Source organism: Astyanax mexicanus, chromosome 1 (genome assembly GCF_023375975.1).
Source record: "Astyanax mexicanus isolate ESR-SI-001 chromosome 1, AstMex3_surface, whole genome shotgun sequence".
In the NCBI taxonomy this organism is placed as follows: domain Eukaryota; kingdom Metazoa; phylum Chordata; class Actinopteri; order Characiformes; family Acestrorhamphidae; genus Astyanax; species Astyanax mexicanus.
The window spans coordinates 66,175,841-66,320,019 of NC_064408.1; the positions used below are offsets into that span (position 1 = coordinate 66,175,841).

The window sequence follows — 144,179 nt, forward strand, 5'->3', positions numbered from 1 at the left end:
ATTTCAACAGCTCCAGCTGTGGTGAAATCTTCAGAGATAGATAGAATTATACAAAATATAAATTAAAAGTTTCATTATGAATCACTGAATAAGATTTTCACAGGTTTTTAAATCATGCAGCGCCATTAAACAGTAAACTAGCACACATGTGACCATGATGCACATACATGGTGCAAATTAGGCATGGGATACAAACCGTGGCTCCTGAGAACGCCCGTCAAACTGTTCTTCAACATGCAAAAAATATTACCTTGAACAATTGAAATAGCTATAATTATATTTTAATCAAAGGTAGTGAACCATCCATCTCCCTCTCAGCAGAACTATCACAGTTATCATACATGAATCATCACAGAGCTGCCACTGACTTCTTTATGAACTTTATTAACATTAGCTTTCATCTAAATACATGACAATGAAATCAAATGAAACCTAACATCTCATCACATGCTCTTCATTAATATAAATACCCTAGTTAATGAATATCTGAAATAATGAATAAACAGTGGAGGATCAGGGAGAGAGTAATGATTGATCTATTTAGATCTAGCTTGATGTCTATTAAGATTTAGACATAATAACACTAAAGTATTTTCTATAATAAACAGTGAGCTGATTTTCTACTGACCTCAAATGATGCTCAGTTGTTTCCTAATATTGGGCTAGTAAAACTCAACCCTACATATAAACCCAACAGTTTTGTAGACTGCTCAAAACTGGTGTACAATGGTGGATGCTTTAGAAATCCATTGGTTTGATACACAACTAGTCATAAAACACCTAGATATAAATCTGTATATCAGTTATTAAACAAGCCAGTGACTTGATCATATGATATGATGACTGATATCATTAGGAAACTTAAGTTAATGAAATCTCAAATGTGAAAAATCTGATTCATTTTAATGTGGTGCATTTCATTGGTTATTTAAAAAAGAGACATAATTCATTTCTATGTAAGTGGAGGAGCTGTAGTCTATAAAGGTTTCATTCCATAGTTTTTTTTTTTTTTCATTTCTTTTAGTTTTGGTCTTTAGTATGATTGAACGCCATGTGAACCGTTTTTCATGAAAAAAAGTGCTTTGACCGAGGGTCCCCGACACCCAACAACCCCCCTCCCCCTCACCACAGCCTAGCAGATTCCGCCGCTACTAAACTATTACCTCAGACTTGGTGATTCGGTGCTTGGGCAGTTTCACCAAGTCGAAACCCCAGAGTCCGTTTATATCATAAAATCTGATGTGAACGGCGCCCCTTGCCAAACTGTGTATCCTTAGTCTATATATAAGGTCTCAGTAAAATGCAGAATTAACCGGAGATCCGATTTAAACCTATAGTTACTTACACAAGATAGCTAACCCGGGTTCAGCTCTTTCTGTGGGCGGTCCCGAGTCAAGGTGGGTGAGGCCATAAACTCACAAGTTAACGTAGACACAGAGCTTATCCTGATCAACTCGTTTTTCTAAACATTTACTTTTACCATCTACTGCAGACAATGGGAGTTGAAGAAGAGTTGTGCAGCATACATATACAACTCTGAGACCTATAGTTTTTCACAAAGAACAAAAAAAATGGATTTTAACGGAAGGAGACCTTTAAACAGTAGAAGACAAACTACAATAACCAAGCTTGTAACTTTTTGTCAAAAAATACTCCAAAAAAAATATTTTGTTTTTTTTTCCAAAAAACGCACTAATTGAATTTGATTAAAGGTGTAATTTCTCCAGAAACCATTTAGTACTTGATCCTTTTGAATTACAGTAGGTCACTACTGGCCTGCATTAGTGAATAAAAGAAAATAGACAGACAAATAAGCAAACCAGGAAAAGCCCCTGTAAATTAGGAATCATGGATTCATGGCTCCGCCCTGGAGGGAGTGTCACATTGCTGTTAGCTAATCAGAGGTGAGATGTTGTCATGAAAATAAATGAGTAAGAGCCGAAATCTTGTCGTTCCTTCCCACCCACTCCTCCACCCAACTACAGTATCACCTTAAACAGTAGCCTTAAACAAACAAAAAAAAACACCGTCACAGGGCATTCATTCATACTAGAGATCTCCGCAAAATTAATGAAAATTATCAAATGAGGCCTTTAAAAATCAAATGTAAATGTATAAGAGTTTAAATTTTACCTAAACCTAAAACATTTAAGGTTTTTTATCAGTTAAAATGTCTTTCTTTTGATTACTTCTTTTTTTTTAATTATGTAGGACTTTGTTTAAACTTTTTAAAATGTTCTTCACTCTTGCACATCTTTCCAAAAAAGCTTCAAAGAACCATTTTGGCACCAATTTTTATTTTGAGAGCACAGAGGCTGCAAGTAATGCAGAGGAATGGCGTAATAGTCGAATCCCAGATGGGACGTACAAACAAGCCGGTGGATTCTGGATATTTGTGGATTATGGGTAATCTTCTCTCATCTGAGGTTTAAAACGTGCCATCTCGTGACGATATGTTTAATCCGCTCAAGAAACCCAAGAAAGAGATGCGCATTAATACCGAGAATGCGCTAAATGATTCAAACACAGGAATTTTTGTTTTATTTTCCTACTGAAATCTGTGTGAAGGCACGGTAAAGATGTGAGATGTGGCTGAAATAGTCCGAGTTTCTTTCTGAAATGGCTTTTTCTGAGCTGAGGTTTAGTATAAGATGCTGGAGATAGCTAGAGTGATGGCACTCTTCTCTCTCGCTACTGCTTTGGTCTAGACTGGATTGAAATGATGTCCTGGTGCCTTACTCCCATATACCTCTCTCTCTCTCTCTCTCTCTCTCTCTATCCCTCTCTCTCCCTCGCTCCCCAAAGGTTCTCTGTTGGTTAGCAACCCACGCGTCTGATATCTGTTTAAAAAACATCAAAGTACATTATTTAACAAGCATGTTCACCAAGCAGTGAGAGAGAGAGAGAGAGCGAGCGATGGAGAGAGATGTGTGCGCTCTGAAAATTCCACAGAACCTCGTTTGAAGGGTGAGGAGCGAATAAATCTTGCAAAGTGGAGAAACTTTTTTTTTTTTCTTAAAACTTAATCTGGAGTTCTTGTGTAAGATCCAGTGAGAAATAGGTTTCTGCGGGTGCACTTCCACTCACTCAGGCTGCTAATAACAGCCTCTCCGCTCGCTGAACCTCCGGATGCGCTAAGTATATATGACAAGTCAGTGTGCTGTGAACATGGCAAGCCGCCATGACGGTTTAATGAAAACGTGTGTGTGACAGCGGGCAGCTCAGGACAGCCGCTCGGATCTAAACGCCCTTCTGATTGGCGTGCACTCTTACAAGAACGAGGTGCCAGAAGGGTCCTTTGATGCAATGCCAGAGAACACAGGTTACCTGTCAACCCCTTGCCTGTTTAAATGTTAATCCTGATGCAGCGCATCCTCTTCTAATCAGCACAGGCTGGTAATTAGCTGATTAGTTGGCTTAAGTGAGTTACAGCAAGTGTAATTTTTATGTTCGCAGAGAAGCATTTGGGTGTTTGAAAAAGAAACACCTGTTAAAAATTTAATCAAAACCACTCTGACAGTAGTGTCAATCAATTTTAAAAATAAGATCAGATTAATCACAACAATAATCTGCAACTAATCATAATTAATCAGACTTCAATAAGTGAAACTGCTCGTATTTTATTGTATTTTGGGGAAGGAGAAAATATAACAGATGAACATGTGGATTATGCTAGTTTGGACAGCAAACTGAACAAATGTACCTTTTTGAAAAGGAAGTATACTTAAGAGCATTGAAAGAATGTTCAAATTAGGTAAAGAATACTAAAAGTGCATTGTCAATGTATTATATATAATATATATCATTTAATAAAAATAATACACATTAAATATACTTTCTCTGTATTTCCATAGCGTGCATTATATTTAAATTATATGTTGTGTTGATAGAAAAAAATATAAAGTGGCATTAATTCCAGCATAACTCCAACTGCTTATGTTATAAGATGGAATGGAAAATTAGAATAACATTAGAAAAAAGGCTGTAAGCATTACTTTTTATGTGACCAACTGTGTGTTTTTTTGCAATCTATAAATGGTTACTTCAGAATTATGCATCTAGCATGATTTAATGTCTATGGTTAGACTGGTATATAGTCTCACTTTTCTTGTGCTAATATAGGCAGAAGACATGGCTGGTTTCAGGCAGATGCTGTGGATGACTTCAGAGGAGTTTGGTATCCTCTTTGCTAGGGTTGATCCTCTGATCACTAGGAAACACACCAAAATGAGACGGGCTGTCACTGCTAGCAAGAAGTTATTTTTGATCCTTCTCATTGGCAGCTGATAGAGTCAGTTCAAAATTGAGATGGTGAAGAATTTGCACCGCCAGATTCCATGTTTAATTTTCTGCGACTGAAGTTGAATGTGATTTTGAAGCTAAAAATTGAGTCTCAGCCAATCATACACCACATGACGTTCACTCTGACTGTCAACTTCAGTTTAACCAAAATCTACAGACTTGAGTCAATTAGTCTAGATTCACCACAACTGAAAATTGTGGTTAAAATCGGGCTAAAAGTTGCGTAGTGTAACTCCAGCTTAAACGTAATTTGCTTTGAAAAATGTGGTTATTTAGAGTGTCTTTTAGTGCATAAGATTATGTACGGTTGCACGTACGTTAAGAGTACACACAAGAATAAAAACAATATCCTTTATAATTTATTAATTTGTTTCAAAAGTACCTCAAGAATCTATTTTAACTGTCAGTCCTGATGCTGTCAGTCTGCCTGCTCCAAATTCTGAACTACCCTCATGGACTCCATTACACAGCATTCACTCACACTGGAACTCTCCCACGCCACTGATCACGTGGCGCTACGGTGTTCCCACTCACCGAGGTACTGATTTCCCACACCCTGCTGAGTATTGCAATTAGTTTACTAGCTCTCATTCAGCATGTTTTCATGTTCTGCTTTTTGTTATTGATCCGTTTTGTTTTTGACTTCCCTTTTGCCATGCCACTGCTATTGCTTGCCTTCCTCTTTGGTATGTTGTTTGTGTACTCTGCCCTATTGTTATTGACCCTGCCTGTCCTTCACTACACATTTGAGCTTAATCTCTTTATAATACCTGTAACACTGTTGTTTGTGTCTGCGATTGTGTGGTCTGTGTCTGGCCACAATGACACTAACACTCCAAAGTCAGTATCTTTGAACCATAACATTCAGATTGCTGAATTGCTATGCAGAAAAGCATGTTATCCCCTTAATGCCAAATGTTCAAATATGTCCCCAAAAGCCACGTAACAACATTACATTTAACAAACTGTCATTCTGTCAATTTCTTCAGTTTCTTAATGTGCAGAATGTCCCAGAACTGTCTCTTTGCGCCACCAACCATCCAGCACTACAGCTTTAGGCAACCCATGGTCATCGTAGAACTCCACCGCCTCGCTTAGGTGTTGTGGAAGCTGGAGATTTGTAGACTGATGAATGTTAAAGCTCACCCAACAGGAACACATAGTATCAAAATTCTCAAGAAAAAGACAGCAATTACACTGTATTTTCATATTTCATTTATGCCAGTTATTATACAACAGAAAAGTGAGATATTTATAAGAGTGTTAGAGGGCACGTGGTTAATACACTACTAGTTTTGAATATTTAATGTTTTAATTTTTTGATACTGTATAAAAGTCATCACACTCTTACAGTGCATGCAGTGCGTCTGCGAGCATCTGCGTGTTCACATTATTAATTCCACTGTACATGATCTAATCTCCAGATGGAGTGATAGCTCTTCATCTCCACAGTAGCCATCTGCTCCCATGCTATGATACAGGGTATAATACATCTTTATACCAGTGCGGTTGACTTTATGGCGTACCTAAGCCTCCTCGAGGGCTTATCAAAATTCCTTTTGGCTGACTCTTCTTTTGCCCTTTTAATATCCTAAATTCTGCAGAATACCGGATGCACGACATAGAGATGAGATGAATACAGTAACTTACAAACATTACAAAGTGCAGTACAGCAAACGCTGCTGTTAGAAACAATCAGTTTATGTGGAGCAGCATTTAGCAATTGCTGCATTGGGTATAAATAGTAAGCTATCTATTATCTTTTAATGGTACACAGATTCGTAATAGTGAAAATAATATTCTTGCCACTATTACTGCTTTAGGTAACTTTGATGAAATGTCCCCATACCTTTCATGAAAACTAAATAACACTGTTTGTCATATTTATGTAAAATCCCGTAATATTACTGTACGATTCACATGCTTTCTCATCTCAGCTTGGCCATAAATGCATGTAAATAGTTCTCCGTTAGGGTTGCCAAGTGTGTGACAGAGATGTAATTCACTGTATAAAGCTTTATTTGGACGGGAAGTTGAAGTAAAGTAACTCACTACAGGATATCAGTAAAATGTATGACCAATTACTACATAATTTGAACAGACGCACTGTCCCTTACACTGTGCCAAAATTTATTGATGAACGGACCAATAGAAACGCTTCAAAATGACCTGAAATAAACTATTTTTATATTGACTTCCATTGAAAGTTTACAAGGTTTTTCTCTCTCCTGTAAAGTTGCTGTTTTGGAGATAAGTGTTTTTCATTGGACAGCGACGATATATGGGCCATTCCATCGAATGGGTGCCATTTGCTTGTTGTAACTCTTCCAAATTAAAAACTTATTTTTTCAACTCTACAATTAAAAACACATATATTTAACTATTTAAAACATATACCGATCAAACTCAGGCAGCTTTACTTGAATTTATTTTACAAAGTTTCTAATCCAAAGATGGTTACAAAACTCATGGGACATTTAAAAAGCATGTTTAAAAGCAAGTCCACTAATTCCTTTGATTTTCTCTCAAGAGAGTCTTCATTTTAAGAATTTGTTGACTGTATATTCAAATAAATGCTTAATAGGATTTAGGTCAGGACTTTGACTGGGCCATTCTAACACATGTATATTCTTTGATATAAACTAGTGCACTGTAGCTCTGGCTATATGTTTAGGGTCATTGTCTTGCTAGAAGGTAAATCTGGAAGGTGAAAGCCTGCATCAGGTTTTTCTCCAAGATTGTCCTGTATTTAACTCCAACTATCTTCCCATCAACTCTGATCAGCTTCTCTGTCCCTGCTGAACAATAAAGCAATAAAGTTTCACAGTGGGAAAAAAAATGCATTATTATGTAAATATTTATTGAACTCTGCACACTGGGTGTGTGACGGCTTAAAGTGTCTGTTTTCGCTCCCCCACACATTGAAATTCCTTCATTAATTAAACCCTTCCAACAAATAACCATATATCAATATCAATAAAAGAAAGCAAAACTGAAGGGGCCAAATGGTGGATATACAGGGGTTGGACAATGAAACTGAAACACCTGGTTTTAAACCACAATAATTTATTGTCCTGACGGACAGTTCTGGTGGAAACTTGAGTTGAGGTGCACATTGAATTCTGACGTGATTTGGGCAGCCGTGGTTTTATGTTTTTTGGATACAATCCGGGTTAGCACCCGAACATCCCTTTCAGACAGCTTCCTCTTACAGCGTCCACAGTTAATCCTGTTGGATGTGGTTCGTCCTTCTTGGTGGTATGCTGATATTACCCTGGATACCGTGGCTCTTCATACATCACAAAGACTTGCTGTCTTGTTCACAGATGCAGCAGCAAGATGTGCACCAACAATTTGTCCTCTTTTGAACTCTGGAATGTCACCCGTAATGTTGTGTGCATTGCGATATATTGAGCAAAACTGTGCTCTTACCCTGCTAACTGAACCTTCACACTCTGCTCTTACTGGTGCAATAATGTGCAATTAATGAAGATTGACCACCAGGCTGCTCCAATTTAGCCATGAAACCTCCCACAATAAAATGACTTGTGTTTCAGTTTCACTGTCAATCTCATTGGAAGGGCTCATTTGTTATTAAAATGATAGTATTTATAATATTGGTATCATGGACTACAATAAGCAAATGAGCTCTGAGCAATATATTTTAATATGATCTACTTTCTCTATTATGTGTTAATTAATTACCCCTGCTGTTGATCTAATTATAAAGAACTTCGGAAATGGAACGTATGGAACATACTGTCCAGTGTTCAACCTCACTTACACAAGATAACACCTCACAACAATATGTCCCCTAAGGTAGCACTTCGCGATCAGTCTACATGCTGCTATCCCATGATATTTGGCATGCCAGTGTAGTTTTATAGAGTTACTGAATAAAGCTATTAAGGAGTGAATAAAAAGCTACAGTTCAAAGGGTAAAAAAGGCAAAGAGAGAACCTAGACTAGCTGTGAGGCTTGTAACAGAGAGAGCAGTGAACACAGTGGTATATGTTTTTGTGTTGTTGTTGCCTGAAGCCTTTTGCTATTGAAGTTTGAGAATTTGCATTCTAGCTGCTGCAGTCACTCGCAGTGCTGTTACTTTCTCTCTGTTCTCTTCCTGATTATAAGGAATCGGTCGATGATGCGTATGACAGACCTGAAGACTGTGAGGAATGGAGTTCTGTTCTCACAGCAATGCTGATAATTAGGAGAATGAATAATGAAGCATGCACAGAGAAAAGCTGATCCTGTTCCTTTCTTTCTTTTTCTTTTTTTCAACCTTTTCTTTACCGCTCTGAGCTTAATCACTCTCTCAATGTCCCATGACCCTGTCCCATGTCACTTGCCTATGTATTGAGTGTGTGAGAGTGAGAGAGAGAGAAAAAGAGGGAAAAATAAGGAGAGAGTGAGAGAGAGAAAGAGAGAGAGAGAGAGCTAGTTGAGTTTTTACAATCGGCCCCTTTAAAGACAAGTCACCTCTATATAATGAGTTGAGCCCCCTTGCACACCAATAATTAGTTTAAATGAGCTTTTCAAGATAGGGGACGAAAGATGAAAGAGAGTACAAGAGAGAGCGAGCGAGCGAGCGAGTGAGAGAGAGAGATAGAGAGAGAGAGAGAGGAAGATAAGAGAGTTTGATGTGTAGTAGCAGTAGTAGTGAATGAAAATGGATTTAATGGCAGGATGTTGTTGGCATGTTCTTACTAAAATAAAGATTTGAACCATAGTTTTCAGTGCTGGTTGTTTGAGTTTAGTGGTCTTTACAGGCATTAAATGATTGTAGTGCCCTTATATGAACTGTACCTACAAGTTTGAGATCTGGGCACTGGGCAGACTTTTCAAACTTTTGCCACATTTCAGGCTTCAAACATAAAGATATGGAATTGTAATGTTTTGTGAAGAATCAACAACAAGTGGGACACCATTGTGAAGTGGATATTTTAAACTTTTTTTAGAAATAAAAAACTGAAAAGTGGGGTGCTCAATATTATTCGGCCCCTTTACTTTCAGTGCAGCAAACTCACTCCAGAAGTTCAGGGAGGATCTCTGAATGATCCAATGTTGACCTAAATGACTGATGATGATAAATAGAAACTTACATTCTAAACACTGAATTTCTGTTTCCTGCATGGTACCATCATCAATGCAGCAAGATCTTGGTGAAAAATTAATGCAACACTAGATTGAACTAAATCTAAATAAATCAATCTTCTAAGAATGCAGAAGTTTATTGAAATAATGCCACAGTGAATGTGTGCTGCAGTCAAAGCTTAATGCGGTGTGACCATATTTTTGGCCAGGCATTGTACATACATCAACATAGGATTAATTATAAGAAACTCAAGTCAAGAAGTGTCAAAAGAAATATATATGGGGTCCATTGTTTGTTATTGATGATCAAAAACATGTCTGAACAAATTGGAATACACAATCAAATAAAGTGTTATACAAAATAGTAGCTGATTCTAAGTATGGAGGGAGAATGACATTTAAAGACTGTGATGATGTGGAGAATGAAAACCTTGTTGATCTGTTGAATTGTGAAATACTTCCAGGAAGATTAAGGGACAAAATGTGGCTTGCAGCTCTAGGGAGACTACCCGTCAGAGGAGTGGTGAAATGGAGCTGCAACGTGAAAACTACGGTATGTCCGATGCCTGATTGTGAGGAAACAGAGACTGTGGGACATCTATTGGTTGACTGTAACAGGTCAAAAGAAATATGGAATGCTTTCAGAGACTATGGACTAAAAATGGACTTCACGAGAAAACAGGTAATTTATGGCTCTTTGAACATGGAGAAGTCACACGAGGAAAGAATCCCTTATTGGTTGTGTATATGTTTAATTGTAAATCAAATTTGGACAACAAGATGCAAAATGACTATGGATAATGTTTTTATATCTAGTGAAAAAGTAGTAAAACAAATTTTAGTTAAAATAAAACAAAAACAAAAATATGAAATTAAAAGGAAGAATAAATTATCATGGGGATTCTTAAAATATACATCTTAAAAAATATACATAAATATATACCACTCATAATATAAACTTGTATCCATTTAAGGTAAGTAAGTAGGATGTGAAATTATGTTTGATATTATGATATTGTAAATCATGATTGTTGTGAGTGTGATGTAAAGAAAATGTGTGTAAAAATCTTGTTGATTGCTAAATAAAGTTCTTTAAAAACCCAGAACCTCAAATTCTGATGGGCCCCTATTGCCTGAGTTGGGAGATTGAAGTAGTGTTATCCTTTCCCCCATCCTGTAGTTTTAACTTTAATCCAGTTCTAACTCATTCAACATGGGAGTTCCCCAAAATCAGACATGTTCTTCTCTTCGAGATGCATCAGTTTTAAAACTACATTTCTTTTCCCAACGGTCTGATTGGTTGAGGCAAAGCATTTCAGTCTTTTGATTGGTTAAAAAGTAACCGACCCAACAGAGTGTGCTTTCAAGGATTCAATGATTCAAGGATACTTTTTTGTCATTCGCATCACATGTGGTACATGAGGTGGAATGAAATTGTGATCTCACAATCCAGTTTACGCCCAAGAGCTGTTGTTAAAATAGATAATATAGATAAAATAAGATAACTAAATAAAAGGTCACAATAAAAATAGAATTGAACAAAACATATTAAGATAAATACACACAAAAAAATAGGGAGAGTAGGCAGGTAGCAGCAACATAAAGTCCAGAGTGCAAGCTTTGCTTGTATAAAGTGCCTTTATTGTTCTTTACAGTAGTTTATAGCTAGTCTCAGTATTAACTGTTAGTTATGGCTACAAGTGATGCAGCATCCTAAATATGGTGTTCATAACATCACTGAAGAAATATAAAACAACTGATCATTTTGTGAAGGTGGATTACCTGCAGATTCTCTTGAACTGGAAATCATATTTTATGTTTTTTTTCATAGCCTTGGAATATAGTAGGGAATGATTTACAGTCTTCACAGGTGTATTTGTTTCTGTGGAACAGATTGTTTGATAAGAAGCTGTTCTGAGGCTACGGCTGATTTCAGTTCTAGCATTTGTTTTATTTAGATTGTGTGTTCAGTTAAGAGCAGTGATAAAGCATTACAAATCACAATGTGTGTAATAAATATTAATTGAATAAAGTTCAGTTTATAAGAGGATTTAACAAATTAGATAAGCATTTCCTATAAAACAACAATGATATACAGTGTAAATCTGAGCAGTTAGAAATTCACTGCAGTAGTATGAATTAGAATTGAATCCACCCTACAGGATTTTGAATTGAATTTAAATTGGAATCACAGAAACTTGAATTGAATTCATTGCAATTCAGAGAAATAAATTCTTATCACAGATATGTGAGAAATGAATACTTTTAAAATACATTTATCATCTAAATGGAGGTAAAGACTCTAACGTTAAGCATGCAATCCCTTAATTTTGAATAATTGGCATTATCTTCATTTCAAAGTAATCAAATGAAAAAATGTTTTGATAAATGCAATTATCATTTATTAAAGTACTTTACTTTTTAGTAACATTGTTGCATCTACTGTTCTACATGTTTGCACAACAATTTTGGATAGTGTTGGATAAAGCAAGGAATTCTGGGAAATTATGTGTTGTCATTTTTTTTACAGTTTTAAAGTTATTTAAATTTAAATATTCTCTTTTTTAGAAACATGTTGTATTTAATTTTTGTTTGTTTTTTTGTGGTCCATGAAATAATATCTATATTAAATTCACGTTGTAATCATTTGAAATATATACACTGTATAGCTTCATTGTTAAATACATCCTAATTATGTATCATCACATTCTTTACATTTAATGGAATTTTAACTCTGCTTCCTGCCATTTGAATTTGAATTGTAAATCCACTTCCAGTTTGCTATCTCAATCTCAAAATTCAAGAATTGTATTGGGACATATAGGCAATTCTCAGTTCGATTCAGAGTTTTGTACAACTCTGATATAAATGCTTAGAAGAGACCATATGTGAAATAAAGTGAATTTCCATTTAAGCAATGGAAACTGTAATGCCTTAGATAAAAAAATAATAATAATTATAAAAATTCCTCTACTTTGCCATTATGTTTGTCGCCGTTTTTGTTTCTGTGGCACTTTGTACTGAATACAGTTAAATATGTAAATCTGTTGCAGGTACAGCACCAGAGGAGGCATCCAAAAGCAACAAGGGTAATCTATTACCTAAACTGCCAGAGCTGAACTGGTGGAGCTGAACTGAGGCCAGGCAGAAATTGAACAATGGGAAAAACCTATTTAAAATACAATTATTATACATACCGTTCAGGGGCACTTAAACTATTTCAGGTCAGAAGGTTGGAGTTCAAGCCCCCCTAGAGAATATATGTGCTTGGCTAGGAGAGCAGGTGAGCCGTAATAGAACCTAGTAGAAAAGATATGTTTTAATAATGCATTCATAAAGACATTCACACTGAAATTTAAAATTTTTATATGGTAAAGATGCAGTTTCACAATATATATGTATATATTTTTTGTAATACATTATTTGTTTTACAATATTTATACATATTATTCTTTCAAACAGTTCAGCAGAACAACCTTGTTATTTTGTCATTCTGTAAATCTAAATCTTAGTGTCAGATTCACTATTGCATGAGAAATGAATCATTTGAAATGTGTCTAATTGAGAAAGAATAGTAGTACATACTAGTAATAGTAGTACCCAGAAGGAAACAATCAGCCAAAATTAATGTTTGTGGGTGCAAATTGTGGTCTCTACATAACGTAATGATCAAATATAGTACATTTAACCTGAAAACAGATATATGTTATTTTTATTATAAGAAAGTACTGCATTTTAAAATGTTTACACTATCTAATAAAACAATATACACAAGAAATACAACTACCTATCTACAGATTCTACAAACTCGTTTCTTTTCTGTTCAGTCTTTGTATGAGAAGCGTGAGCAGCTTCTCCCCCAGCTCCACTGTGCACGCAAGTGCCATAGTGCACGTTTTAGATGCACACACCCTCTTTTGCACAGGAGATTATTGAGTGAATATGTTACTTCTGTATTGCTTATATGTTAACATGTTGTACATATGTTGTTAATTTGATTACTATTATTAAGATGATTTTCAACAAGCCTGATTTTTTGGTGGCTCCCGGTAACTAAATATATTAATTTTAAAATAACAGTAAATAAAAGATAAAAATAGATAAAAATAAAAATAGAATTTGAATAATAATAATAATAATAATAATAATAATAATAATAATAATAAATAATAATAATAATAATAATAATAATAATAATAATAATAATAATAATAATAATAATAATAATAATAAAAAGTGGTTTAATTAAAAAAAAAATAAAGATCAAAAGAAGATAAGATTAATAAAACAAAAAAACTTGTATTGGATAAAAGAAGGCATGCACAGTGACATGAAGGAAGTAGAAGACCTACACACAAAAAAAGCTGAATGTCTGACGTACACAGAGTGACTCAGCAGACACGATCGCAGGCTTTAAGTGAGCGGTGAAAATACTGTGTGAAAACAGTCAAGTAGCATCGAATAGATAATTGCAGGACACTATTAGGAAACTCTACAACTCCATGCTGAGCCTGGCATGTTGCAGTGTCACACATGTGCTACACACTACTACTTCTGACTACTATTGCACTTCTTTCTAAATGCTAATAACTCTTTTTTTGAGGATGAAAAAGTTGATTAAATTAATACAAGTAAGACATTGCCTAACAGGATTGATCTTGGCTAAGCATTTAATGCTTGTTTAGATTTGCTATAATACATGTACTAAAGCTGTTCTGGGGTGGGTTTCCCGAAAACGATCAATCTTAGGGAATAACGAACGAACTAACGAATGACGTGAGTAAAGAACGAGCCAGTTCTGCGAGTGTTTCCCAAAGAGCTTCGCAAAGTGAAAATTAACGAACGAGGTTAAAGAACGTCTTTGTTGACTCCTCCTCCGACACAGCGCGCTCAATCGATCCACAAATATCGATTCAACACTGCATATATGCAGTATTTATTCACTATTAGACCATAAAAACGTAGAACTGTGTTGTAATCATCAACATTATACATATTCTGAAATTTAAATTACAAAAGGATGTACTTTGGCATTAATAAAATACTCCTAAAGATACATATGACTAAATAAATAATAAAAAATCTAATCTATTTTAAAACATTAAACTTTTCTTACTTTTTTAAAATTATTATAGTTAATATATATTATATTAATAGATATTATACTAATATTATTAATAGTAATATTGATAGTAATATTAATGTATTATTATTATTATTATTATTATTATTATTATTAGGAATAATTATATAAAAATAATATAAAATATATAAAAAATAAATTATATAAAAATAATATAATAATACTTATACGTATGTATATAAAAATATGTTTTATATACACTCTATGAGGCTCCTGCTCATCCTAAATCACTCAGTTGAGTTTAGGTCAGGGGATTGTGAAGGCCATGCACCTTTTTGTTTACTAGACAATTCCATATGCGTCAATTAATCGTTTTCATGGTTTTAATATTAATCGCCAATGTAAAAAAATAAAAAATAAAATAATTAAATGAGACGTGTCCAACTTTTGACTGGTACTTATATATTTGCGAGTTGACACACCCCAGAGTTTGCCCAGATGAACGGCCACAATGTTGGTTAGAAGCACCTGAATAAGGAATATTATTAAATATTACCTGCACATTCACCGATACCCTTTACAATATGTATAGGTGGGATTAAAGACACCGCAGGCATCCCCTGCACCGGACCTACTTTGCAGCTTTGCTTAAACCGTGAGCATCATCTGCAGGAATTCACTGATTGCATTTCTTGCAGCATTAATGTCAAGAACTCCAGCATCGCTAATCTGGATTTTAATGATTTATTCGTGGGTTTGATTGGTCAATTCCAATATGCCCAGTTATACTACAAGCCACAGACAAAGTTGGCATTATAATATAATATAATATAATATAACATAATATAATATAATATAATATAATAATATTGATAATTATATAATAATATAATTGATTATAATTAATAGTAATATAATATAATTGTTCAACCACGGAAATAATATTTTTTCTTCTTCAAAATTGGCGGTCCCTGGTGTTTAAGGTGCTGAACTGCAAGTCGAGATCCCCTAAAGAAGCTCTTTAAGAATAACGACTGGGTCAGAGCACTCGTTAATCTGCGAGTGAGTTTACGTAGTACTTTAGTTACGCACGGGTTTGGGAAACACTCTTTAATTAACGATCAATCTTAAGTACGAGTTAACGAAGTTCTTAGCGTTACGAAGCTTTCGGGAAACCCACCCCTGATGTATTGATGATACCCAGTATACAGCTCTGAGACAAAAATAAAAGACCACTTAAAAATGATGAGTTTCTTTGATTTTACCAAATTAAAAAGCTCTGGAATATAATCAAGAGGAAGATGAGGAAGCACAAGCCATCAAACCAAACTGGAGTGGCATAAAGTTATTCAAAAGCGGTGTGTATGACTGGTGGATGAGAACATGCCAAGATTATGCGTTATTTGAGGTCTGATACCACAATTGTGTTTAAGGGTGCTTTCACATTTTTACACTGTTTGGTTTGTTTTCACACAGGCACAAACCTACAAGCACCAAAATGCACACAACAAACCACGCAAGCATGTTGTCTATTTCTGATTGGTCAGATTTTTCTAGCACAGGTGCAGGAAGATAAACATAGCAGTGTTTTTAATATTTAGTCACTGTAGTTATTATCTCACTAAATCAGGTTAAACTGCACCTGAACAGCAGATTAGGAGTATGTTTGAAAGTTGGGTCGGATCGAGACCAGATCACATTCTCACCACAAACGAACCTCTCTGGACTTTGATTGAAACTGCACCAAGACCACCTCCTCTTGTGGGGCTTCATACGGTTGTTTTGGACTGCACCTGAGTGCGATTACTGTTTTCACACCTGACAAAATAAACCATATCAAGGATATAAACAAAGCAGAGTGTGTTTTTAATAAAACACTTTGGAGATGTGGATGGTATAAGATATCTCCCTGTCATCCAGTAGTTTTCGTGTAATGATATAAAACACAATTGGTGCAATTGGTCCTCATTCAGCAGACCTGCAGCTATGTATAGAAGCTGCTCAGCTCCGTGTCTGCAGTGAGGCAACGAGGCTGGCCGACGGGACAAAGGGAAAAATTGCAGAGATTTAGATTACAATGCAGATAGATGGGAAGGACACAGGAGATTCGTAAGAGAATTGTGTGACCCCACTTAGCTTAGCTCAGCATACACACACACAAACACACACACACACACACACATACACACACGCGGCATGTGGTGCATCTCAAAGACTCCGTGGAAAACACACAGTGGCATGCTAATGAGATAAGTATAAAAGATAAGAGCCAGGCTTACTCATAACTTCCTCCTCCCTCAGGGAGCAATAGCAGTAGTAGAGATGGGGGGGTGGGAGCCAAGTTGACCCCACTTAGCTCCACCAGCTGAAAGCATTCCTCTGTGAGACAGGGACCTCCTAACTGTGTGCTTCACATCCTAAATTGCGCTAAAGTGTACACACACACACACACATTTTATAGGAATTCATTGACATGGAAATTCAGGCCTGATAATGATTCCCGAAAATAAATACCTTCATGTGGATAATGTGGACCAAAAGGAAAAAGAGGGAACATTTGCAGTAAATATACAGTACTTGTTTATAGTGTAAGTGATACAGATTGTCTTCGGGTTAATTTTAAACAATTATAGCACACCTAAATCAGGCACAACAATTGAGTTTCTCCAAAAGAAAATGATGTTTTTTTTTTTATATTTTAAGTGTTATATTTCTTTCCTCGTGAAGGCTCCTAAAATAAAACAACTTCTAATAGCAAACTAAAAAAATATAATATCTCCCAAAAGAGAGAAATGGTCATTCAGAAATATCAGACTTTGATGCTAAATCGATGCTCTTTACATTGTCTATTCTTTATGCTTTCATGATTGAAGCTAAAAAATGTTAAATATCCTCAACATGATTTCAGGAGCTGCATACATTTTGTCACTCAAATCAAAGACACACAATCACTCTCTAAACTCTCTTTACACCACAACCAGCCAGTGGAGAGGAGAAGATTATAGTGGATAGAGCCAGTTTGGCCTACAGAAATGATCCAAAATGACGGGGAAATTCATTACTTTGTCTTTTATTAAAGGTTATTTTTTTCCTCCTAAACATCTGCTAAAGTTGCTAAATTTCCTCCTAAAGTTTGCTAATAAAGGTTTTAATATTTGTGTTGTGTGTATTTAAACTGTGTGGGTGAATTTCTCACATGAAACATTTTTTGTAATATATTAGTTTTAACTCATAGGTTATGACAAAATACATTTATTTGACACAAACAATTATTATTAATGTGATTAAGTATAAACTAAAAATTGAGTTTTTACTTTTTTCTCATTTTTCTTTGCATTCCTAGCTAAATGTTATTGTGCTGTAACCCAACCATAAGTTTAACCTCAGAAGCCCTAGGGATTTGTTTCTCTCTTTTACAGTGTTATCAGCATTTTTATTTATATAGGACCTGGGGATCCGTGTATTGTCCCAGCAATGACCCACTGCAAAAAACGAAATCTTAGCAAGTGAAATGATCTAGTTTCAAAGCAATAAATCTTATTTCTTGCTCTGATAAGAATGTTTAGTCTTACTAAGCATTGTAAATGTGAGATTGTTTTACATATTTTAGAAATAATTATCTTATTCAGTCTTAGAATTGTCACCTTATTTAAAGTAATTTAAACTCTAAATAAACACAAGAAAAAAAAATATTTTTGCTTGATTTGAGTCTTACTTCACTCATTTTGAGGCTTTGTCATTGCTTATTTTAAGAATGCTTTATTAGAAAATTTTGCTTACCCTATTGGCAGATTTTTTTGCTTAATTTAAGCATTTATGTCTGAATTTTAAAACATTTTATCTAGTTTTCTAGTTTTTTGCAGTGTAACATTAATGTTTTTTTTTTTACATTGGGTCCCCATAAAGACCTAAATACATGGCCCATAACCACTTTCCCTCTCTCTCGCTCATACACACACGCACTCATAATAGAGGTAGATGCAGCAACTCTCACAACTACTATTAAGGAAGTCTAATGTAGCAGCTGACAACTCATCCATCACCGCAGTATTCAGACACGTCCCTCGTCTCCCTATATATATATATATATAGAGGGAGAGAGTGAGAGAGAGAGAGAGAGAGAGAGAGAGAGAGAGATTTTAACATTTTTGCTAAGTAAAACTTTTGCAAAGTAATACTGCAGAAGACTTTATGAATATGAACTTGCTCTAAATTTCTAAATTACAATATTTTAATTGGAATTTGGGAGAAATGTTCGTAGTTTATAGTATAAAACAACAATGTTCATTTTACTCAAACATAAACTTATAAATAGCAAAATCAGAGAAACTGATTCCGAAACTGAAGTGGTCTCTTCATTTAGACAATGACTGCTACAGTCCTAAAATAAGATCATTTGAGCAAAAGTCAAAAGTTTAGATGTTGCAGTTTCTTTAAAATGGTTTGGTTTCAGCCTTACATATATATATATATAATGGAAACAAACATAAAAAAATACTGTAAAATATGGTATAGATAAATAATATATCAACGGTTCAATATAATAAAAAATACATGCACAGCCCAGACAGAGAGAGAGAGAGAGAGAGAGAGAGAGAGAGAGAGAATTGATATGACTGTGTCAGCTATGCCCAGTTAACATTCTATTGCGCAGGACAGATGACATCATCCGCTCCAGTCTGTCTGTGATTTGACTGGCAGATATGTTACCACAAGTTCACCACAAGTGTGTTTGGCCATAGAAAAGCGAAGAAGATTCTCTGGCACTCAGGGTCATGTTCTCCTCACAGCACTCGCTGTTGACCTTCCTGATTACTGAAAAAGTACAAACAACCCCCAAGGCCTCGTGTCACTGTGACACAGTTAAAAAGAGAGTGCATATTAAATATCATATTAAATATCACGAAACTCTATTCAGTCATATATTATATAAATAATCTGAATTTGTAAAAGGATTAATAGTAAGAGTTTAAGGGCATGGTTATATACAGTTACACCTTTCACCATTGTGGGAGGTAATGCTCTCTGATGACATATTCCAGGAACACACATGAGCCTGGGGATTGAGGAATTTTAAACAGCTGCACAAAGAAATCAAATGTCCAATCTATCAGGACTTTCTAGAATTCATGTCGCCTAGCCATGAGCATAATGGCCAGTGTTTAATTTTCTAAATTTGAAATAAAGAAGTAATGTGTTTTCACCCAATTTTTCAATTAAGTTTTTCAGCCTTTTGCAAACAGAATAAAAAAAATGCAAAGTTAAATCTTTTCTCTTGCAAAATGCAAAAATTTAAAAATCAGAAAATAAAGAAAATATTTTTTTTCCCCCTGAAATTACCATTGTGAGGAGCAAAGATGAAAAAAGTAAATAAATTAGGAAAAATTGATAAAAACGTATTTATTGTACACTACATTAAAAAGGTTTTACATCAAATTTTTCTTTTATTTTTGCATTTAGCCTCAAACGGTTTATTAAATTAAATATCGTTACACTGACTGTTTAGCCTCACTCACACGATAAAACCTCACTACTTATTCAGGTGTGGACATTCCCAGGCCATCCCCTGTGGTAACAGTTCATGATCAATTTACATGCAGCTGTTCCAAAACGTTATTTAAATGGTTCTTTAAATAGGTCCTATAACAAGACTATAGCCTACAGAGCCTTTAAAACCCAAAGAATGATTTTAATTTTTTAATATATATATTTTTTTGCCTGGATCAATTATTTTGAAAACCAGTTTTGTCGTTAACTATATTTATTATATATGCAATATATTTTTTTGTGTAGTATAGTGTAATCTTCCCTAGGTTGTAGAATGGGTATAATTCCATGCCTAGGTAATTACACCACACTATACTAATATATGTCCATGTGCAACACTCCCTAACACTCCCTTCACTTAAACACCCTGCGCCTGCTAAATGCCATACATCTAAACTAAACACATAATAAGCTATATATTTATAATAGTATATAAACATAGTCATTTCTGAGCATTCAGGAGCCCTATTAAGGTCCAAATTGTCTCATCCACATTGAATTGAATTAACAATTCAAGACAATATAAACAGTCAAATCAGAATATTATGAGCACCCGCCTTGTTTCTACACTGATCATATAGGAGCGTGCTGGATTTCTATAAGTATATATTGTGGTTCATCTGCTTCTCTGCATACTCTATTGTCCTCCTTTCTTCTGTTCTTCAATGGTCAGGACCCCATAGGAGAGACCACCACAGAGCAGTGAATATGTGATACTGTATACTGTAGGTGTTTGGACACCTACATGATTTGTTAGTGTTGTTTGTGTTGTGCTGGTATGAGTGAATCAGACACAGCAGTGCTGCTGGAGTTTTTAAACACCTCAGTGACACTCGCTCACTGTCCACTCTATCAGACACTCCTACCTATAGCTGCTCCACCTTGTAGACGTAACATCAGAGACCGAATCTCTGAATCTGTTGCTGTACTACACAGTGCTCCTATGTATTAAATGAACAGTGAGCATATAGATAAAAATGTGGTCATATTATTATGGTATGACTGTGTAGTTTTAACAATAGTACAAGAAATTATGATAATTGCCATAGGGAATATATATATATATATATAAAGAATAATACATAAATAAAAAATAAATAACTACTACTTAAATATATGACACATGACATGTGTATCCTGTTTGTTTCCTTTTTTGTTAAGAAAACAAAAAAGACATCAGTGCTGTATTAATGGGATTTAAATCAGTCAGTATCATGATTGACATCTCATTGACCTGCTTTGGCCCTTTGTGCCTCATGACTCTACAGGACTGCTTATAAAGCATGAGTTCATTTTTGGTTTAGTCTCAAAAAAAGTGGTTTGCATAGATGAATGAATAAATACAAGGGGAAACAAACAAAGAAAAAAGAAATGGTGAATTACAAATAAATAAAACTATTATTAATATGGAACATAAAATCATTAACACATTTGTAAATATAGCATGGAAACAAATAAATAAAACAATTACAGTATTTGTGTTTTTGGACAGTCTATTTCTGCATTTATATATATATATATATATATATATATATATATATTGTTTATTTATTCATTCTTTTATTATTAATTTATTTCTGTATTATTTACTGTTTTTATTAAAGTCCATATTCAGTTCTTTATTTTTGTCTGTATTTATTCATTCAATATTTTTTTTTCTTTCTTTCTTTCTTTCTTTCTTTCTTTCTTTCTTTCTTTCTATCTAATATCATCCTGCATACAATGATGTGTGTTTTACCTGCAGTTTGACCAGCGAGAGAGGAGCTGTTTGGAGAAGAAGAGTCTGAAAGCAGAAATGTTGAGGAGAAGGTCCCATTTTTATATCCTATATATTGATTCATTTAATTAATATTTATAAGGTTTTTTTTAAATACCCCCTATTACTTTTTTCTTTGTTTATTCATTCATTGTTTTTTTTTTGTTTTTTTTGCTAGGATTGGTCCAGAGTGTTGCTTTAGTCAAGATATGTGATGTCCGTTTCCATATTTGATCGTTTGTGATTTACTGTGACTGCTCCAGACTCTAATGGTGCGGCTGTAGACCTGCATGGCTGAAGCAGCAGAGGATAAAACAATAAAAGGCTCCATTTAAGTGTCTGTTGATGCAGTGTGTTCTGAAGGGATGTTTCAAGATGTGCTCAGGTGAAGTCTCTCTCTCTCTCTGAGTGTCTCTCACTCTATCACTCGATCTGGACCGATGTTCCTGACGTCAGTTGGACAGGCCAATGGCTCCATGCTTCCAGTAAGACTGTGTGTCTGTGGCTTTGTATTTAGCCCTTTGTGAGGACCAATACGGAGAGAATGCTTTGTTTTATGTTGTGAGGATGCTTAGTTAATTAAAGTCATCTAATGTAAATATAATTATAAAAATCTGTTTCTAATAGAAATGAGACCAGACATAACATATAGAAAGATAACCACATGATTAGATCATCCAATGCTTTATATCATGTTTGTTTGGAGCCTTCATAAGGAAAGGTCTATAAGGGATCGGCTATAGTAAGTTTTCAGGGTCATTAACCATTCTATGTCCATTATTTCAGCTTAGAAGATGTGCATCAATATTTGTTCTTGTAGAACTGTCACAATAATTATGTTATTGATCTATTGTACTATATGTGAGCATGACCTCAATCATTTTTGATGACCTCAGTTTTGTCCATTATGTTTTGGCAGCAGTGCCAATACTACACGTTATAGCACAAACCTCAAGTGTATTATTTCGACTACATCACAGTTCAATTATTGTTGTTTATTAAAAGGTTTTGAGTTAAAGAGAATGAGAAAATATGATCTGTTTGGTTATAAAAACTCTACGAGTTAAAATAGTTCCATTACTGCTCTGTTTGTAGCTGCGCTGTTTGGTTTGTAAGTGCTGCATGGTTGATGCAAGGTTACCTGTATGTGGTGGAGTAACACATGGAGAGCTTCGGTTACAGTGCATTACCGACTGATACCGGCACTCATAGAACACCTCTCAGCCAATCACATTCCAGGGTCGGAACTAACTGTGATATAATTACATTTATTGCTATTAAATTGGGTATTTTATCATTATCTTTGTATAGGTGGCATAAAATATTGTATTTATAATCTAATGAGAGGCCTAGTTGTGTTCTTGTATGTTCTGGCGAGTTCCTTCTTTCACGGTAACTAAGAATGTACTTCCCAAGAGTTTAGAACGTGTTTGTCACATTCTCGGTATTGAGGAACACCCAATGTGTCTCTAGCTGAGATGATCTCATCCAAACTGCATAAAAATACACAAGCTACAAAGAAGCTTTATTACATAGAAAATATGTGCAAATCCCTTATTTTCAATATTTTATTCAAATATCTTAACTAATAATTAATTGTATATAATTATAAATGTCTAAATGAGGAAATAAGGTGCACACAAAGTCAGACATGTATAAATGCCCCACTAAGATACAAATACAAAGTTGTGGGTGTGTGTGTGTAAGTGTGTGTGTTGGCCGGTCGGTAATGATGAGCAGATGGCGGCGCGCACTGATGACCGGACACTCTCTCAGTGCGCGTGGGACATCTGCTGTGTAGACACACACACACACACAGACGCACACACACACACACACACACACACACACAGACGCACGCACACAAGTTGGTGGTCACTCCTCAAGCCAGGGTAAAGAAAGAGTACCTGTAGTAACAGTCCTGTCTGCCACCTCCATTCATCTACGCTGCAGGTGTGTAGCCACCCAGGAGGCCTTGGTACGTCAGGGTCTGCCCTAATTGGTCCCAGGTCCAATAAAACAGGAAATAATATTTTATTTGGATTTGTTTTCTGTGATGCTGTTGTGTTATAGCCAAGCAAAATCACCACACTCTTAACATAATTCCTAATTGTGTGAGTTACAGTCCGATGACCAATCCCAAGCTCATCTTGACTTTTTTTTGGTCCACTCTTTAATCTTTAACTCTTTAATCTTTTGATATCCACCATTGCCTCAAGCAGGACATGAATTATACTATGATAATTGGGGGAGTTAAGTATTTCAAGTATCTTGCTTCCTTACGGTAATGTCTACAGCACGTAAAAGATAAATCCATTACATCAGCTAATGTAGCACACATGTACCACACAATAACCTTTATAGTCATAATTAATATATTATACAGCAAAATCCACAGTTAATCCCGCAAAAACACACACAATGCTACTGGCTGCTATCTTTCATCAGCTTTTTCGCCATTAATTTTAATTCATATTCTACAGGATCTCTCCTACAGGAATCATTTGTTATTTAATTCTAAATAAATAGAAAATAATAATGTAACTGAAAATCCATGTAGATAAGGATTTCCCCTATCTCATCTACATATTTTGAAACTGGGACTACAATATTAATTGTTATGGGGAGGAATGCATTATTATAGCTTGGCTAATGCCTTTTAAAAGGCTTGGCTGTTAATTTTTAAAGAAGCCTAAGGAAGATAGAAAATAAGTCTTACCTTAAAAAATAGTAATACACCAGTTTACTATAAAACTATTCATCTGAGTAACTAATTCCTTACTAGATTAACTGCAGCGTATGAAGCTTTTCGGTTCTTGTTCACATTTCCCTTCCACCTTAAAACACATTTCCATTCCACCTTAACAGTTTCCCTGCATTAAAACTAAATTTCTCTACATTAAAACACAGTTCCCTTTTTAGACTGTAGTAGACGATAAACTGTTAGGGTGTGCAGGAATCACAAACAGTCCATATGAAACAGAACATGGATTCCCATTTGAATGTTCTGTTCCACCTTAAAAGCACCACTTTAAACGAGTGTCTACAGCCACAACAGCATTTAAGGCAGAATGGTAAATTAGCAGCATTTAAGGTGGGATAGCAAGTTCATGCTACTTACACGTAATACTGTAGCTTGAGCAGCACATACCTTAACTAAGATGCAAGCCACCTGACCAATAATGAGCCAGGCAGGTAAAGTATATTATAAATGTAAGAAGTATATTTAAATGTTTTGACCACCCCAAACTATTGTTTTTAACCCCCTAATACCCCCGTAACTCACACCCTGGCCTCAAGCCTTCAGTTGTTTTTTTGCACATGAGTATTTGAATTGGAAGCTCCAGTAGGTCAAACATACAGCAGGGGACTTGCAGAAACAAAAAAGTATTTTCGTTCTACCATAAATAGCAAACCAGTTAAAATAGGAAGTAAAATTCAAAGAAGAAGCAGGCAACAAGGAAGATTTTCATTTTAAACCTATTTCCAAAAAGAATGAAAAACACCATCAGTTATCACTTAAAAATGCCTGCTTTTGTCCTGCTGCACTGCACACTTTTAATTGGTATTATTACAGTCATATTAAAACCATGTCCAGATTTTCCATTTTTATTTTTCTGCATTGTTTTAACAGCTACCATTTTCATTGTGCGAACATTTTAATGAGCAGACAGCAGAAACACTTCATTATGTGGAAATGACAAACTGTAAACTTGGAACACTTTGGTGTTCCTCTTTAAAAGAAAATCCAAGCATGACTAAATCTCTGAAATGTTACACATTTCAGTCTTGACTTGTGAATTTGTGATACGTTATCGATTTATAGCATTGGATATCGATATTTGTTTTATTTTGGCATTAATGTGTTTTTGTTTAAATTTTGATTCTGTGAGCTTATGTTCCATAGTTTCACAAGAGGTTAAAGAGGTGACTTATTTATTGAGTGTTTTATTCATATAGAATTGTGTTGTAAGTATTACAGAATCGCAACAGTATTGTGATATTATCGTGAGCAATGTTTTGTGATAACATTGAATTGTCCCGCCTAGTTTCACCACAGGGGTCATGGTTTAGTGTGTGCAGTGCCACAGAGAATACTTGCTAAACCTAGTTTAAAGCTGTTTGTGAAGATTGATATCTGAAATGCAAAACCAAGACAAGGCAATCATATACATCATACTTGTTCGGGGAAAAGATGGAAAAAATATTCACAAGTCTTCCATAATAGGAAAAACTGTGTTTTTTTTCTGTGGTAAAATAACAGGAATATAAATAAGCATGTTAAAATGCATCTGCAATGCTAAAACCACACACTTAGGATGCTTTCACACCTGCCTTATTTGCTCCAGAATTTCAGACTTTCAGTTTCAGGATGAACCAAAGTAGTGGCACTGCTTTAATTGTGTGAAACCCTCACGCAGGGCGAACAAAATTTTAATTCTTTAATTTCAAATTCTTGTGGCCACATGTACTCAATGTAACAAAGACATGAACCTTGGTGCGGACTCTGATTGTTTAATCAACGTTGATGTTATGGTTGAATCAACGCTAAATCAACGCCGAATCAATTTTGATGTTGTGGTTGAATCCACGTTGATGCTGTGGTTGAATCAATGCCGAATCAATGTTGATGTTGTGGCTGAATCAATGTTGATTTGGTTGAATCAACGTTGATGTTACGGTCGAATCAACAATAAATCAACATTGATGTTGTGGCTGAATCAACATTGATGTTGGGGTTGAATCAATGATGATGTTATGGTGGAATCAGCATTGAATCAACATTGAGGTTGGGGTTGAATCAACATTGATGTTATGGTTGAATCAACTTTGAATCATCATTGATGTTGGGGTTAAATCAATGTTGATGTTATGGTTGAATCAACATTAAATTAACATTGATGTTGGGGTTAAATCAATGTTGATGTTATGGTTGAATCAACATTAAATCAACATTGATGTTGGGGTTAAATCAATGTTGATGTTATGGTTGAATCAACATTAAATCAACATTGATGTTGGGGTTGAATCAACGTTGATGTTATGGTTGAATCAACATTGATGTTGGGGTTGAATCAATGTTGATGTTATGGTTGAATCAACATTAAATCAACGATGATGTTATGGTTGAATCAACATTGATGTTATGGTTGAGTCATCATTGGATATGGTGTTGAATCTGAAAAGTAAATCAACGTTAATATGGCAACGTTGTTTCAATGTCGAACCTTTAGTAAACCATAGCTCACATTCGGGAAGCTCAAAACTGTATAGAAGAGAAAAATAACTGTATGCAATTATTACAAGTAGCTAAAACTAGAACATCGTATGGTTAACAGATTGTTATAAAATTTACTTACTTCACTGTAAAACTGTACTAAATGTTACACACCACTACCAATCTGATATAACATCTGATCTAAAAAAACACAACAGTAAAACAAAGAGAATATGAACATTCCCCCAGGTATGGTGAGGAATTGGTGCCAAATTAAAAAGCAGTTACTGCAAATGGAAATAAAACCACTTTTTCATCCCTCCATCCAACCGTTTTTTTATTGTTTGGTGATGAAATGTAAAACGCTGATTCAAAAGGCAAAAGTTTGAGGACATTTACCATTAAATGTTCCTTTAACCACATTTTAACGTTGAAGGTCAGTTGTGTGCCAGCTCTTATTGTCCTATACGACAAATGAGGACTTAAAATACTCAATAGAATGTAGACTACAGCACTTTTAAGATTCACAGCCATGTTGTACAGATGCCAAGCCCTTGTTTGGACAGCTGTATTAGAGTACAGTACAGTACAGTGAGATGGGGTGAGGTGCTGAGAAGAGCACACAGCGCTGTGTTAGCTACATTCTTGCCGCAGTTGGAAGAGCCCCCATACGTGTTGGAGGCGATTTACCACTTCAGAGCCTGCAAATCTCCCAGACGATTAGGAAGCATTAAAATAAGGAGGAGGGGGGGGAGAGAGGAGGAGGAGGACTGGGGTGGGGTTAAAGAAAGAAGATTTTCCTTTTGTTGCGCTGAGGGAGGTGCCGTCTGTCATTCCTCCTCACAACGACTTCCGGCTGAGTCTGAGAGAGAGAGAAAGAGAGAGAGAGGCTCGCGGACGCTGCAGACTAGCTCGCTCGCTCGCTCGGCCGGTCCCCTGCTGAGTGGAGGAGTGCAGAGAGAGAGAGAGACCCAGAGAGAGAGAAAAAGAGAGAGAGAGGTCCGCGCGCGGCCGCCAGGGGGAGACAGAGAGGCGGCGCTGGCTGCAGCTCGCGCTCGTGTGCCGAGGTGAACGATAGGCAGCCGCGGCGCCAGCAGCAGAGCACGAGCAGCGAGCCAGAGAGAGGATAGAGAGAGAGAGAGAGAGAGAGAGAGAGAGAGAGAGAGAGAAAGAGACGCTGTATGCAGCCGCACGGAACGCTATAGCCATCCTTTAACCGAGAGCAGCTCGTTCGCGGAGGGCGGAATTTAAACCATGGACCCGAGAGGAGGTGCGGTGCTGCTGCTGGCGCTCCTCGCCGCTCTGCAGGTAAGATACGCAGAAACGGAGCCTGGTCCGCGCGAGTTCACGTCGTTTGTGTGTTGGTTTCTCTGTGTATTTCTCTGTGTTGCTGTGTTTGGATGGAAAGTGTGTTCTCCTAGCTTAGCCTGTATGTGTGTGTGTGTGTGTGTGTATGTGTCCTCGCACGGGGCGATGTTCTGGCTCCACACCGGCGCTGTAAAGGCGCGTGTTTATCTGTAAACGGACTCCGTGCTGGATAATAAAGCGTGTTTTCGGTGGGAGCGAGATGCCCGCGCGCTCGGCTGGCCGGTCGCGAGCCCCGCTGCACGCGCAGCGCGGTAACGTTACCCGTCCCGGGCTAGAGGGGGGTTGGGGGTGGGGGATGGCAGTTAGCGATGGATGCGCATTTCCAATCCGCGGCTTTCCGTTAAAAGTTAGCCGGCTAGAGCTAACGGCACGAGCGCAGGGGGTCCACACCGCGGGGGGCGCCTCGGTACGGAGCACAGATGAAGATAGATAGATAAATAGATAGATAGATAGATAGATAGATAGATAGATAGATAGATAGATAGATAGATAGAGCTGTAGTGTGGTAGTGGAGGAGCACCGTCGCACGGGACAGATCAGAAAGCGTTAGTTAACGTTAGGTTAGGTAGTGAAGGCTATAGCGCTAGAGAGGAGTCAGGAGCTCCGTCCTGCAGGAATCATCAGAACATAGCGCTGGATATAACCGTGTAATAGCGAGTGAAGAGGCGCTAACAGTGTGTGTGTGTGTTAAATATTGTTCTGGCCGTCGGTGAGGGTCTCTATGAGTGTGTGAAGAGCTGGTTAGTGTGAGAGATGTTCCTCAGAGCTGAGAGAGGATCTGAGGGGGTGTAGAGAGAGGCGAGGCGTGCCTCACTACAGACACAAGACTTAATTACTGTACAGATAGATAGATTGTGGTTGAATCAACGTTGGATTTGGTGTCGATTTTGAAAAGTGAATTAATAGTAATATGGCAACGTTTCAACGACGCACGTTCAACCTTTAATAAACCATAGCTCACATTCTGGATTCTCAAAATTGTATGGGAGAGGATAAAACAAAAAACTGTATTTCATGATAAAAAATGAAAGAAAAAAAACATGTATTTTTATTGTCTTTATTGTTTTTTAAACATCTCTGAGAAGTAGGAACTGTACAACTACAAACAAAAAGCCTTAATTACTACAGTAAACTAAAAAAAACAGAGTGTTAACAGTAAACTCATCACTGTAGTAAAGCTGAGTATATAGAATGTTACCCACCACTTCCAATATGATTACTGAACATCTGATCCTAAAAACACAACAACTAATAGTAAAACTAATAGAATGTGAACATGAATTGGTGCCAAATGTGCTGAAATGTAAAACGCTAATTCAAAAAGCAGATGTTTGAGGACATTGTGTTGATTTAACATTAAAATTTCAACTTTTGCACAACCATTTAACATTAAATGTGTTGTTTTAACGTTGAAACAGTAACAAATATTAATTCCACCATATTTTAACCACATTTCAAGAGAGAGAGAGAGGAATATAAGGAGAGAAAGACAGATACATGGAGAGAAAGTAATACAGACCAAGAGATAAAAAGAGGGAGAGGGAGAGGGGGGGAGAGAGCAGTAGCTACCACAGGCAAGGTTTCAAAATTTCAGATTAATTTTTAACATGGGTCTCAGAGGCTACTTCTCAGTGTCAACTGGCTGCTGCTGGTCAGCTGTGAGGTAACCTACAGAGGTTAAGCTAGCTGGCTACTCAAAATGTTTTTTCAGTGGTTCTGTATAAGAATACATTAAAATCATCAAACCATATCCCCTTCAGTAAATATTTGAACGCCTAAAGGGTTTTTTGTCCAAAAGCTCTTCCCTATGCAGGAAATAGTTTAACGGTTTAGAAAAAACGTTTTAATTGTGGTGATGAAAGTTGTGTATGGCCATACAACATAATTTCGGTGTCAATATGAACAGTATAAAAGGAAAACACAGAAAATAATGCCCACAATAGATATCTCTTCCCTTAAATAGAATTTATGAATTAATGTAATACACTGTCAGTCAATGACAGATGATGTATATTAAGATATTTAATCTTATGTGTATATAATCTTATTGTATATAATCTTAAAAGTTGATCATCGATAAACTCAATCGATAATTGATAGAACCATGATTTCAAGGAACAACTAATTTACTGATTCAGTAATTTAAAGCTTGACTATGGTAATATCTATTCTAATATTTATAAAAATTGTCCTTTATGAAATGAAACATGGTTATTCTATGGAACCACTCAAATCCCGATTTTGTAGTATCTTTTCACTTCTCAGTTATGGTTTATGTTGGTAAACACGGCACCACTAAGACACACTAAGGCGGCTGTCAACGATAATACCCCACAAAGATAGAAATACATGCCTCTTTCAGTGTGTGTAACTACTCTACACTCTGCCTCATGCCTGTTTAAAGCACTCTGCCCCATGCTTTTGACAATGTTGGGGGTTGGTTACCCATGATGCTCTCTTGCTGGGGATCGAGACTCCTTGTGTCTTGCTCCACATAGAGATCGTAAAGGAAACACGATTAAAGGCTTGAGAGGCGAGTTCTGATGCCCCGCTCGTCTCCGAGTTCTTCATCCCGCTTCGCTTCCCTCCTGTTTCCTCCTCCCCAAACCCCGGTGTCAGCAGGAGCCGGAGCGTGTGCCTCCATCTCGGCCCCTTCCCTCCATCTGCACGGATTTTTGATATGCAGTGACAGCGCACTGCTGAGCAACTGCTGACATTACAGTTTAAAAGCAGATTTCTAAACCAACTTACTTACTCTCTGATGCGTTTATTCAGCAGAGGGTCTGATGCCACTGCTCCACGCTGAACGATGTTATGGAGCACGACAAGTTGTCAACGTCATAGAAAAATAAAGGCGGGATACAAGCAGTGTCCAACCACCTGCAGTCACCAGGCTGGTGCTATTAATGATTATGCGGATGGAAATCAAAGCAAGTGGGTCTATCAGGTGGTTGCGTTGTAACAGAGAGAGTTAACAGGTCACTCAAGCACCCTTTGAGGTAACAAGTAATTAACATGTTTGGTGAATCGGCCGTCTCATTAACAAACAAGGCCAGTCTTCTCCTCTCTGCCTCTGATCTCTCTCCAGAAACAAAGAGGCCAGTTCACAGCGGACATCAGGAACCCAATACTGGCCGCCTTTGATCTTTTAATTCACCCCTCGCTAGCCAAACCTACACGTTTACCCACACCGGGGGACATGGGTGGGTGTCCCCCATGTTAAGTTAAGAGTGTGTATGGGGGGGGTGTTGCATAAAAGCTGTTGAGAGGACTTTATATGTGTGTTTTTTTTTATATGTATGGTGTAGGTCAACATTAGGAGCTTAAAGAACTTAATAGGTTCATATTAAGGAAAAACAAGTTTTCTTAGAGTTAGTTTGTTGAAGATAGGACTGGCCATGTTGTAATATTAGGATTTTTGGGTTCTTACATAACAACTTTTTTTTTTTTAATTTGTTAACAGACAGCACCATTTAAAGTGCTGCTCAAGCTACAGTTTCCTTTACATTTAATTACAAAATTAATTAATTAAATACTAAGCAGTCCCCTTTAACCCTACATTCAGCTTTTATAGTAAACAAATACTGCTTGTATTTCAGTTTTGGAAAAGTGTAAAATATGTGGATCACTGCCACATAAAAACGTTCTTCACCTGACAAAAGCAAATGTATATCTACTGAGATTCCCTCTGGCAACTTCTTTATATGTAGTATTTGTAATCTAAATGTTCTCTATATGTAGTATATGCAGTCTATATGTTCTTAATATGTAGTACAAGTAGTCTATATGTATTCTGTATGTAGTATATGTAGTTTATATGTTCTCTATATGTAGATGAAGTCATTCAAGTTTAAAAATGCATCACTGTTAATCCAGCCCATGCAGTCTGTATAGTGAAACTAGACTTTAAAAACAGCTCCATTTTGAATTCATTCCAATCAAACTACTTGTTTAAATCTATTCTCATATGCAGTACAGCCTACACCAGTTTAGTCTTGTCCATTTACACTGGAGTTATAAGGTCTGCTGTTTGAATGAGGCTTAAGGAAGGGCAGCCAATGAGAACAGAGCTCAGGAACCGTGCATGTAGGATTCTTAAAGGTACAGCAGCAAAAGTGGCTAATTCTAGGGGATAGCGTGAGGTTGGAAAAGGGTCATGTAAAATCAAATATTGATTTAATTAGTACTTCTACTGGACATAAACACACACAAACACACACAGGTCTTAAGTAAGCCCTAGGGGCACTTTTTTTTTTACAAAAGCCAAAGCCAAGAGGTTTTATATGTTTCTTTCTACCCTTTCCCAGGGTTTGTAATGTTGTTATATTTAGATAATTATTATTATGTATAATCAGTTACATGTACAGTTGTGGTCAAAAGTTTACATACACTTGTAAAAAAAACAATGTTATGGCTGTCTTGAGTTTTCAATAAGTTCTACAACTCTTATTTTTCTGTGATAGAGTGATCGGAACACATACATGTTTGTCACAAAAAACAGTCATAAAATTTGGTTCTTTCATAAATTTATTATGGGTCTGCTGAAAATGTCACCAAATCTGCTGGGTCAAAAATATACATACAGCAACAAAATTTGTCAATTTTGGTGATGTAGCGAGTTGTGTCAATCAAATTAGCTTCATGTTATGGCCTCTTCACTTCTTGTAAGTGATTCTGATTGACTACAGCTGTTGACTTCTCATGAGCCCATTTAAATAGGGCTCATTTGACCCAGTGATTAGACTCAGCTACAAAAGCTACAATGGGAAAGTCAAAGGAACTCAGTGTGGATCTGAAAAAGCGAATTATTGACTTGAACAAGTCAGGGAAGTCACTTGGAGCCATTTCAAAGCAGCTACAGGTCCCAAGAGCAACTGTGCAGACAATTATACGCAAGTATAAAGTGCATGGAACAGTTGTGTCACTGCCACGATCAGGAAGAAAACGCAAGCTATCACATGCTGCCGAGAGGAGATTGGTCAGGATGGTCAAGAGTCAACCAAGAATCACCAAGAAGCAGGTCTGCAAGGATTTGGAAGCTAATGGAACACAGGTGTCAGTCTCCACAGTCAAGCGTGTTTTACATCGCCATGGACTGAGAGGCTGCCGTGCAAGAAAGAAGCCCTTGCTCCAGAAAAGGCACCTTAAGACTCGGCTGAAGTTTGCTGCTGATCACATGGACAAAGATAAAACCTTCTGGAGGAAAGTTCTCTGGTCAGACGAAACAAAAATTGAGCTGTTTGGCCACAACACCCAGCAATATGTTTGGAGGAGAAAAGGTGAGGCCTTTAATCCCAGGAACACCATGCCTACTGTCAAGCATGGTGGTGGTAGTATTATGCTCTGGGGATGTTTTGCTGCCAGTGGAACTGGTTCTTTGCAGAAAGTAAATGGGATAATGAAGAAGGAGGATTACCTCCAAATTCTGCAGGAAAACTTAAAACCATCAGCCCGAAGGTTGGGTCTTGGGCGCAGTTGGGTGTTCCAACAAGACAATGACCCAAAACACACATCAAAAGTGGTAAAGGAATGGCTAAACCAGGCTAGAATTAAGGTTTTAGAATGGCCTTCCCAAAGTCCTGACTTAAACCCCATTGAGAACATGTGGACAGTGCTAAAGAAACGGATTCATGCAAGAAAACCATCACATTTAGCTGAACTGCACCAATTCTGTCAAGAAGAGTGGTCAAACATTCGACCTGAAGCTTGCCAGGAGCTTGTGGATGGCTACCAAAAGCGCCTAGTTGCCGTGAAAATGGCCAAGGGACATGTAACCAAATACTAATGTTGCTGTATGTATATTTTTGACCCAGCAGATTTGGTGACATTTTCAGCAGACCCATAATAAATTTATGAAAGAACCAAATTTTATGACTGTTTTTTGTGACAAACATGTATGTGTTCCGATCACTCTATCACAGAAAAATAAGAGTTGTAGAACTTATTGAAAACTCAAGACAGCCATAACATTATGTTTTTTTACAAGTGTATGTAAACTTTTGACCACAACTGTATATAATACATATGGGACAAACTAATGATCTCATGTCCTCACTGGGTATAAAAACAGATGTGTGTGTGTGTGTGTGTACATTAAGCACTCCTCCAGACCTGGTCTCTAAAGCCAGACCGTGTGTTCGACGGTCAGCTCGGCTTGCCTAATGTCTCGCCCTTCTGACCTCATCAGTCTAATTACACCCACTCCAAAACAACAGATGCTTCAGTGCCGGGGGGGGGGGAACGGGGGGTTCGGGGGTGGGTTGACGAGAGAGCGGCAGGCCTTCAGGGAGCACAACACTCAGGAGACACTCTGAATAATGTAAAAAGCAGAGTGAAGGTTATTAATAATCATTTTGTCCAAATCAGTGGGCCGCCATCCACTGGTGCTACCCCCTGAAATAGACTCTCGGTGGTCTTCAGAGGTCAGGAACAGAACTGATGCGGGGCTTTGCTGTGATGAGGGCTAATCCTGCTGTGCTTTGTTTTACACAGTGAGAGAATAATCGTACATTGTTTTCGTCCTCTAGAGTGATAAGCTACAGTAGCTGTGTCCATTGATTAATCACCTGACCTTCTGCATACAGAGGGGGATCGTATGATCTTGGACGAGTTATAGGCTATTGTTTATCAATGCTAGTTTCTGGCAGTGATTAAGCCATGTGTTTTGCTGTTTTGGCAGGTGGTGGTGCAGGGAAGTGGAGCCATGCTGTGCCAGCCAGGCTTCACCCAGCAAGAGTACAGCGTGATCGTCAGTGATGTCATCGCAGAGGGACAGGCTCTGCTCAAAGGTAAAAGCAGATGTCATTTCAAATATATAATTTACACAAGGCTGATGTTTTGACATGGTGTGCTTATCATTGTTCCCTACTCAGAAGCACTACAGAACGGCCCTGAATGCACTTGTTGTTGTTACAGTTGCTTCCATACCTAGATCTTTCCAATATATGCATTTAAAAGCCAAACTGAAGCTTGTTTTTGCCTGGAGTGTGTTCTGATCCAATTAGCTTGTTTTTTGGCTGGATTGTGTTTTGATCTGATACCAAAAATGCTGAAAATGCTGGATGAGAAAAAAAAAAAAAGAAAGAAAACGCTGTTGTCCACAAATACGCGGTGGTGCATCAACTTTAATGTTTTCCAGTGTTTCTATTAATAATATTTATAATAGAGCACCATTAACAAACTAGTCTTCTGCTTGACAGAAGTGTCTAACAGGTGAATTTGTATGTTTGTAACCTACCTCTTGTCTACCTCTTATAATTGGTAAATTTGCGTGTCTTTTGTGTATATTTTTTGTAAAACTCACCAACAGACACTCACCAAATCAATAAGCACTTACTTTATAGTAGAATTGTGGAGTACCTTTAAACACAGCCTTCCATTTTAATATTGTTTCTATACTGAAGCAAATAATCAGCCACTGGAAAACGATGGATACATCAATCTCTATATAGCCTCGTAACCCCACATGTGAGTCTCATGCAATCTTGTGATAAGCTGCAGTTGAAAGGGCAGAATCTATAAATACAGAAAATTGAACCATATTTCTGTGCTTTATTACTGCAGAGATATTAATAGAAACACTGAAATGGCCGGCGAGTTCGTTAACCCCAGAGGGTTAGTGAATCAATTAAATCCTGTCTCAAATCTAGCCTGAAATAGCACACAGGATGTATGTGATCTAGTGTAGTTAGCTCTGGGTTTCGTTCAATGGGGTGGCTTCAGTAGTTTGAGCTTGATTCTTGAGTCTTGTTTTAGTTGCTCATCTTAAGGGTGTTAAGAGTGCTTTCTTTTTAAAAGAGCTTGTTTTATTTTATTATAAGCATATTAGTTTGTAAAAAAAAAAAAGAAATTAGATCCTGGATTCCTGGTTCTAACATGTGAATCACATTACAGTGTAATAGAATGTGATGTGATGCACTGTATTGTAACATCCCCTAGCATCATATTCTTAGTGGACTACACCCACTTTGTACTGACATCATGTCTGATTTAAAGATGTGTAAATAGCACAAGGAAATGACATCGATTGTCAGTTTATAATTTTGAGAATAGTAGTTGAGATCTTGTGAATCAGGCAGAAGAACAAGGTTTGGTTCTTGATTTCTCCTGGTCACCCTCAGCCACCGTGTGGCTTTGTATAAAGGTGTGTTGTATAATAACCATAATAACCAGCACCACTGATTTAGCAGTTTTCTAAGCTCTTAATAATACCAGACTCCCATTTGGAGAGATAATTTTCACAGTTCTTGTTAGCTTTGTGGACTGAGTAGCAAATAAAAAACAGCACAGATGGCTGTTGCTGATATTCACATTTAGAACTTACATTGAGACTAGGCACCTTTAGAAACATGTTAGAAATAAATGTAACTTTTATATAGCTTGCATTTTAGCTTTCAGACAACTGTTTGCTAACAACAAAATGAAAGGAATCTCTTGATAAATGATTTTACATGTTTTGGTTCAATGTTTTTTAGCTAACTGTTCCTTACATAGACTGTTCACAGCTTTAAATCTTTTTTTTGAACAAAAAAGGTTAAATAAAACAGTAGATCTATTGAAACTAATAGAAACTAATATTTAAACTAAAAGTGATTAAAAATAAGCTGACAATATAAAGCAACATGGTCAGCTTTGGCCCACTTGGTCCTTTTCTAGCATAAACTAAAAATATATCAGCAAGTATGAGTTTTAAATATCTAGATTATATATCAGCAGATTCCACTGAATTTTATCTGCCAATAGCAATATAATTCCAATACCATCGTGTATCCCTACAAATAAAAACAATATTCCATCATCATCATTTTGATTTGACATTTTTATTATCTTGCATCTTAAATACACGTTACAGCAAGTCTCTAGACCAAGTGATTCCAAAGTTATTAAATAAAATCACTTTTTATTATGCAGCCAGCCAAATGGTTGACTTCAGGGGGTTATTGTAAGGTGTAAACAGGACCTTTCAAAGAGAACATAATTAACAATCATTCAAAACTAGCGCCCTTTAATAAATGGGGCACAGTTTCAGACAAAGCCCAAAGACTGTACCCTTTCTCAACCTCTTAATTGCCTCATTCTGAAGAGTTCTAACACTCCCACAGTCCAACATCACAAACGGTGAGCTCCAGCAAGACAGCCGCGGAGGATTATTGCAGGAGTCTGTCTTTCAAGCTGCTTCTCCACTAGATGCCAGTGGGAAATGTGTGCCTGTGGGGGAGGGGGGTTGTTTTTTTTGAGTGAGAGAGAGTGTGTTTGTGTGAAAAGCAGAGAGGGGGGTAGGGTTAAAGTGAGAGGTTTGTGTTTAAGGAGTGTGAAGGGTGGTGGGGGGTGCTCTGTGGTGTTAAAGGGAGAGTAGCCAAGAGAGCTCCAAATACTGGTGGTCCTTGTTTAGAAGCAGCGTCTGTTTATTGTGAAATATTTGCGGTTTGAAAAGTGCCGGCGGGTTTCACACAGGGATGAAACATCCTGTAATCGATAGCATCGATTAGAGCAGCCCATATCCATGCAGGCGATCAATAACATGCACCCAGCACCCCTCCCCCTCCTGGTCTCATCCATATGGTCTGTTAGGCCTAATCACAGTACAAAGATCCAGAGGAGCTGACGTCAGCAGGATGGAGACACACACAGATGTGTGGATTCAGCAGTTAGATGTGACCTGTGATGCCTTCTATCATATTCACTCACAAAGAATACTGTCTCTCTGAGAACAATGGCTCATGAAACATCCCCCCTTTCAGTTTACAGCAGGAACAGGCTGCTGGAAGTTCCCTCAAACAGCCCTAGATTAGAGCAGCAGAAGAAAAAAAATTGCTATTATTTGTTACAGGATTTAAATGTGCTATCTGGCGCTACTACTTATTTTGTCTGTGGGTATAAACATCAGAATACATGCAATACATGTTCCATTTAAATATTATTTAAGTTTTTTTGCTACAATTGCAACCTTATTTGCTTTTTTAAAAATGAAACTGTAGACTTTTTACCCATATCTATTGTTTATTAGCAATGAGCCAATACCCAGTAGGAAAGCCAAGTTTTAACAGTCAGCGAAACACAGTTCATTTAATAAAATTCAGTAATGTTTGAGGCAAAGGAGCTTTCTGACATAAATATAAACATATAAGCAGATAAATAAATATCATTAACTAAAAAGAACTGAAAAGAAATTTACATCAACCACATCCGGCTAATACCACTGTGTGTAGATTGTACTTTAGCTTTTAGCTAGCTTCAACTGTTGTAGCTCTTTATATGCTTTAAAACTACAAATAAAAACATGCTGTATTACAGCCATTTACAATTATGAATAAAACACCAGTACCAGTTTGTGATTTTTGACTTACATACACTTAATTCAGAAAAATAAAAGATAATCTTTAGTCTTTGTGGTGAATCTGGACTTACATATATTCAATTTCTGTGAAAATACGAAGAGAACATAGTTATACTGCTATGAGAACGTGGCCAAAAGCACGACCTACAATTTAAAAACTGCCACTGTAAAAAGGTCTGTTATTAATATATTTTGTCCTGTGTGTGAGATTGCACACAGCTCACTTTTGTTGGTTTATTTGTTTATTTATTTATTTATTAAACTCCCATTACTTATTCTGAGGCTCCTCACAGACTGTAGTATAAGCAGAAGAATGATTTAGAAGCTGCTACTGGGCGTTCTCCTCTGTGCTGTGGGAATACACAGATAGATAGCTCATACACACACACACACACACACACACACACACAAACATATTCTACACTCCTACACACAGACACACACACTGACCTGAAGCAATTAAAACAAAAGAGACAACCTCAGCTTTAGATTTCACACTGGGAGTCTAGATTTCACAGCCTGAGGGGAATTTCCAGTTCTCATCCTAGTGTGTATGACTGTGTGTGTGTGTGTGTGTGTGTGTGTGTGTGTGTGTGTTGTGCATGTACGGTAAGAATGCTGTTTGTAAGTTGTATCTTCCCCACAAAAAGGAGTTACTAGAAATCAGCGTTGACTCACACATTAGTTTCCTGTGTTCCTCAGAACTGAAAGCTGACCCGCTGTGACCCCCCCCCCTCCTCCTTCACATGCGTACTGACTAAAGCTCTTATTTTATTAGCATTCTCATCCCTTTTTCATTCAGACTGATGTTGAGTCACTGTTAATACTATTATTAACAGTCCCTTTTTTTGGCTAATGGAGGCCAAATCACCTCATTCTTCTTATTCGTCCCTCTCTCTTTCTCTCCGTGCCTGGGGGGGGGGGATTGACCCCTGTATGTGGATTAGCAGGAGGCTCTTGTCTAACATGAGGAGGATGTTTTGTTTCGCTAACACTCATTCATCACCTCCTTTTTTAAGCAAATGACTCGAGGATGAAAACTTTCACCTCTCTCTCCCCCCACTCCCCCAATACCTTTCTTTCTCTTTTCTTTTGAGTGGGAAAGAAAGGAGGAGGTACAGTCAGTGTGACAAACTGTGCGAGAATCTGCTTACAAAGCACGCATACAGTCTCGCACACAGAGGATTCTTCAAGGGCTGCTAAGTGAAGGCATGGTCATTCAGAGAGTGATGAACCATTTGGTGGCTTCTCTGGTACTCTGCTCTTCTGAAAGTAGGGGCTGTTTCCGCATGCCACTGTAATTGTGCCACAGTTGCCCCCTCATGGTTATAATGAGCAGCTATTACACTCCCTTAAATTGAAGGCTAAAGAAATCATTCTTTAAAACAGTGCTGAGAAACAATCACTTTCAGCAGACAGATGTTAAGAAGAAAACAAAACAAAAAAAAGATCAGTAACAGGAATCAACCCCAAATTCTGCATGTTTAAACATAGACATAGAAAACTAGACAACCGAAACAAAACTAAAGGTTTGGAGGTCATGAAATGGTTAATATGTATTCAGGAAAATACTAATTTTAAAATTTAGTTTAGGAAAGTATGATTGTTGTTCGTTATATTTTTAAAGTTGCAGATTTACTTACATTTTTAAAAATAATTTCTATTACAATTACAATTTGAATTTGTAGTAATGCTTCACATGAAACCTTTTTATGCAGTGCTTGTATATAAATCTTCAAGTTTTAGGTGTGTAATATCTGGCAGAAAATTGACAAAAAAATATATCAGTATAATGTAAATGGAAGAAGAAAATGGGACAGAACTGTCCATAATCTTTAAAGGGTTCTTTACACTCACTGTTATTATTTTCCTGTTGATGCTGTGTGCACTCTAGGTAACATATTATTATTGTTGTCATCCAAAAACCTAGCACAGTACGCCTCGCCATACATCATTAAATCACAAAACAACTTAAGTAAACCTTTAAAAACACTTTAAACAGTTATAAAACTAAAACTGTTCTTATATAATATACGTTTATATGCTCATACATATATGTTTTCATTGTGTTTATTGTAAATAGAAATGCATTGTACTTGAATGGTGAAGTCAACGTGCAGGAGGTGGAAGTTTAAAGAAATGGTTGACATTTTTTACAATAGTACAATTGGCGGATGTTAGATGGAGGTATTAATGTATCTACTGTATCTACAGTTTTTCTTTATTTCATTTTTCTATTTTTGACATGACAGTGTGTCAAAACTTCCTTTTTTTGAGAATTAGGCAAATAGAAAGATTTAAAATTTAATATTTTACACCAATTCTATTCTAGTACAAGTTAGAAAAACTGGTAAATTTGCTATTTTTGAGACACATGGGATATTGAGAGAAAACCTTTTATATGTCTTACTGTGTTATGACTTCCATATTCCAGCTTAATCAATAGGACATAGAACCTTTAATTAGTCTTTTAAAGCTGTGCTTCTTTTGAGGCTTTTCCAGATGTTCCACATTTTTTTTGCTTCAGTTCTATGTGTTGATCCACTTGCATTGATCCATTTCTGGCAGCAGTTGGAGAACTTAGAACTAGTGAATCACCACTTTAATTATTTGTAATACTTTACATGTTTTTTTTTAGTAGCAAGCTTTTTTTTCAAGCTATGTTTTTATGTTTTTGTTCTGTGTTGGCACGCAAGGCAGCACCAGAGTTCTAAAACTCTTGTAACATACAGGTTTGTCATGTGCTTTGATATTCTTCTTTTCTTCTCGGGAAAAGTTAAAAAACACCCGATTCTTATATAGTATTTGCTTGTAGCTTTTTTTGTGCGCGCGTGTGTGTGTGTTATCTCTCATGCGTTGACGGAGCTCTCGCGGGCTCGTTTGATCTGTGGGGAGTGAAAGAGAGAATGCGATCAGAAGGAGATGTGGTGGGTGAAAGGTGATTACATCATTGCCGGGAACACACACACACGCTGCACTCGCGACTGTACTTGTGCACACATGAGCGAGAGTGAAATGAACTGTTCCTGAGGTACGTGTTTGATCACTTCCGATCAGAGGACGCGGAAGGGGACTTCAAGCTCCACTGTTTTCATAAACGAGCAAAACAAGCGCTAATGTGCCTTCACAAAACGAGAGAGAGAGAGAGAGAAAGAGAGAGAGGGGGAGAGAAAGAGCGAGAGAGAGCGAAACAGAGGCTCTTTTTCTATTTGCCTGGGACACAGGCACTGTCGGCCAGAGAGACTGCCCAATCAGATCGCGACGCTGAGGTCATCAGCGCTCGGTTCAGTGATCCTCTATGGGCTGACTGAACCGGAATTAAAGGATGGTTTACGGGAACACAGACTACAGTGCGTATGTGTTGCTGTGTACACGGCTGTATGCATGCGAGTATTGGAGAGGATAAAAAAAAAAAAACAGTAGTGGATATTCTGGGAACTTTGTTGTCTTTGTTCTGCTCGTTTTTTAAATGTTAATATGAACTCCTAAGTCCAGCCCCTAATTAACATGTTTTGACTGAATGAACAAATGTGTAATTGTCTTTTTTGAAGTCTGCGCTTTAGTGCACGGCTGATTGTGAGTTATGTTCTTTGTGCATAGTTGCTCTACTTAGTAACTGTAATAATTGACTGACAAAAGCTCTTACTGGAATGAAGGATTAGCTCTAATGTAACACAGTGCTTAAAAAGTTCTCTAGGCGCATTTCCTTTAAAACATGCTGAAATATGGAAGTCTGCAAGCTCATAGAGTCGAGTTTTAGAGTTTCCTATCTAGGTTAGGGCTGGTAAATGCAGTATCAATAGGAAACTACACACATATATATAAATCAACAGTTTCCAAATCAAATTGATCAACACTTACACCTTCACACACTAGCGTTACTATTTAATTACTCACTACTGAAATTTAGAAGCACTAATACAGTCTTACAGACAGTTAAGGGCTGGTTAGTAAAGTCATGACTATTCCAGAGAGTGATGCACCATTTGGTGGCTTCTCTAGTTCTTGTGCTCATGTAATTGTGCCTTGGTTGCCCTCAAATATATAATAAGCAGTTATTACACTCTCCTTAATTGAAGGTCCTAAAAATGCTTCTTTGGAACAGTGCTGTAGTAGAATCACTTTGTCTTCACTAGGAAACACTTTCAGTGTATGCAAAAAAAAGGAGAAATTTGTGAGTGTGGATAACCGTTTAAAAAAATGTAATGTAAATGCTCTAGTAGGAAATCTGAAATTGGGACAGAGTCCCACAAGGTTCTGTTTTGGGCCCTATTAAACTGATTTTAATGATGACTAATGAAGTAGTTATGAGTGTGATGACATATGGGCTTAAATGAACATTTTAATTGGTTAAAAAAGTAGTCCTTCCAAGTGTTATTTAGTAAGGGCGGTGATTCTATACATCAGATATTTAAGTGGATCTTTGGCCAGTTAAATGGTTTATGATATGTTTTAAAATCCTTTATAAAATGGTTCAAAATGTTTTCCACTATTGTTACTAGTCAAAGAAACCTTGTTCAGATGTACATAGAGTCCATTTAACCTAAAATCTTGATAGTTGGTGGGAGGAGGAGGTGAAACGTGATTCTGTTGGTTTGTATTACGTTTCCTAGCTCACTGGTCCATAGTGACACAGCTCACCCTTGAAATGATACGATACGATGCATCAGGCGACATATGAGCAGGATTGTGTAGTGTTGTGTTCTAAGATATTTCTGAATTTAAAGTGACACTTTGACGAGAATAGAAAACCCTGTGAAAAAAAACAGTGAGACGAACAAGAACTCATTTGGGGTAGATTCTTTGGGAGTTATGCTTGTCAGGTCAGGTGTTTGTGCCATTTAACACAGTTTTGTATTTTTTTCAACAGATAAAAGACTGTAGTTGACATATACAGCTCTGGAAAAAAAATAAGAGACCACTTAAAAGTTTCTTTGATTTTACCAAATTGAAAACCTCTGGAATATAATCAAGAGAAAGATGGATGATCAAAAGCCATCAAACCAAACTGAACTGCTTGCATTTTTGCACCAGGAGTGGCATAATATTCTACAAAAGCAGTGTGTAAGCGTGGTGGAGGAGAACATGCCAAGATGCATGAAAACTGTGATTAAAAACAGGATTATTCCACCAAATATTTCTGAAATCTTAAAACTTTATGAATATGAATTTGTTTTCTTTGCATTATTTGAGGTCTGAAAGCTCTGTATCTTTGTTTTTTGTTATTTCAGCCATTTCTCATTTTCTGTAAATAAATGCTCTAAATGACTATTTGTACTTGGAATTTGGGAGAAATGTTGTCTGTAGTTTATAGAAATAAACAATAATGTTCATTTTACTCAAACATATACCTATAAATAGCAAAACCAGAGAAACTGATTCAGAAACTGAAGTGGTCTCTTCATTTTTTCTAGAGCTGTGTATTATGGTGATTCCTTTAGAATTGTTTATATTTCTGCATAAATGTGACATAAAGCATCAGATGTTGTATGCAAATACTTAACATGGACAAGGAGAACCAAATTAAACAAATAAGGCAATAATATTAAACCTAGTCGTTTATTTACTGAAGAAAATGATCCAATGCTACACATTTAATTAGGTTTTAGGTAAAATTCTTGCAGAAATATCTAAAGGATTGATGCATAATCATGCACAACATTATCTTCATTAGTTTCCACTGTGTCAGTCCTGTTGTTATTCTACAGACTTCCAGGCTTCAGTTTACTGATTCTATGAGATAAATCCTATTGTAAAAGACTCCAGACTGTAAAACAGAATAGAGCAGGCCGACAAACCCAGAGCACACCTCCTTAATTATTTAATTGCTAGCAGGAAGAGCCATGCATAATTAAGAGTTGTGTGGAAAGGAGTGCTGTATTAAACTACAGAGGACACAGCAGCTGAAACTACAACAACAAGACTGTATGCAGCGGCTTTTGTTCAGGCCTTTTCATACTGCAAAACCCTATCATACACACTCAAACCCACCCATGAGCGCACACTCACACACACACACACACACACACACACACAGTGATCGATGCTCCCAGGGTCTTTGTTTTGTCAGATCGATGTAGAGTAATGAAGTCTGTGTGGCCGAGCCTGTGTGTTTGAGAGAGAGAGAAAGAGAAAGAGATGGATAAATAAAAAGAATGAGATGTACGTAGGAGGATTTTCAGGATTTAAAAAGCATCTTATCTCACCTTGAGTAGCACTCACTTACTATTGGCAGGTGTGTCAGAGTGCATGATACCATACAGTGCACTGGGGTAGATGTGTGGATTATATAAAAAAAAAAGACTGTAGATGGTCAAGTACTATGGAACTCAATAGAAGAACTGATTCATTTAATGTAGCTGTTCTTTTAGCACTATATATCAGAAATTATATTAAAGCATATGCCAGAACATTCTATGGTTATAAATAAAATAAAACCATTTAAAAAGAGGTCTGCTTCTGAGAATTTGTCAAATTTTGAGTTCCCTATTGCTACCTGCTTAATAGGACCAGGAACATGGAAAAACTTGCATCTAAAAAACATCTTTTGCAATATTTCTTGGATTTTAAAGAGACACATTGTAAAGACATAATGATGTGACATGAAGATGTGAGGAGGTTCTGAAATACATCATGAGAGTGTGGTTTAGTTTGTCATTATTGTAAATATTACCTTGAAAAAATATTACCTTGACTGTTGTTGATAAAATACTAAATTTGACCTAATTGGGATTTTATAAAGGCAGTGGTTTTATATAAAACAAAGAACCATTTGAATTATTCTGTGGTTCTTTACTTGGTGAAATGGTTCTTTATTTATGCCATCCCCATCACCAAAAAAAAAAAAACATTGTCATGCAGCAGGGGTGGGCGATATGGCCCTGAAATGATACCATGATATTTCGTGGTATTACATGATAACGATACTCCTGACAATATGACCAAACATTGAATAAAAATACACTACTGCAACAAAATAAAACTTAAATTTTATTATTGCATATGATATGATATGGAACACCCCTAACTGAGATATTAAAAAAATACAAGAATTGTATCAGATTTCTAACAGATGTAAATGATCCAGAATGTCATGATACTAATAATGCACTCCAAATATCTCCATATATCCAGGATTAAAGTAAAATAAATAATACTGTACCGATATAATTCTTCTTTAGTAGGTATATAATAGGAAACGAAAACAGTGTGCATTTTTCTTTTGCTTAAAACAGCAAGAATGGAGAAAAATATTCGCAATATTATTGTGTATGATACGATATGGCACACGCGTATCATGCAGTATTTTTTTTTTTTTTACGTTGTGTACATTATGATCCAATCACAAATAAATGTGGGTATTCATATAATCGTCACATAAACATAGGATTTAGGTAAAAAAATAATTCTGAGCAGTCCCATTCTGATTCCCCCTCATGTTTGTAGTATGCTGTGAGGCGGATAGCAATATGTAGCTACCATCATAAGCAGAATACTCGTATTTAGTCCATGTTCATTAGGGCACTGCTGTACACTAATTGCGTACACTAATTTATGTCAATTCCCAGATGTTGTCCTACACAATTTCAGTAAAGCAGGCCTACCATAAAATCAATGGAGCTCAAAATCTGGTCCAAGGGTCAATTATGGTCATTCTCAAATGAATCAAATGGTCATAAAGATGACAGTGGGCTTTTTCCAGAGTTTTTTTCTATATCTATCCAGTCTGCTGTGAGATTTGATAGGTTAGGCTTTTCTTAAAATTCTTAATAATATATTGCCTTTTTTGCCCAAAGTTCCTGTCTGTGTTTGCACCAGTTTTAGTGAAACCAGGGATATATCACAGAATGCATCATCAACAGAGAGAGAGTTACACAGTGGCTACTATTCTCTTAGTTTAACCTGGGAACAATCTTTTCAGGTTCCAGAAGCTATTTTTGTTGGTGGAAATGTGCAGAACAGTTCAAAATTAGGTGCGCGAACCAGAAAAGAGCCCATTCCACGTAGGTGGAAAAGGACTGTGTGTGTGTTTGAGTGTATTCGTGTGTGTGTACACACCGAGTTGCCTTCTTTTCAGGTGATATGAGCACTACACTCATGTCGTTTGGCCCTCTCTGACCCAGATCGAGAGATGAGAAGACGCTCTGGAGTTTCTAGCCTCAGGCTGTTTGGGTAGATCTATAGCAGACAGTGGTGCGGATTACCTCTGAACACAAGGATGAGCTTGTGCGCTCATTAAAGGGTGTGTGTGTGTGTGTGTTTAAGAAGGTGCCGCCTGTTCCTAATACCCCTCGTCTCCAGGCTACAGCTGTTTCCCATCCAGCAGCCTGATCTAAGATAGTGTTATATTTGGAAAAAGTATGTAGTTGTCTTGGCTAAAGCCAGCTGTTAAATATTTTCTTCTTTTTTTCAGAGATAAGTGCTTTGCTTAAGATCAAACAGCAGAGCTGTGTTTGCACTTAGTAATGAATTATATTAGACACGAGTGAGGTGGTGAGCGCTGGCGGTTCTGCCTGCTTTTAGATCCAGCCGTGTTGTGGTTCTGGCAGTGCGGCAGCGTCCAGACTGCCAAAGGAGACTGGAATGCTGACCCAGTAATGCATTAAACAAACAAAAGCCCAAGACATGCTACCTTTCTCTCTTTCTCTTGTGTTCTTTCAATCTTTCTTTCTCTCTCTTTCTCTTTCTCAGTTTCTCCAGCTCTTTCCTTTCTTACTTGGTTTCTTTCTATTTCTCTCTTTGTCTTGTGCTGTTGGTCTCTCTTTCTTTTGCTTTCTCCAGCTCTTTTCTGTGCTCACTTGTATTTTTTCTATTTCTCTCTTTGTCTTGTGCTGTTGTTCTCTCTTTCTTTCACTTTCTCTAGCTCTTTCCTGTGTTCACTTGTTTTCTTTCTATTTCTCTCTTTGTCTTGTGCTGTTGGTCTCTCTTTCTTTTGCTTTCTCCAGCTCTTTTCTGTGCTCACTTGTATTTTTTCTATTTCTCTCTTTGTCTTGTGCTGTTGTTCTCTCTTTCTTTCACTTTCTCCAGCTCTTTCCTGTGTTCACTTGTTTTTTTTCTATTTCTCTCTTTGTTTTGTGCTGTTGTTCTCTCTTTCTTTTGCTTTCTCTAGCTCTTTCCTGTCCTCACTTGGTTGCTTTCTCTTGCTCAATTTGTCCTATACTCTCTCTGTCCCTGTCTCTCTTCTCCCTCTTTACCTTTTTTCTTATACATTTTAACCCTTTATCTTTATTTTTTCCTTTCTCTCCTCTCTCTCTCTCTTCCTCTCTCTCTCTCTCTCTCTCTCTCCCTCTCTCTGTGTCTCTCTCTTTGTCATGTGTTCTCTCTGTCCCTGTCTCTCTTCTTCCTCTTCACCTTTTTTCCTATATATTTCAATCCTTTCTCTTTATGTTTCCTTACTCTCTCTCACTCTTTCTTGCTCTCTTGTGCTCTTTCAATCTCTCACCCTTTCTTTTTCTCACTCTCTTTGGGTTTACTCCTTCTCTCTTTGTCTCTCACTCAGTTGGTTTCTCTCAATCTATTTTTGTGTACATGTATTCTCTCTCTCTCCCTCTCTTTCTGTGGTTTTTCTTATGTACACTGCTTTATGCTCAATCTTATATGCTCTCTCTCTGTATGTCTCTCGCTCTTTCTCTCTCTCTCTCTCTCTCTCTCTTACTCTTGCCTCTCACTTTTTTTTTGCTTTTTCTTTGTCTTACTCCCTCTCTCTTTATTTCTCACACTCTCTTGTGTGCATACTTTCTCACTTTAGCTTGCTCTCTCGTGCTTTCTCTCTTGCTTCTGGTCTCTCTCTCTCTCTTTTGCTTGCTCTCGCACACACTCTCTCTCACATTCTCTACGAGTCTCTCTCTCTCCCCCTTTCTGTCTGTCTCTCTCTCTCTCTCCCTGCATAAGCCTCTTTGGAGTGTTAACGGATTATTATGGGATGCCTTGGTGTCATGGTGACTGTCGGATTGTGTTCTTTCAGGCTTTTTTATTGTTAGAGGTCACTCAGATTCCTCTCTCACTTTGAGTTTGTGTGTGAGAGAGAGAAAGAAAGCGAGAGAGAGAGAGAGAGACAACAAGTGTTGGACTGTTGAGCAGTGTTGTGATGGAGTGTTTCTGCAGTGCTTGCACTTTTGAAATGCAACTCTTTTAGTTAATATGTATGTGATTGCCCTGGTTTTCCTTGTATGATGGATCACACGTTGCAGTGCTAAACATACAGACCTATAAATAAGAGAGAATGAGAGAGAGGAAGGGAGAGAAAGAAAGAAAGAAAGAAAGAAAGAGAGAGGGGGAGATGGGTGTGGTATGTGTTTGATAGCCCAAACAACACTAATGGCTGTGTAAAAGCCGTATGCACATATTGTTAAACCATTTCAGCCATCATTAATGTAGTAATAGCATTTAATTACAGGAAACTCATTATCATGCGTTTTGTGTGTCTGGTTGTGTTCTTATCGGGCTGTGGTGGTCATTGCCAGAACTCCAAAGGACTGAGCTATCTCATGGCCATCTCTCTCTCTCTCTCTCTGTTCTCAGTTTCTGTCATTCTAGCTGAATGAAGGCAGTTTTGTGATTTTGCCCTCTGAAACAGAACAGGGTGACCGCTGGAGAAGAGAGCCCGCGGTCAGAAAGGCAAACTCTCATGCTCAGCACACACACACACAAGCCTGACCGCAGAACCTCGGCAAACCGAGGTCACACTCTGCTGACTGCTGTGTGTGTGTGCATACAAATATATAGAAATATATGTGTTTTAGTGTGTGTGTGTGTGTGTTCCTTGTTAGCCTTGTTATAAGAACGCGGGGGTGGGTTGGCTGCAGCAGAGCCTGGTTTCAATCAGAGTGGGCTGTTGAGAGAGAGAGAGAGAGGGAGAGAGAGAGAGCGAGGTATGAAGACAGACAGGAGAGATAGTGCGGGACAGCTTGAGAGGGGTTGGTGAAGGGAGGAGAATTCTGTCCACCAGCAATGTGAGGAATTCAAGGAGAGACAGAGAGAGAGGGAGAGAGGAGAAAGAATACAGGAAAGGTAAAGAGAGGACAGATGGGAGTAGTGGTTGGAGGACTCTGCGTGAAGTGTGTGTAATATGTGTGTGTATGGGTCTTTGTGAGTAGTGTGCAGTGTGTCTGCCATGTTCACGGTTTATTTTAAGCTCCACCAAATCTCTCAGTGCCCTAGTGCGGAGGCAAGATACTATGTAGCTGTGTATCTGTATGTGTGTGTGTATGTGTGTGTGTGATGGTGAGATTTAGGCTGCTCTGCAGGAGCTCTTTGCAGTTGCTACCCTATGTCTTTTGGCGTGTCAGTGTAGTATTTGTGTTAAAATGCTTAGATGTGCACAGGGTTCATGTTGTATCAGTAGGGGTGGAAGTAATAAAACAACCCCATACAGTGTTATTATACACTATTATAAAAAAAAGTTATCAATGTGCAGTATAAGTTAACATTTTGGTGCTTTATTAGTCTACAGTATACACTTAGTTTAACCTAATAAATGTACAGCTCTGGGAAAAAAAATAAGAGATCACCTCAGTTTCTGAATCAGTCTGAATTAGAATTTTGCTATTTATAGGTATGTATTTGAGTAAAATGAACATTGTAGTTTTATACTATAAACTACGGACAACATTTCTCCCAAATTCTCCCGTAAATAAAAATATTGTCATTTAGAGCAGTTATTTGCAGAAAATGAGAAACGGCTGAAATAACTAAAAAGAAAGCAGAGCTTTCAGACCTCAAATATTGCAAAGAAAACAGATTCATATTCATAAAGTTTTAGGAGTTCAGAAATCAATATATGGTGGAATAAACCTGGTTCTCAATCACAGTTTTCATGCATCTTGGCATGTTCTCCTCCACCAGTCTTACACACTGCTTTTGAATAAATTTATGCCACTCCTGGTGCAAAAATTTAAGCAGTTCAGGTTGGTTTGATGGTTTGTGATCATCTATCTTCCTCTTGATTGTATTCCAGAGGTTTTCAACTTGGTAAGGTTAAGGAAAAACATCATCATTAAGTGGTGGTCTCTTATTTTTTGTCCAAAATTGTATATTAAATCATATTAGAGAACTGTACACTTGTGTGGCAAAAGTAATGGGATGGCAGTGTATATATAAACCAGAAGACAGCTTGCGAAAACCCACACCTGTATAAGTTATGAGGTGTCATGTTGTTAGTGAGGTTGAACACTGGCTGAGGTATTGCAGGTATTTAACATTTCTTGATTCACATTGTCACGTGTGTATCATCAATAGAAGCCATTAACACCCACAGTGGACAGTACAGTGCATGCTAATGATGTGAACAGTGGTGTGTATATGGCTAGTACGTTTGGGATGACTTGAGGAGTTGATGATGTGGGATGATTATTATCCAACCTTCTTGCCTCACTAATGCTCTTGTTGGTGAATGCCTTCAGATCCTCACAGTAGTGCTCCAAACTGTAGTAAAAAGCCGTCCCTGGAGAGCAGAGACCGTTACTCCATCAAAGCAGTATAAACTGTATTCAGAATGAGCAGGTGTCCAAATACTTTTGTCCTTATAGTGTAGATACTTTGTTAGTACCTTACATTTGCCTGTCTCTGTCTCAACCCTTCCTATTACTGACTCTCTTTCTGGCATGACTCTACTTTAACTCCCACCCCCGGCCTAAATCTGTATTTACTGCATTTTATCCATAAAGTAATTGAGTTTGTCTGGCTGGGTGAGTGGGAGAGGCTATTGTTTGGAAGCTAAGTATGTGTGTTTAATGATCACATAGAATTCATCCATGGGTTAATCCATGCCTAATGGCGTCTGCAAAACCACTTTTTGTCGCCAGCCTAATGTTTTCACACTCAGGTTTGCTTGCTGACAGCTGTAATACCCCGCCATCCATCAGGATAAGCCAAGATTGGAGTGCGCATGCAGTTGGTACTCGAGAAAAACAGGGCTAACCCACTTTGTCGGGAACAGCGGAGGAACAATGGAATGATTGAAACATTGAATTTTAACCAAAATATGTGTTTCTTCGCACTAAAAGGTCAACTTCATTTCTTGTTGGTTAGTGAGGTCGGAGCTAGGGTTAGAGTTGGGGCGTTTGCAGGAAATGGGCAAGTAGGGTTTATTTGATTTGCTCCCGCTGAGAAAGCATGTGGTTCAGACTTGGCTCATTACTGAACTTCCAGCCATGAACTGTGCAGTGAATCACGATGCTTTGGAATCTGGTTGGTGTGTGTTTTTTGTCCCGTCCTGACTCATGTCTGGGATATAAAAGGCGGTAAGGAATCTCAGAGTTGGGTGGCTGGGGTGCTGCACTGACTCCAGGAGATACGGGTAATGAGGCAGATAAGCAGAAGCGCCGTGGCAGTCGCTCATAGTCGTTAGCGGAGGAGGAGAGCACTGGAGAAACATCCTCCTGTGTTCAGTACAGAGTAGGAGTACATTTGGAGGGAGTTTGAGCGAACATGACCTCAACACAAGGCTATGTAGCCCAGCTGTGCTAGGTGTGGTGCTCTTATTCACTCACCCACATTCTCACACACACATGCACAATTTCACACTCACACACACACTCACACACACACATTCTCGGTTCTTATATTGAGCTGCTCTAATGAAGATGCTTTCTGTGGTGTTTAATGAGAGCAGGCGTTAGCTTGTGCAGGAGTTAGCGGGTGCTGGAGGTGATAATTGGAGTCAGTCATGTGACTCTGCCTCTGATAGGGAGCTAAAAACAGCCAGTGGCACAATCAGTTCACACACATACACACTATCCAGCACACGCTGGGCAGAAACGTACAGAGGGTGACGTCATTCCGCTAGGCTTGTTCTCTCTCTCTCTCTTTTTCTCTCTTTTTCTCATTCACTAGGACTCTCTGAAATGCGCTTTCACACTTTTTCACAAGCGAACCTGCTGCTGTCTTTTTGTATTGTTGTTTTCCGCTCATAACTCTTTCGCTCTTTTTTCTCCCTCCTACCCTCCTCCGCCTCCCTTGTTTCACACAATCGCCACCTTCCACCAGCTCGGAACTAAATCCTCCAGCCAACTCCTACTACCTATAATGTAATGAATTGTGTGTTATTGTTAGTGTTAGTGTTTCCCGCAGCGCTTTATAGTTATTAGTTAGTAAAAAAATGCCCCCCCCTGCCTTGACTATAACCCCAGCACAAATATGAATAAACTTGTCAAGCATGTGTTGAGCCCAAATAGTGTGTAATGTGTTGCTTAAATATGTTACTGCGCCTTGTATCACTTGTTGCTATGCCAACATGACATTTTTTTTTTTATTGGGAAGACGCTAATTATCCATCAACTGGATAGCATACAACAGCTATACATCACCTCCACACCTACCCCCCTGTAAACAAACAAGTTACAGTGAATCAGATGCACCGCCAACATAATAGAAATCTAACAGTTAGCATTGTGCTATTCATCAAATTCTGTCTTCTTTAAGCACCCTCAAAAAAGTAAAATAACCGTGACTAGTTTTTTTAGTAATTTTAAAGATCTCATTCCATCATTTCTCCGCCCGGACTCCCAGAGCCCCAGGGTCCAATCTATATAATAAAATCCGTTGCAAACTTCGCCCGTTTTGACCAGTGTTCTGTCGAATTGTGCTGTCTTGTCAAACTGTGCTTCCCTAGTGTATATTTAAAGTCTCAGTAAAACGCGGAAGCAACCAGAGATACGATTTAAACCTATAGTTACTTACACAAGATAGCTAACGCGAACTAGCTGTGTAAACATAGCTGTAAACAGAGCTCCTTCTGCTGCAGCCCGGGTTCAGTGCTGTCTGTGGGCGGTCCTGAGCCAAGGTGGGAGAGGCCATGAACTCACTGGTTGACGTAGACTTCTGAGCCGTTCCTGATCAACTCATATTTCTGAGGATTTTCTTTTATTAGCTGCTGCAGACAGTGGAGGTTGAAGAACAGTTTCATGTGCAGCATGCATATACAATGCAGAGAGACCTATAGTATTTCACAAAGAACTAGAAAGAGTGGATTTTAGCGGAAGGAAAACTTTTAAGTGAGAGTGTACAAGACTTATTTTTTGCAAGTTTATGTTAGCGTTAGCATCTTTAAACTCCAGGCTCTTAAACTCCACCTAAACAACACACTGCACTGTCACTTTACAAGGACAATTACTGTTTACAAAAGCACTTTCACCTTAAACCCCATTAAGACACTTTATCATGCTGCTATAGCAAAACTTGCACTCTGGACTTCGTAGTATTTATCTTGATGTCTATTTGTTCTATTCTAGTTTTATTGTGTTTTTTTTTATTTTGTTATCTATTTTATCTATATTTATCTATTTTAACAACAGCTCTTTGGTGTAAACTGGACCGTGAGATCACAATTTCATTCCCCCTCATGTACACATGTGATGGGAATGACTCCTTGAATCCTTTAAACTTGTGTCCATTGTTGTGGCTAGCTAGTTACCTCTTAAGCCTCACAGCTTCAATTCTAAACTAAAGATTAAAACTTCTCATACGAAATCTACTATCTGCCTTGACTGGTTGATCACGTTTACGCGTGGGATAAACGTAAGCTCTACAAACAGTGTTTCTGAGAGTTTTTACAGCTTAAAGCTGTGAAAGTAAACCTGCGAGCGGAATTCCTCTAAAGTCAGCGCTGAGGTGAGAGGTCGGGTTTCCCTCCAGCGAGATTTATTGGTCCCATATTGATGTCCTTGGGCGTTGCCGATTGATTTGACATGGCTGACTTTGTTTTGCTAGATCGGGTGGAGGAGGGTGAATGCGAGTGTGTGTGTGTGTGTGTGTTTGTATGGATGAATGAAAAACTTGCCCCTCCTCTCACCACACCCTCCCCCCTCTTCACTCCAGCTAGCTGTAGAGAGTCTGGGGTTGTCAGGGGCGACCGGCGGCGCACTAGGGAACCTGGCCTACTTTGTTGCTGTGGGCTGGTGGGGGGAAAAAACGCAGGGTATTGTTCCACAGCGAGAGAGAGCACAAAGATAGCGCTGTCCCACAGATCTGCCCCTCAGAGGAGCATTCGCCACTCACACACTCACATACTCCCATACTCTCAGACTCTCAGATTGCAGACCACTGACTGCTGCTCTCGGTCTGCGACTCTGGGCCGGTCGCCCGCACTGTTCTGTTGGGCTGAGTCCTCCTCAGTGCTCGCTTTAGGTTCAGTGATGTGTAAATAAAATCTAGTTCATTCTAGATTGGAAACAGTGAACTCTCGCTGTCTCGAGTTTTCTCTCCGTCGCTCTCGTTCCGAGGTGTGTTCACTGTTCACCCATTCCGGTCTAAGCTTGTCTACGGGGCACGCTTTTACTCCACTGGTCCACACGCACACACACATGCTTTCACTGCAACACAAGTTCGTTTAGCACTGGTTGTTTCCTTGTGTAAGTGAAATTATTTGTTGAAAATGTTTCATTTACAATCACTTACAAACCAATTATTTAAAAATGTATCAAATTAATCACAATAGTGTTATTAATTAAGTGAGTAATCATGATTAATCACACTGTTACTTATTTAAAACTGAGCTTTTCATAATAGGGATTTAAGTGTGAAGAAAATAATCAGGGTTAGAAACACTTAGATTTGTAACAAAATATATTCTGTGACTGAATCATGGATTTAAAAATATTTGTTAGGTATTTAACTGTATTTTTGGGACAGGGACAGTAATAATGGTGCAGTGTGTGATGTAATCCTTTTTTTTGTACTGTATTATTATATCTCAGGGTAGTTTTGATACTTTTTAAACTAGAATATTGTAGCTTGTAATATTGAGCTTTCATGGATAAAATAAAAACTAGTGTAGCTCCATATTCTACTTTTAACAGCTTGAAAAGAGGAGACGTGCCATTAGCTGTGTGTGTTTTTGTGTGTATGACAATGCCAGTGTGAGCGAGAGAGTAGCAATCTACCTTCTGAACATAATAAGTAAGCATTATTGTGTTATATCTCTAAATAAAATTGCTAATTCATCACCAAGCACACAGTACAGTTTTCTAGATTAACTGCATGTAAATGTTGACAGCCCTAAATATAATTCAAACATATAAACTGGTATAATAATGTTCTAGCAGGGATGTTAAATGTCTTAACAAATAACATGTGTCTAGAAATATATTCATACATATATAAAGACTCAGTAATAGTGGCTTTAATATGTGATTAAAAAAATTGTGCATCTAAATGAGGTGTTTTGTGAGGTTTGCTTTCAGTACATTATGCAAAGTGACAGAAGTCTGACAAAGCATATTAAAGCATATCAAGCACATTTTTTACTGATTAATGTTAAGTGATTCTGAAAGTTGTTTATTATATTTTTTAAAATACAAGGTTTTACATTGACTTTCATTAAAAGTTCAGAAGTGTTTTTCCTCCTCCTCTAAAAGTTGATATTTTTAGAGTTAAAAGGCTTTTGAGTGACAGTGAAGAGAGACTTTTAGATTTGCCTGTCCCTGCACACACACACACACACACACACACACACACACACACACACACACACACACACAGACGCACATACACGCCATGCTGACTGCTGCAGGCATGGGTAACTGGGTCAGTCTCTGCACAAATCTCATTACCCTTCAACATGCCACCATGGGTACTGTAGTTGTGACCCAGTGCGTTAGAATACACTTCAGCAGGAAGAGCTGAAACTGGAGCATTCAACTCAATTCGGAGTCAGCACAACAATACCCCTCTCATAGTGAAAGATGACCTGTTGGTTTTGCTGAGGTGTGTAGTACAGGTTGCTTCCTGAGCTCTGTGTGAGTTTGTGTTGGAGTGGGTGTGTCCCGATCAGAGGAGCAGGTGTTGTCTTTCACTTGGCTGCCTTACATTACACCTGAGAACACAGACTCTGTCCCCAGGTTCTTTAACTCTCTCTCTCTCTCTCTCTCTCTCTCTCTCTCTCTCTTTCTGTGTATACAATAGCAGTAAAGAGGTATTCATTGGTATCTATGGTAAACAAGTCTTTCTTAGAGTACTTCAACTGAAGAACTGCTAGCTGCAGTCTGACACATCTCAGATATTAACAGTTCAGATTCACCTCTGTAGGTGTGTGAGTGTATATGTGTGTGTATATGGGAGTGTGAGAAACAGAGAGAGTAAGAGAGAGAAAGAGACAGAGACGGAGAGAGAGAGAGAGAGAGAGAAAGAGAGAGAGAGATCCTTTGTCTCCTTTGTCTCTTTGTTCCTATACCTGGGTTTGTTAGTTGCTGTGCAGGTTTTATGATGTGAGTTGAGGATGGTGGGGTGTATAAGGCTGTATTAACAGTCTGTTGCTGTTGTTTTGCACATTTATATCATATTATATTTTACAGTTAATGTGCTTCAAATGTTGTATATAGCCCTATCCAGACAGAATTAGTTTCTCAGGGAGTTCTGGGCTATTTCTTTCTTTTATGGAGGGGTTCTCTGTCATTTTGTTCCCGTCCGGAACGACCGTGTTTGTGTTTTTCTCAGTTGTCCTCTGAAAAAATTACAGGCAGAATTATCTACTGTTTCTCTCTAAACTCCGTGCTCCTCCAGTAATTTTAGTCTCGACCGGACCCACATCTCTGAGTTTAATTACACTTTGGGCGTGCGTTTCCACGGAGATTCACTTAAACACAACAGCGAGTGGAAATGGAGGAGCTACTGAACGCGATATCATGTGACCGAGAAAGCCCAAAAACTTCCTGTTTTCAATTTTTTTTTTCACAGACTTTATTTTTCACAGATTTTAATTGTAATGTAGAAGTATAATACAGTATCTCTCAGTATAATCACAACTAATCAGCTTCTATTTGCACCTCTCTCTGGTGGATCTTAAATTTCTTGTCATAATATTTACACTATCACTATTAGATGACTATATTTAATCTGGCATGTGTTTTATTACTGGTGTGTCACCTCGGTGTGTACACACCTGTGTTGACACCTCTCTATAACAGTCAAGTGCAGCATTAAACAGTTACGATATATCAGCGTGTTATCTTCTTTAGAGGGAGCAAAGCAGCCAGACAATAAGTTTGTGCTTCAGCATCCTGACTTCACAAACACACACACACACACACACACACAGAAAAACACACTGCACTGGTGTATAGAATTTTAATCAGAGTTTGTGCAGTCAGCTTAGAGCACTTAATATTATTCCCAGAAAATCCAAGATTGAAATTATAATCCCCGTCATTGTCGTCTTTTGTTTTGCTGTGTTTAAAGCAGTGGGGTTTGGAACAGATTAAGATGTTAAACACAATGAAGACAAAGAAGGAAGAGTTTTACTTACAAGCACACACGCACACACGCGCACACACACACAGGAATGTTTTTAAAGGGCATGTTGATTTGTGAGACTGTCTTTGATATTTTCTGTTCTAAATTTGGAAAGTAATTTAAAAATCACACCAAAACACTGGCACTGTTTATCTCAGATATTCAGAATAAACAAAACTAAACTTTGTGTGTGTCAGTGTTTGAAAGTTTAATTGGTAAATTGTTACTTTCACACACAATGAGTGCCATTTCTGTTTTTTCGGTATCATTGATCTGAGAAAGTTGCTGACAATGCTGCATGAAAAATCTATAAAAAACATCTACATCTGTAAAAAAAAAACTTTTATAATCTGTTCCATATTTTGTAGCTCTCAGTTCATAATAACAATAATTACTGTCACTTTACCAGTCTGCAGTTTTCTAAAATCTTACCACTGTGAGTCTTTATAGTTGTTATCCACTACAGCTCATCTGCATTTTTTTCATGAGGTAGACATGTCATTGTCAATATCTGCAATCAATTTTATGCAATGGGATACATTAAGAGACAAACCACAGATAATTCTCAGTAAAAAAAGCAGATAAAACAGATAAAAAAAGAATGTAAAAAGCCTGTCCAGTTTGAGAACAAGATACTTCCCATGATGACAGAAAGGGAAGCTAACTGCATTGTCTGTCAAACATGGTGGAGGAAGTGTTATGACATGGACATGAATGGCTAACATTACAACTTGTTCACAGGTGTCAATTACTGCTAGGACTGGTGATATACATATTAGGATGGATTGTGAAATGTATAGAGCTAGATTTTCAGTCACATGCTACAAAACAGAATGTGCTTCACTATACAGTTCTGGGAAAAAAATAAGAGAGCACTTAAAAAAGATGAGTTTCTTTGATTTTACCAAATCTAGAGAAAGATGGATGATCACAAGCCATCAAATCAAGCTGAACTGCTTGAATTTTTGCACTAGGAGTGGAGAAGGTATCCAAAAGCAGTGTGTAAGACTGGTGGAGGAGAAGACGCCAAGATGCATGAAAACTGTGATAAAAAAAACAGGGTTTTTCCACCAAATATTGATTTCAGAACGCTTCTGAAAACTTTAAAAACATAAACCTATAAACAGTAAAATCAAAGAAACTGATTCAGAAACTGGAACAGAAAGTGGTCTCTTAATTTTTTTCAGAGCTGTATATAGTGATGAGTTATTCATAAAGGCATCAGCCACAGCCAGAGGTTTGTTATCATTATCAGTATTGATCTTATGTTAGTGTACTACTGCTATACTGTAATTCTGATAAACTGTGGCAATGTGGAGAGGTGCGGAGGTGCTATTGGGAGAACAGTAGCGAGTGAATGTGTGTATGTGTAAGAATTTGTGTGTGTGTTAGTTTGTGTGTGTTGCTTTGTGTGTACGTGGAGACAGCTGAGCACAGCAGCGGAACGCATTCTGCTCAGTTCATGTGTCCCTCAGGATAGAATTGGCATGACGCCTTCGCCATATGCTGGGTGAGTGTTTTTTTGTGTGTGTGTGAGTGAGTGTGTGTGTGTGTGTGTGTGTGTGTGTGTGTGTGTGTGTGTGTGTGTGTGTGTGTGTGTGTGGTGATAAATCCTAAGTCCTCTCAGAGTTCAAACTAACAAGGTCAGAGGTTAAAATGACTCATGCTCACAGCAGAGAGAGGGAATGAGTAAGAGAGTGTATTCCTTTGGGTCTTTGTGCACTGTGAGTAGGTAGATCGGTAATGGAAGTCAGTCATGAAGGTGCCTGTCATTCAAATGGTGTAGAGATGTACTGAATATTTGTCATTTTAATTTTTTACAGACAATGGAAAGAAAGAACTTTCGGTGTTTTGCTGAATAAATAAAAAAAGAATGAGTATTTATGGCAAACAACGATTAATATAAGTTATATTGTGCTTTGTTGGTTTGTCTGCTGAAAATGCTTAATGTTTAATACAAGTTTTTAAGTTGTAGTTTTGAAATAGCTTTTTTCTTTGAAAAGCAAGACAAAATACATTTGAACTATTTATTTATTGCATTAAAATCTGAGAAAACTGTTCAGTTTTCTGAACATTTTAGAACCTTTTTTTGTTCCATGGGTTTAAACAACTGGTAATACTCAAGATCAGAAAGGTCAGATTAAACAATAGGTAACTGCATAGCCTCCATCCACATGGTTGGGCACGTGCTTGTAAACAAACTTTCTGTCGAAAGCTGTGCACCTCAGTCCTGCACAGTTTTGCGCAGATATTTCCAGTTACAGCTGAATTCACGCTTTTAATCTCAGAAAAACGCTTTTATTTACCTTTTAAAAAGCCATTTAAATGCCTGATAAAAGGGACGATTACTGTTGTTTTGCTGATTTGAGTGCTCGGCGCTGACGCTGCTGCTCTGCTCTTGATTGGTCCGGATATGGGACAGCGCGTGAGTGGGGGTGGGGCTGGTGACGCCATGGGCCCTGCATTGTTTAATATCCCGATATATATATCGCCAAAAAATTACATTACATTTACAATGTAACATTTTTTTACAGTATCGTGCAGCCCTAATCTAGATACTGCTTACATAAAATGGCCAGGTGTGAACTGGGTCAGAATCTGAAAGCTTAACTTATTATGAAGATGGAGCTGAATGGTTTAAGATCTGAAGCATTCTAAATCATCTGTCAAACATGGTGGAGGCAGTATTGTTGCACAGTCATGCATAGCTGTAAATGGTACTGAGTCAGTAATATTTATTTGTAATGTGTCTGCAGTTATAGCATTATTGTTTTGGGCGTAGTCATACTTTGAACTGTTGTTGGATCTACAATGAAGAAGTGTCTCATACTGGCTTTGTTCAGAACACTGTTATGCTGAGCTATAATGTCTACACTGCCAGGTTTCTTTAGCTGTGTGTGGCTTTGCTCGTCAAATAATGACAGCCCTGTGACTGCCACTGAATACATAGCATACATCTTAACTAGCAGTGGAAATTTGGCAGAGCATCAGCGGCCCCCTCATGCCCTTATATATAATCAGACACAAATCAAGCTTTCATCTAAAAAAAATAAAAAAATAACTCTTTTTGTATGTTTACCCGGCTCTGTTCCAATAAGCCTGCGCACACAGTTTGAAGGACGCAATGTTAGTTCAACCAGTGAGCACACGGGCAAAGTTTATATTAACAGACCACCCAGTGCTTTAATAATGCTCCTGTAGAGCATGCACGGTTCCGAGCATGGATATCAAGACTGCTGTGTTTTTCCTGTCAGCTAAAAACTAATTATAGCACAGCCAGAAAAGTTCACCAAAAGAAGATGAGCATAATAATGGTATTCTGTGTGTGTGTGTGTGCGTGTGTGTATGCATGAGCTTATGTGTGTGTGTCTGAGAGTGTGTGTGTTTGTAATGGAGTCGTTTAACAATTTGGGTTTAATCAGGTGTGATGTGCACCATGTTCCTTTGATCTAAATTAAAATCTGAACAAATGAGGGGTGAGGAGAGAGAGAGAGAGAGAGAGAGAGAGAGAGAGAGAGGACGAGAAAAAGAGGTGATATCTGGGGATTTTATATTCTCTCTCTCTCTCTCTGTCTCAGAAAAAGAAAAGCACTATGGGCTGAGTAGATAAATATGTAAGGTTGTTAGCTGCCATTTCGGATCAAAGACTGTGGTAATTCCCATTAACGGAGCAGCGTGTGGAAAAGCAGTTTCACCAGACACCATTACAAAACACTAGAACACTCTGGCAACTAATCAATGGCTAGCAGCTCGTTAGGGGAACTGGGTTCTGCCATTTTTCAAAACAGATAATGAGCCCCTTTATGACCCCCAGCTTTCTGACGGTAGCTTTTACGCCTCAATGTGCATTTCCCCCTTCAGGACAAAACCTGAGACTGCACCGCTGGGAGCTATCAGTACTGTGTATGTGTGAGTTGATGTGGGCTCGTGGTGGAGTTTCAGGTTGCAGCACACTCTAAGGGACAGGTTGAGGAATGGCGGCCATTAGCGGAGGCCGACCCTTACAAAGCCTTGGAAAAAAGAGGCCCATTACGCGCGGACGGACACTGCACTGGTCAGCACTGTACAGGATTGAATAAGGCTCTAACCGGCCATTCTGTTTGAGCTGTGTCTCACACAGACACAAAATTGCACAATACAACACATCGCAGTTGATTATAGAAATGTCTGAATTGATTACATTGACATTTGAAGGATGTGTGTTTTTTTTAGATTATCCTGATACATAGCTTATTTTTCTTTATTTAATTTTGTGTTTTTTTTTTTTTTTTCATTTTTGTTAGCACAATTCTAGTCAAATATGAACCCTCCTATTATGTTCATTTGTCAGGAACATCAATGGTGTTCCGGGGTTAATTGAACTTTATGGCACTCCTGGTGCAAAAATTCAAGCAGTTCAGTTTGGTTTGATGGCTTGTGATTATCCATCTTCCTCTTTATTATATTCCAGAGGTTTTCAATTTGGAAAAAATCAAAGAAACCCATAATTTTAAGTGTTCTCTTATTTTATTCCAGAGCTCTATATATATATTGTGTGTGTTGTTTTTGTTACGAACATATTCTGTTCCCTTTTTGACTTGCATGGCTGCAAAGTTCAAGTTATTAGCTAAGGGCTATTAAATTCAAATCAGCTCAGATCTGTAACCAAACATGACCTGATAACAGCCTCTGTTAAGCCCAGTGTTTTACCTCATGAATACAATAAAAATATAATGTAGTCATCAGCATTAAAGTACAGACATATCTGAGAGTGCACAGCTGTGTTGTATAGAGGGATTGCAGGGAAAGAGAAAGGCAGGGCTGGCTTGCAGTGTGACGTATCGCTAAATGCTAATATGAGCAGCATCAGTGATTTTTACAGTCTGCTCCATCAGCTGCACTCATCACTACTGCACACCTCACACATCGCACAGACCTCATAATCAAATCACTTACCAAATCAGCCCTGCCAGCGAGGGTGTGTGTAAGTGTGTGTGTGTGCATGTCCTGATTTGAAATCTGGTTGAAGTGAAGGCCTGTGTGTTCCTTTCCTGTCGCTCTCATTAGCTGTATCTGTGCTCTTCATTAATTGTAAACAGTTTACTCTGAACACAAGAGCTTCTCCTCATCTCCCTGATTTATACACCACCATTACTACAAGCAGCTCTTTAACCTTACATCACTCTCTCTTTCTCTCTCTCTCTTTCTGTCCCTTTCTCTATCTCTGTATCTGTTCTTCTCATTTCCTCAATCCTTTCTTATTCAACAGTCTCTCCATCTATTTATCTTCTGTCTTTTTATCTATTTGTATATTTTTCTTAATATTTTAATCTATTTATCACTCTCTCTATTTGCTTATGTTTATTTCTCAGAATCTTAGAATATGTTTATCTCTCTCTTAGTTTATCTAACTCTATCTCTTTCTTACTTTTTGTCCCACTTTCTTCATCTCTCCATCTACTTCTCTTGATATTGCTACCTGTTTATCTGTTGCACAATTTCCATTTATTTCTCTCTATGCATGTCTCTCTTTTACAATTTCTTCATACATTTCTCACAATCTCTCCATTTGCCATCCCTCTTTCTCATTCTCTCCATTTGTCTATTCCTCTTACTCAACCTCCTCTTTTGTTTCTCTCTTTCTCTCCACCTGCCTCTCCATTTATTTTTTACTATCACTCCATCTGCATATCTTGTATCACAATCTCAGTTTAGTTTATTTCTATATATCTTTAAATCTGTCTTTCTTTTACCACCTTTCTATCAATTTTCTCTTTTTCTCAGTCTTCTCTCAGTGTATTTCTCAGTGTCTCCATCTACGTATCTCTTTTTCCCTATATTCCATCCATTCCTCTATCCGGTTTTTCAGTTTTTCTGTTTTTCTCTCTCTATGATTTTCAGTTTTTTCAATCTCTCTAGCCTTTCTCTCTCTCTCTCTCTCTCTCTCTCTCTCTTCTATCTCGTCTCTTTCGTCAGCAGCGCTGGTGTTTGGATGCAGGTGGATGTATTATGCAGCCGTTACTGCAGGGCTGTTATAATTAAACCCTGTTCCATTCGGCCTGTTTATTTTCTGTCATTCAGACTGTTTGCTGTTCAGGCTGGGTGATCAGCGCTATGATAAACAGTGCTGTGGTCCAGTGTGTGTGTGTGTGTGTGTTCTGGATATGGATTGGAGGGTGCAGGTAGACAGAGGACAGCGTAGACACTCAGCAATCTGTCCATTTTTGAGCATGCAGTTATGTGTGGAGAGACAGCAGAGATGGCATGCAGTGTCTGACACACATACACACACAGGTACTTGCTCAAACACACATTCCTGTCCTTATGAACAGTGCTGAAGGAGGAGGAGGAAAAACAGAGCTGCAGGCCAAATGGGTGCAGACATCAAATTAATCCCGCACCCACCATGCAGCCAACCGCAATCTACACACACACACACACACACACACACATCTCATACACACCTGCTGAGCAGTGGATCCACCGGGGCTTCAGCTATCACTGAACATCAAAACCATTTGCTTTATGAATCTCCAGCGTGTAAGACTGCGCCCGAGGCGAGGAAAAATGACAGGAGGCTTTTGTGTCCTGCAGAGGCAGCGCAGCCCAAACAAAAGCCTTCATTCCGGCCCAGTAGAGTGAAGGAACACTGGGACCCCCCATATTCACAATCCGATAAACACGACGACCGCTCTTCCCCTGCAGCAACTCTTTATCTAATAATCAGTAATGAGAGCCCGTTGGTCGGACTGCTGCATTATACTGACTGATTATTGGAGCCTAGTTTATTATCCTTAAAGGCCTGTGCATAATAACTGAGGATTAATCTGAGTACAAAGTAGGAGCTGCTGTCTGTGTATGCCTTTAATTCACCCATTAAACCCCATGAGCTTGTATATGGGCCCAAAATACAGCTTTTCATTCATAACTACATACTGACTTGATGCCAAAAGTGATGGGATAGTATTATGTACAGTGATCATAGATGCATTTCCATGTTTTATGGTAGATGCTAAAGAAAATATAGGTCTGGAAAAAATTAGGAAAACAATTCTCTGAAAAAAAAAAATAGGAAACTACTTCAGTTTCTGAATCGGTTTCTCAGATTTTGCTATTTATAGGTGTATAAACATTGTACAGACAACATTTCTCCCAAATTCCAATTAAAAATATTGTCATTTAGAGCATTTATTTACAGAAAATGAGAAATGGCTAAAATAACAAAAAAGATGCAGATCTTTCAGACCTCAAATAATGCAAAAAAATAAACAAGTTCATATTCATAAAGTTTTCAGAAGCGTTCAGAAATCAATATTTGGTGGAATAACCCTGGTTTTAATTCACAGTTTTCATGCATCTTGGCATGTTCTCCTCCACCAGTCTTACACACTGCTTTTGGATAACTTTATGCCACTCCATCTTTCCCTTGATTATGTTCCAGAGGTTTTCAATTTGGTAAAATTAAAGAAACACATTTTAAACAGTCTCTTATTTTTTTTCCAGAGCTATATATATATATGTATATATATGGAATAGTTCAGCGGTACGTACTGAATGCTTCTAGTGCATACTGCATACTGAATAGTCTATAGTGGATCCTAAAAACTCCAAAGCACCAACATTTTCTTACTGAAATATTAGTGTGAATTCCTCACAGCCAATGAGCTGCTAAAGCATAAAATAATTAGCAATTAATAATAAGGAAATTACAAAAAACTGTTTCATACTGTATATTCAGATCTTCATATACCAAAAATGTGTTTTATGTCTGTGTTCTTTATCCCTGGCTGTGTTCTCTGCACTGCAGAGTCCTGCTAATAAGAAACAGCAGCAGGAAAACAGAAAATGACTGCATTTCTAGACAGACTCCGAGCGGGAAGGATTAAGAAAAAGAAGCCACTGGCTATGCTCAGCACTCTACAGAGATCTTTTGAAATCTGTTGACGGCCTCCCGGTGTTGATGTCCACGCTGTGGACAGAATGATGTGGCTGATCAATGCAAATAGCTGCTGGTCAATAATCACCCTCCATATTCTGGAGCAACATGGCACGCTAATACTCCGGGAAAACAAACTCTCCTCTTTCTTCCATCCAGCCCTAATAATGAGGCACGGCATTCAGAGAGCCGAATAATAATAAAAAAAGAAACAGAAGCCAAGTCGATAACGCGGATTTCACAAAAGCGATCCGCACTCCTCCGCCATCTCTCTCGCTGCTAACTGCGTAATTGTTTCTCCTCTAATAGCAGCATAATGAGTGAAAGCGCAGCCATTTGTTCATTCTTTGTGTATTTCTAATGCGATTCCATCTAGAGTTGTAGCCTAGGTCCCACCATCCTCTGGCTCTCTATATTTCTCTCTTTTCTCTGTCTCTCATTCTCTCTCTGTTTCTTTGTCTCCTCTTTCCCCGTTCGGCCTCATTCAGCACACCTGGATGCCTGCAGGGAAAGACTCAGCATGAATAATGCAGGAGAGTGTTAGAACTTCTACCAGATCTCCCTTCCTTTCTTTTGTCCCCCCCTCTCTCCTCTCTCCTCTCTCTTTCTCCTCTCTCGCTCTCACTCTCGCTCTCCTTCACCCTCTCTGGCAATGTATGTGTTTTCCCACCCCCTCGCTCTCTGTCCTCTCTTCTCAAATAAAAACCACAATTCCCTTGTGGTGTAGTGGGGATGTCATTTTGTGTACGCTTGTGTTTTTCCCTCTATTTTTTTTTTTTTTTAAGATGCTTGTTGAAAAAAGTGCGCTGGCTCAGACTCAACCTTGTCCGCCCCTCTCTCTCTTTCTCTCTCTCTAGTGAGTTTCGTGGACTGCGGCCGAGGTTCTGGCCTGCACTTCGAAATCGGAGACCCAGCGGATTTCCGAATAGCACAGGATGGAACAGTGTACGCTGCACGAACTCTACACCTATCGGAGAAGACTGGGCGGAGTCTTGACATCAGGGTGAAAGATGTAGAGTCAAAGGAGGCGTGGCACACGCGTGTCAACTTCTCCTTACCCAACACACCAAAACAGGTATGGCCTCCTAGATATATTCATATTCTACGTTGTCACTTTTACAAAAACAACCTTGTGTGTCTTATGTCTTTTAACATCTATAGTTGTTTTGAGCTGATTTGAATCTCTTAACAAGTTTGGAAACGTGGAGTGTTTTCCCCTTTGGTTTGGTTTGTTTTCACACAAGAAAAAAAATCCAGTCACATTAAAGTGGAAAAAAGGCCTGTTTCTGGACTTGTTCAGATTTCTGTACAATGTAACCTAGCGCAACAGCAGAAAAGAATTATTTTCACAATACTAGCAATTACCAGGATATGCTACACCTGCAGAATACTGAATTTGCTCATGTAGCTCATACATGTGGGGTAGAGCTGAAAGTTATTAAATCATAGTTTACATGAATACAATGTTCTGAATTTGCAGTAAGTAAATATTTCCCTCGGATTGTATGCAGGTGATTGTGTGTATATGGCAATATATTGTCTTCCTTACAGTATATTACAATACATTCAGTCATAATCCCTGTATTGTGATATGTATCATATTGCCTTGCAAACGCACATTCAGTATATAAGTATACACAAGTGCATCTTATAAAAATTATAAATATAAATATTATATGCAGCTTTGGAAAAACATAAGAGACCACTTCAGTTTCTGAATCAGTTTCTCTGATTTATAGGTTTTTATAACCATTTATAGGTTTATGTTTGAGTAAATTGAATATTGTTGCTTTATTCTATAAACTACTGACAACATTTCTTCCATACTCCAAATAAAAATATTGTTATTCAGAGCATTTATTTACAGAAAATAACAAAAAAAAGATGCAGAGCTTTCATACCTCTAATAATTCAAAGAAAACAGGTTCATATTCATACAATTTTAAGAGTTCAGAAATCAATATTTATTGGCATTACCCTGGTTTTAGTCACAGTTTTCATGCATCTTGGCATGATGTTCTTCTCCACCAGTCTTACACACTGCTTTTGGATAACTTTATGTCACTCCTGGTGCAAAAGTTCAAGCAGTTCAGTTTGGTTTGATGGCTTGTGATCATCCATCTTCCTCTTGATTATATTACAGATGTTTTGAATTTGGTAAAATCAAAGCAACTCATAATTTTTAAGTGGTCTCTTATTTTTTTCAAGAGCTGTAGATGTATTACACACAGAGTGAAGCATTTCTTTTATTGTCAATGATTGTGGCTTACAGACAATAAAACCCCAAAAATCAGTGTCTCAAAAAATCTGAATATTATATAAGACCAATTGGTACTTTTTGCAGTGTGGTTAATTTGCCAAATCCTGCTGGAAAATGAAATTCGCATCTCCATAAAAGTTGTCAGCAGAGGGAAGCACTAGTATATGCAAATGTGCTGATTGTCATGACATCACAAACACATTGAATTCAGTCCAGGCTGTTTTGGAAGCTCAGTGTTCTTATATGCACTGTCTGAGTAATAGAGTGAAACTTTTAACAGTGTTTATGAATGATGAATGATGAATGATGATTTTTGTATATGGGACAGTCTTTAGCTGGTGCTATCAGAGCCTCATAAAGCCACACTAAAGCTCCAGTAAAGCATTAGTGCTGCTGTAGCACCCTCAGAATCTCACTCTAATTAAGTCTTAACGATGTTCAAATGCGGTTCAGACAGCGGAGAAGATGATAGCAGCAGCAGCACTGAATCTCTTAACACTGCCTTCTGCTTAGAGTGCAATAAAGAATACACTACGTACTGCTACACACACACACACACATTAACAGAGAGAAGAAAGGAGGAGAGTGAGATGGGAGAGGATGGGGTGGGAGTGACAGAGAAACAGACAGAGAGAGGGAGAGAGAAAGAAAGAGAGAGATAAGGGCAGGTTTTAAGCTGAGATGGTCAGAAAATGAGGTGGGAGGGGATGGGGAGGAGGGAGAAGGTGGGCAGAAGGAGATAACAGTGGGAAAAGAGTGAGTGGGTGCTGTGAGAGATGGATTGAAAAGAGGGAAGGAAGATACAGCAGAGAGATGAGGCAGGAGGTAGAGAAAGAGACTGAAAGAGAGAGAGAGAGTGTAGAGTGGTGTGTATGAGAGAGGAGAAGAGTTGATGTTCATGCTGTTGTTGATGGTAATGCTGTTCCATGCTCCTCCTTCATGATGGTAATGGGCTGCCTCATCACCTGAGTCATATGTACTCTGCCAGCCAGAAAGAGAGAGAGAGACCAAGAGAGAAGAGAGGAACATAATGTAAGAAAGCACAGCAAGAGAAAGAGCAGCAGAGAATGAGAGCGAGAGAATAAGAGACATAGAGAATGGTGCGGACAGAGAATGAGAGAGAGAACGAGACAGACAAAACAAACAATATAATAAAAAAAGACAGCCGAGACACAGCAAAAGAGGAGTGCGAGAGAGAGAAAAAGAGAAACAGAGACAGATAGGATCATACTGTGAGACAGAGTGAGAAAACAGAGGGAAAGAGAGAGTGAGAAACAGAATAAGACAGGCAAAACAAACAACAGGATCAAACAGCCAAGACACAGCAAAAGAGGAGTGTTAGAGAGAGAATAAGAGAAACAGAGACAGAGAGAATGAGAGAGAAAGACTGTGAGACACAGTGAGAAAACACAGAGAGAACATAGAATGAGACAGACAAAACAAACAATATAATAAAACATGACAGCCGAGCGACAGCAAAAGAAAGTGAGGGAATAAGTAAACTAAAGAGGAGTGTAAGAAAGAGAAAAAGAAAAACAAAGACAGATAGAATCAGAATGAGACACGGAGAGAAAGAGAGAGTGTGAGAAACAAAACAGAAGACATAGATGATAAAGCAAGCAAATGAGTGAGAGAAGCCAGGCAGATAATTAGAGATGATAGAGAGAATGATTAGTGTCAATATACAGAGTGTGAAACTGAAGGACAGACAAAGAAAAGATAAACAATGAGAAATAGAAAAAAGGAAAGGAAAGAGAGAACAAGAGTGAGAAAGTGAGAAACAGAATAACAGAAACATACAGAATGAGAATGAGAGAAAGAGTGAGAGCAAAAGAGAGACAGACAGCAAATGACTCAAACAGGGTCAGAATAATAATACTTATTGGAAAGAGAGAGTGATTGAGAGATTAGAGAGATAGAGAGCGAGAAACTTTTAAACAGAGAGCGAGAGAAAGAGAGACAGTTAGAGAGAAGTGGGTGAGAGAAAGAGTAAAAGAGAAAGAGAGTGGTTAATAAGAAAGGGGGAGAAATGGAGAGAAGCCAGAGAGAGAGAGAGAGAGAGAAAAAGAGAGAGAGAGAGGTTCTGCAGTACTCTACTCGAGCCACTGCACTACTGCACTGACTTTATCATGAATATTTAAGCAGAGGTAGTGAGAGAGAGATTGGGTCAAGAGGGAGAGAGGCTTAGAATTGAAATCAGATAGAAATAAAATACGAAGGAACTTTTCCAACCAAGTCACCCCCCAACCCCCCCCCCCCCCCCACACACACACACACACACACACAGTGTTAGCAGCTCTCTATCTGTCTTCATTTTCTAGGGCTGCAACGATTAGTCGATATAATCGGCAATGTCTATTATAAAAATGTGTTCCTTGTCGACTATTCGTCATTAGTAGCACTACACAAATTATTGGGGACAAAAACACAATGTTAGACAGGTAACACCCAACTCGGCCTGCGTCTCCAAAAGTGCCCAATCACAACAGATTTTACATTTCCTCACTAAATATCAGCACCTTCCACATTTGAAGGGCATTTAAATCCCACAGTCTGCTGTTTCTATCATTTTGAACCAATAGTAAAGGCTAGAAACAGTAGCCATATCCACAGCAATCGCTGACTAATCGATTAATCAGAAAAATAATCAGCAAATTAGTCGACTACTAAAATAATCATTAGTTGCAGCCCTAACTTCTTCATGATAATAAACTGGTGAGGCCTAGGGTGCTGTTTAGTCCTGCTCTCAGTTATCTAACTGCAGTCATAAGCAAGCAGTCACACATCCATCCTTAACACACAGTAAACCATTCTCACCTTGGAGAGGCCGGCAGTGTAAGCAGAATTAATGCAGTACATAAGGCTGTCTGTTCACACGGGAGTGTGATCTCTCTCAACAGGAGAATGCTGCAAATCTTTACCTGCACACACACACACTCACACACACACTGTGGGGGTTATTTCTGCAGGAAACTGACTCAGTGATATTTATGACCCTATTAAAAAGGGCAGAATTAATGCTGTCATTATTTAGGTCCACAGGCAGGTGTGATGAATGTGCTGCAGTATCTGTGTGCTGTGTGAGTGTATGTGTGTGTGTGGGTGTGACAAAAAAAGAGAGATGAAAGACAATGGAAGTACGTGTGCATGTACGTACGTATGTGTGTGTGGTACCCAAGAGTGTGACGGGGTTGTTTGTGTTGGCAGGTGCCCGAGATCGTGTTTCCATGGCGCAGCGTGGTTGTCGGGGGCGACGGCAGTGTGAGCCGTGTGAAGAGAGACTGGGTCATCCCTCCTATCAATGTCCCCGAAAACTCAAGAGGACAGTTCCCTGAGGAGCTTGTCAAAGTCAGTGCACACACATGCACACACACTCATACACACACACACACACACACATACACACGCCACAGGTAATCCACAAGAAAAGTCATTCCCTTACAGAGACACTGAAGAAGCTTCATGCATGCTTTATAGTTTTCTATTACTGAACCTGTGGGCTTCTACCTGCTCATTCTGCAGCTTAGAGTCAAGTATCCTTCAGTATAGTTTACAGGGAGCAAGTCATATAAACCCAGCAGAGCTTCCAGCAGATTATTTTCTAATAAAAGCTTCCCACAATAGATGGACACAATGGACCTAGGAATATAATACAGCTTGTAAAATAGCCAGGTATTATGAATAAAACTGTCCACTAGAGCTATGTACAAAGGTTAGATGTTCTAGCATTAGGCATTTTGCTAGATTTTATTTACTCTATAATATGTTTTTGTCTTTGTCAATTTAATGAATTAAATTGAAGAATTTCACAGTTTCTGTTAGATTTTTTACTCTAAATCCCTCTTTTATAGAGGAATTCCAAATATTTCTAAAAATTCTGGACAATTCTGTAAGCATACATATTCAGACTGATATTTCAAAATGGTTTAAAATGCTCTCTTCATTTCTCTTCTCACGAAATGACTAGACTAGATAGAATTGTTAAAACTGCTCAGAGTGGTAGTAATAAGAATCAGATGTTTGATGAGTTTACTGTCTCACAGATGGATGAATACATTGTCTGAGGCAAATAAGACATTGTTCTATTATTGTTTGGGCCTACAATGTATTATTATGTATAAAATATACAACACTAACTGCATTAAATTCAGATTTGCCACAGTTTTTCCTTTATCAACATCTATAAATCACCTATAGATTTACTGCTGGTTTTAGTGTGAAAGTGAATAAAATGACTTCACAAAGACATTTTGGCAATCTGCCATTACGCTACAATGCACAATTTCACATCAAACCACTTCAAAGGACATGGCTTTGTTTTACATCTCACAGACTGCGTTATGCAGACGTTGTGAAAAATCGATGAAATTTCTCTGTAAGAGCATTGCCAGACCCCGGCTCTGAACCTTAACCTTATGATTTAATGGACATGCACTTTTTTATTCACTTTTATGAGTGAATATTTTATAATAATAAACAATATTGCTAGCAGGTTTGTAGCAGATTTATTTTATCAGTATTAAATAAACATGCAACATTGCAAAAAAATAGAAAAACACACACATGCATTTAATATATCTGTTTTTTTTTTATAAGATAATTATACATATTAAGTCTCCATCTGTAAAAGCCTCTTACATGTGTAATTTTTTTTTCCAGATCCGCTCAGACAGGGACAAGAGTAACACACTGCGCTACAGTGTGACGGGACCAGGAGCTGACCAGACCCCGACCGGCCTCTTCATCATCGACCCCATCACCGGACAGCTGTCCGTCACCAAGCCGCTGGACCGAGAACAGATCTCCAACTTCCATGTGAGTGGAAGTGTGTATGTGTTTCTTCGCGAGCGTGTCTGTGCATTCCTCTGAGCATAGCCAGAGACACATTAAAACTCCCATTAAACTGCTTATCTGGGTTACCATGGCAGTCAGTCTGAGAATGCAACCTTTAACCCCTGTCTAATCCACTGTACAGAGGAGAGGGGAGTAGACAGATTTTTACTCAGAGGAGCTTATCTCAACACACACACACACACATGCGCGCGCACATACACACATTCACACACACACACACACACACACACACACACACACACACACACACACACACACACACACACACACACACGTAGTAAGGACAGTCCACACACACACATATCCACCCCCAACATTACTATCTGTACCCTCCCCCTGCCCTCAGCATCAACTCTGGCAAGGCAGAAATCAAAGGCCATGGCTGGAGTGCTGCATGCAAGCCAGATTCACCCAAGGCCACCCTAAATCCATATTTATGACTATATTATATTAAATTATATTATTTAAAATTATATTATATTTTAATATATTATTGGTGTCATAAGGAATATTCAAGGCAGCTTAATCATTGAATGCTTAGTAATAGTAAATAGTGGATCTTCTGGCTGTTAATACATTTAAAGAGCAGCTGGGATCAATCATAATGAGACTTGTTGACCGTAGTATAGTCTTGCAATCTCAACTCTGTCGCCATTAAGTCTGGTGCATTCCATCGCTTGATATGGCAAAGAACTTTCAGAGGAGTAAACCAGTTTGACTGGCACGCAGTTTGACAGAAACCAGACTGCTGTTTTTACAAATAGAGGTTTAATAGAAACACACCCCTGCAACAGAATGTATGATATTTACTAGCTGCTAATTTCTTTGTGTCTGTGTGTGTGTGTGTGTGTGTTTGGATAGCTGCGAGCTCATGCCGTGGACATTAACGGGAATCAGATGGAGAACCCCATCGATATCGTCATCAACGTGATCGACATGAACGACAACAGGCCGGAGTTTTCCCACCAGATCTGGAACGGCACAGTGGACGAGGGCGCCAAGCCAGGTACTCGTGCGCGCACGAGCCCTTGCACACCTGCATACATAACCAGCCTCACACAGACGAAATGCTAATCCCTCTCTTATCTTCTGGATGAGCTGAAAAGTCATTAATAGCACCCGGTGCTTACCGGCACGGCACGTGGGTGTTCATGTGTGAACGGTGAATTAGAGTGCCGCTGTTGTTGTTGTGCACAGGGTCGGTGGTGATGACGGTCACATCACAGGACAAAGATGACCCCAACACGGCCAACGGCATGCTGAGGTACAAGATCCTCTCTCAGAGTCCCGAGAGCCCGTCCACTAACATGTTCACCATCAACAACAAGACGGGCAAAATCATCACCGTAGCAGCGGGCCTCGACAGAGAGGTGGGTGAAGTGTGTGCGCGTGTGTGTGTTTTACGCAAAATAACAGCAACATTATCCTGACTAACAAAATACCGTAATTTATAGTGATAGTTCATTTAGTTAATTGTGTTAAGAGTGTTTATATATATATATATATATATATATATATATATATATATATATATATATATATATTATATCAAGTGATGCTGTAATTGTTCTAGGTTAATATAAATGCATTGTAAAACTTTATAACTTTAGATTTCAGAATTACTTAATAAGGAGGTTTCTAAGTATTCCAGCAGACTAAGACAATGCCACTATGATCAGGAGAACGCATATTCGAATCCAGGTCATGCAGCTCACCATCAGCTGCCGGATCCCGAGATAGCCCAGTTGCCAATGCTAACTTCACATAGCCTTTACTGTCCTGATGTTGCGGCGCATTGCTAGTGATTAGCGGAGTACAGTATTCAGTATAGCTATATTAGGGAGAAAAGCAGAATAAAATATAAAAAAGAACCACTGTAGTACTGTAATGTATCTACAACAAAGGACCTACAGTATATTGTTAAAAACATTTATTTTTGCAGGATTCTGTGCTTGTTGTGTGTGTTGTTTGAAACTGTACAACATTTCAAGTTTACTGTAAACCTTACATTTACACACCAACTTTGTCTTTCTCTATTTGTACACCTACTGACTGTGTATGTTCTATATGTCTTATTAATAGAAAGTGTCCCAGTACACCCTGATCATCCAGGCCACTGACATGGAGGGCAACCCCACATACGGCCTGTCCAACACTGCTACCGCCATCATACGCCTGTTGGACGTCAACGATAACGCGCCAGAGTTCACCAGAGACACAGTAAGTTCAGTAGATATACCGATGCATGTCTGATCTAAATATATGCCAGTGAGAAGTGGCAAAATGGTGAATACAGACAATACAATAAATAATTTTTAAATAACAATGCGATTTCTAGCTGGTTATAATCAAGACTGATTTACATTGTTTTTACTTGTATAGAGATTACTTGTGTAATGCTTAAGACTTATCAGTGTGTCCTAAGAGACATTTACCTTCTCAGAGCAGGAAAACAAATATCAAAAATAGTTTATGATAAATCACAGTAATGGGGTTCAGGCACGAGCTGCTGATGCAGGGCTTGATTTCCCAGAAGTCTAATGGATATCCACCATCCATATCAGGGTAGAGCAGGTTTTACTATCTGTGATTTAATGACGGCAGCAATAGTAAACTTTAGGGAGGCATAGCACTGTTAGACTGTTTACTCCAGCAACAGTTGCACTAAAAGAAACAGTGCGGAGGGGAGAGGAGGTGGAGCAGTGGCCCTCGAGTAAAAGGTTTTGCTGATGGGAGATTCTGAGATTACACCACGCTGTGATAAAGTGGGCTGAAACCAACAAGTGGTCCCAAGTCAACAGTCCCATTTTGCTGGGAGCCCAATGTATAACATTTGTCAGCAGATAAACAAGGTTGTTCTCTCGAAAGGAGAATACAGATTTACTTTATTATACATATACAGCACCCTGAGATTACTTACGACAAGCATGTCTCTCTCTCTCTCTCTCTGTCTCTTTTGCTTGCTTCCTCTGTCTATTCTGTCTCTCTTGCTCGCTCGTTCATGCTCCAGTTCTACGGAGAGGTCCCCGAGAACCGTGTAAATGAGATCGTGGCTAATCTGACAGTAACAGACAAAGACAAGCCCGGCACTCCAGCCTGGAACGCTGTGTACCGCATTACGTCTGGAGACCCGACCGGACGCTTCTCCATCCCTACTGACCCCACCACCAATGAGGGCCTTGTCACTGTGGTTAAGGTGAGGCTCATGCATGTATATGCATGTATATGTACACTATATTTGCTTTTTTTTTTTTTTTTGAAAAGCATGGGTTCAAATGTAGAGCACAGACGGTTTCCATAGCAACAAAGCCAGTCAACAGCCGCTACCCCCTCTTCATCTGGGATAATGGTTTGTAAGTAGTTTAATTGGAGAGTGAGTCATTCATTAATTATTACTCCAGCTACTCCTCTCTTTGTATTCATCAGCACTAATATCCTTTCATCTTAAACAGCGCTACCGCTCTGTTTATTTGGTATGGAACATATTATGCAATTGCGTTAGGGCCGGGCCTGTGTGTGTACTATGTGTATGTGTGTGTGTATATATATGTAATATGGATGTGTGTTTAATGCGTGTGCTTTTCTCTTGCTGTTCCCGCAGCCTGTTGATTATGAGATGAATCGCTCGTACATGTTGACCGTGGTGGCTGAGAACGAGATTCCACTAGCCGGAGGGATCCACCGCACCCGCCAATCCACAGCCACAATTTCCATACGCATCATCGACGTGAACGAGAGTCCCAACTTTGACCCCAACCCCAAACAGGTCAAGCTGGACGAGGGGCTTCCCGCAGGGTCCATGCTAACCACCTTCATAGCTCACGACCCTGACAGACACATGCAGCAGTCTATCAGGTAAAAAATAAATACTATATATTATCTGTCTCTTCTCTCTCTCTCTCTCTCTCACACACACACACACACACACACACACACACACACACACACGCAGGGCCTGATCACACCCGACATGTCAGATGCTCCAAATATAAAGAGACAGCAGCAATACACACAGGTGTTAACTGGTTCATTGTGTCTTGGAGAAGCATTGTGTCACCCCCATCACTCAAACCACCTCTACATTTGCATTGTAAATGATTTAGTGTCCATTGAACACCCTGATGGTAAGACACTACCAACTAATGAACCAGCAGGGTTCGTACGGTCATGATAAACCTGAAAAAGTCATGGAGTAAAAAAAAATAAATAAATAAATTTCAAGGCCTGGATAAGTTTTGGTAAAATAAAAATACCAAGAAAGTTTTGAAAAAAAGTTATGGAAATTTGATCTACACATCTTTGTGTTTTTATTTATCGATGAAGACAAGCTAACGAAAAGCTAACAAATTTGTAAAAAAAATAAAATAATAATAATAATAATAATAATAATAGTAGTAATTTAGCCCTACACTATATGCCAGCACTATGGGTTTGTGCACTGCTTCATGTCCATGTCTGAGTAACATGTAGGGGTGTAACTAATTGTAACAAATTGGGCACGCACCTGTATTGCCAAAATAGCAATGAACATCTGCTTATTTGCGTCTGTGTAGGTTGTATTCAGCCAGTAGCGCACCTGTGTTTTACATTGCCAAAAAAGCAGTTTACCTGAATGAATACACCTCATTCTGAGACCAACTCACCTATCGGGAAGATATATATTTAGAAGCACTGGTGCTATTTAAACAACACAGGCAGAATGCAAAAAAAAATAGACTGTTGGCAGGGTGTAAGGTAGCAATAAGCTAATTTAAGTTAATATGCATCTCCAGCCACTACAAAGACATCTTGAAAAACCATATTATGGCAATAGCATCTGTGAAATACTTTAATATATAATATGTATGTGTTTTCTCTCTGTTCCAGATACTCAAAGCTGTTTGATCCAGCCAACTGGCTGGAGATTGATCCCAACAATGGGCGAATCTCCACTATCGCCCTCCTGGACCGCGAGTCCCCCTACGTCAGAAACAACCTCTACAATGCTACCTTTATGGCTTCTGACAACGGTGAGCTGTGTGTGTGTGTGTGTGTGTGTGTGTGTGTGTGTGTGTGAGATGCAGCTCAGTGGAGAGTTTAAATTCATTCCAGGTTCAGGTGTGGATGAGTGATTCTATTGATCTCAGCTGTGGGGAACAATTATCCCCAAATTAACTCATAGAGGTACACGGGCATACACACTCCTACTCACATGAAAACTGATTTTCACTCATGTACCGTGGAAATAGAAGCAAGACCCTCTTACCACTCTCTCTCTCACAAACAAACACACCTTTCTCTGCCTTTACATGCTGGCACACACCTACACACACTACAGTCTATGTAAAAAGGGGCTGCACACATTTGCTTGGATCTGTTCTTCTGCAGTTGTTAGCATTCCCTCAGCATCGGATCAGTGTGAAAAACACTCTTTCGCTCTCTCTCTCTCTCTCTCTCTCTCTCTCTCTCTCTCTCTTTCACACACACACACACGCATGCTCACACATGCACACACTCGTGGCTCTGTGAAGGAGATCTCTATAAACACTCGGTTAACCTGTGGTCCCGGAGTGTTTTGCGCACAGTAGGGCACTCGTGCTTTTCGATTGCTGCTGGTTTTCACTGTAACACTCTGGCAGTGGCTCTTCCTCTCCTGTGGCTCCTATCATTCAGGCTGATGATCTAAAGAGCGCTTACAGTCTGTGCTCTACTCTTTCTTTTTTTTCCAGCTCTTACCAAATGACTGCTGATGTTATTTATGAAGCCAGTTTGATGATGTGACAGACAGCAGATTTAGGCCAGCCAAAAAAAAAAACTTCTGCAGATGATTGGCAATGTCATACAGCCTGTGATTATGCAAGTCGTAAAAGCCGCATGAGTATTATGTTAAGTGCTGTCTTGTCAGCGGCTAACAGGTTCAAAAGTAGCGTTCTCTGGAGCTGGCAAATTAGTACCTGCTCTCATGAGTCTCTCTCCCCTCCATCACTGACATCTACACCAAACGCTGCATCCGCAAAGCCACCAGCATTGTGGACGACCCCACCCATCCCTCACACGGACTCTTCGCTCTTATGCCGTCCGGCAGAAGATACAGGAGCATCCGAGCCTCCACTACCAGACTATGCAACAGCTTCTTCCACCAGGCAGTCAGACTTCTCAACGCACAGAGACAGAACTGAACCCCCACCCCACCCACCACTCACCCAACACACTTACACAGAACTGAACTAAACCCCCCCACCACCACCCTTTACACACACAAAGTCTGTACTTCACACACACATACACACACACACACTCACTCAGCACACAGAGACTGAACTGTTTCTATCCCTATCAGCAATATTTGCTGCTACTCCCAAATAACTATAAACTCTCTACCTCAGTAACTGCTGTGATTATATATGTCCTATATGTTACAGTATGTTACACATCTCTGCACCTTATCCTCACTATGCACATTTCATTATACCGTATTGGTACTGCACTGTCCTGTCTTTTAAATTGTCTCGTCTTGGTATTTATTGTATTTATGATAGTGTTAGTTTTATGTTGCACTATCCTTACACCTTGCACTTTATGTTGTCTATTGCTTGTTGTTCCATGTTGCACCCTGGTTCCGAGGATCGTAATTTCACTACACTGTGTACCTGTACTCAGATGTAATGACAATAAAAGCCTCTTGACTTGACTTGACTTAATAAACAAGCTGTTTCTTAATCTATCTCTCTCTTCCTCCTTCACTCTGCAGGTGTTCCTCCAGCCAGTGGGACTGGCACTCTTCAGATCTATTTATTGGACATTAACGACAACGCCCCGCGAGTGTTTCCTCAGGAGACAGAGATGTGCGAGCGCCCCGACCCCAACGCTATCAACATCACAGCAGTGGACGGAGACTTGAACCCCAACGCAGGGCCATTCGCCTTCGAGCTGGCACACAGGCCTTCTGACATCCGCCGCAACTGGACCCTCACTCGCATTAATGGTACGAAAAAGAACACGTAACACATTCAGCCAATGTTTTAATTCACTTTAGTTTGACAATGTTGTTCATAGCACAGAGACATGAATTATTTCTGTGCTAAATAGCATAGCCATGCAGGAGTGAGAAAATGCTAGATCTTTGTTTCGAATCCCGTTCATGTAGCTTGCCATCAGCTGCCGGAGCCCTGAGAGAGCACAACTGGCCTTGCTCTCTCTGGGTGGGTGGATGGCACTCTCTCCCTACATCACTTCTAGGGTAATTTCGATCAGCACAGGGCATCTTTGAGTTGATGTATCAGAACCGAGTCCGAGTACACTGTGATGCTACATCAGCAGCAGCTCGAAAAGAGGCGGTGGCTCTGACTTCACATGTATCGGAGGAAACATGTGTTAGTCTTCACCCTCCTTTTAGTTTAGCTGCATTAGATTGTCATTTTTTCTTTATTGCAATATCACAATATCACTTTTAATTTGTAGTAACAGCTCTACATAGAGCACCCAGCCTTATCATCATAAAATAGCTGACTCCTTTTTACATTAAAGTTATTTTTATTTGTTCAGATTGTGCTGCACAGTAGAACAGTGCACCACAACTCCTGAGAATCTACTAAATTGTCTTGAAGTTCCTTTATAGTCAAATACAAAATGTAGTTAATTTCTCTTTGTAGCACCTTAGAGCAGTTCTATTCATAGTCTTCTCTTCTATTTTGTGGGTAGAAGTTATTTTATTATTAGGTGCTCTCGGCAGATACTTATGCTATAATGCAAGAAGAAGAACTATGGTTGTTCTCTTAATTTCGTCTTCAGGGGAGGAGAAAAAAAGCTTAATCTTTTTAATCCTTTAATGTAGCTTAAACAAAAAAGAAACAGGAAAGATTTGCTTCTTTAATTCCTTGTTGGTTTATGCGTTATGGAATTATGAACATATTAGCTTTAAATTGCTAAAGAAATATTAGTTAGCAAGCACATCTTCTTCTGTTAGTAATTTAGTACACTCTCACTGGGTGCTTTATTAGAAACACTGATCTTGTAGGATTACTTTGCTGGTGTACAGTTACATACTCTATAAAGCAGCTTTTGGCTGGGTGTTTCTGATTGGTGCACTCTGTTCTTAATCTGGCAGAAACAATGCTGTGTGAAAAACGACATACACCAGCACTACACACACTACTCTCTCAATCTCACTGTTGTGTTAAGAGTGATCCACCACCCAAATGATATTTCTCTTCGGCCTTGTCAGCAACTTGTTGCCATGTGATCAAAAAATGACCAATGATGGGGTAGAGAAGGGCTGTTGGGTAATATTGGGTCTGACAGTAATTATGCTCTGTAGTGCTGAAAGGTTAATCACGTAAATTAACGTATTTATTAATTCATTTGTATAATCAGATTACTGTTTTAATTTGATTATTAAAATAGGATAATGGAGATATTCACATAAAGAAGCTGCCAGAGGGAATTTCAGTAGATTTATGTTCAGACTTATGTTCTGTCAGAAACCTGTAAAAACTGATTTCTGTGTTTTAAAATTTTTAAGATTATTTTGCACCTTGTTTAATATAAAAGCTGCTTGTAAGGTTGAATGGAGCTGCTGGCTATTCTTAAAAAAATAACAAAATTTAAATATTTATATTGGTTTCAAGTTTTGTTTTGCATGCACCATTCTGACTCCCTTGAAAACATTGTTATGATTGTTACTATTTCAGCATATATATAAAAATATAAATCTGTCTATTTATAATAAGAACTAACAAAATCTAAATCATAGTCAATAATCGCTCCTATACATGAAGAACATAAAAATATATAATATATCTAAATTATTTTACAATATCACCCAGCCCTAACACACTGGCAGGGGGACTGTAAGATTGTAAGCTGTAAGATTGACTCATAAAGTGACCAGCATGCACAGAAACAAGATAATAAAGAAGACACTGGATTGTATATAGTGCATTTCTAGATAACAAAAATAAATAATACAATATTTATCTCTTTTTTTAGGTGATTATGTGCAGCTGAGTTTGAGAACTGGCTCTCTTCAGAGTGGAATCTACGAGGTGCCCATCATCATCACCGACTCAGGCAACCTGCCCATGGCCAACACCTCCTACCTGCGGGTCAAAGTGTGCCAGTGCGATCGTCACGGAGACTGTGTAGATATGGAGCGCATCATGGCCGCTGGCCTGGGCACCGGAGCCATCATCGCCATCCTCATCTGCATCATCATTCTTCTGGGTACGTCTCACACACACACGTCCCACTCTAAACTGTGTAGTATGGCTAAAATGTTCTCTTTTGGCTTGTGGGTGGCAGGGCTTTGTAAAATGCTTGTTTTGTCACCTGTCAGACTCTTGTGAAGCTGAAGGCTATGTTGAATCATTTCGCATTGCTCTGCCTGTCTCTGAATGTCTTTCTGACTCTCTCTCTCTCTCTCTCTCTGTCTGTCTGTAGTACTGGTGCTGATGTTCGTGATGTGGATGAAGAGGAGAGATAAGGAGAGGCAGGCCAAGCAGCTGCTGATCGACCCGGAGGACGACGTCCGGGACAACATTCTCAAATACGATGAGGAGGGCGGTGGAGAGGAGGACCAGGTACATACACTCTGTTGCCTGCAGTCTGTTTGTGTGTGTTTGTGTATGAAACAGCACAGGTTTTATTTATTTGTTGTTAATTTATAAGTTTATTTGTGTAGTAAAGTGGAAATCAGCAAATTTGGTTGTGGTTAAAAATGCTCAAATGCGGTACAACCAAATTTTTTTTTGTATATATTTTGTGCAGTAAAGTGGAAATCAGCAAATTTGGTTGGGGTTAAAAATACTCAAATGTAGTACAATCTAATTTATATTTTTTTTTATATATTTTTTGCAGTAAAGTGGCAAATATTTTACTTTAATGATGGTCTCACTGTAACATAACGGTAGCCACATAGCCTAACACAGAACTATAGCATGAACAGTATATCTATAATTATCTCTGAGGTTATTGAGTTTGTTGTGAGTGAATCATAAAAGCCAGGGGTGGTCTGGCAAAAAGGGTGTTACATAAATTAGGTAATCAAATAATGTCCATACACTACATGGACAAAAGTATTGGGACGTCTGCTCGTTCACTGTTTTTCCAAAATTGATTCTGCTTTTGTTGGGAGTCTGGAACTGCCTCTGTTGTCAAGGGAAGGCTTTCTATTATATTTTGGCACATTGCTGTGAGGCTTCGATTGCATTCAGCCCCAAGAGTTTCAGTGAGTCTAGGATTATGGATGGAAGATCACCACCCCCATGGGTTGGGTTTTCTTATATGGTGCTTTTAAGTTCCCCTTCTCACCTGAGGTTAGCTTTAGTCTGAGGTAGAAATTCTCTCTGGTCTCACTCTAGTGGTGTTACATTTTAGCCAAGCATGTGTATATGCCTGTTTCACTGAGAGTCTGGATGGGGATGTGCATATGGTAGCTCTGCATGTTCTGCATGCTGGGGGCATATATTTATTTCTATTATATTATCTTTACAAATGTTGTGCAAAAATAAATTACCTTTATGTTGCATTTACACTGCTCGGTCACATCAGTGCACTGCAATGAATCCCATTCATTTGCACTGGGAAGTTTTGTTTTCGTTAGACAATGTCATTTGTTCATTGTCACGCATCCATCCAATCAGAAGAGTGCAGGTCTTTGCCTGATATGTGTCCTCAGTGCAATGAAACATTTGTTCCGTATTCTTAAATTCCAGTAAAGCAAGTTAGCAGCAAGTTAGCAGAACGGGAATTAGAAGAACGGGAAGAATTGCCATGTCAGGTTTCCTGTTGTTTATGATCAGTCAATGATCATAAACGCAGCACAGAGAATGTTGTGTAAATGTAAACATTTTAATTTGTCATTTAATTAGAATAGTTTGTAGTTTTTTTATCCTATATTGTGCTCACTAGATTGTTAAGTTATGAAGCTCAATCAGACATTTATAGACTAAACTATAAGTTTGTAGAAAATATAGCTTTATCTATTTTCTATTTAAACACATGTGATTTAATTTCATAACGTAGGTAACACCAGTGTTAATGCCCACATGCGGCCAGTTGGAGGGATGAGTGCATTCATGGGTGTTGATGCAACAAAGCAGATAACAAAATACAACATTAGACCATTATCATTGAATGATGGTGGATGGGCTACGTTTGTAGCGAGGGGATCTAGTAAATAGTGTAAATCAAAAATTTCAGTGAATTATTACTGCAAAACTACAGAGAGCAGCAGCTTCTTTAGCCTGTGCCTTTGCTCAGTCTGCATGTGCTTGTGTGTGCAGGATTATGATCTGAGTCAGCTGCAGCAGCCGGACACTCTGGAGCACGACCTGGTGAAGCCAGTGGGCATCAGGCGGCTGGACGAGCGCCCGCTGCATCCAGAGCCCAGCTACCCGCTCCGCTCCACAGCACCACACCCCGGAGACATCGGAGACTTCATCCATGAGGTGTGTATTTGTGTGCATGTGTGTGTTATGTGTGTGCCTGTGTGGTTTAGAACAGTGTGGTCATATAACTGTTGCATGGCTCCAGTGATAAGAGGTAATGATGATTGATTGTCCGATCGGCCTTCAATCCTATTAGTTTAGATGGACATTAGACAGTCTCAGCTACTCGATATCATCCTGTGCAGTCAGAGAATGGCCGTGTTTTACTACACACCCGCACACACACACACACACACACACACACTCCCTTGCATACACACAAGCCTTGCAGGCACTAAGCTGTGCTGTCTGCACAGCGGAGAATAGTGAGAAATGGTTTAAAAGAGGATATGAATTAAACATTAGATCTAAGCTTAAGTAAGTGCGCTTAAAAGACAGTTAAGCTTTGTAGGAGTGTGTTCTGGGGAGCTGCAGTATTTCTCAGCCGAGTGTAGCTGGAACTCTTTGGAATATTAGATCTCAGGGCAGGCAAGGCTCCTGTCTGTAGATGATGATATTCTGTTTGTACATTAGCAGTTTGTGGGTCTGTGTGAAAACACAGCGAGGTGTCAGTTGCAGGCTATTTCCTGTAGGATATTGGGTTTATATTGGGTGTGTAAATGTCTGACCTCACAACAGTTTGATTTTATTACATCTTTTTTACGATTGAGTGTATCATAAAGCCCAGGGGTGGTCTGACAAATAGGGGGTTACATAAAACGGGGTGATCAAATGAGGTTCATACACCACATGGACAAAAGTATTGGGACATCTGCTTATATATTGTTTCTTCCTAAATTGATTCTTCTTCCTTTGGGAGTTGTCAAGGAAAGGCTTTGTACTATTTTGGCACATTGCTGTGAGCCTTTGATTGCATTCAGCCTCAAGAGTGTCCGTGAGTCCGGGATTTTAAAAGAAGAAAGATCACAACCCCAGCTCACCATCCCTTACACCACAACTCATCTCTAATCTCTAAAGAGCTGAATAGATAACCATTATTCCGGAGAAGAGAACAGATCCACTACTGCTCCACAGCTCAGTGCTGGAGGACTTTACACATGGTATTAACACATTCAGGTGTATCTGCTCCAGAAGATCTATACATCTCCACAGGGACTAGATAGATAAGCTGTGTGTGTGCAGTTGCACATCTTTGGCAGCAATGGTTGGAATTTAATGGAGCTAAATTCTATTTCATGTCAGAATGGAACGTTTATTCTGCTTAAATTGTCTTAAATTTACTGTAAATTTGCTGTAGGTATTACATTTGTGGATGGTGTGTTTAATGCCAGTGAAAAAGCACATACTAACATTAGCACTAAGGCTTGCGGAGAGCTAGCTAACATTAGCGGCGAGCTAGCTAACATACTAATGTTAGCGGCGAGCTAGCTACTTTACCAGGGAGAAAAGTAGGGTTAATGGAGAGCAAGCTAACATTAGCGGTGAGCTACCTAACATGCTAACATGTTCTCCATCACAATGGTACAAAGTTGATAAAGAAAATTGATAGCAAAATGTTAAGTTTTAATTTTCAATACAAAAAAATATTTTTTACTTAAGAAGTTATGACTATATTTTTGGGCCTTAAATTATTTTTATTGAGATCTTAAAAAGGTATTAAAAAAGCATTCAATTTTACTTTTAAAATAGAGCAAGAATCCTCTATTTTATTAAACGCGTGGTGACGAAGCTCAGAGATATGCATCCAGATGGGTCTTAAATTACCAAAGTTCAGTGAAAAACTGAACGTCTGAGGAAAAAAACATATATGGTCATTCTGGATGGAAATAAAATCAAAGAGGACCCCCAATAAAAGAGAAAATTACCCCAGTCATTCAAAAGCTGTTATGCTTGAATCAATTGATTATTTATTCAACATTCCGGAGTTAATACAGTTAAATCACCCCTCTAATCATCATCTCTTATATATGATTATATACAGATTGTACAGGGTTTATTTTTAATCATAATGTATTTGGCTCAACCCCTCTTCTCGCTGTTGTAATTTTGTTATGAAATTCCTGATGTTATGCTCCCGCAGTGTGGTTGTGGGAAGTGTGCGGATGCTGAGGGCTGTAGTGGTGTGACAGTGCAGCATTGGGAGGTGGCGAGTTTGTTTTAGTTTGATATCTTTATCAGTGTGAGTCAGACAGCTGTAGAGTCTCTAGAGCTCTGGCTGCCTCCAAATAACCCCGTAGGCTTTAGTCTGTTCATATTCCAGCGTCTGCCTCCACCCTGACCCCAATCCCTCTCTCCACTCCTCCCTGCTCCTCACACTCCACCTCTTCTGGTGCTCTCAACTCATCTCCTTACTTCATCCCATCACCTCTCTCCTTCCCACTATTATCTTCTCTCCTGCTGAGCAGTTTTCTCCTCTCCCATGATCTCCACGCTTCTTCTCACCTTCTCTTCTTTCTCCTCTTCTTTTCTCCACTCATTCCTTGTCCTCAACTCTGCCCTCTTTTCCTGTCTTAACCTTCCCTCCTATTATCTTCACACTTATCCTATTCTCCTTCTTCAGTTCCTTTCTTCCCTCGCTTCCTTTCCTGCCCCTTTCCCTCGATCTTATCCTCCCTTCCTCCATCTCCCTTCAAGGCTGTGTACGACACTCGAGTGCTCTGCAATATGTTCATGCAGCACTTGAGATATTTCTGGATGACGCTTCGTGAATATTTCAGAAAGCAAGTTGTCGTGTAAGAGGATCATTTTCCAGAACGCAGAGTAAAACGGAGGAATGCGCTCCGACATCTCTATGAGGAATAGCCTGTGCTGCCTACTGGGATATTTAAACTAATACTATTGAAATACCCCAAGAAGAAAATATTTCATTACTTATTTTATCATAAAACTAGGCAGTTTGCTTAGTCACACAACTTACAGTGTACAAATTTCTGTTCCATGTTTTTTTAAGAGATATTTCAGTATATTAAATAAGGGCTACTCAGCATGTGTTCTGACATTGCAGTTCTACGTCACACAGGGTCCAATCTTACACCTTGTGCAAGGCATGTCATGAAGCTTATTGCAATCTTACACTCCACATCTATTTTTTTACGTTTGTGACTATATCTATGCCGATGGGCATGGGGGGCTGGAGGCAAGATATTTTCAAATTTGGTGTATTGCTGTCTTGCGCCACTGTCTGATTTGAACCCTGACAACAGTCAACAGTCAGATGTTCATTCTTGATCTTGATAACACTCCACACGCTCAATCCATGTACACTCCCACTCGTTACACACACACACACACACACACACACACACACACACACGGACACACTGCAGCGCACAACATCAAATTGTATATTAACAATAAACAGAATACAAAATAAAATAACATTCATGTTCCCGTAAATGAGCTGCTTGCACATATTCACAGTGTGAACACGCAGAAAAGCAAAGTTGTATAGGCAAGGGAATGGCAAATGACATGCTGATTGGTTTATTACATTATACATGCCTTTTGTGCATTTTGAGCCGTGCAAGGCGTACTTTTCCCGCAATCCAGAGGCCTTCTGCAAATAAGAGTGAGAAAAAGATCCACCAATAAGAAGTAAAGACCTTTAGCTAAGAAGCTACAGCAGAAAGTGTTTGGAAGCTTTGTCACTAAAGCATGACTCTGTAAGATGTTTTAAATGTTGCTTTATTATTGATAAATGTATGATGTGTTGTGAAAGAGTACATGTGCATTCACATTTACTGACAGTATTGTCATTTAAGTTTATTTGGGCCTTTGACTAAACTTGAGAACTTAACATACAACTTAATTTTATTTAGGCACAAAAACTGACTGACTATTTTAGTCCTTTTTAAATAAAATAAACAGAAATTCTGAGTAATCACATTCATTCCTGGTCTTAAATCTAAAACCCCTCGTTTTTTCTTTCTTTCTCCAGGGTCTGAAGGCAGCAGATACAGACCCCACAGCTCCCCCGTACGACTCCCTGTTGGTGTTCGACTACGAGGGCAGCGGCTCCACGGCCGGCTCGCTCAGCTCCCTGCACTCCTCCAGCTCCGGGGGAGACCAGGACTATGACTACCTCAACGACTGGGGACCACGCTTTCGCAAGCTGGCCGACATGTACGGAGGAAACGACGACTAGCCAGCCCTAACCCCCCCGTCCCCCCTCAGCCCAGAGATGTCCCAAGACCACTGGAGGAAGAGGTGCAACAAAAAAAATCTAAATAAAATATATATTAAAAAAAAGAAGAGTGGCACTTTTTTATCATGGGACATGGACAGGGTGTAAAATCAGAAGAATGAAGAAAGCGATGTTCCCCCAGGAGAGGATGAGCGAGAGGAAGGAGGATCACCATGGCAACAAAACTGGCTCTTTCCCAGGTTTTCTGCTGGAGCGAAAAAGAGCCAGCTGAAGGAATCTGGACTAGCTCTGGATCTGACCAGTTATTTTTTTTGCCTGAGTGAGGGACCCATTGGTGCGATAATTGAAACATTAAGAAAAAAAAAAAAAAACAAAACACTGAAGGAACACTACAAGAACGTTGAAGCGAACGCTCAGTTACACTTGAATTTCACAGTACAGAAGCACTGGGATATTACGTGCCTTTTTGTACATTTTTGTTGTTTTATTCCTGCTTTTTACTTCAGATCTGAATACTTGGTTTCATTGGCTTTACTGGCTCTGAGTTTTTTGAGTGGTTCTGTTGTGAGCCTGTTTATAGAATACGGTTATGCTTCTACACGCTTCTGTTTGTACGCCATCACGCTGTTCCACCCCGTCACGTACCGCAGCCAAGCCGAAGATGAGACCGAGAGAACAGCATTGTACAGTACACTAGAAATTTAGATTTTTGATTTCCATGTCATTGGGTTTTTCTTTTGTGTTTTTTTTATATTATTCATCGTTTTCCACCAAAAGTTTAATTTATGCAGCCGGTGTGAAGCGCAGGGGAGAAACCCCTATCGTTGTTTTCTAGCAGATTTTTTTTGTTAGTTTGATTTCCCTTTTTTATGTGACATTGTTTTACACAAATAAAATTGGTTTCTTTTGTTAAAGCTCCATCTGCCTTAGTCACCCTATGGTATTATTTCTGTTTTTTAACTCTACTGTAAATTAAATGGTGTGTACAGTTTTATTTTTTTCCCCTTTTTGTTGATGTAGACAATGAAGAAGTACAAGGAGTATGAAACTTGTATACTACAAATGAAAGGCTTTTTGCATGTTTTTATCTTTTCGGTATAAAAAAATTCCAAAATTTATTTACCCAGGAAAAAAAAAAAGGCTCCAACTCTGGAAAGACACGGCACCGGAGAGACAGCAGTTTTTCCTTGTAGTAACTTCTTCTCCCTCCTCCCCACATAAATTAATTGCAGCTTTTCCCCCTGGTCTCTTCTAATAGCCTCTGGTTGCTCTTGCCCCAGTGCGCCCGCCCAGCTCGAAAAATCTTTTCTCCTGGCTTTACCCCAACCTCCCTCCTTCCAGCATTACCGAGGCCATCCCCACTGCTACACTCCACAGGCTACTCTTACGGACAGAAGGCTGGAGGCTTCGGAGTGCGCTCTGCTCACTGCTCACAGCTCTACTGGAGCACACCAGAGATGGACTGAAGAGCAGAGCCCGTTACTGAAGTTTTAGCAGTGCCCTAATCCCTAGTGCTGTCTCTCCGCATCAGAGGATGTGTGTGTGTGTGTGTGTGTGTGTGTGTGTGTGTGCGTGTGCGTGCGTGTGTGTGTGTGTGTACATGCATTCCAGGCTGTCACAGAAGGGCCGAGCAGTGCTAGTCTAAAGAGCAGACCGTGTGTAGTTCTCCAGTTCACACTCAGGTGACTGACAGTAGGATGGTTGAGTGACAGCTGTCAGATAGCTGGCAGCCGCCGGGTTTCTGTGGGCTATGTTTGCCGTTATATGTGGATGTTATGACCATCGCAGCCCAACTGGCCAATAAAAGTCTAATTTTGGAATCCATCCTCTTGGCTTTTTTTTTTCATAACCAGTGTGTGTGTGTGTGTGTGTTTACAGGAGGCTTATGATCTTGAGTCTTTTTTTATCATTTGTCTCCTACATTGTCTGATACTTGTGAGCAAACAGTGAGAATCTTCTACGTTTTGCAGACATCAGCAACAAGAGCATGCAGGTAGAGAACAGTGAACAACAGTGTGGGTCTGATCAGAATTTTGTCAAAAAAAAAGTGTGAATCACATTCAACCCCATGTGAACACTTCAGTCTCATTCAGGTTATACTCAAATGCTAGTCAGTATGTTAATAAAGGGGATTATTATTTGATTGAGAGAAAAAGAGATGTAATGGACGTAAACATGATTAACGTTTTTAGTACATTAGATCAATATGAAAACTAAGCTGCTGAGGTCTTCAGTATGGCGTCACATTAATGTCAAAAGTAAGGGGTGCAAAAACACGAGGTTAAAAAAATTAACCTGCGAGTTTTAATATTTTGCGTGTGTAAATTTCCTTCTGGCGAGAGCAACAGTGAAACTCGCGAGCACAAAAACAAATGGTGTGCGCGCTGAACGAAATATCACTCTCTCACTTCATTTTTCTACTTTTCAAGTGTTTCTTTTCTTCTTAAATTCACAGTTTTTCTTGGTTGCTTTGCACACCGCCTGCGGCTGCTCTTTTTGCTCGAGAGAAGCTTTTGAGTTTGATGTTCATGTCATATCGTATGCAATAATATAGCTGACAATTTTGAATTTCGTGAATAATATTACACCCTAAAATACTGCGCCATATTACCCACTCCTAACTATCACATCAGGGTGCTACTTTTTTACTGTTTTTAGCAAAAGGAAAATTCACACTGTTCTCATTTCCTATTAAATATCTACTAGAGACAGATTATATCTGTCCAGTATCATTTATTTTACTTTAATCCTGGATATATGGATTTACTTCTGTTACAAATCTGATAAATTCTTGTATTATTCTCAGTTAGGGGTGTGCCAAATCATATCATATGCAATAATAAAATGAAATGTTCGTTCTGTTGCAGTAGTGTATTCCTTAATTTCATATCACCATGAAATATCGTGATATTATTTTAGGGCCATATCGCCCATATATGTTAATATAATATATTAGAGTGTGAATTCATATTATCAGTCTGTTAAACAAACAAACAAAAAAAAACGGCACTAAATGTTCTAGGTTATTACTCTTATTGACTGCCAGGCATGGAGACAGGTAGCTAACATAAACATTACCCACATATTCTGTTGCTAGCTAAATTACCTTTATACATGCAGGCCTAATTAATACAATGTAAACGATGCCTTGCTTTTTTCTTTTCCTTTCTTCCTTTCTCTCTTTTCTTTTCTGGTTTCTGATGTTTCATATTTTGCCGACTGCAGGAATCATGAACCTGGCTGACTGACTACTGTAAGTAATAAGTAGAAGGAGTCCCCTTGAGTCGGATTCTGGTAACAGTGTCCTTGTTTTTTCCTGCATTGACCATCTCAGAATTTAAAGGGGCGCTCTTACAATTTGTCGTTGAGTTCAGTTCAATGCAGGCAATTGATTGGTTTGCTTGTCTTGTTGCAACGGGCCTCTAAAAAAATTGCTGCATAGTGTTGCTTTAAATGCAGCACAATGAGGAGCAGCCAAACCACTAACATATTTACAGATGTATCACTTTTAAAGGCACACAAAATAAAATAAAGTTTATATATGTATAAAAAACAGTTAATTTGATTCTACGGTGCAGCAGTTTTCAGTCTCAGTTCTCACAGACCCGCACAGAATGACCTCTTTAAAGCAAATGGTTTTGTGTATATGTGTGTGTGTGTGTGTTTTTTTTTTTCTTAAGATGCCCATGAGAATGTGAGAAAGTGTGTGTGTGTGTGTGTGTGTGTGTGTGTGTGTGTATATTTTACACCATATGGTGGTGAAATATACATGCACGCACACACACACACACACTTCTGCACTTCTGCCTTGCTTTCTATAAGCAATCCCTCATCTGTCTATGTCTCCTTCTCTGCTCTTCTTTTTCTGCCTTTCCAGGAATTGGGATTATTGTGCCAACATCAAAGCGCGTCCTCCTTCTGTCCCCGCGTGTGCCTGTGCTTGAGTGAGTGAGTGTGTGTGTGTGTGAGTGTGAGAGAGTGCAAGGCTGAGGGAGTGATGGTGTGCAAAGGCGTCGGCCTGGGCTTGATGCTGCAGCTCATATTAAACAGGCAGAATAAACAGCTCTCCTTCAGCATCCATCCTGTCCTTCTGTCTCCTACACACCTTCTGTAGCCTCTGTCCTTCTTTCTTTCCCAAGCTTCTCTGCAGCTTTTCAGATGTGTGCTGCTCTTTCTCTCTCTCTCTCTCTCTCTCTCCCCCTCTCTCACTTTACTCTTATTGTGCTTGCTTTCATTAGGATCTTGGCTGTTCACAGGAACACTTGCCTCTTTGTTGGATGAGAGAAGTGTGTGTGTGTGTGTGTGTGTGTGTGTGTGTCCACACATTGGAGTTTCGGAGGCTAAAAATAGGCCCTCCTCTGCTGGCGGATGGAGATGACATTGATCAACTGATACAGGGAGAATAAATTCTCTCTCTCTCTCTCTCTCTCTCTCTCTCTCTCTCTCTCTCTCTCCTGCAGTATTTTCACCCCACCCTTTACAGTACATGGCCGTGTTCTGTAGACTCTGGTCATGTAGGCTCTATGTCAGTAGTCCCACCATGAGCATCATGCATGGTCTCTCTCTCTCTTTCTTTCTCTCACTCTCTCAGTGTGTGTCTGGTAATGTCTGAGGCTCTCTAACATTTGATCTTCATCCAAGTAATATCTCTCTCTCTCTCTCTTACACACGCACACTCACACAGGCGAGTGCGCTGTGTTTTGCCATTACTGAGTGAATGGCGTTATTATGAGCTAACAGCTAACTGCTCCAGATGTCTTCATGAACAATCAGACACATTCAGCGCACTCATTACAGCCCCCCGTTTCACCTCAAATGGCTGCGCTGATTCAGATCTTGGGGCTCCCCTCTCCCGTCTGTTTCACTGAGACTTGGGCAGTAGGCTGTAGTGCCCCCACATGGCCACGAGTAAAGAGGATGAGACTGTTGATTACTTTTATTCAGGGATAATTACTGACCTGGCCAGAGCTCAGGAGCCCCGGGGCCTCAGGAAACTCCACATGTTTTACATCTGTGTCGACTTTCACAATATCCATGCTGACATGCTGTATTTGTCAGACCCTTTAAAAGCTGTGTAAAGTTCCTTACAGCCAGACGTATCAAGTAATGATACAAGTTTTATAAATACTTTGTTAGCTTACTTAAGTAGAAATGTTGGTTCTCTATACTTGAGTAATTCTGGAGTAATTAATTTTTAGACAAATTTTTACTTCTACATTTGACACATTTTTAAATAGTTTAAAAACTAAAAAAAAAACCTCCAGATAAATCTCTATGCAGAGAAGTATGAACATATATCATTCCAGCACCCTATTGGTTTATACTGTGATCCATCACACCTGCACAAGTCACGCCTACACACACTCCAGCAAGAACACAGTAGATATATGTAGCCTAGTATGAAGTAGTCCGTGTCAGAGACCCAAGACAAGATGAGACCATGACAAAAACAGTATTACTAGTTTTAACACCATTTCACAAACACAATATTGAATTATTTGTTCTTGTGATGATGTGTGTTACAGTGTGATTTTAACCTTTAACCCAAGTATTTGCATCACAAGTCATGTGATAAAGTTTTGTTTGTTACAACAAACAAACAAAAAATGAGATGCTCATTAAACTTAATGGATTCAGTTATATTGAAGAAATATTCAGAACTGGGTCTGGGCTCTTATGGGTTAATGAATAAATGAATTTACATAAATAATTAATTAATAAACAAATAAATGTATTCTATCACATCCTGCCAACAGCTAACCCCGGAGTCTGGGTTTAACCTATGTTGTGTCATTCCGAAATTTTAATTCATGAAAATGAAAAGCACCATTACATCTAAACAAATATTGAAACACAACTGCAATAAACTATAAATAATAGGCTGCTTTGTATCATAAGTTTTACATGGGGAGGTTTGGAAATTAATGATTACTGGCTTCTGTATAAGTAGCCATAAAAATAAGCCCTGAGAAAAATATAATATAATATTTAAAATATGTATTTTTAATTTTTTTTTCTCTAAGAATGGAGGCTGTCACGTTCTCATCCTGTTCCGTGTCATTCCTGGTCTATCTCTGTGTTTCTATCTTTTCCTGTGCCTGTCTGTTTTCCTCTCTGTGTTCTTCTTGTCTCCACCCTTGTCTTCTGTGCTCCTACATGTGCCATTTTTAACCCCACCCCCTTGTTACCTGTCCCCAGATGTTTCTTGTTACTTCTGTGTATATGTAGTCCCTTTGTTTCTTTGCCCCTTGTCGGTTCTTGTACATTTTATTGTCAGTTCAGGTTGCGTGTGTTTTCTTTTTTATGTGTACCCTGTGTCCTTAAGTTTTTGATTTATTGTTTGTTTTTATTTTCTGCTAAATAAAAATAACTGACAGAGGCACTCGAGAAGGAGTTATTTAAAGTGTATATGCAAGGCAGGTCACTTGGGATCCAGCTTTGCAATGCGAGCAGGCAGTTATATCCAGATATCTTGTTCAAGATAGGTTGTTCAAGTCTATGGTAAACATCAGGAACATCTAGTGATGCTTTTAGCAGTTTTAGGAAGACATCATTGTATAGTGATAGCCTATAACCTACATTTGTGCTATGAACTATGGTAAAATAACAGTACTTCACCTCCCCATGTAAAACTAACCACATCTGAGTAAGGTTAAGCCTTTGGGATTGGTTGAGTGATGTTGGAGGGCCTCCAAAATTGCCTGTAACCAGGGACCTCGTTAACCCATGATGCAGTCCATGCCTCCATGCAGTCCAATTTGTACTTCTGGGGATTTTTAACCCTCATCTGTTGCTGAGAGTGGTCTTACTTCCCTATTTCCCCAGATGCCCACCACAGACCCTAGTGGGAATGCAAAAGTCTACAAATAATAGTAATAGTTTCTAAATTAATATTTGTTTCTCCTTTTAATTTTAACCAAATCAATCATTCTTTGGACTAAACCCTCAGAAACAGAGCGTTTCTTATGTTTTAACTCTTGTTTTTTTGCATTTGAAGAGGAGGAAATTAGTAAATGACCCTGTTGAGCTCATTTGAGTTCACCTTTGCTAAACCTGGCAATCAGCTGGTGAGTAGTAGCAGATGTGGTTGAGTAAGTAATTCACCATACTGTGTCAGACAGCTGCACTCTGTAGGACCAGTAGTTAAGTTATATCCACCCAGAGAGAGCAAAGCCAATTGTGATCTCTCAGTGCACCGGCAGGTGATGGCAAGCTACATGAACTGGATTCGAACCAGTGATCCACTAAGCATAGTGGTTCGGGTTTTTAAAGAGTTTGTTTAAAAAGGCTTAGAAGTATTTTTTCCCTTGTTAAATTGTTTTTCAGATTGTGTAGATAGTTCTATATAAAACCAATGTTTTGTTTATTGTATTCAATTCTTCTTTTATTGGTGATGAGCTATTGGAAGAACTATAAGCTGTTGAAAAAATCAGTTCTTTGGTTCTACCTTGAATACTCCGTCCCACTTTATAATAATCTTTACAATCTAATTACTGTGTAGTTACTTGTAATCATTCCACATAATAACAATGTAAATACTAGTGAAGTATACATTGTCACAGCTTTATTACAGTTGTACAGGTTATGTAATTGTGAAACTGAATTATGAATATTAGTATTCAGAAACTTTAACAGCCCTAATTAGATCTGTTGAAGAAACAGAAATTTATGCACAACTAATTACACATTATTACAACATTACATGTGAAAATTACCCATACATGTGTGCAATTACATAAGCTGTACAACTAAATATGTAAAATAAATATGTATTAGTGTGTACTTTACTGATAGTTACACTGTTATTATATTAATTGTTAATGTGTAACTACACAGTTATTAGAGACACTTATTATAAAATGAGACATACATGTCTTTAAAGAAACCTTTTTAAATAAATCTATATTACCAAAATATAGATCCACTATTATTATGTTTGAGTTTACATCCAAACCAAGAACCATATATTTAATATTTAAGAATGTTCTAAAGAAGACCTTCTAACCACCCAGTGCTGCTGCTGGAAAGCAGTATCTTAGCCCTCCTTCCATCATGAGCTGTGACTGCATGACTGTAAGCTGAGGAATATGTCTTATTGCAATAATGACATAATCCATCAGAGCTTTGCATAAAGAAAATCACTACAGACTAACATACAGCTGAAGGGTCTCTGAGCTCTCTAATAGACCTTAAGGAAATGGATTTACTTACCTGCATGAATACTGCATTAAAGTACTTAAAGAGAGGTGCTAACGCATGTAGGACTCTACGAGATGGAGCCGAGATGCAGTTACATATTAATGTTCACACCTTAAAGGGGGGATATTATGCAAAACTCACTTTTTGCATGCTTTTGAATTTCCAGTTGGGTCTCAAATGCCACTATAAACACTTCAAGTGCAAAAATATTTTTTTTTTTTTTTCTGGTAGTCAGTTAAAAGAGTGTCAGGAATATTATGCTTGTATATGCTTTATGTGCTTTCAAAAAGAAAACATGCATTGAACCACTTTAGCACCACCCCTCACCCAACAACCTCCACTAGAGCTCCACCCACTAGATCAGCAAAGACATGCATTTTAGGTCTGCTGCTTGAGAACCTCAGACTTTATCTGATAGAGGGATCTGTAGCAGGTCAGGGTCGATTTATCAGTCCACAATTACTGTACAGTGTGTAACTTAAATATAAATATTTATATTGCTATGTAGAGATTTCTGAAGGTAATAGTACATGAGGTGACAAGAAAAAAAAAGTCAAGTTCACTAGCTGATTAATTTGCACAGAGCATTTTGACTGTTATCTAGTTAGATAGTTCATATTGAACAGGTCACCATAACATCGTATTATCATAGATTTGGCACATGTACATTGTACTTCAGACAACGTGTATCAGGTTTTGGAGTGTAAAGTGGTGATTTGTGAAATTGCCATTCAGGTTTCATTAACAACAGCAAACCAGGACCTTTTCACATGTAAATGCTAAACTACAACATATTAAACAGCACATTTTCAAAGGTGTATAAGTAGTTTATTTAGGAAGCATATTTTATGTAATACCCATTTACATAGTGGTATTTAAACAAACCTCCAATGGACGACAGCATGTTATTTTGAAGCCTTTCTATTGGTCAACTCATTATGAAAATCTGAAACAATGTAAAGAACAACAGCCCGATTCTGTCAAACGTGTGGAAAAAATGGTCATAAAGTGAAAAACAACTTTATGTGTGACAGAGACAACATACAGGAGTTGGACAATGAAACTGAAACACCTGTCATTTTAGTGTGGGAGGTTTCATGGCTAAATTGTTGCAGCCTGGTGGTCAGTCTTCATTAATTGCACATTATTGCACCAGTAAGAGCAGAGTGTGAAGGTTTTTCTCAAAATATTGCAATGCACACAACATTATGGGTGACGTACCAGAGTTCAAAAGAGGACAAATTGTCGGTGCACGTCTTGCTGGCGCATCTGTGACCAAGACAGCAAGTCTTTGTGATGTATCAAGAGCCACAGTATCCAGGGTAATGTCAGCATACCACCAAGAAGGACGAACCACATCCAACAGGATTAACTGTGGACGCAGGAGGAAGCTGTCTGAAAGGGATGTTCGGGTGCTAACCCGGATTGTATCCAAAAAAACATAAAATCACGGCTGCACAAATTACGGCAGAATTCACCAGATCCACCGGAACTGTCCATCGGGACAATAAATTATTGTGGTTCTAAAACCAGGTGTTTCAGTTTCATTGTCCAATCATTGTACTTCCACATTCTATCGTGTAAAATTACTTTCGTAGAAATACTATGATAAATAATGTATGTTCTATATTGCGGTGTAATCATTCCATAGAGAAATATTAGAATTTATTTATTAGTTTATTTTACAGTGTATGGTATTCGTGTAGACCCTCTATTCAGTATCAGTACCATACCTGTGTAGCTTTGTGTTAAAAGCTAAAGCAATCACATGATTTTCCGTATATGAATGTCGAATGAAGACTGTGTAAACTGCTCAGCACTGTTTAACAGCCTTCATTTTTTTCTTTTCTTTTGGAAGCCATGATTTCTCATATTTGACCATCTGTCTCTGCCTATAATACCCTGGATTTATTATTGTTATTATTATTATCATATCTTCTCCTCCTCTGCCTCCATTGTGCCGGCGTCTCTCAGAGTGTGTGCTATGCTAAACGGCTGTGCTGGAATGTTCTAGCAGTCTGTGCTTCGACTTGACTAAAGCACTAAAGCCTGCTTTCAGATGCTGGTGCAGCACTCTGCATAGCTTATTCCTCCAACAGCAGCTCTCGCCGTGTTCACACTCTATCCCCTGCTGCTGTAGGTAGCTGGAAGTGAGAAGATGAATTCTGGGTGTAATGCCTGTGTCTGTGTATCTGGCTGCAGTGAGAGCGCAGGCACGCTGTCTGTGCTAGACTGGCGTCTCCACAGAGACGGAGGAGTGGAGGTGGGGCCTTCATGCGCTAACGTTACATTTCAGACATAAATTACTGCATTTACTACCACTTCACCATAGCAGCTCTGTGTATGTGTGTGTATATATGTGTGTGTGTGTGTGTTAACCCCACAAGTGTTACTAGTGCTGATCAGTATTGCTATATTTAAAATATATCACAATAGAAGTTGTTTTTACCGAACCCCCAAGGTGACATCATGTAAAAAAAAATAAAATACAAAACAAAAACAACTTTTTTGTTGTAGTATTAGAATGAGATCCTTATGCGTGGGAATAAAATCATTAAGGTGTGTGAATGAGATAATTAAGTTGTAGCAAGAAAAAGATAAAGCTTGCTTTTCTGTAAATTAAAGCTCATAAAGAGACAAAATATTACATTAAAGCTCCTTTAATCCAAGTATAATCTTGTGAAATTTGAAAGTGAATTTGTTTCTTTTCATTTTTAATTTCTGAATGAATTTTAGTGATATTTTCGATATACTCTTGCAGTGAGACATGGAATAAAAGACACTTTATTCTCATACTAAAAGCTGATTGGCTCAGACACAGACAGTATGCAGACCTGTTTACCTTCCTCAGGCATCATATTGTTCCCAACCCCTGAGAGCTGCTCACTTTGAGAACTTTGAAACAAAAGGACTTTGTGGCCACTCCTTAATGTCTATGATTTAATTAACTCATTCCCATGTCTTGATAAGTCATGGTCACTCCTTAATTATCTCGTTCCCACACCTTAATCATCTCATTCCCACTCATAAAGATTTCTTTCCCACATCTTAATTATCTCGTTCCCACGCCTTAATTATCTCTTTCCCATGCATAGGGATCTTATTCCCACACCTTAATAAGTCATCGCCACACCTTAATTATCTTATTCCCACTCATAAAGATTTCGTTCCTATGTCTAAGTAAATTTTGGCCATGGCTTAATTATCTTATTACCGCGCCTTAATAAGTCCTAGCCATGCCTTAATTATCTCATTCCCATGCATAATGATTTCTTTCTCACAACTTAATTATCTCATTCCCATGCATAGGATCTCATTTTCACACACCTTAATAAGTCGTGGCCACACCTTAATTATCTCATTCCCACTCATAAAGATTTCATTTCCTCATCTTAATTATCTTATTCCCATGCCTAAGTAAGTTTTGGCCACGCTTTATTTATCTCATTACCACGCCTTAATAAGTCCAGGCCATGCCTTAATTATCTCATTCCCATGCATAATGATTTCTTTCTCATGCCTTAATTATCTCACTCCCATGCCTTAATTATCTCTTTCCCATGCATAGGGATCTCATTCCCACACCTTAATAAGTCGTGACCACACCTTAATTATCTCATTCCCACTCATAAAGATTTCATTTCCTCATATTAATTGTAAGTTTTGGCCACGCTGTATTTATCTCATTACCATGCCTTAATAAGTCCTGGACATGCCTTAATTATCTCATTCCCATGCATAAAGATTTCTTTCTCACAACTTAATTATCTCATTCCCATGCATAGGATCTCATAAAGATTTCCCACTCATAAAGATTTCATTTCCTCATCTTAATGATCTCATTCCCATGCCTAAGTAAGTTTTGGCCACGTTTTAATTATCTCATTACCACACCTTGATAAGTCCTGGCCATGCCTTAATAATCTCATTCCCATGCATAATGATTTATTTTTCACGCCTTACTTATCTCTCTCCCACGCCTTAATTATCTCTTTCCCATGCTTAGGGATCTCATTCCCACACCTTAATAAGTCGTGGCCACACCTTAATTACCTTGCGCCTATCTATGCCTTAGCTATCTTGTTTCCACGCATAAGGATCTTGTTCCCACACCTTAATTATTTTGCTCCCATGCCTTAATTATCTAATTCCTACGCCTTAATTATTTCATTCTCGCACATAATAAGTCAGAGACACGACTTAGAATCTCATTCTCATGCCTTAATCAATGAATTTTTTTTTTAACATGATGTCACTTCAGGGGCTTTGTAGTTGTATATATATATATTTTTTTTCTGGTATTTTAAAGGATTGGTGTTAGCACTGTGCTAAATAATGGGAGCTTTTCTCTGATATTAGCTTCTCTTTTTCTCTGCCTGATTTTTTTGTGTCATTTAAAGTTTTATTGGTTTCAATCTGATTGACTTGTATTTATTTTATAGAATCTTTGAATAAACTCAACAAATGTTTCTCTTGGTTTTGATTGATGAATGTGCTGTTTTCCAATACATAGCATGGCTTTCTCTCTGCCAACTTCTTTCAAAATTAAACCAAAGGGAAATGTAAATAGAACTGTGACACATAATTATGATAGTTTCATAAAACTCGAGATAATTAAATGCTTAAGATGTAAATAATCTCAGTCTGAATGCTCTTATTGCACAGAAGCTAACTCTCTCTAATTAATTGTACAATACTGAAACATTACAGTTGCAGCCTTTTCAGAGAGTATGCTGCAGCCATTCAGACATGTCAGAATAGAAGTTCAGTATTGTAGGCTGTTTAAAATAAAGGCTGTCTGCAAATCATAAGAAATGATGTGTATTCAGATAGGATTCTAAAGCAAGCAGACAGTTATGTCTGAATCGAAGTTTAGTAATCTAGCCTACTGTTTTTATTTATGTAAAATGCTAATATAAATAGCTAATGACAACACAGCTAAAAGCTCATATCTAACAGTGAGCTGTAATGTCAGATAGGTATAAGGGCCTGAAAAATGAAAAAAATAAAAAAATAAAACAACAACAAAAAAAAACAAGATTTTGAATTCCTTCATATTTATAAGACTTCAGACTACACAGAAACAATATATTCACAGGTTAATTATCTAATATTATTACTTTCATGTATTAATAAGTTGGCAGGGTGGACACTGTTAGCAAACTTTTACATTACATAAAAATGTGGTTGACCCTAGAGTTGCAGATATGTTGATTTTGTACATGGTGAAATTTTCACATTTCAAAGTTACATTTTGATCTTCTAAGATTACTTTAATGACCTTGATATTTCACCATAACAGTGTGAACAGGTTGAGCTGAATAGAGATACAATAACTTACACATGTGACAATGCTGAACATTTAGCAATTGTCTTCAGTGCTTTGAAAAATAAAGCAGTATGAAGGTTGTAATGTCACTTATTGTACAGGTCAAAAGTTTGGACACTTCCCTTCTCTTTCAGTGTGTTTTTGTTTCTTTTTATTTTTTCTTTACATTGTAAATTTAATATTGAAGTCATTAAAGCTCTACAGAAAAATAAATTAAAGAAAGAAAGAAAAAAAAACAGTGAATGAGAAGGTGTCTCCACTGGTACTGTATTTCAGAGGTCATTTTCTTAAAGGCTCAGAGTTATCCCGAAAAACAGGCAGTATAGGGAATTCTCTGACATTTTGATATATATTTTTAAATAGCTTTTTAAAATGTTTGTTTGTTTTATTTGATCACTTGAAAAAGAAGCACTGCAGATAGTTTAAACATTTTTTTTGTAATAATGCATTTATTTAGACTAAATCTTTATAAATGTATTATTACAATGTTTATATGAAATTTAAACAAAACTATTCTGTGGATACAAAAGGTACAACCTTTGAACATTTACCCACTGTTGTCTTTGTGATTTGGTTACATAGTTCTTCATTGCTACGCTGCTTTCTGACACAGCATGGACTTCAATGCATCAAATCAGCTAGCTACTTCCAGCTTCACACACAGCAGGTATTTTATTGAGTAAAAATGCTAACTGCTAACACCAACACGCAGTGAGCTGTCAACACCTTGGTAATGTTAGGACATATTACTGCCTTCAGGATTCAGTTACAGTGACCTTCATCACTACATGGACTTATAAAGCACTGACAGCATGAACAGCAAGGAATCAAGGTTTTGGACACAGCCCAAGAGGCAAAACATATTTAAATAGCACACAAATATGGACAAATATTTATCTTTATATCTGGAAAAAATGTTTTAATCATACTAAATCAATTTTAAGGTGCACCAAATTATAAGGGACACTATCAATAAACATTTATTTGCTGGTCAATTTTTATACAAGGTGCAGTGTATTATAAAGAGCATTATGCGCCACTAGTAAGGAGCAGGGGTGTCGCCATGTTTTCTTTCTAGTTCAGCAGGTTTTGCGGCTGCATGATAAAATAAAAACTCTAATTCTGTAAAACTGTAATTCTTAAAAAAAAAACATTATCTTTTAAAGTAAAACGAGCGCTGGATGTTAATCAAAACATATTTCTCTCCTGAAATGAAATTATTTGGGTGAGTAAAGTACTGACCTCTGAATGCCGAAAAAGCTGTTGCTTAGCACAGATCTAGGGTTTGCAGCAGACTACACGCCCATAATACTCTAAGTTAAGCAAACAAAACTGTAATTCTTAAAAAGAAACATTTTCTTTTTAATAATTAAAGTCAAACGAGCACTGGATGTTAATCTACACAGATTTTTCTCCTGAAAACGGTTTATTTGGGTGAGTAAATTACTCACCTCTGAACTGCAAAAGAACTAGCTCTTAGCACGGTTAGCGGCTAATGCTAATTAATACTGCTCAAGCCTCTGTGTTGAAGAACTAAACTGAAACTCTGTACTTCAGCAGATTGGCTTTACTGCTCCTTAAAGGATCACTGGATTATAAGATGATTTTTGGGAAAATTAAAGGATTTTAGGTGCCACCTATAGTTTTAAAAAAATTGGTATATGAACACTATCATTAAAACAACGTTGATTTGTACAGGTTTGTCTGTGAAGTAGGTTTTGGATGATTAAACACATCAACATATCTCATGCATTTTATCCATCACTGTTACAGTTTCTTTGAAATAGTAAGTTGAACCAGGTCTGTTGCAACAAGGCAAGCAAACCAATCAATTGTCTAGACAATTAAACGACTGTGTGAGCGCCCCTTTAAATACTGTGAGGGTCGATGCAGGAAAAGTACAACGACACTGTTATCAGAATCCCCCCTCAAGGAGGCCCCTACTTCTAGTTGTTGACAGTAGTCAGCCCAGAGACTGTATATAGCTGGACAGAGCATCGTCTCTCAACAGTGAAGCCACCACAGGTCGGGCGCCCCCTGCTGTTCGGTTTCAGAAAGCTGTGTAACACCACCCACCCCCATAGGTTTCAATGGCAAAACAGACAACTTTCAATCACATTTTTCTTCCAATATACTGTAATTCTACCTCCATTATTTAAATGTAACAGCTAGTGTAACCTCTGCTTATATTGTTACATGTTTATATCCCCACAGAATTAGTTTTTTTTAAACATTATTCAGCTCTATTTAAAAAGGTGTGGTTATTGTAAAAGGGCTGGATTACAGCTAGCCGGGGTGGGACCAATGACTGTATGGGTGGGACCACAGATTGTGTGAGCTCTGTGGAGGCAGCCCTCAGGGGCGGGGTTATTTAAATGAGTAGGCTGTCTCTCCACAGTCTTTCTCCCTCCTCTGGTCTCTACTGCGCTCTACAGACTCGGGTTTCAGGATCGCCAACATGGCGGAAGATTTTGGCTTCATTTTCATTGAATGAATAAGAATGGGGGCACGGCGTCCATCTTTTTTACAGTCTCTGAATCAGCCAGCCAGGTTTGTGGCAAAATATGGCACTTCAGCTACCATGAAACGGAGTTATCCATCAGGAAGCCACATAAGAAAAACAGCGGTAGACAGTGGTAAGAGATAATATACATTAGATAAATTAGGCTTACATTTTTCTTTACAAATAGTACAATTTAGCAGCAAGTAGATTAGAAACTAAATACAGTATATGGGTAATGTTTATGTTAGCTACCTGCCTGGCAGTCAATGCTAGTAAACAGCTAGAAAAGTTAGTTAAACCTTTTTGGCATTTTTTTGCTTAAATGCCTTAAAACAGCCCTGGATTGAACATATCAAACCACTCTTAAAACCATTTACCTCCTGCACACAGTAAATTAAAAATTCACAACCGTTAAGCTTTTGTTGCCTGTTTAAAACTAGTTAAACCTAACAAAATATATTGGTTTCTCACCCAGGACTGCTATTGATCCTCCACACTTAAACCCACCCTTCAAACCCACCCACTCCTCAAAGAGAACAAAAGAGTAAGTAGAGTAAAAAAACACAGATGTGCTCTACCTCGGCCATCCACATTAAATATTAAACACTTTAAATACCGTCCAGAGAAGCAGTCCAACCGGCTCCTCTAATTAACATGAGCTGATGGAATTCTCTCTTCCTCTTTTCATTTTCTCTCTCTCTTTCTCTCTGTCTCTATCCATCTCCTCCCTCCCTGGAGGATTTCCACTCCTCCTGATCGTGGGCTTTGAATGCTGGGAATTGAGCTGCGAGTCTGAATCCATTGTCTTCTCTCTCTCCCGGTGGAATCTGTAAAGACAGGTGGAGACAATGCCTTGTGGAGTAGAGTTTCACTGAGCTACACGGCCTGTATTAAACTCGCCTTTCTGCCACTGCTCTACAGCGCCAATCATAATATTCAACATGAGATGACCTGTTCCACTCATGCTTACGTTTCCTTGTTAACCCATTTATGTCCAGCTACAGTTGCCACATAAACTGATCTGATTGGTCTATATTGCAGGAGATTTTGTATAATTATTATTAATTTGGAAGGATATCTAAGGGTAACAATATGAATTGATGTGTAATTTCCACTTCAATCCTTCACCAGTCCTAGTTCACTAAAAGTAACATAATCATTAAGAGGTAAAATCTGTACATGTATCTTTGTATGTATACTTTGGGTTTAAGAAAGCTCTGTACATGCAACCAAATGATATGGCAATAAATAAATAAATAAATAAATAATGCGTCGGACCTTAAGAATATACCTGCACCGATGGGTGTGGTCCTGAAGTGAGATGTGTTCAGGTACAGGTGTATTGCTATCTTGGCAATGGAAAACACAGGTGTGCCACTGACTAATTTGAACCCTAACAACAGCCAACAATCGGAGTCAAAATTCTAAATTCTCTAAAGTTGAAAGTATTCAATATTTGTTTGTATTGCAATTAGACTATTCTTTTAAGATTTGAACACTTGATTTACTCAGTGATGAGACTGCTTTATCAAATCCGGTGACACTGCAGATCATTCACTGCTCTGGCTTTAGTGGGGTTTGGAACAATTTCTAACGTTTTTATCATTGCAGCACATAAAAAATGTGTAAAAGTCAAAAAACTGTTAGTAAAAGTAAAAAACTGTTAGAACTTCACAATAAATAAAATGACTTGTTGAATAGAGAATTACAAAAAGATGAGAAAATAAAGCACTCTTTATCCTACAATATGCACTTAAAATGAGACATCTTTCTCCCTCCTAACACATACTCATTCAAAATATTTAGGAAAGAAAAGTTGTAAAATATTACTCCAGTAGAGTATTGTGGTGAAGTACTTCGACTTTTTTAACCCCTTTTTTTAATGACCCGCTACCATGTTTAACTCTAGAAAAAATACCTTAAACTGTCTTTTCCAACTTGAAATTTTATGACTTTTCTCAAAGGCACCCCATCATAAGAAAGAGTGATACTTTGTTTTTGTTTATGTTTCCATGTGGGCTGTACCACACTAGGGTACAAAGATTGTCTGATGGGTCATTTGTGACCCATGAATTAAAAAAGCATTTAAACACCAGAAAAAAGTATAAAGACCAAACACAGACTCTCTCTAATACACACACACACACACACACACACACACACACACACACACAAACCCTCTTTAATACACACAGCATCAAACATCATAAAGAAGACTCCAGGGCCAACAGTGTATTCAGCTGCTCATGTCCAGCACATTTCATCCCATCCACCTTTCTTCTGTTCATCACACCAGCCATCCAAACATCATCCTGGAGAAACAAATTTGGAGGATTTAAAATTTTCATCAATTAGGCTGCTTTATTTTGTGGCTTTGGTAGGGTGGGGCATTTTTGACACGTAGGCCAAGGGGAGCAAACAGAATGTTAAGATCGCACAAGGGTTAAATATACATATTTAGTTCTGTGTGTGATGCTTGTCTGTGTGCATGATGTAACAGCCAGATCTACCCTGTTTGGCTGGATGCAGCGTGGCAGCTGTACTTATTTGCATGAAGTTGAGTTCTGCTGAATACATTCACCATATGAGTAGGCTGTGTTTAACGCCATGCAACCCTTCATGCACCAGAAAATGGGGCAGCACTCTCTAGTGAATTGAATAGTTTGTTAGTGGACACGTACTAGAGTTTAGATGCCTGAGTCTGACCATGAGCCTGACCTCGGGCAGAACGTGCACAGGCTCGAGTCGGGTCAGGCAGGACCCACATATAGTAACACATACTATAAGCCTGACTGCCAGAAGTTGGACAACCCATCCCATGAAGCTCCCGTCACAGTTTTTGTGCTGATGTTAAAACCAGAGCAGGTTAGAAACTCTGCAGTTACTATTTTAGCAGAGTATTGGCTATTTCAATTTATATAGAGTTATTTATTATACACTGACTCAAACAGATTTCTAGGATATCTAGGACGGAGTAAATATCACCTGACATCAGTAACAGTATCTAGACACTGGAGGTCAGTGAGCTCTTTAGCTCCACCCATTCTTTCACTAGTGTTTATAGTAAAGGCAGACTGCATGGCTAGGTACTAGGTTTTATACACCTGTGGCCATGGAGCTCAATGAAACAAAAGTGACTAAGTGGTGTTTCCCAATACTTTTGTCCATAGAGTGCACTATATAATGCAAATACAGTCTATAACCAATCCTTAGCTTTATAGCAGATTCCAGTTTGGGTAAATCATCAGATCCTTGGCTCTCTGTCAGGACTGTGTGGAGTTGTTAGAGAATTTTAAACAGTGTTGCTTGTGTAGATTCTGACACTGTATGACATGCTGTTATAAAAGCAACAAAAATATGATGACAAAGGGGTGTCACATTGTTAGAAACAGCAGCAGTAGCTGAAGCCTGAATTTTGTCAGTGCTTTTTGCCAAGTTCTTTAAAAAACAAAGAAGTGTTGTCTTGGATGATGGACCACATGTGGGGTGTGGGGGTAATCGTGTATGTCTGAGAGTATTCGCTTGTCTCATTGGGGGGAGGGCGTTGATGTGAGCGGTGGCTGCTAATGAGCGAGAGTTCTGAAAGAGAAAAATAGAGAGATAACAAGAGAGAGGGAAGAAGTGTGAAACTCCCGTTCTCCTGGGATGCACTTTTGCTGCAGGTAAAACACAGGAGCCCGAGGTGCAGGAAGAAAGCAGAACCAAAGCCCTCTCTGTGTGATAGAAGACGTAATGTCATAACACTGCTCTGTGTGCTCCATTACACTCTTTAATGCCTGATATTGATGAATTCCAACCACTTTGGCAGGAAAGAGAGAAACCATAGAGTTTTACTTCTTATGATTATGCAGTGTGTGTGTGTGTGTGTGTGTGTGTGTGTGTGTCTGCATGCATGCTCGTGTTTTCCCTACCTGACCATCTGGACTGCATCGTCCCTGACCCAGCAGCCATCTGGGCCCAGTCCAGGATCCGCCTCCGTTCTGCTACCATCTGACACTGCTCACACACACACACACACACACACACACACACATGCACACACACCCACACACACACAGAGCACCCAGGGGAAAAAAGTTTTATTTTGATACTCTCAGATACCCTGGGGTGAAGGAAGTTATTGCAGTGAAGGAGTACAGAAACGTTGTGTGTGTGTGTGTGTGTGTGTGTATGAGTGTGTGTGTGTGTGTGTGTGTGACTTTGGGCATGTTTTGGTGTGTTTGAAGTGTGTGCAGTGTGTGAGAGACATGTGGTGATCCCAAAAGATTGAATAATCTACTTCCAATTCCTAACCTACTTTCAAAAGTATGTTTTTATTTTGTGTGTGCGCTCATTATTGTGGTGAATTCTGCCACTTCCAATTCCTTTACCTCCACAACAAACCTACTTTCACAACACAGACACACACACACACACACACTTCCTCTGCAGTCTTGCAGTAAACTTAGCAGAGACTGGAATAAGCTATCAGGGACTTACAACATCAACACAACATGCATGGAATTCAAATTGAAACCAGTGGATTGGAATTTAAACCTGTATCATTGTCAATCTTTTTTATTTTATAGCCAATGGCAGAAGATGGGCCTTTATGCACTGTAAACCCATACGTTGTTTGAACTCAATTGATTTAAGTCTGTTTTACGTAAAATTGGATATTTCTAAACACTACTCAACTATTTTGAGTTAGTTGAACATTTGTGGGCACATAAACATTCAAACTGAGATCTTTGAGTTGAAACAACTTAAAATAACTGAGTTTAATCTGTTGCCATTGGCAGCTTCTTTTTCATTGGCTTCTGTCACAATCTATTTGCATACTGGGTGTGTCCAACAGTTTCTGACTAACACTCACCATAAGTGTGTAGTGATTCCCCCTGGGCTACCTTAGAAATAAATCAAGTCCCCTTTAGTTGTAATAACTTGATGTTTAATTTAATGATGTTTTAAAGTCAAGTTTTCATTCCCCATTATTTAAAATATTTGAGCAAACCAGCTGCCTTAAAAAAGTTAAGTAAACTCAAATTATCCGGTCTTACAGTATAACAAAAATAAAAAAGTTATATCAACGTCCCCTTTAGTTGTAATAACTTGATGTTCTAAGTTATACTAAGTTAAGTTTTCATTTCCCATTACTTAACTTTTTTAAGGCAACCGGTTTCCTCAAATTTTTTAAGTAATTTCAACTTGTGGGGCCCTAAGCAGAATTCCATTTGGGTCCCCCATACCACCACCTCACCAGCACCGGATGCTTTATCATTCCATCATACAGGCTACACTGTGTGCGTGTATCATACCCAATATCATTATCATTATTTGTTTACTGTTGTAATCTTAATAAGCTTATTTTATTCTACTTATCTAACTTGAACATTGTTACATTACAACTTACTAGGCTGCAGTCTGTGTGGACTTAAGCGCAGTCCTGCCGACGGGTCCATACCTGTCCATACATACGTACTGGTAGGCTTCATCCAGGCCTAGATGCTTTTAGTCACCAACCTATCAAATAAGATCGGCTATTATTAGCTACAACAACAGCCTTGCTAGTCTAGCAAATAGACTTTATCTTTAATGCCCCTTATTCTATATTTAAATAGGCTTAATTTCTATTGTATTTGGTCAATCTATTTAATGTTACCTGTTTTGAGAGTATTTTGTTAGCTAGCCATCTAACCTAGTTTACCGATCCAGAACATCGACTGAAGGCTTGTTTAATAATGTCTTAATGTCTTTAAGGTTCTTCTTTTTTTCTCTGCTCCAGAATATTTCCTTTTTTGAGACATGGCTTTTCCGACTTGCACTAATATTACTTTTCATATTAGTTATCTACCACCCAAGTGGGGCATATCTGCATTTGCCAAACAGTGGCAGCAGCCGACAGCAAGAATTGATTAACCTAGTTTTAATAGTTTTAATCTCCTTATTATGATATCTTGGGGGCCTCCTGGTGGTGTGGGGGCCCTAAGTGGCCATGTAATTTCTGCCGAATGGTAAAAAAAAAAAGGTGTAAAACTGTTAGCCTGGTAGCAATTCCTTTTTCTGGTCTCATTCCTGCATTCCTAACTTGCAAAACAGGACTACTAACCACAAGCAAAATAGCAAACTATGCGTTTCAAGTCAGCTACTGGCTTCATCCAACAATAGTGTGGCATTAGCATGCCTGCCCCCAGGCTTTTGCCACATTGCTAATGCGGAATTAGCATGCCAATGACCAGGCTCAGCCCACATAGCTATTGCAGAATTAAATGTCTAATTCATGTCAACTGTGATGTCAACTTTTGAGTCCCACTAACTAGTGCCTAACACCACAGACTCCCAGTATCCCAGTATCACTCCCATTGAGATGTTTGAAACGGAAGCTATCTCCATTTCTTTTGCATTTGTACAGCAGAAGATAATTGGATGCACAATACAGAGGAGATGAGGCTGTATGACTGTTCAAGCCACGCCCATATTTCCCATCTCAGTCAACCAGACTTGGTACACCAAATCTTGAAATTCCCATGTGTTCAAATTATCATATCTCCCCACAGCAGGAAATCAATTTATTACCATATCCCTTTAAATCTTGCAAAATAACTCCTTTTAAATGTGTTAATTGTGGAGAAAACCCTGCAGGAGATTGTAATGTGGGTGAGATTGTAGAATTGACAAAACACAACTAGTAGAAAAATTCTGGATGTGTAATCTACTTAAATTTTCCTGTATCCTTTTTGCTCCATTTATTTACATGGGCTTCGAAATGGATTAAAAAATTTACTGGAAGGCACAGGAGATGTTTTGACTTAAGACATTCACTCTTATATCATCGCTGTCTAAGGAAAAAAAACATGTACCTCAATTTTCTGTTCTGTTTTTAGTTTACTACATCATTTGCACACAGAGATTGTTCTTTACATTGTATAAAACATTGTTTGATAAATGGACTAATAGAAATTCTCCAAAATAGGGGTAGGAGTCAGGGCCGCTGCTAAGGTTTTGGAGGCCCTAAGCATAACTGGTCAGGGAGCCCCCCCCCCCCCCCCCCCCCCCCCAAAAAAAAAAAAAAACACACACACACACACACACAAACACAAAAGGTTTACGCAAAATTTTACTATTTATTAAAATTACACATGTAACTGTGAATATTTACAACGTTATAAGTAAGGCCAATAACAGTGAAGAACAGCACAAGAGTACTATTTATAATGTATAAATAATAAATGAAACGATGCATGTCTATTTTAAGCAGTGGACACGTCATTTACACAAGCCAGCCTTAAAGGTTATGAAATTATCGTTTATATTCGTGGTGTATTTATATCAGCCTGTCAAAATCTATAGAGCTGTCTGATCCTGCTGTCATACAGACCATTTGGATAGTGCACTGACGGCATTAGTCAATAGGTAGGCTACTCTGTTTATTAATTTTTTATTAAAGTCACTAAAAATCTTCAAACTACACTACTACTATTTGCAAACGTGCCACGTGCCTTGCAATACCCAGATTAGTTTCTAGTTAAGCGTTTAAAGCTACCAAATCAGCAAAGCCAACGTAACTAGCTCAGGCAACACCACTGAACATGAAGTAATCAAAACTATTTTAAACCTTTATCATCGAAGTTACTCACCAGAAAGGGATGCATGGGCCTCATCTTTCTGCTTCTTTTTCTTCTTCTCAGCTCCAGACTCAAACCGTCGCTTCATAGTTGAATTACCATTTAGTAGCAACTTCACGCGGTGAACTTGTCTCCTGCCAAACTCAAGTAGCGTTACTACTTTAGTTAGGACTAAGGTTGCCAGATAAGTTACGATTTTTCATCCTATTTGTTTATTTTATTTTAAGTTTTTAACTTACACAAATATTGCACTGGACAAGTTTTTGTATAGAATGGCCACATACACTTTAAAAATGGTTAAACATGCGCAAGATTTAGCGCCTCCATGCATTTTTTGATTATTTATTTGACTGGAAAATGTCACATCTGGCAACAACCAACAGAGCAAACCGAGCCGTGCCATTTCAGGCAATAGGGGTGGGGGCATTATATTATGCACAAAAATAATAACGTGCCGCTTTTAAGTAGTAGAGTAGGTGCCCCATGCAATGTTTAAAGACAAAAAAGATGAGCGTATCATAAATAATTCACATTGGGTTTTAAATTTAATAATGTCATAATTTCAACACATTTCATTCTCAGTCAATTTGGCTCCCTGCAACTGCAAAATGGTTGAGGCCTAACGCTGGCTGCGTTGTCTGCGTATGCAGAGCGGCGGCCCTGGTAGGAGTAGTTCAGTACTCTAAAGTGCTGCCACTCTGATCGGCAGATTGCTGGTTCGAATCCCGGTCATGCAGCTTGCCATCAGCTGCCGGAACTCTGAGAGAGCACAACTGGCCTGGCTTTGGTTGTAGGAAAACAGACAGCTTTCCTCTGCTTTTCCTGGAACCTGCATAATTTTGGGTTCAGTGAGCGGACTGCTGCAGCTCACTAATCAGGTCAAAGTTTTTATTTCATTAATCACTGTAAATCTTCTCATACTGCGTTAGAAAGTTGCTAAATATCAATTAGTAGCATTTCCTATTGCTTGAACATGTTTTAATCACAAGATACCTGCAAATAATGAAGACCTCTGTCAGAAACAGGAGAAACGTAAAATAACCAAATTCACTAATCAATATCGGACGATTGTGAATATTTCTGAGCATATTATATACAGCTCTGGAAAAAAATAAGAAACCACTTAATAATGATGAGTTTCTTTGATTTTACCAAATTAAAAACCTCTGGAATATTATTAAGAGGAAGATGGATGATCACAAGCCATCAAACCAAAACTGAACTGCTTGAATTTTTGCACCAGAAGTGGCATAAAGTTATCCAAAAGCAGTGTGTAAGACTGGTGGAGGAGAACATGCCAAGATGCATGAAAACTGTGACTAAAAAACAGAGTTATTACATGAAATATTGATTTCTGAACTCTTAAACCTTCATGAATATGAAATTGATTTTTTTTTTTGCATTATTTGAGGTCTGAAAGCTCTGCATCTTTTGTGTTATTTTAGCCATTTCTCATTTTCTGCAAATAAATGCTCAAAATGACAATATTTTTATTTGGAATTTGGGAGAAATGTTCATTTTACTCAAACATATAAATAGCAAAATAGCATTTTTCCAGAGCTGTGTATAATCATCCACAATCCTAAAGTTAGTCAGTAAGTTGTAAATATATGTGTGAGCATGTGTGTGTGCTCATGCTTCAGGTCACTGTGTCCATGGACACTTTCTTCTCCACTTGGCTCGCTCCGGTCCACTCCTCTCTTCTCTAATCAGCTCAGTTAAAGATAAAAGCCTCTCCAGTGGGACTGCATGTAGCTCATTAATAAAACAGCATTTTTAAAGTTCCTCCACTGCCCCACAGCGCAAAGCTGTTATTCTAATGAGATGGAGTTGACCTTTGTCATGCAGACTGCTGTCCTGAAAGCATGCGCATTCCTCAAGCGCACAACGCTTTCCCATTCCCCATGCAGGCCTGCGGAAAACGCAGCCAGGAACAACCCGCCTCTCAGAAGTGCGCAGCTAATAATTAGAGCAGCCGAGCCTCTCAGCAAAAACGCAACATGGGTGCTCTGTTTAAATTTAAAAATGAGGGAATCATCAAAAACACCGTTCCTTTGGTGCCGGGCTTTGAAATGTGGCAAGCAGCAGCAGCAATGCATGTAAAACAGAGAGGGAAAAAAATAAAAAATAAAACATTTACATTACATTCAGGTTACTACTGCATTCTTTCAGTGGTGAGCAACTGCAGTTTAACTCTATACCACAACTTTCCCTTTATAAAAGGTAACAAACAAATGAGCCAGATAAAGAGAGAAGAACAGAGCACTAAATACGAGTGTTGGCTCACACACTGTCACAGACACCTGTAACTGATACCGTTAATTGTTACCAAAAAAATGCTGTACAATTCAGCTCCTAGATTCATTAAAGGAGATCCATACCGGACTCATCCCTCAGAATATATGAGAAAGTGGGATGCTCCTTTTTATCTGTAAAAAGGGAAAGACACTGGTTACTATTTATCTTGACAGTCAGATGCCAGAGTAAATGACCTCCATGCTCACTGTGCAACACTCCCAATACAGAACCCACTCAGATGATTTCTCTGCAGGTTGCTGAGAGTTTATTGAGCTGCTTTTAATTATAGTGCAGCATTGAGCTGAAACAAAGTACAAACTACTCTAAAACTTGACTTGACTTTTTTTCTTCTAGGATTAAAAAAAAGTACTGTATAATTATTTTACTTCTATTTGTAATTGTTTTTTTATTTATTTAAAATAACTATATTATTTTGTTTATATAGTTCTTAACCATTTCCTTTTAATTGTTTTATTTTTCTTTTCTTTTTTGTTGCTGTCCAATGAAAAACAAGTACCTCCAACTCAGCAACTTTAAAAGAGAGAAAAGAGATATTCTTAACTTTTAATAGATAATTTCAGGTAATTTTGAAGTATTTCTATTGGTCCGTTCATTAAGATATTTTGGCACAGTGTAAGAGACAGTCTGTCTGTTCAAATTATGTAGTAAACCAAAAATCGTCAAAAATGGAGATACTTGTTTTTCACTGGACAGAGATGATATATTTTTGTTGTTTTCACTTTTCTTTTTCTTGTCTTTTAATTGTTGTATTGCTACATTTTACTTTTTATTGTTTTCATATTATTTCATACATTTTATTGCTGCTTATTTTTTTTTAATTGTTGTCTTAACAATTTTGATTTACAGTATGATGTTTCTTTTTATTTCTAGTGGCTCTCAGCTACATTGTAAATGAGGGCCTCCTCTCAGTGTAAACCTAAGCTTAAATAAAGAATGATGATCATAATGATAATGATAATAATTTTAATAAAATCTTGGTGAGCATCATTAAGAGTATGTGTTTTATTTTTAATCAGTATTTAATCAATAAAGTAACACCCATTTTACATTTGGCAACTTTTATACATCATGTGACTAGCATCCAGATTCCTACACAAGGATAAAACCTAGTCCAGGACAATTTTTTTTTTCTATTGAAAATCTCTTTTAAAAAAAGGTGTAGTCCAAGACTGGGTTTAATCTTGTTTGAAACTGTCCCATATGTTTTATAGCAACAAGGAAACACAGATGGATGTGTTAATTACATTAACTTCAATAATAAGGCTATACAACATTGTATGTACAGCTCTTGAAAAAATTAAGAGACCACAGTTTCTGAATCAGTTTCTCTGATTTTGCTATTTATAGGTTTATGTTTGAGTAAAATGAACATTGTTGTTTTATTCTATAAACTACAGACAACATTTCTCCCAAATTGCAAATACAAATTTTGTAATTTAGAGCAGTTATTTGCAGAAAATGAGAAATGGCTGAAATAACAAAAAAGATGCAGAGCTTTCAGATCTCAAATATTGCAAAGAAAACAAATTCATATTCATAAAGTTTTAAGAGATCAGAAATCAATATTGGTTGCAATAATCCTGGTTTTCATGCATCTTGGCATGTTCTCCTCCACCAGTCTTACACACTGCTTTTAGATAACTTTAAGCCACTCCTGATGCAAAAATTTAAGCGGTTCAGTTTGGTTTGATGGCTTGTGATCATCCATCTTTCTCTTAATTATATTCCACAGTTTTTCAATTTGGTAAAATCAAAGAAACTCATAATTTTTAAGTGGTGTCTTATTTTTTTCAGAGCTGTATTGTAAATGATGCAGATACCCCAAACATAAGTGCTAGTACATACAAAATAAGAAAAGGAGTAAGAATAAAAGAGAGAGAGAGAGAGAGAGAGAGAGAGAGAGAGAGAGAGAGAGAGAGAGAGAGAGAGAGAGAGAGAGAGAGGAGATGGGCTCTGCAGGAGGGCTCTCTCTAGGTATTCTCTCTTTGACCAAATGTGACCAAATTGTAATCTTTTGAAGCAAGCTTCTAACTAACCTATTCAAAGTGTCCATATGTTAGCATCCCCCTGACAGACCACCCCCTGGGCCAGTCTGTCCATTTGAGGAGGATTTAAAGCAGCTTTCTAGAGTAGAGAAGTATGACATTCAGATTTTTTTATTGTTAGGTTATTACTTAGGTTATTACTTAGGTTATTATTTATTTATTTATTCTATTGTAGTAGATGTAGATGTAGAAGTAAATGTATGAAGATGCTGAGAAACAGGTTAGCTTTCTCCATATTTCTGAAGAGTCTGATTGGATTTTACTGGCCTAGGCAGCAGTAATGGAACAGAAAGGTTTTTTTTGCTCCTCTGTTCCTTTTTCAGTGTGTGTGACTCTGAGGTGATGTATGAACACTCATTTGAACACTGGGTTGTATTTTTTTATAGTGCGCTCTCTCTCCTCTTGGCATGTACCTGACTAACCTCAGGTATACAGCAGGATCAACAGAGGATATGCACTAATGATAGATTTCTGCAGGAACATGACCCCTATTAAAGACATAAAAACAATTAAGGGACATATATGGTAGAACAGAGTAAACAAAAACGTGTTTGTCCTCCACAATCCCCTGATCTAAACCTGTTAAACTGAGATGGTGATTTCAGGTGATTTGGGATGAGCTGAAGCTTCACAGCATGAAGAAAAAACAACAACTGTTGTTCAGCACCTCCAGGAACTCCTTCCTTCAAGACGCTGAGAAAACTATTCCAGGTGACTCTCCTTGATGAAGACACTGAGATTAAAACACCAAGAGTGTGTAGATCTGTCCTTAAAGATAAATGGGCTACTTAGAAGTATCTAAAGTGCACTTTTTGTTTGCTGAAAAATCTACATGTGTTCCTACATAGTTTTAATGTCTTCAATATTAAATTAACAATTTAAAAAAGACATTTTTTTGGCTGACTGGTACGATACATCGATGCAGTGCAGTTTAATCTAATTGCAAAGGACAACTATTAGTGATCTGTTTATGTAACACTTGAAGATGTTTGGTTCTACAGCTCCAAAAGAAACTAGAACTTCATCATTAACCGCATTGTTTTGGTTTAGTCTACTTCAAACCACTTCCTATTGCCACTGAGCAGATTCCAGTTATCCATCCAGAGGGAGCAACACATCAACAGACAGTGTGAAGTGTGTGTAAATATGTCCCTAGGTATAAAACACAGGACCAGAATTTATCTTTACATTTTCCATATGTGTTTTCTAATATCTGTTTAGGTATTCAGAAATTAATGCAAGAGCTTGAGAATATGTTTGCAGGTTATTAATGGAAAACATGAGCAATAAGGGATTCAGATTGCAGATCCATTAACAGAGATATAATAAATATAAAATTACTACTGAAAGCATCTGTTGTTTACTGCAATATTAAGACACTGTACAGGGATAATGTTATCCAATACGATCACTTAGTTGTTAACCTTAGACATGATTAAAGAACAGTTTGGCTTTTTTTAAATGAACTGAAGATGAATCACTTTCACTTTATAAGCTAATCTAGAGAAATAAGACAAAATGTTACTCATTTGCCTTAAACTATTCCATTAGTATCTACGTAAATACAACACATGACATCTGAAAACTGTTATAATGGAAATTAACAGAATTAATTATTTGACAGAATAAGCAGGTATGAGAATGAGCAGGTAAAAAACTATTTCACTGCTCAACCAAATGAAGTTTTTATTAAAAGAGTTTTATGGGAACATTTACAGAAGAACAGAGAGCCGATTAACTGTCCTTTTAAAATCCATCCACCCACATCCATTTCATTTGTTTTCATAGATAATTGTTTTGCTGGTTAAAAGTGAAGCACATAATTCCACACGCTTCTGTATGTTGTGGAGATTTAGAGACCTCTCTGGTGAGAATGTGTAATTGCACTGAGCATGCAGAAACTTATTTTTAACAATGTGCATTATGGTGCAGTCTCCTTTCAAAAGGATGAATCTAGCTAGTTTTTTTAATATTTATTTTATATTTTTTCCCCCAATTTGCCTATCCAATTGTCCCACCCCTTTGTGCGTCCTCATTCCCAGTGGCGCCTTCGACCCTAGCAGGGTGCGGGCGAGCACATGCCTCCTCCGACACGTGTGAAGTCACCCCTTTTTTCGAGCTGCTGCTGATGCATCATTGCCTGAGCAATGCCTAGGTTCTGATACATCTGCTCACACACACCTCGTGCTGCCCAGTGCCTTTCAGAGCCTTTCAGTGTGATGGAGAGAGAGCGCCATCTACCCACCTGGAGGGATCAAGGCCAGTTTTGCTCCCTCTGGGCGGCGGCAGCTGATGGCAGAGCTACATGAACAGGATTCGAACACGTGACCTCCTGCTCATAGTGGCAGCACATTAGATTGCTGGACCACTCAGCGCTCTGAATCTTCTCAATTTTAATTAGAACTCTCACTCTTCTTCACATTTCAGAATTGTTTGTTTGGACCCCCCACATTTAACCTAAAAATTGTTCCCCAGCACTGTTTCTGTCACACCGCAAAAGCATCCATTCCAATGAACTGAAAGAAAATACGCAAAACAGGTCCTCTACACAATGCCTACAATAACTCACCACATGCGAGGCTGCTCGAAACCGTAAGAGATGATGTCACATTTTTTCAGTACTGTGAAATTATGAATACTCTTATTTTTAAAAGTACAATAAATTAATAAAAAAGAATACACAAAATAAAAAGTAAAATGCACCCATGAAGTCAATGATGGTGATAAATTCAGTCACAATAATTTCATTAACTTTGGCATAATGGGTTTACAAACAGGCTGATGAAAATATGGACTAGTTAAATGAGAACTTTTTAATTTGATGTATCTGTCTCTAAAATAGTCTCTAAATTAAGTCAGTTTTATACATTTTTTGTTAAGAGGAGACCATTTCTACCCACCAACCCCACTCCTCCCATACCATAGGTCAGTATTTTTTCTCGAAACTCCATATATCTGGAACAAAAAGGATGGTAGCTTGTACACTAACCTACCAAACCTGCATTGCTTAGGTTAGTTTATAGTGTTTACTCTGAAGGCCAGGCCATAGTATCAGTTAGCACATGCTGGCTCCACCAGTGGAGCTCTTATCCACCCTCCACCCCAACATCAGAATGGTGAATCAATTACCACCAACTGAACTAAGAACAAAACAGAACTTATTTAAACAAACACTCATACGCACACACACACACATGCAGCCACAAGAATTAGCTTCAACATAAAAGCCCTTAATTAACAGAGTAAACAAAGGCAAAGGCAGCGGATTGCTCCACCGTGAGCTCCTAAATCCCCCATACTTGGTGCCGCCACAATACCTTAGAGTATTAGTGTGTAGTGCGAAACTTTCCTAGAATGAACTTTCCTCAGTAGTCTCTGTCTGATTCAACATAGATATGACTTGTTTTTACTTGATACATACTCCTACAACTAATCATAAGTTCCTATTTTAAATCTCTATTTTGGTTAGAAAGGACAACTTGATTGTGCTTGGACAGTGAATTCATTTCATTGTGACATTACTTCCACACTGCTCTTGTCAAAACACAAGCGTGTAGATGGCATTATTTTCTCTCACAGTGTCACACAGCAGAATGCGATGCAGCTGAACAGATTGTATTTTGAAGTGGTTGTAACATGAATTCAGAGTTTTTAAAATGCAAATCCTCGTGTGTGTGTGTTTTTTTTGTCTGTTAACTCGTCTTGGACAATGACAGACAATGTCTTTCAATTATGTAGGCACCATGTGTTTCTTAGGGAAACTTACTTTACTTTATTTGGGACACAACCTGTTTCTTGTCATGCATCACAACATCTAGCTCAAGCATGATATTGGTGAGTGGCTCCAAGGGTAAACAAAGCAGCGTAGCATAGCTTTGGTGGGAGCATCATAATATGTGTTTGGCTTGTGCAAAAAATGTGGGAGAAAAAAGTAAAGACACTTGATTTTCCTCCTTTAAACTCCTTTCAACATCTGAAAACACACTGGATAGGTTTGTTCGGGTTACACTAGTCACTTAACCGTCATTCCATCTGCATAAAACACAATACATTTCCTTCATCTCTTTACCCTAGGCTAAGCCTCAAGTGATATACACTATATTTGATTATATTCAGCGACTTTACATTGCACCGATTACTGACACATACGTAGTCCCTGTGGAGAAGTTCTTCCAATACCATAAGAATAGTTGGCACCATTTCTAATGCCAGGCATGGGCTAGAAGTGTATTTAAGCTGTGAGGCTGTGGAGCTGATTTCCTCAAAATGATGTTGGTGCTCCAACCAGTACTTTGATATTATTTGGAGAGCCATGTCTTTGTCGATGCAATAAAACCAATCCTGTATGTAATGCCCCCAAACCTATTAGAAAGCCTTCCTTGGACAGTAGATATACTGTAGCCAGTTGTCATACCAGAGGTCCGTATTTTTACCATGTTCCCTTGAAGCTCTTGATATCTGGAACTGTTAAGGTGAGTTTATAGTCTATAATAAAGGTCAGGTCATATTCACACAGGTCTTATTCACCCTCCACCCCAACATCACAAGGGTGAATCACTCACCACCAGTGCAACTGACAGAACTCAAACACAATTCAAACATCTCACATAAAACTCCTTAATTAACCCCCCCCCCCCCCCCCCCCCCAATACTCCACATATCTATATTGTCATATGGGGCGAGGCGAGAGAAGTGAGCCCCACCCTCTAGTATAAGCCCCACCTCTCATATAAGTTTGTTTGGGGGTGCATGGTGGAGGGCAACTTTGGCAAATAAAGGTATGTATTGAGTTCATTAAATCCCTATGTTTATGTCTCTCTCTGCTGCTTTCTGTCTACCAGGCCAGTGGCCAGACGCGAGTCATATATTTACAGTGGCGTAAAAAAGTATTTGTCCATCTACATATTTATTCATTTTTTTTTCTTTTTTGTCTTACAGATATTTTCTGATTATCAATAAAACTTTAAAATCAGACAAAGATAACCTAAGTAAACAAAAAAAGTATTTTTTTAATTATAATTTTATTTATTAAAGTAAAAAAATATCCAAACCAATCTAGCCCTGTATAAAAAAGTGCACCCTAAACCTAATAACTTGGTTGTGTCACCTGAGAGTTTTCGAGCATGAATCACCTCTTTAAGATCATGCCACAGCATCCCAATCAGACTTTGACTAGGCCTTTATTTTAAGCTGTTCAGAGTTGGACCTGGTTTTGTGATTTGGATCATTGTCATGTTGCAGAACCCAAGTACACCTGAGCTTGAGGTCACACACAGATGGCTGGATATTCTTCTTCAGGATTGTCTGGTAAACAGCAGAATTCCTGGTTTCTATCTATTACAGAAACTTGTCCAGACCCTGAAGCAGCAAAGCAGCCCCAGGCCATTACACTACCACCACCATGTTTTACATTCAATATGATGTTCTTTTGCTTAAATTATGTTTTAGATTTACACCAGATGTAACGAGATAAACACCTTCCACAAAGTTCCACTTTTGTCTCATCAGTCCAAAGAATATTTACCCAAAGTCCTGGGGAGTATCAAGATGTTTCTTGGCAAATGTGAAATGAGTCTTTTTGGTCAGCAGTGGTTTTTGTCTTGGAACTCATGGACACCATTTTCGATCATTCTCTTTCTTATTATTGAATCATTAACTGAGTCAAGTGAGACCTGCTGTTCTTTAAATGTTGTTCTAGGTTCTTTTGTGACCTCCTGGATGAGTTGTCCATGCCCTTTTGGAGTAATTTCGGTTGGCTGGTCACTCCTGTGAATGTTCATCAGTATGTTATGTTTTCTCCATTAGTGAATAATAGCTCTCACTGTGGTTCACTGGAGTCCCAAAGCTTTGGAAATTACTTTGTATCCTTTTCCAGACTGATAGATAATCAATGATTTAGTTTTTTCATCTGTTTTTGAATTTCTTCAGTTTGTGGCATAATGTGTTGCTTTTTGAGATCTTTTAGCTGCTTCATGTTGTTAGGAAGGTTCTTTTAAAGGGATCTCTTGATTTTACATATATCTGGCAGTAATCAGGCCTGGTTGTGGCTCAGCTTTTCAAAAAGTGTGATTAATCAAAGTTAATTTATGGGGGGGCAAACACTTTTGGTTTGGATATTTCTTTTCCCTTATTAAATAAAATCGTCATTTAATTAAAACATTTATGTTTGATAATAAAGTTTGTTTGATAATCTGAAAAATGTAAGTTAATCCACTGAGATCCTGAAAGTGACCCATTCTTCACTAATCTTTTGTAGAAGCAGTCTGCAGGCCTAGGAGCTGTGTTTTATACACCTGTGACCATGGACGTGATTGGAACATTTCTGAAATATAGTTCAATTGTTTTGCTCTTTATTTTGGCACAATTTCTGCATATTGCTATTGAAGAGAAAGGCATTGTGTGCATTGCATTTTACATTTTCTCCACTGTAGTGATTGATTTTCAATTTGGCAGTAATTTGTCTCCATATCGGAGGCAGCCAATGCCGGCGGAACTGCACTGCCCGGTGGGAAAGAACCATAACACACCCAGTTCACCTCATAAAGAGCTTCTTAATTAGTTCATTAGTTTCATCGGATGTGTTGGGGAGAGGCGGAAGATGTGCTCTAATGATAGCCATTTTTTTTTTCTGGCTGTGTTGTTTGTAGTGTGTTATTATGGAGGATAATAGCGCATGTGGTCTCATTTTTAATGTACACAGGGGAGGCAACGCATGACCACCACTCAGGGATGTATTATGACATATTCCGTTTTTTTTTTATCATGGCTGAGAATCATGATACAAAGTGTTGCTGACAGTTAAATATGAACGAATAAACTACAGCAACCAATTCACAAGCTTTTGTTTTGTTTACCTCCCACATAAACATAAATGTGAACATCGTTTAAAGGATGGCGGTTTCCCCTTGGAGAAAACTATCACCCCACTTGCACTTAAAAGCAGCATAAGTGTGTGTGTGTGTGTGTGTGTGTGTGTATAAGTCTACCAAAGGGCTTATAAACTTACTTGACACACATGGGTACACTTACGAAAACAATTGAAAAATCAGCGCAAAGCACTGACCTCAGACCCGCAGGCGTTCGCATTAGCCACCAGGCTACTGGAGAGAGAGCATTGATTAATTCCAGCGAAACTAATTAAGGAAGCTTTCTGTGTGCAGCCACTAACCGAGGAAAACTTTTTTTTTTAAGAGAGCAGCTTAGCATATTATTAGCTTACACACAACAAACCTATGTGAGAGGCTAATTAAACACAGTGGCCGCCACGTCCACAAAGCCACACCAGCGGCACTCGGTGAATTAGCATTAGCATTTACTTAGCCAGTGGAGGGGAATAAAGCTGCAGGAAGCTGAAATCAGCGAGGGATGAGCGCTGATAAGGAGGCCTTTAGCCGCGCCATGCTAATGCTTCATTCCGCGCGCAGACCAGGCTAACGCACGAACTGGGAAAATCTCTTCACTGCTCTCCTGTGATAAGGGTAATAAACGTTACGTCAGTGCAGCCAGGCTGGGATATAACAGTGTAATATAAAAAAATACTATTTTGTAATTGGGAATATTTCATGTGCACAGGGAGACTTGTAAAAACAGATTCAGCCATTGTGCTTCATCAAGAGAAAGCCACAGCTGGAGCTATTACCAGTTACTTGGGATAGGCTACATATACTGAACCCTCACAAGCAACGTAAAATAAGACTTGTAAATTAGATCAGAAATGACTTTTGCTTGAGGATAGCCTGCGAACCCATTTAAATTATTTTGTGAAATCTGCTAAGAAATTCAGTTCCATCAAACACACACAACTCATCTGCATTCTGGGGTCTGTTTTAGGCAGAGAAAACGTCAATACGTGTTCTTCAAGTTGGGTCCCATGGTGGTCTAGCATGCAACGATGCGCAAAAAAGAACAGAGAGGAAGGAGACAACTTCATGCGAGGACTGGTGAGGACTTAGTCCAGATCAGATGAGGACAGTGGCAACAGTAATGTAATGTAATGTAATGTAATGCTCCCACTTACGTCAGACGTGTGTCTTTTTCAGTGCTGTCGAGAGCTAGATGTTAATGAGAGCAGATGGACAGTTCTGGAAACGAATGGTAATGTGGCTCATCATTTAGAGAAGATTGCCATGATATTTCAGCAGGGCGTCGAGGAGAAACTTTATGCGGAGTTTCTCGTCAGGGCCAGCCGTCAGTCACTTATTAGAGGTATTGAAATTCAGCGCGTTGCACTAAATAGAATAAATAAATCCTTTAAATAAAAAATCCGTAATGAAATGCTTGTCAGAACGTCGTGACTCTCCGAGGGCACAAAAACATTGCATCACGGCTGATCTGGATTTCGCCGCTGTGTCTGCATGCACAACACGGTAAATATTCCTCTTAAGCCTCTATAGTGGGCGGCATGTTCAGAAACGCTCATTAAATAAAGTTGCTTGTTCGTTGGCCTGCGTGCTTAGTTTCATCATTAGCCACACCGAGGGAAGATCGTGTTATTTCACTTTGACTCTTTTTTGCTTTTATGATTACATTCTTTTGAAAAATGACTTTAAATAAACCAAATAATGTGCAATATTAATGTGAAAAACAACATTAATACAAGCCTAATTTGTGTAGGGAAACCCAACTGAGAAAAAAAAAAAAGCTTTGTGTGCTGTAGAAACTGCAATATACTGTATGTAAACACCATGTCACAAGAAAATAAACACATACACCATATTTTATGGACTATAAGGTGCACTATCTATGAACGTCTGGTGCATTAAGTGACAGTAGTAAGGATGCCTTCATCGAAGTGAGCAAGGGTGTCGCCATGTTTCCTTTCTAATGTGGAAGCTGGCAGAAGCACCTAGGTAAACAAAACTGTAATTTTAAGCTAGTTTGCAGGTCAAACGAGTTGTGAATGTTAATCTACACAGATTTCTCTCCTGAAATCTGTTTATTATGATTAATAAAGCACTTCCTTTTATTTAAAGTAAGCTCAGATTACCAATATTTTGTCTAAGGCTGAGTTTTCAGTGAAATGTCTCCAGCACTAAAGTTGAGTGCAGCAGCATTAGCTGCTAACCACAGCGCTAGCGGGACATAAATGCTGCCTAATAGCCCTAGACTGAGGAACCTAAAGTGTTAGGTCCCATGTGGCTTGATTAAACAAGGCAAACACGCAGACTACAATCCAATATACTCACCTCTTAATGGTGAAAGAGCTAGCGCTGCGGTTAGAGGCTAACGCTGTACTTCAGCGGAGTGGCTTTACTGCTCCTTAAAACCTAACTGTTAAAATTAATATTTACTGTAGATTTTAGGAAAATTTAAGAATTTAAAGTGTGCCATATAGCCGGAAAAATACGGTATATATACTGCTCTGCAAAATAGATTACTTCAGTTTCTGAATCTCTGAGTTTCTCTGATTTTGCTATTTATTGGTATATATTTGAGTAAAATTAACATTGTTGTTTTATTCTAGAAACAACAAAGAAAAAATAAAACAGATGCCGAGCTTTTAGACCTCAAATAATGCAAAGAAAACAAGTTTATATTCATAAAGTTTTAAGAGTTCAGAAATCAATATTTGGTGGAATAATCCTGGTTTTTAATCACAGATTTCATGCATATGAATCATACCAGGCTTTTAGTGAGCAGAGTATTTAAAGTAGATCTTTACTTGCTTACGGGTAAGATTTACTGTAACAGTGGATTTAACAAAGGTAAAATTAATCTCATGAGGACAATTACTCACAGCATTGCTTTGATGCAAGATATTTGTCTTTTTTTAGTTGTTTTTATTCTCTCTCTCTCTCTCTCTCTCTCTATGTCTCATAAACATACAAACACACACCAATTGAGCAATATTAACAAAGGGATAAAGTGTAGATTGCAGCTACGATTAAATATGTATTAACATTTATCTCTTTTTGTCTGCATTGGAACAAAATTGGCATAATATATGTCAGAAGAATTGATCATAATAATAGTGGGGTAATATATCCCATACTGTAATGAATGAGTTGTTCTTGAAGAACCTCTAGGTTATTCCAATAACTTAAATGTTCCTTACTTTGAAATCTGGTCCCCTAGATTCATCTGAATTAAGGTGCCCGGAGGATCTTTAGGACTCTATAATTGGATCCAACAATGTGGAACATCTTGACTTTGTCTCACTGGAATAATACTTAGCTTTTAGCAAAGGCTTTCATCCTTAAAATGGCTTCTTCTAAGAACCTTTTCTTGAATGTTCCTCAAAATTTTTAACTACACAGACCAACCAGTGGTTTCTGGCTTTTAGCAATTCTTAGGGTGTAAAAAAAGTCACAGAGCATGCGGGGTTAAAACACTTTAAAAGGATCCTTCACAGTTTCAGATTATAGACACTCCAAAAGTTTCTCAAGGATTTTGTCCTTTATTGTGTGTTTATTATGGGAAAAAAATAATACATCCAACATTTTTATGTGTGGCGTACAATGGTGTAAATGGGCAAGGTGGGTTTCAGGTTTTTAAAATGTGGAAAAGTTTAAGGGGTATGAATACTTTTGCAAGCCACTGTATGTCTATACGTCTCATCTCATCTCATCGTCAACCGCTTAATCCGTGAAGGGTCACGGGGGGGGGGGGGGTGTGTGGGGGGGGCTGGAGCCTATCCCAGCAGGCATCGGGCGGAAGGCAGGATACACCCTGGACAGGCCGCCAATCCATCGCAGGGCAGACGGACACAGACAGACAAACAGACACATTCACTCACACACTCACACGTAGGGGCAATTTCAATCAAGTTCCAATTAGCCTGAACGTGCCGTCTTTGGACTGTGGGAGGAAACCGGAGGAACCCGGAGGAAACCCACGCAGACACAGGGAGAACGTGCAAACTCCACACAGAAAGACCCGGGTTGCCCCAGCCGGGAATCGAACCCAGGCCGTCTTGCTGTGAGGCGGAAGTGCTACCCACTGCGCCACTGTGCCACCCAAACCTTATCCTTAAAGAGTGTTGGTGGTGAGCCTATAGGTTTATATTCCAGACCAGTAAAAACACATGTGATCAATAGTTTAAAGACTGACCAACTAATACTGATTAAACAAATGGAATCAGTTTAGCTGCTCGTTGTTTAGAATACAAAAAACCTGCAGCCACACCGACCCTTTAAAGATCAGATTTAAAATCAGCATTAAAAATCCCAGCAATAAATGCAGCACAGTCAATAGTTCCAACAAAAAACGTTATACAATAGACTATACAACTAGTAAGAACTGCACAGAGACTAAACAGAGTACAGTGAATGGGTTGGGGCGTTAGATGGGCACAAAAAGCCTTCACCAAGTATTCTGGCATATGCTAATATGGAAATATAACAATTAGCATAATCTACTCATAATCTACTAAAATAAGGCTTCATTATGAGGCCTAGATCTGCAAAACTATGTCATGATTAATGATCCTTCATTTACATTGTGCCTGATTTATGGGAAAACGGAAAATGAAAGGAAAGCTTCCTTGCAGTACAACTTTCATTTGTTTTTTATTTCATCACAGCAAGAAAGATATGTTTAAAGAGAGAGAGGGAGATTATTATAATTTTTTGTTACTATGATTATTATTCCATACCTTTGTACTCTATGAGTCTAACTGTGTAAAACACAGGCAGTAGTTTTAGTTTTAAGACTGTGATAAATTGAGGCTACACAGTCTCTCTCTGTCTCTTACCTGTTTTTCATATTGTCAGATTCAATCACATTCACTGGGTTAACAATGCAGCATATTCGTATTGCACTGCTGCCATCTGAACTCAGATCATTAATTCAGGATCGGGTGAGAGATGAGGCCGCGGGACTAAGATAGTAACCTTCCTGCTATCTCTAAATGATGCGAGTATTTAATATACCCTTCATGAATTTGGAAGAACAATGTGAGTGGACTTGTTTCATCTCGGTAGGTGTTTTGTTTTTCCGTTGCGGAATCCTTTATCGCAGCTCTGCACACGTAATTGCAATTGGACATCCCATTGGGCCGAATTTTTGGTTTTGTGAGAGCTGCCATACTTCCCTACCTGAGAGGTTTTTTTTTTTTTTTTGTAATTGATTCAAATAATCGCAGCCAAATTTCTGGATTGCTCTTTGAGTGTAAATGGGTTGTTTAATTGCGCAAAGTGCTCCGCGTGCAGTCTCTCGCCACTTATCCACTGCTGGGTTGACGCGTCACACAGAGTCTATTGTTAAGCCTCGAAAAACCTGGAGAATTTGATCTTCAAATGTGTTCTGGAAAGCAACTTATGTGCAGCGTGTTTACCCAAGCCTGATATGCTCATCCGTGGGTAAACATACACTGAAGCAGCTCGCAGCGCTCGCAGGGTACAGATCGATTCTGAAGTCAAGCGGACGTTTCTCCCACACAAACGGCCTTGTTACCGGGGCATCTGCTGTAGATCATTAGCTCAGCTTTCAGCAGTAATCTGCAGGGTTTAGGCTAGATCACACTAGTTGACACTATTAGTTGCTGTAAAAAAAAAGAAGTGCTGCGTTTGTTTCCCGTCATTTGGGCTGCTGTGCTGTGCACTCTGGGTAGAGGTGTGGAGCTGCAGGGCTGTTTACGATGTATGAGAGAGAATGCTCTGCTAGCTTTAGTTTCAAACTGAGTTGGAAAGAAAGAACATTTTTATTTAAAATAAATTTTAGTGTCAGAGATCAGATACTGTAGATCCTGGAGCAGAGTGTGTGCAGAGGACTGATGTTTTAATATGGATTGGAAAAAAAAGATTATTGTCAATCAATCAATCAATCAGTCAACCAACCTTTATTTAAACTCAGAGTACATTGAGGGTGGCCCTCATTTACATTGTAGACGAGCAATTACATAGGGAAGGGATTGACAAAAAAAACCACTACATAAATAAATAAGTAAAAACAGAATTTTAATAAAATATGTAAGATTTTAAAAAAATTATAAAGATAAAAACAAATAAGGTAAAAATAAGATTATAAGAGACGGAATCATAAACTCATAGGTAAAAAAAGATCAAAGGTAATAGAACTAATTAAAATTCAACTACAGATGAATAAAATAAACACATAAAAAAAGTAAAATATAAATAAGCAATAACTTAAAAACAATAAAAGAACAGAAAGAAACAAAAAAGAAATGTAAAAAAAAAAACTTAAACAAACCAAGATTAAAAACTAAAAAGTTAACTAAAAATACAAAAATAAAAAACTAAAAACATATCAAATATCATAAAAAAACTTAAATCAGCTAAAACGTTGGCAGGCTGTCTGAAAGTGGCTAGAGACTAAAATGAGTTTAAAATGATTGTCAATATCAATGTCATTTTAGTTGGTTTTTTGTTTTCTTGTACTTTCTTTTTATTTCTTCCAGGATTTTTTAAACTCAAAATCTTGCCATCAGGGTGTGATGCAACTCCCCCAGTGCCCCTACTTCCCGCAGGTATGATCTGAAGTGTATATATGCAATTTTCAGTACATAATAAAAAAAATTGTTTTAATTTGTCTTTAAAATGTCTTTAGAAATGTAACATTTATACATTTATTTAATCTTTCTACTCGTTTTAGAGATATGATGTCTAAAGTGTCAGAGTCCTGATTAGCTTGCTTCTATTCGTTCCATGTCACTGCTTCAGTTTTGTACTGTCACTGTTGTTTTGCAGGAGAATCAAAGGGAAGCTTGTTTGATGTGTGCATTAAATGTATGAAGCATCTGATGCTGTGACGTCTGCCTGTGGTAAGAGCCACTTCATTATGCTAGTTGTTGACAGAACCACAGAGCACAGGCTGCAGCTTATAAAGCACTGCTTAAAGATACATCATAAAGAGCGTGACCTTTAAGCATGAAATGCAGTAGCATGCATATGTTAATTAAACTTGGTGACCAGCACAAACAGATGAGCTTCTGCCTTTATACTACTTTATATCTGCAAGGTGGAGTAGTGTCTAACAGGGAGGACATAGGGCCCTATCTTACTCAAGATGCATCGAGATGCTCATTGCTATCTTGCAATCCATCAACAAGTCTATTTTCACGCCTTGCTGCCCCACCCATCATAATAGCGTTGGAGGTCTGGAAGTGACCTTGCTATTTTGACAGTATCCTCTGCTGAGGCACACAAAGCGCTGCATTGTTAAAATACCAACTCGCCAAAGTCAGAGTGCACCTGCCTCTTAAAGGGAAAGGCAAGTGACACTGATTGGTTTATTTCATGTTACGTCCAAAACACACCCATGATAAATTAAGATAATTGGTACACGACTTTTGCACGTTTCGAGTTGCCCAAGGCGTAATTTATGCACCCTCACAATACCAAGGACCAACTGACCGGTGTGCTATAGATTTCTAAAATAGGGCTCATGGTGTTTAAAAACTCCAGCAGCACTGCTGTGTCTGATTCATTACACTCATACCAGTGCAAGATACACTTCTACACCATTACAGAGTGATTTTTGCTAAGAAATGCACACATTTTGTGTGAGAGAAATCCAGGATTCAGACATTTAGCTCAGCCCCACACCACAAATGAAAGCTGCTTCCTATCTCACATGGCCACTTGGCTGCTGGTGACAGACTTCAGTCAGATGGGTGGATGTGTTCCAGACTTCCACCGTGCCATTTGCAGTGTGACAGATCATATCCGGTCGCAACAGCAATACTGATGAGCCAGTGTCAACATGGGCAGTCAGCCGTTTCCCCCTACACTGCACTTCATCCACGGTCCACAACTGCCCTTTCAGGTCCATCCCACTGTCTGACGTAGGTTCCTCTCTCTTTATATACTGCAAGAAAACCAGCTCCCTCAACCATGGTTCATTCGGGGGCTGCTTGGCATGTTGCCTTTTTTTTACAGAGAACCTCTGCCTTGTAGTAGCGTGTCATTCGCCACAGAGTCTTCCCACTGAGGATGAGTTCTGTGATGGCAGTCATGTAGATGTTAGTCAGCACAGCGAGTTGTATCTGCTGCCTAAATTTCTCTGGTAGCAGAGTATTCAAAACCCATCCACTGCAGGTTCTCCTCGTACAGATTTGAATGTTGGGTAGGCCTGCTGAACCATCATGCTGAGTTCTGCTGTCAGCACACTTCTCTGTTTTTCTCGCAGCCCTCTCCACTCTCAGTATGTTCGCAGGATGTACAATACCAGTCAAAAGTTTTGGAACACGCTCTCGGAGGAAAGAGCAGCGGCTCGGTTCCGATACATCAGCTCACAGATGTCCTGTGCTACAGACATCACCCTAGGAGTGATGTGGGAAGAGAGCGCCATTTACCCACCCGGAGGGAGCAGGGCCAATGTTGCTCCCTCTGAGCGCCGGCAGCTCGATGGCAAAGCTGCATGAGCGGGGGTTCGAACCTGCGACCTCCTGCTCATAGTGGCAGTGCTTTAGACCGCTGGACCACTCTGCGCCCCATACTAAGCTGAGTTAAAGGTTTGGCCATGTGGATCAGCCAGACCTGACTCTTCCTGTAGCAGTTTTCTTCAGTTTCCAAGAGTCTTTTGAAGGTGTAGGAAATGGTACTCACCGCTCTCTGGCTTCATCTGTAATTTCTCTAAAGAAAAGTGTTGGCTTTTCTTTTGCCCATGTCCTTACCAGTGTGGCTTTATCAAGCAAAACAAATACTTCTGAGTTCAGTTTCAGAGAAAAGCAGGTTTATTCGGTTCGTTCCCTCTCGGCCGGCTGTCAGAGTCAAAATCCCATTACATTACATTACATTTAGCAGACGTTTTTGTCCAAAGCGACTTACAATAATGAAGTACAAAAGTAATAGAAGTTAAAGGTAAAAACATATTTAGAATGGGCCTAAAGGAGGTCGAAGGTAAATAATGGGATAGAGGAGTAGAGGAGGGGAAGAAGGAAATGAGGTTAGAAGTTGTTAGTGTGTTAGAGGTGTTAGGAGAGTAAGTGCTCTTTGAAGAGCTCTGTCTTCAGGAGTTTCTTAAAGATAGTGAGAGATTCTCCTGATCTGGTAGTGGAAGATAGTTAGTTAGAGGTGTTAGGAGAGTAAGTGCTCTTTGAAGAGCTCTGTCTTCAGGAGTTTATTAAAGATAGCGAGAGATTCTCCTGATCTGGTAGTGGAAGATAGTTAGTTAGAGGTGTTAGGAGAGTAAGTGCTCTTTGAAGAGCTCTGTCTTCAGGAGTTTATTAAAGATAGCGAGAGATTCTCCTGATCTGGTAGTGGAAGGTAGTTTGTTCCACCATTGGGGAACTCTGTATGAGAACAGTCTGGATTGCTTTGTGTGAGTGTTTGTTTGGTAAAGCGAGACGACGTTCACTGGAGGAGCGCAGCGGCTGGGAGGTAGAGTAAGCCTTCAGGAGTGAGTGCAGGTAGGAAGGAGCTTTGATAACTCCCTTTGATAACTCTGGACCAGGCTTATATTCAGGGGACGCACACACATAAGAAACATATGGTCTTACGCATACACATGGTAAACACATACAAACTTGATTTGAACAAAAGTCAGGTCGTTAGGTCATTAACTAAGCTTCTACCCCCCAGGATGTGTCAGGCACCCCAGCACTAATTGTTGTCACACTATTGCTGTCACACTTCCTGACTTGATGTAATGTGAGTCTGTGTGGGACATCTGCTTTTTACTATGCCTGAAATTCAGTCCTATCTCCTATTTGCTACTAAATATTTTATATGGACAAACTAATAAGTATCAAAAACTTCCAACAAAAGATTGCACCTTTTTTTCTTATTACTTTCCATTTTTTTGTCCAATTTACACGACCAATTTTGCCTCCCCCTATTACTAGTGATGCCCCGACACCAGGAGGGTGAAGACTATAACATGCCTCCTCTGATACATGTGAAGTCAGCCACTGCCTCTTTTCAAACTGTGAGGAATAATAAAGTAGATAATAATAAAGTATGCAGAGAAACAGATGGACTACATTCAGTAACTCTAGAACTACAAAGTACTTCGATGCGATAGGTGGAGTTAAAATTATGAACAATAACTATAGAAACAAAGAGGTCGTCATAGTATTCTGACTGGCATGTTTATATTTATATTAATTATGTATGTGCTTTAATTTATTTGATTTTCCTCAGTTTAAAAAAAAAACATTTGAAGGGCTAATCTCTGTAGTATTCAGTCATTATATAGTTATTAGCAGCATTTATTTATTTATGTTTCCTGTGCGCTGAGAGAGTAACTGAAAACACAGTTGTAGTCAGTGGGTGGGTGCTGAAGGCTGAAAAGCATTTAAATAATTATATGTGCTTTTAATACTACAATCTGAATGCAGTAACTGGAGATTATATTGAAATACTGGAGTATTTTTTAATGTGTGTGTGTATTCTTTGAATGTGTATACACATCATTTTAGCGCTTCCCTTTCAGCATCATTCTCAGGCTGACAGGTCGCGCAGTGTAAGTCATGGCTGTTGTGCATTATTGAGATGCCCTACACGTTGAAATAAAGTGACAAGCAGCCGAGACATAGAAAAAGTACACATGAAAGTTAAAGTGGCTTCTAGAGTAAGAGAGAGTAAGAGATATATATATATATATAGAGAGAGAGAGGTGGTGTAGAGAAAGTTTGTAGGGTCTCTGGACAATAATATGGACACTGGTTAAAGCACATTATCATTAGTGAACCTTTGCTAAGCTTAGCTCACACACTCTATGTCTTTGACTAAAAATATTTACATTTAAGGAAGTATAATATATTATGTATCATAAATTATTTGTAATTAGGTAAAATTGTGTGCAGAAATTAAGTAAAAGTAACTAAAAGTCTAAATCTATGCATTACTTTAACACAACAGATACACAATGTACATGCACACAGCATCCAAGCTTTTTTCTCTTTCTTTCTTTTGTGTGTGTGTGTGTGTGTGTGTGTGGGATGAAGAATATTCCTCCTCAGATTCTTCAGCTCGGTAAACTGAGTGATTAGCTATCACTCGCATGTGCAAATAGCCCGGCTTCATATTTGGAGATCTCCAATGAAGCATACAGACTCCTGAATGCTTTCTGCATCAAAACATTAATCACTCAGTGTGTTCATTAGAGAACACTATGCAGATGTCTGTCTCTAAAATTAATTTTGTTAAATTAACAATTTGGCAAAAATAAAAAAAATGAATAAATAAAAAAGAAGAAACTACATGTTTAATAGTAATAGTACATAGTGTGCCTCATCTGTATGTTTTTCTCTTTCTGTCACTTTTCTCTCTTTCCAGCCATTTCTGTCTTGCTTCTTGCATTCAGTTTGATTCGCTTCCATATTCGTATGATCTATATATCTATCTAGCTACTGTGTGGTAGCACAGTCCTAATATTAGCATTATAGTGTAACCAAATGAATCTGTTTATTAATCTGCACAGAAAAGACAACTCATGGCATTTACTACATGACAATATCAAAAGACATGCTCCTCTACCAATCACTAACCAATCAGTGACAAGTACAGAGAGACGCAGGCTAAAAATGAAGAGTTTCTTTGATTTGACCAAATTGAAAACCTCTGGAATATAATCAAGAGGAAGATGGATGATCACAAGCCAGCAAACAAAACTGAACTGCTTGAATTTTTGCAAGTGACATGAAGTTATCCAAAAGCAGTGTGTAAGACTGGTGGAGGAGAACATGCCAAGATGCATGAAAACTGTGATTAAAAACCAGGGTTATTCCACCAAATACTGATTTCTGAACTCCTAAAACTAAACTGAGTATGAACAAGAGTATGAACTGAGGTCTCAAAAGCTCTGCATCTTTTTTTGTTATGTCAATTATTTCTCATTGTCTGCAAATAAATGCTCTAAATTACAATATTTTTATTTGGAATTTGGGAGAAATGCTGTCTGTAGTTTATAGAATAAAACAACAAAGTTCATTTTACTCTAACATAAACCTATAAATAGCAAAATCAGATAAACTGATTCAGAAACTGAAGTGGTATCTTAATTATTTCCAGAGCTGTATTTAGTAGGTATATTATGTTGGGTTTTTTTGTGTGCTTGATTAATTCCAATATATAACCAAAACAAACTGGATCAAGAGTTTATAATGTAGCAATTCATAAACACGAACCTTGGTCCAACTCAAAAACATGACCCCCCCTTTAATCCAAGAAGTCTTTGTATTGTTTAGTATATAGAAAATTATACAAAGTGTATTGGACGTTATTTTAATTAGGCTGAGCTTGTTTTGGTATATCTTGATATTACTCAGATCATCAGTCTAACAGTCTAATCTAATCTAAAGTGCTAGGAGCAGCTCTGAAATGTAGAATTAGGCTTGCTTTTATAGGGTTAAGCCTAGTGTTTTTAAGGTGAGCATCTCTAGATGTCTATAGTAGTGTTAAAATGACTGGGAATGAAAATAAGGAAGGAGGAGAAATGACAATTTAGCTGGAGAGAGGATGTTGGGGGGAGGCGGTGGGGCTCGGTGGTTGAGAGGGACAGAGAGAACTTGCTCTGCCATCATTAGTTCTGCTCTCGCTGTGGTGACGAGGCTGTAATTATGGGATGTGGTTGTCATGCTCCATAACTCACCCATTGTGAAGGTGTTAAAGATGATATTAAAATCACAGCAATAAGAGAGAGAGAAAAAGAGAGAGAGCGAGAGAGTGCTTGAGAGAGAGAGAGAGAGAGAGAGAGAGAGAGACAAGCTCATTTGCTGGCTCTTTGCTAATTATTTGAGATTCAGCTATAGCACTCAACTGTTTCCACCTACTCTCTTTCTTTCTCTCTCTCGTTTCCTTGCCATTGTCTTATCTCCCTCTTTCTGCCTCCTTCCTCTCCCATGCTCTCTCTCTCTCTCCCTCCCACACCGCTCATTTCTCACCCTCTGGTTGTAAGAGAAATGTCACGGGCCTCTTGTCATATTGTGACTGCGGTGGTGCTGAAGAGAGTTTTAATGAAAGCAGCTAAAGATAACTAACCAGCATGAAGTGGCAGCAGGGCAGCCGGTGCCGCAGCCTACACACAGACCATGTACATACTACAAGAAAAGATACAGAGTGGTCATATATACAGTATAAATCAAGAATGCCCTCACACATCGTAATAGTCAACAAAAGGGCAAACAGAGCGCTCTGCCCACAAGTGCACTCGCTTATAGAATCTGATCTAAAGCGCTAACTGGGTGAGATTCAGAGAACGCTGTCAGAACTCATCTATATGCCCCTAGTGAAAAGAAGTAGATTAAAGTATACTAAGCACTATTATGCTATAGTGCACTAAAGTGTACTTGTAGCTACACTGAAAAAAAAGATGAGTAAAATTTACTTAAACCTTTTTTTGCAACTTTCTGCATTTGCTTTTTTTTAAGTAAATTTAATTTAATGTAAATTTAAGTAACTTCAACTCGGTTTTAAGACTTAAATGTTACACAGAGTAAATAAGTGAACTGAACTTCAGTCAATCCTTTCTTTTAGTAAACTTTACTTAAATTATGCATACAGTGTTACTTAATCACAATTACTTCATTTATACAATATTACTGAAATAATGTATTATACATAATATATTATAATTCCTGAAATGTAAATATTTTTAGTTAAAACACACATATTACACTGTCTCAACACATGGATGGCATGTAATACATTATTTGTTGTATACTAATAAGAATGTATTACATGCCGTCCATATGTGGAGACAGTGAGAAATCTTTGAGATTATGTAAATATTTGAAAGTGTGTTAACTAAAATTATATATAATAATATTGTATAGATTAAGTAATTATAATTAGGTAATATTGTATGCAGAAATTAAGTAAAGTTTACTAAAAGAAAGAATTGATTCAGCCAAAATAAATGAAGTAAAATTTAATAAAAGAAAGGATTGACTGAAGTTCAGTTCACTTATTTACTCTATGAAACATTTAAGTCTTGAATCCGAGTTGTAGTTACTTAAATTTGCATGAAATTAAATTTACTTAAAAAAAGGCATATGCAAAAAGTTCTGAAACTTTTTAAAGTAAATTTTACACATCATTTTTTTTAGTGTAGAACATAACGCATCATACTCTGTTTCTCTGTTATACTTTAATACCACACCAGAACATCCAGTTATTAGTTCACTGCATAAGTCTTTGCATTCATAACTTGGTCAGGTCTGACCAGTTGTCAGAGCCTGTAAAAGAGATTTTAAACCTGAATTGATGATTAGCTTCTACTAATGATGTTTTATAAAATAATAAAATAAAGGCCACAAGTAATAAGTCAGCTTTTTGAAAACATCCAGTCAGTCAGTATCTCAACCATCGACAGGGAGCTGAAAATCTTCCACATGAGAGTAACACAGCTGTGCTGTATAACTTACACCACAGGACCACCACAGTGCAGCCATTATTTGGGTGGTGGGTCATTCTCAGCGGTGCTCACACATGGTGGTGGTACAAAAGGCATGGTGGTGGTGAATGGAGTGTTAGTGTGTGTTTTGTGCAGGTATGAGTGTATCAGACACAGCAGAGCTGCTGGACTGAGAACAGCCCACCAACAGCCACCTGTGGGCAGCATCCTGTGATCACTGATGTAGGACTAGAAGATGACCAACACAAACAGTGCAGCAACAGATTCAGAGCTTCTGTCTGTGATTTTACATCTACAAAAAAATTAAGAGACCACTTAAAAATGACGAGTTTCTTTGATTTTACCAAATTGAGAACCTCTGGAATATAATCAAGAGGGAGATGGATGATCACAAGCCATCAAACCAAACTGAACTGCTTGAATTTTTGCCCAAGGAGTGGCATAAAGTTATCCAAAAGCAGTGTGTAAGACTGGTGGAGGAGAACATACCAAGATGCAGGAAAATTGTGATTACATTGTGATAATAGATGTATAAACAAGGAGGTGGTCATGATGTTATGGTTGATTGGTGTATAATGATTTACAGTACAGTGAATGTGAATGTACACATGTTCTGTGGCTTTAGAAAAGAACATGTAATATGTGTACATAGCTGTATCTTGTCCAGAATGAAAATTTATGTAATTTATAACAGTTATTTTGCATCTTCTGGGATGCAGCACATAATGCAATTGAAATCACAGTAAAACCATAAATTTAAATTCAGACCAGTTTCTTGCAGTCAGGCTCACATCAGTCAAAATAAAACATCAGCATTAAGACAATCCTTACTGATTAAATGATACATGACAACATGTCTAATCATTTTGACAGAGGAACTCTTCATTGTGATGACTCTGACAGGTTCACTCATATGAATACATTCCTTCAGGGCATGAAGAAAGCATGGTGAGTGAGGTATGGGAATTAGCTGTTCATCCATTGTGTGGAGCTGTTTGTACAGACTGTTTTGAGTTAACAGTAATCTGAGATATGCACCGAAGTGACTGAGAAAAACTGTACGTGCATTTAATTCATTCAAATGTAAATGAATGAGTGGAATGGATGTCAAGTAATTGAACTAATTCAAGCAGTCAGTTTAATTGATTTTGACCTGTCAAGTTTTTAAGTTCACCTACAACTAAGCAGTACAGAGGTAAACACCAGCTCTAACCATAAATCACAACCACTTCTGATTAAGTTGAATTACTATGACCACATTTAATTTTTGTAGGCCAAAGTTTTAGAACTATGGCAATGTGAATGTGAGAGAGGGGGGAGGAATGATATACTGTATCTAAAACCATGAATGGTTAATGAATATTAATACATACCCATTTGATCTGTAATGCTCTCTGGTTTCCATCCTGTCTCCACTAATTTTAATGACTACAATTCCCATAATCCTCCTTTATCTGAACTCTCTGTCATGTGCCCAACTTTAATCAATCATGGACAGTTCCTAAAGTTTTAGTCAACCTAGTTTTAAAATTAGATTCAGTTTGTAATCTAGTCTGTATTTATATAAAAATGAGAAGTTTCTTTGAGTTTTTTTTATTTCACCAAATTGAAAACCTCTGGAATATAATCAAGCCATCAAGTCAAGCTGAACTGCTTGAAGTTCTGCACCAGGAGTGGCATACAGTTATCCGAAAGCAGTGTGTAAGACTGGTGGAGGAGAACATGCCAAGATGCATGAAAAGCATAAGAGTTCTTTTTTTTTAGTTCAGCCATTTCTCATTCCTGCAAATAAATGCTCTAAATTATAATATTTTATTTGAATATTGGGATAAATGTTGTCTGTAGTTTATAGAATAAAACAACAATGTTCATTTTACGCATATACCTATAAATAGCAAAATCAGAGAAACTGATTCAGAAACTGAAGTGGTCTCTTCATTTTTTCCAGAGCTGTATATACCTATTTGGTTAACGTTTCACATTGTAAACTATTGCCAACAAGTGTTCTCCTTGTTAATTTGAGCGTTTTTGAATTTGTTTGGTTGGGCTCATTTTCTGTCTTTTGGTTTATAGTCTGGCTTATGTCTGTTTTGGTCGCTTCACTTGAGCTCACACCACATTATTGTTATCTAGAAATGACTGCGGTCAGCTATCAAGAGTTTGTCCAATGGTTGATGTAGATTCAGGTACATATAAACAACTTTTGATGTGTTAAAAGAATGGACATATTGTTTAAAGCTGGAATATGTGTTTAAAGCTGTGGTGATTATAAAACTTTAAGAAAACTCAAAGTAAGAACATATTCTGTGTGGAGTTGTTGGTCTAGCTTTTAGAAAGTGAAAGTGGAAAAATAGGAAAGGGCTGTCATCACCAAAGCAGTGATAAGAGAAGCCAAGAATAGAAAAGAGGCCCAAGCCCAGAGCCTTATGGGACGCCACCAGATCAGAGCTGATGTCCATCCTCTTCATGTTACCTGATAAAAATGTCCCTCCAGGTAGGAGGACTCTTCTACACAGAGCCAGTGATTTCAAGGCTGGAGGAGATTGATAGGAGAAGCTGTCTAGCGTTAGATTCTTTAGGATAGGTGCCACACTCGTGGACTTGAGTGACAAATGCTACATGACCTGATGACAAGGAACTGGTTATGATGGAAATGATAAAGGGATTCAGGTACTTTTGAGCGGGATGGATTCCAGAAGGCGTTGTGGGACTCTTCACACTCCTCACACGACAGAACAGTTTCTATTTCCATGAACAGATGCTCCAGGAATACAAGATTTAAGATAAGACTTTAAGGACAAGGCCTTTCCATGCACTATATTTCCCTCTCAATGGAAATGTTCAAATGCAGTGTTGTGCATGATAAGGTGTAATCCCTCTCTAAGGGAAGAATTTCAGTTTTTTGTGGGTTCAGTTAGAGGGAATTGAATCTCTGCTGTTATATGAGAAGCTGTTAACCTGCTAAAATAGGGTCAGCACCACTACCACTCTACTGTCCTTATTAACACTGTTTACAATTTAGTTGGCTCACCATCATTGACTTCAAAAGCACCAAAAACACCAAACTGTAATATTTTTGTCCTAAACATCTTTAACCCTTAGAACCCTACGGACGGATTTTCCGTGCAAAATCGCACCTTGTGTTCTCAGCTTAATTACTCCGGAATCCCTTCAAACATCAACATATTCCATATATGGTTAGAAAGGGCGGAACTTACTCTTTCTAAAAAAAGTCCCAGTGTGGTAAATCATCTACAAGAAACCCATTGAGAAAAACACCTCAAAAAGAGAGTTCTCCTTCCCCAACCAATATTATTTACCTTTAGTGCTTCAAACATATTTATATGATGTTTAAAACCAAATAATATCAGTAAATGACTCAAAAAGTACTTATTTTGCACATTTAGACTAAAAAGTTTACATTTTTTATATATAAAATAAATGTGTGTCCTGATAATTATATTTGTGTCCTGATCAAAATACTGAAAGGCATAGGCTGCTCTGAGTGTCAGGTTTTTGATAATCTACATGTATCCTAGAGGTGTGATTATCCAGAAAAATAACTTCGCCTGATGCTCTTTATGTATTTTCTCAAAGTAATAATTAATAAACCATGCAATGAACTATCATCAATATTCTTATGCTTTCAACTCATAAACACTCTAGTCTAACCATTTTTGAAAAGATATCTTAAGTGTGAATATATTTAAAGTCTGTACATTCAAAAATGTAAAATTGGTAAAATTTTGACCAAAACATGACCAGTTCCAGGAAAATATAACAATTCTGCTTCCTTTTACATTTTTACATTAGAGCTCAGGGTATGTGTCTGTCTGATATAATTACTGTGTTTTAAGACCTGAAAAAGAAACTGACAAAAACGAAGAAAAAACACAACAAAACAGCCTAGAGTTCAAAGGGTTAGGGGTGTTTTCACACCTTTAATTGGTGTTACATTCTCATCCTATTCTGTGTTTTTCCTGTTTGTTTTCCACTCCATGTGCTTTCTAGCACATGGCCCTGTCTTGTCTTTCCTTGTCTCCTTTCTTGTCTTCAGTGCTTCCACCTGTGTCATTAGTAGTTCTGCCCCCTTGTTACCTGTCCCAGGTGTTTCCTATTTCCTGTTTTAGTGTTCCCTTGTCGGTTCTTGTACGTTTTTTGGTCTGTTCAGATTGCTAGTTCTTTGTTTTCATTCGCTGTGTATTCCGTGTTTCAATGTTGTTTAGTTTTTGGTTTATTTTTTGTTTTTACAGTTTGTTTAATAAATAACCTTGCTGTATCCTGACATTCCATTTTGTTCTGGTCAAAATCAGCTCATGAAACAGGTCAGGAAACCCCAGCAAAAAAGAAAATACAAAAAAAGGGTGTGTGTTCTGGACTATTGCATATTTCTATAAATTTAATCATTATTTTTTTTTACAAGAGAGATTGATTTGTTATTAGTTCTAGGAAATATCTAGGTGATACACCAGATTAAAGTACATCATAAACTCCAACTTTTACATTTAGCTCAAACTCTTAGAGCACAGCTAAAAGTTGGGTCAGATCGATTTCAGATTTCTCACTTTTTCACCACAAACAATCTGCTCCAGAGTTCACTTGAGACCAGACTGAGACTCTAAAAGGTCTCAGTGTGGCTGTTTTGGCATTTAGCTGCCTGGACTTCGCAAACATTATTCTGGGGATCTTATTTAGGTTTCTTCTGTAGATTATTGGCCATGTTTGATTGAATCTTGTCGAAGACAACCACATGCACCATTCGTGGAGACTTTATATCATCTGTACAGTGAAAATACAATTACACTCTAATGTGCAAACACAAATACACACACATACACAGTGATAAAGTAAACACACATGTATAATATATATTATTATTATTTTTTTTTTTTAAGAAAAAATGCAAACAGGTCTCCTACTGTTAGACATGATGCAGCCATGATTTCAGTATGTGGGAAATTTAAAAGGTTCAGCAAGGGTACAATGTGTGAGCATCACCTTGTATTGAGGTAAGTATTGATATAATAATACATAAATAAATGTACCATTTCAGTTTCTTAATCAGTTTCTCTGATTTTGCATTTTATGGTTTATAATCACAGCTTTTTTATGCATCTTGGCATGTTCTCCTCCACCAGTCTTACACACTGCTTTTTACACTCCTGGTGTAAAAAATTCAAGCAGTTCAGCTTGGTTTGGTGGCTTGTGATCATCCATCTTCCTCTTGATTATATTCCAGAGGTTTTTAATTTGGTAAAATCAAAGAAACTCATGATTTTTTAGTGGTCTCTGATTTTGTAGGTCTCCTGTTATGGTTCTCAACTCAATAAAACCAGATTTTATGTAGTTGTGATTGTAGTTGAGTTGATTTGGATAAATTAAGCTCATATCTTTTTTTGTGTGTGTGTACAAAACAAACATAATAGCGCAGTAATATCAAAATAATAATAAAAGTAATAGTAATGATTTAAAAAAGAAAGAATGCAAACAGATCTCATACTACTACATTCCTGAAGGTGGGGAATTGGCAAGCCCCACCTTTTATTGAGTAAGTATTGGGTACATTAAGAGAATGATGAGCATAATAAAATTGTAGAGCATCTCATATAGATATTTTATAAAAAAAATATGGTCCCCAGAGCTCACTTTGAGAAACAAGTAGTTAAAACCTTATCATTATTTATTTATTTTATTACAGTGCATGGCTATGTGCATGTTTGCCTACAGTAATTGGCTGCAGCCCCCACTGCTCGATTCAGAAAGCGATTGGGCTGATAATGTCGAGTCGTTATCTACTTGTAGTGCACATGCTAAAAGCCCAATTCATTTAAATAAGCATTCAGCAGAACAGCACATATCCACAGCGTGTGACAGAGAAAAGCAGAAATGCCCCTCGCCCAACACACACACACTTACTCCCCCCCACACTCTTTCATTTGTTTCAGTCGTTCTGCTGGAAGTGTGAGGCGGAGGGAGAAATGAAGGCTTTCATGTTTCAAACAGGTTTAATTAAGAGGAGAAGGACAAAGACATCAAACCTCCGGCAGCGAGCGAACGCGTGGAATTCAATCTGCTTAGTCCAAGCAGGATGAATAAGAGGAATTAATGTTATTAATTTTCATCTTCAATGCATATTAAACTTTACCACTGTAGCTGTGTGAGTTCAGAAGTGGGGCAAATTACTAGTCGGTTTTGTCTCCCAGCGAAGTAGAAGATGAACTGATAAGACAAACAGAAAATGTTTTAATACGAGGTAAATGGACTCTCTCTCACACACACACACACACAGATAGCTAGCTACAATGATGAAACCACACTAATCCATTTCCGTGTTTATATATGTGTGTGTGTGTGTGTGTGTGTGTGTACACTCGGGGTGTTGGACATTGTTATGGAGGTGGATTAAAGTGATCTTGACTCATGACCAAAAGATCCCTTTCATCTAGGTCTTA

General features: G+C 38.3%; 1 protein-coding gene across 1 annotated transcript; it reads left to right on the forward strand.

Annotated features, from left to right (window-relative positions):
- The first annotated feature begins 27,855 nt into the window (after positions 1-27,855).
- On the forward strand, positions 27,856-88,846 carry cdh2 (cadherin 2, type 1, N-cadherin (neuronal)). The gene is made up of 16 exons (XM_007233018.4): positions 27,856-28,308; positions 35,048-35,156; positions 66,704-66,921; positions 71,314-71,454; positions 72,766-72,921; positions 73,822-73,966; positions 74,158-74,330; positions 75,043-75,180; positions 75,971-76,156; positions 76,562-76,815; positions 77,827-77,969; positions 79,691-79,924; positions 81,928-82,161; positions 82,378-82,517; positions 84,222-84,386; positions 88,264-88,846. Exons 1-16 carry the CDS (start codon positions 28,255-28,257, stop codon positions 88,468-88,470), a joined length of 2,697 nt encoding a protein of 898 aa, XP_007233080.3. The 5' UTR covers positions 27,856-28,254; the 3' UTR covers positions 88,471-88,846.
- Positions 88,847-144,179: the final 55,333 nt, after the last annotated feature.

Bases quoted from the DNA above. Each gene is read 5' to 3' on its own strand.
- cdh2 (XM_007233018.4), top strand. From the start codon at position 28,255: ATGGACCCGAGAGGAGGTGCGGTGCTGCTGCTGGCGCTCCTCGCCGCT. The intron at 77,970-79,690 runs GTGAGCTGTGTG...TTCACTCTGCAG, and splicing joins CTTTATGGCTTCTGACAACG to GTGTTCCTCCAGCCAGTGGG. The intron at 84,387-88,263 runs GTGTGTATTTGT...TTCTTTCTCCAG, and splicing joins TCGGAGACTTCATCCATGAG to GGTCTGAAGGCAGCAGATAC.